The 144,179-nt window shown below is 41.5% G+C and overlaps 1 protein-coding gene across 3 annotated transcripts; it reads left to right on the forward strand.

Annotated features, from left to right (window-relative positions):
• The first annotated feature begins 42,010 nt into the window (after window positions 1-42,010).
• LOC140202530 (ras association domain-containing protein 9-like) lies at window positions 42,011-99,098 on the forward strand. 3 transcript variants are annotated; one of them, XM_072267482.1, is made up of 3 exons: window positions 42,011-42,147; window positions 68,297-69,555; window positions 99,040-99,098. In XM_072267482.1, exons 2-3 carry the CDS (start codon window positions 68,317-68,319, stop codon window positions 99,076-99,078), a joined length of 1,278 nt encoding a protein of 425 aa, XP_072123583.1. In that variant the 5' UTR covers window positions 42,011-42,147; window positions 68,297-68,316; the 3' UTR covers window positions 99,079-99,098. The 3 variants fall into 3 exon arrangements, with proteins under 3 accessions (XP_072123583.1, XP_072123585.1, XP_072123584.1); XM_072267484.1 differs by lacking the exon at window positions 99,040-99,098 and adding an exon at window positions 75,858-76,872; XM_072267483.1 differs by lacking the exon at window positions 42,011-42,147 and adding an exon at window positions 42,558-42,678.
• Window positions 99,099-144,179: the final 45,081 nt, after the last annotated feature.

Below are 144,179 nucleotides of genomic sequence, written 5' to 3' on the forward strand. Positions count from 1 at the left end.
ACCCTTCGGAAGAAGAAGAAGAAGAATAGCCCTTAACTCGGCAGTAGAGTTATCGGGGCACCGTCATGACGGTGTTTCCGTGGCAAGCCATTCTTGTTTTTACGAGGCCGAGTTGCTAGCTCGACGCTCAACCCGACTTGGATTCGAACTCGGGAACCCTCGCTCCGGAGTCCGGTGCTGATATTATTGTGCCTCCAAGTGGGACACCCTTCGGAAGGGCTGGAGAAAAAAAGATGAGGAGTAGATTTCAAAGGGTGGGGAGAGGAAAGAGAAACACAAAGTGATAGGTGAAACTGGTAAAGGAAGGGATGAATTAAAGAGCCGGGAGGTTGATTGGTGAAGGAGATACAGGGCTGGAGAAGGGGGAATCTAGTGGGAGAAGACAGAAGGCCATGGAAGAAAGAAAAGGGGGGAGGATCAGCAGAGGGAGGCGATGAGCAGGTAAGGAGATAAGGTGAGGGAGGGAAAGGGGGATGGAGAACGATGAAGGGAACATTACCGGAAGTTTGAGAAATTGATGTTCATGCCTTCATTTCAGAGGCTACCCAGACGGAATGTAAGGTGTAGTTCCTCCAGCCTAAGTGTGGCTTCATTGTGACAGTAGAGGAGACCATGGATAGACGTATTGGAATGGAAATGGAAAGTGGAATTAAAATGGGTGGCTACTGGTAACAAAGGTGCTCCATCTACCAGAAGAAGTGGGATCTCCCAGTGGTGGGGGTATCCAGAACTAGATGACACAGTCTCAAAATTGAGGAGCAGCCCTTTAGAATAGAGGTAAGGAGGAACTCTTTTCACCAAAGAGTAGTAAATCTCTGGAATGTTCTGCCACAGACAACTGTGGAGCCTAAGTCGATGGGTATATTTAAGGGTGATGTTAATTGTTTCCTGATTGGTAAGGGTATGGTGAGAAGGCAGGTGTATGGGGTTGAGTAGGATCTGGGATCAGTCATGAAGAAATGGTGGAGCATACTCAATGGGCTGAATGGCCTAATTCTGCTCCTATATCTTATGGTCTTATGGTGTTGAAAGGACGGGCAGGAAGGCATAGGCAGTGGTGTGGCTTTGTTGGTGAGCGATCGAATTACATCTTTAGAAAGAGGTGACATAGGATCAGAGAATGTCAAACCTTTGTGGGTGGAGTTAAGAAATTGCAAGGGTAAAAAAAAAACTTTTTTGAAAAAAAACAATCACATAATATCCTCCAAATAGTCGCCAAGGAGTGGCGTTGAAATTGCAAAGGGAGCTGGAAAGGCCGTGTAATAAGGGTAATGTTACAATTGTAACGGGGGACTTCAATTTGCAAGGGGATTGGGAAAATTAGGTTGCTGTTGGATTGCAAGAGAGGGAATTTGTTGAATGTTTACAAGAAGGGTTTTTAGAGCAGCTTGTGCTTCAGCCTACTCAGGAAAAAGCTATCTTAGATTAGATGTTGTGTAATAATCCAGATTTTATTAGGGAGCTGATGATAAAGGAACACTTAGGAGGCAGTGATCATAATATGATTGAACTTGTACTGCAATTTGAGAGGGAGAAGCATAAATCAGATGTACCAGTATCGCAATGGAACAAAGGGAATTACAGAGCCATGAGAGAGGAGCTTGCCCAGGTGGATTGCAGAGGGTTATTGGCAGGGGTGACAGCTGAACAGAGGTGGCTGAACTTCTGACAAGGCGCAGGATAGATATGTCCCACAGAGGAAGAAGTTTTCAACCGGCAGGGGTAGGCAACCATGGCTGAAAAGGGAAGTTAAAGACTGCATAAAAGCCAACGAAAAGCATATAATGTAACAAAAATGAGTGGAAGTTGAATGACTTGGATGTTTTAAAATCCAACAAAAGGCAATGAAAAAAGTCATAAGAAGGGAAAAGACGCAATATAAAGGCAAACCAGCTAATAATATATAGCAGAATACTGCAAGTTTATTTTTCAGTTATATAAAGTGTAAAAGAGAAGAGAGAGTTGATATTGGACTACTGGAAAAGGATGCTGGTGAGATAGTAATGGGGGACAAAGAAATGACAAATGAACTTAATGAATACGTTGCATCAGTCTTCACTGTGGAAGACAATAGCAGTGTGCCAGAGGTCTGTGAGCGTCAGGGAGCAGGAGTGAGTGCCATTGCTATTACAAAGGAAAAAGTGCTAGGCAAGCTAAAAGGTCTTAAGCTGGATAAGTTACCTGGACCAGATGGACTACATCTGAGAGTTCTGAAAGAGGTTGCTGAAAAATAGCAGGTGAATTGGTTATGATCTTTCAAGAATCACTTTATTTTGGCATGGTTCCGGGGAACTGGAAAATTACAAATGTCACTCTATCTTTAAGAAGGGAGGAAGGCAAAAGAAAGGAAATTATAGGCCAATTAGCCTAACCTCAGTTAATGGGAAAGTGTTGGAGTCTATTATTAATGATGAGGTTTCAGGGTACCTGGAGACTACTGATAAAGTAAGTCAAAGTCAGTATGGTTTCTGTAAAGGGAAATCTTGCCTGACAAATCTGTTAGAGTTCTTCAAGGAAGTAATAAGCAGGGTGGACAAAGGAGAGGCAGTGGTGTCATTTACTTGGATTTTCAGAAGGCATTTAATAAGATGCCACACGTGAGGCTGCTTAACAAGATAAAATCCTATGGTGTTACAGGAAAGATACTGGCATGGGTAGCGGAATGGCTGACAGGCAGGAGGCAGCAAGTAGGAATAAAGGGGGCCTTTTCTAGCAGGCTGCCAATGATTAGTGGTGTTCCTCAGTGGTCAGTATTGGGACCAATACTTTTCACATTGTTTTTTTCAATGATTTAGATGCTGGAATTGATGGCTCTGTGGCAAAGTTTGCAGATGATATGAAGATAAATTGAGGGGTAGGTAGTGTTGAGGAAACAATGCGATTACAGCGGGACTTAGACAAATTGGAAGAATGGGCAAAAAAGTGGCAGATGGAATACAGTGTTAGGAAATGTATGATAATGTATTTTGGTAAAATGAACAAAAGTGAAGAATATTAACCAAATGGGGAGAAAATTCAAACATCGGAGGTGCAAAGGGACTTGGGAGTGCTCATGCAAGATTCCCAGAAGGTTAATGTAGAGGTTGAGTCTGTGGTAAAGAAGGCAAATGCAATGTTGGCATTTATTTCAATGGGAATAGAATATGAAAGCAAGGAGATAATGCTCGGTCTAGAGACTAGTTAGGCTGTACTTGGAGTAGAGTCAACAATTTTGGGCCCCATATCTCAGAAAGATGTGTTTTCGTTGGAGAGAGTCCAGAGAAGGTTCACAAGGATGATTCTGGGAGTGAAGGGGTTAACATATGACAGCATTTGGCAGCTTTTGGTCTGTACTCACTCGAATTTAGAAGAATGTGGGGGAATCTCATTGAAACATTTTGAATGTTGAAAGGACTAGATAAGGTGGATGTGGAGAAGATGTTTCCTATTGTGGAGGTATCCAGAACTAAAGGGCACAGCCCTGAAATCGAGGGGTGATCATTTAGAACAGAGTTAAGGAGGAATTTTTTTTAGCCAGAGAGTAGTAAATCTGTGGAATGCCCTGCCACAGATAACTGTGGAGACCAAGACCGTGGGTATATTTAAAGCAAAAATTGATTGTTTCCTGATTGGTCATAGCATCAAAGGTTATGGCAAGAAGGCAGGTGTATGGGGTTGAGTAGGATCTGGGATCAGCCATGATGGAACAGCAGAGCAGACTTGATGGGCTGAATAGTCTAATTCTGCTCTTAGGTCTTGAGGGTTTATGGTCTCTCCTTCATTATGATAATAAATAAACTAAGAATAATAATGCACACTAAATGTAGTCCAAGGTGTATGGGGTATCCAGGGAGAGGTAACACCTCAAGTGAAGGGGCTTGTCCTGTCCATTCTGGGACAGCTCACCCACCTTTGGTCTCCATCAAACACTCGGTTCTGACCTGTGCCTCAAGTAGCTGTTTGCAGGTGACAGCAAACACACCCTGGTACACTGCTTCGACAGGCGGGCTGAATCGGGTGAGGGTAGCCGGTCACATCACACCGCAGTGAGATAAGCACATGCCTGTCCCAGCGTGCAAAGTCACCTCCGGCAGACTGGGCAGATGAAATCTACAGTGAGATCCAATGGCTAGGAAGAGCATGACGAGGCACAGAAGACATCATGGTCATCCACTGCAACCGAGGAAGACCCGAGTCTGAGATGCTTGTTGGTACCACTGGAACCGGACTCCTGAGGTGGAGAGAGTGGGAATGCCCCAGTGCAACAGTGTTTCCATTTTAAAAGCTCTCCCACATTAGTCTCCTGTTATCATCGTTCACGATGGACAATTACCAAATATAGTCCACTCTTTTTGAACTGATCTAAGCAGAAAACATAGCTCCTGAAAGATATGAAATATTTGCTGTCAAATTGGTTTAAAACTACTGCACATCTAATTCCCAACGGTGCAAAACTTAAAACCATATTTTTACAGTGAATAATTTGAATAAAATCTGCTATGAACATGTACTGTAAAGTGTTATTAAAGGACCCGTAAATGGGTATTGGGGAGGGTAGTTTTTGTATGACTGAGCCACGAACATACTTTATGCACAAGGTACTAATTTAATCCGTGACCCGCCTATCACTGTGGCAGGTAGGCCTTTCCACTGCTCTTTTGATGAATGTCAGTGATTTCATAGGATGGTATCGTGGTTCTGAATTTATGGATTGGACTATTGTGTTTATGCACTTTTTCAGACATATGGTTTTATATTCTGTTTTATATCACCTGTTTCTTTTTCATTTTGTTGTGCGATTGGAGGGTGTTTGGGGATTGATGTTCTGTTGTGTTCTGTTAGTTCTTTTGTGCAGGGGAAGGCTTGTTTTGAGGGCGGGGGTTAATGGTCCCATTCTGTTTTGCACAGAGGAAGTGGATTGATGAATAGGATGCCATTCTTTTTTGTGGGGCGGCGGGGTGGGTTTGATGTTTCTCTCGGAAAGACATTTCTCGGAAATGTTCTTTCTTTGTTTCATGGTTAGCTAGAGAAGACAAATTTCAGAGTTGTATAATGATACAATATATATTAATGACTTGGATGAGGGAATTAAATGCAGCATCTCCAAGTTTGCGGATGACACGAAGCTGGGCGGCAGTGTTAGCTGTGAGGAGGATGCTAAGAGGATGCAGGGTGACTTGGATAGGTTGGGTGAGTGGGCAAATTCATGGCAGATGCAATTTAATGTGGATAAATGTAAAGTTATCCACTTTGGTGGCAAAAATAGGAAAACAGATTATTATCTGAATGGTGGCCGATTAGGAAAAGGGGAGGTGCAACGAGACCTGGGTGTCATTATACACCAGTCATTGAAAGTGGGCATTCAGGTACAGCAGGCAGTGAAAAAGGCAAATGGTATGCTGGCACTTATAGCGAGAGGATTCGAGTACAGGAGCAGGGAGGTACTACTGCAGTTGTACAAGGCCTTGGTGAGACCACACCTGGAGTATTGTGTGCAGTTTTGGTCTCCTAATCTGAGGAAAGACATCCTTGCCATAGAGGGAGTACAAAGAAGGTTCACCAGAATGATTCCTGGGATGGCAGGACTTTCATATGAAGAAAGACTGGATGAACTGGGCTTGTACTCGTTGGAATTTAGAAGATTGAGGGGGGATCTGATTGAAACGTATAAAATCTAAAGGGATTGGACAGACTAGATGCAGGAAGATTGTTCCCGATGTTGGGGAAGTCCAGAACGAGAGGTCACAGTTTGAGGATAAAGGGAATGCCTTTTAGGACTGAGATTAGGAAAAACTTCTTCACACAGAGAGTGGTGAATCTGTGGAATTCTCTGCCACAGGAAACAGTTGAGGCCAGTTCATTGGCTATATTTAAGAGGGAGTTAGATATGGCCCTTGTGGCTAGGGGGATCAGAGGGTATGGAGGGAAGGCTGGTGCAGGGTTCTGAGTTGGATGATCAGCCATGATCATAATAAATAGCGGTGCAGGCTTGAAGGGCCGAATGGCCTACTCCTGTACCTATTTTCTATGTTTTCTATGTTTTCTATGCTTTGATAATAAATGAAACTTTGAACCTTTGATCTATTAAAATTAGGCTTGGCAGAATTCAATCTTTACTTTCCAAACCATTAGTTGATAATGTCTGTATTTTTCATGTTAGACATGTAACACTGAAATTATAAAACAAAATTTCAACATATTTTCATGGAATAAATAACGCTTCAAATTCTGCTTTGTCCTAAAGCATAAGGAAAAAATCTGAATAGATTTCAAATCCCAAAAAAGGTATTTTATTGAAGTTGAAATCCTTATATACATCAGTGTGGCTTACTGTGTATAAAAGGTTTTATAGAAATAGAAAAAGCTTTTTACTTGCCTGCTTCTATACAAGACACAGTTCTTCACGAATAAGATCTGATGGCAAACGAAAGCCAGAATAAATTATTGACATAGTTTGCAAATATACTTACACCTCTGAATATAGACCACTTTTTTTAATGGATCTAAGCAGAATAAAATCCTTCCTGAAATACATGGAATTTTTGTTGTCAGCTAGGTTTAAAACTACAGGACATTTAATTCCCAAAGGGGAAAAACTTAAAACCCTATGATTGCTTTATTTTTATTATGAATAATTTGAAACATTATACTAAGCTGCTTCCCTAGATGTTCTTCCATCTTAAATTTGGCGTAAGTCTGCAAAGATGCTTTTTATAATTACAGTGTCATCTGGGAATAGCAATAAACAATTAATTGCTGCTCATTTATCTACTTGGTAAATATGAGGATTTGATGCTGGAATTCATGTTTTAATAGTTTTTTAAATGATTCATTAGTAGGCAGTATAATGTGTAAAGTTCATAAACTTCAGAAAGGGTAAGATGAGAGAACACACACCAGTCCTCAGAGTGGGATCAGAAGTGGAAAAAAATGAGCATTTTCAAATTCCTGGGTGTCAACATCTATCCAGGGCCCAACATATCAATGTAGTTACAAAGAAGGCACGACAGTGGCTATATTTCATTGGAGGTTTGGAATGTCACCAAAGACACTTGTAAATTTCTACAGATGTACCACGAAGAGCATTCTAATTGGGTGCAACACTGCTTGGTATGGGTTAGGGGGTGCTCCACTGCATAGCATCGAAATAAGCTGCAGAAAATTGTAAACTTAGTCAACTCCGTCATGGCTCTAGCCTCCATAGCATCCAGGACATCTTCAAAGAATGATGCCCCTAAAAGGCAGCATCCATCATTAAGGACCTCCATCACCCAGGAAAACCCTTCTTCTTATTGCTATTGTTACATACCCCGTGGATACCTTGTGACTGTCTTATGAGCATGACGTAATGGTCTTGAAGAGGTCACATGATGTAATTTTCCCACCAGTGTGAGGTTCCATGATGACCTGTTCTAAACAGGTATAAAGGAGACCCCTGGTGTGACACAGTTAGCTTTCAGTTTAGTTTTGTGTTAGTTCGTCAGTTACTCCGTTATGCTGCGTATTTGTCATGACGTAGTTTCGTTTTAAAATGGAGTTTTCCTTTCTATTTTAGGGTGCAAAGATTGGTGCTGGCAATTTTGCCAATTGCTGCCAGGTTTGTATGTTGCATCTATAATTTCCTCTGTTCAATTGTATTGGAGAGTGAAGACTTTATTAAAGGACAGAAACCTAAAGGATCGGAATAAAGTTGGAGTCGTTCGGCAGCTTTATAAAGGATCGACCTTATTGAGGATTCATTCATAATATAGTCACCTGTGTCTGAGATAACTCCTGCAAGAGCGGGGAAGTTGTGCAGTGTTCACTCGCCAGGAAAAGGTCAGTTCCTTTAAGCCGTATTATTTCCTTTGTTGTGAATCCTTTGGAGAATCAGCAGTAACGTCACGTCTTTGAAGAAATCCGTTTCCAAAGAAGTCTCTCCTTATTGACTGTGTAAGTCATTTGGACTTTCGAATTTACCATTTTAAGACTGGGTTCGACTTTACCACTTTAAGAACTGTTTTCCCATTTACCTTTTTAAGAACTGTTCCAGAGTTGCCGTATAGCAGTTAACTTCTGGTTATGTTAGACGTTTGAATACTTTTCGCTATTTGTTGAGCAGAGTTTAATAACTGTTTGTTTGTTTTTATGAATCCTGCCTCAGTTGATAATTCATTGTTGCCGATCACGTGACACTATCATCAGGGAGAAGGTACAGGACTCAGAAGGCACACATTCAATGATTCAGGAGCAGCTTCTTCCTCTCTGCCATCTGATTTCTGAATAGATGTTGAACCCATGAACACTAACTTCATGAGTTCCCATGAACTGATTATTATGCATTATGTATTGCAATTTTATTATTAAGTATTGCAATGCACTGCTGCTGCATAACAAGAAAAATCACAAAATTTACCAGTGATATTAAACCTGATTCTGATTAATTTTGTAATTGAATAATCAGGAATAAGCATATATAGGATTACATTGTCTGGGTTTAGATGAAAGAGAGATGACATCAGAGTATAAAATATGCCAAAGGGATTGACAGACTAGAGGATATGTAACTGCTGATTGAGAAGCTCTGAATTGGAGTGGATAGTCTTGGAATGGGATTAGCAATTCATGATTGAGATTAGAAGAAATTTCATCTCTCACAGGTAAGTCTTTGAAGTTCTCTGTTCCAAGTATAGTATATTAATAAGGAGATTGGTAGATTTTTGGACACCAAGGGAATAAAGCAGCATAAATTTAATGTTTAAAGGGGGACTCAGAGCGGAGGGTGACCCATAACTTTTATGGATTTGTTTCTTCTTGCAACTTGTCCAGACAGATCAACCAAAACAATGCCACTGGATACTTCAAAAGTTATAATTAGCATTAATAAAAATGATGTAATGAAGGGATAGTAACCAAATTTGATCTCAATACAAAGGCTTTGGCCTGCAACTAATAGGTTGCTGGATCAGCTTCAGTGATGACTGGCTTCACGGCTAAGAAATCACTTTTGTAAACTTTAGTTCTGAATGTTATTTGCTTACTTTTTATTGTTTGCACAATTTGTTCTTTTTTTTGCACATTGGGTGCTTAACAGCCTTCTTTTCTGATGGGCTCTATTGGGTTCCTTTGTTTTGTGGCTGGCTGTATAGACACGAATCTCATGCTTGTATAGAATACATACTTTGATAATGTACTTTGGATTTTGAAATTTGTTGTGTGAGGAAGTAGGAGGTGAAGGGGTTGAAAGGAGATACAATACTGTGCAAAAGTTCTTAGGCACATAGGTATAGCCTAAGATATTTGCACAATACTGTATTTGTTGATGTGGAGAGAAGAGTGAATTTGTAAATCTGGTGGGAGCAAAGGATGTTGGGAATGGTGATGGTGGAGTACTGTGGGAGGGCTGGCAGAGAAGGGGTACCAAGGGCTGGGAGTGTGGCACGGGTGCAGACACACCCAGCCCTGAGACACCAGTTGATTCCAAGCAATTGGTTTATTGATCATTACAAAATGTCTCTCTGGTGCTTCCAGCTGCCTCCCTTGTCCCTTCCCCTTTTCCAAACCATGATACCCCTCCCGCTGCCCCCTTCCCTCACTCAGAGGCCCATAGCAGAATCAGGCTTATCATCACTCACATATGTCATGAAATTTGTCTTTTTTTGTGGCAGCAGTACAGTGCAAAATTCTTTGGAACCCTAGCTGTATATAAGCATCAGAAAGTCTGTAGATGCTGGAGATCCAAAGCAACACACAAAATGCTGAAGAAACACTGCAGAGCAGGCAGCATCTGTGGATAAGGGTAAACAGTTGACATTTCGGGCTGTGAACCTTCATCAGGACTGAGAAGGAAGGGAGAAGATGCCAGAATAAAAATGTGGGGCGAGGGGAAGGAAGCTGGCTGGAAGGGGACAGGTGAAGACAGGTGGGTGGGAAAGACTAAGGGCTGGAGAAGAAAGAATCTGATAGGAGAGGAGAGTGAACATTAGGAGAAAAGGAAGGAGGAGGGGACTGTGCCTAAGACCTTTGTACAGTACTGTATTAATGGTTACAATGATAACGCCAAAGTTTGACAAAAGGAATAAATATTAACCACATAGCAGAATATATTATATGCAGAAAGACTCAAATAGTTCTAAACAAAGGGATCAGAGTGTCTTTATACTGAAAAATATAGCATTGTTGGTAAATTAGAAGACAAACTGGCATGTTTGCTTTCATTGAAAAAGTGATGGAGTGTAAAGTGGTGTGTTCGTGAATCAAAAACCTGCAGATGCTGGAAATCTGAAATAAAAGCAGGAAATACTGGAAAAGCACAGCAGGTCAGGCAGCACCTGTAGAAAGATTCAATGTTTCACATCTGGTACTATATCAGAAATAGGAGAGTGAGGAAAATCAAGTTAGCTTTCAGATAGTGAAATGGTGGGGGAGGGATATGTAGAGCAAATCGAACAATAAGTAAGATGTTAGTAAATGCAGAAGCTGGAAATGGTGAATAAGAATCAGAAAAACTGCAGATACGTTGTTCTACAAATCCTTATCCCTGCTTCATTCTGCTGAAAAATAATTTTTATTTCTCTTTGTAAACACGAGGAATTCTGCAGATGCTGGAAATTCAAGCAACACACATCAAAGTTGCTGGTGAACGCAGCAGGCCAGGCAACATCTCTAGGAAAAGGTACAGTCGACGTTTCGGGCCGAGACCCTTCGTCAGGACTAACTGAAGGAAGAGCTAGTAAGAGATTTGAAAGTGGGAGGGGGAGATCCAAAATGATAGGAGAAGACAGGAGGGGGAGGGATGGAGCCAAGAGCTGGACAGGTGATTGGCAAAAGGGATATGAGAGCATCATGGGACAGGAGGCCCAGGGAGAAGGAAAAGGGGAGGGGGACCCAGAGGATGGGCAAGGGGTATAGTCAGAGGGACAGAGGGAGAAAAAGGAGGGAGAGAGAGAGAGAGAGAGAGAGAGAGAGAGAGAGAGAGAGAAAGAATGTGTGTATATAAATAACAGATGGGGTACAAGGGGGAGGTGGGGCATTAGTGGAAGTTAGAGAAGTCAATGTTCATGCCATCAGGTTGGACGCTAACCAGACGGAATATAAGGTGTTGTTCCTCCAACCTGAGTGTGGCTTCATCTTTACAGTAGAGGAGGCCGTGGATAGAGATATCAGAATGGGAATGGAATGTGGAATTAAAATGTGTGGCCACTGGGAGATCCTGCTTTCTCTGGCAGACAGAGCGTAGGTGTTCAGCAAAACGATCTCCCAGTCTGCGTCGGGTCTCACCAATATATAGAAGGCCACATCGGGAGCACCGGACACAGTATATCATCCCAGCCGACTCACAGGTGAAGTGTCGCCTCACCTGGAAGGACTGTCTGGGGCCCTGAATGGTGGCCTTCTATATATTGGCAAGACCCGACGCAGACTAGGAGATCGTTTTACTGAACACCTACGCTCCGTCTGCCAGAGAAAGCAGGATCTCCCAGTGGCCACACATTTTAATTCCACATCCCATTCCCATTCTGATATGTCTGTCCACGGTCTCCTCTACTGTCAAGATGAAGCCACACTCAGGTTGGAGGAACAACACCTTATATTCCGTCTTGGTAGCCTCCAACCTGATGGGATGAGCATTGACTTCTCTAACTTCTGCTAATGCCCCACCTCTCCCTTGTACCCCATCCATTATTTATTTATATACACACATTCTTTCTCTCTCTCTCCTTTTTCTCCCTCTGACTATACCCCTTGCCCATCCTGTGGGTTTTTCCCCCCCTCCCCCTTTTCCTTCTCCCTGGGCCTCTTGTCCCATGATCCTCTCATATCCCTTTTGCCAAACACCTGTCCAGCTCTTGGCTCCATCCCTCCCCCTCCTGTCTTCTCCTATCATTTTGGATCTCCCCCTCCCCCTCCCACTTTCAAATCTCTTACTAGCTCTTCCTTCAGTTAGTCCTGACAAAGGGTCTTGGCCCGAAACGTCGACTGTACCTCTTCCTAGAGATGCTGCCTGGCCTGTTGCGTTCCCCAGCGACTTTGATGTGTGTTGCTTTTATTTCTCTTTCTCAATTCTGTCAAAAGTTCATAAGCATTAAATGTTAACAGTTTCCCCTTCTATTGATTCTGTTGATGTGCTGAGTCTTTCCAACATTTTCTGCTTCTAAAACATCTATGAGTTACTTTCTAATCTGTTATGAAAATAGTTTTAACAATATTTGAAACCTGTGCATTGTGTATTTAATATTTCAATAATATTTGAGTTATCTTGCACATATATTGTTTGATTAAGCATTCATGTTCATTTAAATAATTAATTATGGCTTGTATGTAATTGTGTATGTTATCACACTACCATGTGATATGTGCACACATAGTTTAAAGCAAACCCTGTATTTCCAGACTCCTGTGCATTTCTTTGTGTTAATTTAATGTTTTGAAGTTACAAAACAGAACTCTATGACAATTTAATGTAGTTTTAACACAGTTTGTGGATTGGACTTGGTAGTTCATGCTTTCTCTGGTTCTGGTCACTCCTTTTGTATGTTGCTGTTTCAGGTGAGTTTGATTGGGGTGGCTTGCAGACAATGAATGACGCAACACTAGATTAAACTAGAACTGAGCTGAACTAACTATGTCGACTCTTTCAGTTTTGTGTTTTTTGCTCATTTTTTTGCGGGTTGGGGGTGGGTTTGATATATTTCTTTGAACAGGCTCCATGGTTTTCTTTGTTTCATGGCTGTCTGTGGGAAGATAAATCTCAGGGTTGTATACTACGTACTTACTGTGATAATAAATGCACTTTGAATCTTTGAATACAAGGATATATATAATGAATAATGATATTCTAATTATTTTAATAACCATATGAAACTGAAATTTGTATCCTAATACAAGTAGTGATGAGTTCAAAGAATGGAGAAATTTGCATGAAATTATTTATCACCAGGTAATTGACAGAAAGGGTGAAGGGCAAATCTGCTCAGTACAATTGGAAAGTTCATCTGTGATTGTCGAATTTTCACATTAACATCTGGCAATGCAGTGCAGACTTAAAATTAAAGCACGTATTTAAGTAATAAAGAAATGAGAACCTTATTTAATAGATTTCTTTTGTGCCAAAGCACTTTACATTTCTTGAAACAAGACACAGTGGAGCTGGAAGAACTCAATGGGTCATGCAGCATGTGCGGAAGGAAATGGACAGTCAATGCTTCAAGATGAGACTTTTCATCAGAACGGGGGAGACACTTTATCCCAATCCTGATAAAGCAGGTGTTCCCAACTTTTTTTATTCCATGGATCTATACTACTAATCAAGGTTGGGACCTGAGGTTGAGAACCTATGTGATAAAGGATCTTGATCCAAAAAGTGGGCTGTCCATATCCCTCCATAAATGCAGCCATAAATCACTATTGCAACACAGGAGACATTAAACATAAAACCCCCTACAAACTGTAAAGTGGTAATGATCGGATAATCAGCTAAAATTTAATTTGTAATAACTTTAATATTTTAGATCAGAGATGGCACCTCTAGCAGCACAGTATCAGCTCATTATTGGATTGTCCATTTGATTTTTTTGGTGCTTAAATCTTCGTAGTGATATGTAGAAAGTACAGGAGGGAAATAGTGATCAGTGCAGAATGGGAAAGGAAGCTATTACTGGTAATTTTCCTTCTAGCACTGGCTAGAGAAAAGTGGAACCAAGCAAGGTAGCAAAGTAACCGAGGAGATGTTTGAGGAAAAAGATGTGATCAGCTGTATTGGTGACTGCAAGCAGGTACAGTAGATCATCATCATTACGTCCCAAGTCTTCTGACGTGGGTGATTGGTCATGACTGCGACTGTTCTTGGCAATTTTTCTACTGAAATGGTTTGCCACCTTCTGGGCAGTTTCATTACAAAGCGGGTGACCCCAGCCATTATCAATACTCTTCAGAGACTGTCCACCTGGCGAAAGTGATCACATAACCAGGACTTGTGATATACATCAGCTGCTCATACAACCATCCACCACCTGCTCCTGTGGCTTCATGTGACTCTGCTCAGGGGAGTAAGCTAGTGCTACACCTTGCCCAATGATGACCTGCAGGCTAGTAGAAGGAAGCAGTGTCTTACACCTCCTTTGGTAGAGACCTATCTCCACCCCGCCATCCCACAATCAATACACATGAGAGAAAACAGTTTACCATAATCTGCGGCTGTGATCAAAATTGACATGAATATTTTATTCACAAAATATAGTTGTAACTTTATTTATGGTCCCATTGACATAAATCTGTATGAAAGGATTCAGAAAATGAGGTAATGACAGATCATGAAGGATTCCAAATAATAGTTTGGTAGAAGAGAGTAAGTAATGAATTAGGGACAAATGATTGAATTAACTTATTAATGCTTTGCTTTTTAATTCATAAACACTTCTGTGATCATTCCAAAACTTAAAATACCCTTAATTGCCCAATGTTTTCTATGAAAGATAGATTGGATGTGGAGAGGAGGAGTCTGGGACCAGAGGGCACAGATAGAGTGGGTGGAGAGGATGTTTCCAATAGTGGGGGAGTCCAGGACTGGCACGCACAGCCTCAGAATAGAGGGACACCCCTTAGAACAGAGATGAGGAGGTACGTCTTCAGCCAGAGGGTGCTGAAACTGTGGGATTCATTGCTGCAGACCGATCTGGAGGCCAAGTCAATGAGTATGTTTAAAGTCAAGGTTGATAGTTTCTTGATTAGTAAGGGTATCAAAGGTCACAAGGAGGATGGCATTGAGGGGAATAATAAATCAGCAATAATGGAATGGTGGAGCAGTCTTGATGGCCCAAATGGCCTCATTCTACTCCTATGTTTTAAGGCCTCATGATTTTTGAATGAAAAATGTCACACTTTGCTGGGTATAGGATAGAAGAGAAATTCTAAATGTATCTCATAAAATTCACACCTCGTTTGGTGTAAAACATTATCTACATGTGAAAATTACAATTGTCATCTTGAATAGAAAGACAAATCAAACTGTTTTTCTTTCTGTTGTGAATGCTTTGGTTCATGAGTTAAGGTACCCAATACAGAAATAAGCAGCTGGATTGGATGATGAACAAGACCTAGTTTAAAGAAAATAATAAAAGATCCAAATATATTATCATCCAGAACAAATAAATTCAAATGGACTTTAGATAACCCATATAAAGATTGGATTTGATCCTAGATGATATTGTCTTGAGAATATTTTGTGCTGACATGAATGCATTTACTGGAAGACATGCCTGAGATTTCTGCAGCTCTGTGTAATTAATTTACAACAAAGAACTCCATGAGCATCTTTCCAAATCTCATATTTGATAGCTTTTTGGTTTGTCAGCTCAAGAGCTAATCTATAATTTAGAAACACATGATATCAATTAATCATACAATCCCCTGAGTTTATTAACACTGTACAAATACACTGAGGCAAAGCTGATTATAGGTTTCCACTCTTTCTGTTTTAAAACGCTTTGCGCTTCTTTATTCATTGAGATATTTCCAAGGGATACACAGCAATTCGGCCCATCATTTACCCCAGCTAGGATGCTCTAATCAATTGGCTCTTCTCCAAAGCAGGTGTAAAGCAATCCTTTTCTTTGCTAGTCTGCAGGTCACCCTTGGAGAAGGTGTAGCACCTGCTTAGTCCTCCTACCCCTGTTCACAGTCACGTGAAGCCATGGAAGCAGGTGGTGATTGGCCTTCTGAGCAACTGGCGCATGTCACAAGTAACTCACATAAAATGCTGGAAGAACTCAGCAGGTCAAGCAGCATCTATGGAAACGAATAAATAGTCGACAATTAGACCTGAGACCTTCATCAGGATTGAAAAGGAAGGAGGAAGATGCCAGAATGAAGAGATGGGTGGGGGAGTGGGGAAAGAGGCTTGCCAGAAGGTGATAGGTGAAGACAGGTGGGTGGGAAAGATAGAGGGCTGGAGAGGAAGGAATCTGATAAGACAGGAGACTGAACCAAAGGAGAGAGGGGACCTATCAGGAAGTGATAGTCCGGTAAGAAGAGATAAAAAGGCTAGAATGGAGAATAGAAGAAATGGAGAGGGGGATAGAAATTTATTTTATCGCAAGGAGAAATTGATATTCATGCTATTAGGTTGGAGCCTACCTGGACAGAATATAAAGTGTTGCTCTTCCGTCCTGAGGGTTTCCTCATCTTGGCACAAGAGGAGGCCATGGACTGATGTGTTGGAATGGGAATGGGAATGGGAATCAGAATTAAAGTGTTTGGCTAAATGGATGTTCTGGCAGATGGAGCGGAGGCACTTGATGAAGCAGTCCCCCAATTTACAATGGGTCCTCACCAATGTAGAGGAGGTCACTGTAGTGTTCTCGTGCAGTGTGTTGAAACTCTGACTAAACACCAAGTTAAACCGGAGCCAATGAAGACAGAGTCGTAGTAAGGTTAACCATTTACTGTTCACTCTTCCACATTAACATGGTATGGTGAAAACTGTTGATAAAAAAATACAAACATATAGAGCGTCTGCTTCATTCTGGAGACCACACACGCTCTCTTCATTTAGCGAGTGTCTCCAGCCGCCCCGAGTAGGGACTAGGAGGGTCCCGTCAAACCGTGGCTGGGCCCAAGCCCACCCCTTGTTTGAAATTGAAAAGCTGGCATGCACGCCACCCGAACCGCTGCTTCCTTAACAGAAACCGCATTAATATTTTTACTTCAAATACTTTCATAGGAACTTACGGCATTGCTTCTATACTGTTTCTTTGTGGGTAGACACGGAGCTCTTCACGATCATGCTGCATGCATGGCACCCACCTTTACACCTTCCCGAACCGGAAGTTACATATAAGACGCGGCGAAACCGGAGGTGACGTCATCACATGCCATGATATACCATAGACAATGAATTTACCTTTGTTATACTGTAAATTAATTATCAACCTTCAACTTTAACTGGAAAATAGTTAGAAACAAATCATTTAAAGCATAGACCCAACAAAGTCAAATAAATGCCTTAAGGGCAACACGGTCACATTGGGTGCACTGAACACTATAGATTCAGAGGGGAAGATTCATTTGGAAGGACTGTTTAGCGCCCTGCTCAGCTGATTCACAGGTGAAGTGTTGCCTCACAAATACTGGTTATGTGAACACTGATGACAGGCAGACAATCTCTGAAGAGTATTGATAAAGGCAGGGTCACCCGTCTTGTATAGACACTGCCCAGGAGAGGGCAATGGCAAACCACTTCTGCAGAAACGTTTGCCAAGCATAATCATGGTCACAGAAAGACCATGATCTTCCACGTCATACAACACAGCACATAACAAATGAATGAACTATATTTGTCTACTATTTGCCCTGATTGCTCTCTATAGTGGCAAACTCAGCATTTTCACCATTTTTATTTTTATTTACAGACACAGCACAATAACAGGTCCTTCAGGCTCAGTGAGTCCACACCAACCAATTACACCCATGTGACCAATTATCGTAATAACAAGTATGTCTTTGGAATGTGGGAGGAAACTGGAGTACCCAGAGGAAATCCATATGGTCACAGGGAGAACCTACAAACTTCTTACAGACAGTGGCAGAACTGAACCCAGGTCACTGGCACTGTGACATTGATATAGCAACTGCTGTGCTACCTACCATGCTGTGTAATACCTCACTGCCTGTATTGTATTATTGTGATTAATAACATCTTTAACAACTGCTTGTTCAATGCGTTAGGACTAGTAATATATTATTGTACCAGTTGGCTCTAATATTTGAATGCTGATCACTTTTAATAAAAGATTTTTGGCTCAAAGTTCTACCCTTGTTCCTTAGTAGCACACACAAAATACTGGAGGAATTCAGCAGGTCAGGCAGCTCCTATGGAAAGAAATAAACAGTTGATGTTTCAGGCCAAGACCTTTCATCAGGACTGGAAAGGAAGGGGGGAGTACCAAGAATAAGAGGTGGCTGGAGAAAAAGGAGTACAAGCTAGAAGGTGATGGCTGAAGCCAGGTGAGGGGGAGAGAGAGGATGGAGGGAGAAGCTGGGAAGTGATAGGCACAAAAGGTAAAAGGTTGAAGAAGAAGAAGGAATCTGAAAAGACAGGGGAGTGGACCGTGGGAAAAAAAGAAGGAGGAGGGTCAACAGGGAGAGGTGATAGGGAAGAAACCAGGGTGGTGAATGATGGAGGGGGGAGAAATTACCAGAAGTTAGAGAAACAAGGTGGCGATGGAAACACATTCTCAGGAGGGACACGGGGCTGTGGTAGCGAATCTGGTTTTGCACATGGCCATCCTTGTTCCTTACTTTACCAAGCACAGAGAAGTTTATGGGTTCTACATTTGATAATGAATATGGGATGTTGCTGCTTGGAGAAGCAGAAAGGCAATATTCAAATACAGATAAAGTGAATGAGGTCCTTTCCCAAATCGAGAGAAAATTCAAAAATCTGAGGTACAAAGGGACTGCGTGTCCTCGTGCAGGATTCCCTGAAGGTTAATTTGCCGGTGGTGTGGAAAGCAAATGCAGTGTTTACGTTCAGTTGAAGAGGAATAGAATATAAAAGCAAGGATGTAATATTGAAGCCTGATAAAGCACTGGTGAGGCTTCACTTGGAGTATTGTGAACAGTTTTGGGCCCCTTATCTGAGAAAAAATGCATTGACATTTGAGAAGGTTCAAAGGAGGTTCGCAAAAATTATTCTAGGCTTGTCAAATGAGGAACATTTGATGGCTCTAGGTTTCTATTCACCGGAATTCACCAATTCAGTCGCTAGGTATACGTGGAGAGGTGGTAAATTGGATTAGACATTGGCTCGATGGAAGAAGCCAGAGAGTGGTGGTAGAGAATTGCTTCTCTGAGTGGAGGCCTGTGACTAGTGGTGTGCCACAGGAATCAGTGCGGGGTCCATTGTTATTTGTCATCTATATCAATGATCTGGATGATAATGTGGTAAATTGGATCAGCAAGTTTGCTGATGATACAAAGATTGGAGGTGTAGTAGGCAGTGAGGAAGGTTTTCAGAGCCTGCAGAGGGACTTAGACCAGCTGGAAAAATGGGCTAAAAAATGGCAGATGGAGTTTAATACTGACAAGTGTGAGGTATTGCACGTTGGAAGGACAAACCAACATAGAACATACAGGGTTAATGGTAAGGCACTGAGGAGTGCAGTGGAACAGAGGGATCTGGGAATACAGATACAAAATTCCCTAAAAGTGGCGTCACAGGTAGATAGGGTTGTAAAGAGAGCTTTTGGTACATTGGCCTTTATTATTCAAAGTATTGAGTATAAGAGCTGGAATGTTATGATGAGGTTGTATAAGGCATTGGTGAGGCCGAATCTGGAGTATTGTGTTCAGTTTTGGTCACCAAATTACAGGAAGGATATAAATAAGGTTGAAAGTTTACAAGGATATTGCCGGGACTTGAGAAACTCAGTTACAGAGAAAGGTTGAATAGGTTAGGACTTTATTCCCTGGAGCGTAGAAGAATGAGGGGAGATTTGATAGAGGTGTATAAAATTATGATGGGTATAGATAGAGTGAATGCAAGCAGGCTTTTTCCACTGAGGCAAGGGGAGAAAAAAACCAGAGGACATGGGTTTAGGGTGAGGGGGGAAAAGTTTAAAGGGAACATTAGGGGGGGCTTCTTCACACAGAGAGTGGTGGGAGTATGGAATGAGCTGCCAGACGAGGTGGTAAATGCAGGTTCTTTTTTAACATTTAAGAATAAATTGGACAGATACATGAATGGGAGGTGTATGGGGGGATATGGTCTGTGTGCAGGTCAGTGGGACTAGGCAGAAAATGGTTCGGCACAGCCAAGAAGGGCCAAAAGGCTTGTTTTTGTGCTGTAGTTTCTATGGTTTCTATGGTTTCTATGGAATTCAGAAGAATGAGGGGTGATCTCATTGAAACCCATCAAATGTTTAAATTCCTCAGTTGAGTGGATGTGGAGATGATGTTCCCTTTAGTGGGGGAGTCTAAGACCAGAGGACACAGCCTCAAAATAGAGGAGCATTCTTTTAGAACAGAGATGATGAGGTATTTCTTTAGCCAGAAAGTGGTGAGCCTGTGGAATTCATTGCGACAGCTGGCTGTGAAGGCCTAGTCACTGGGTATATTTAAGGCAGAGGTTGATAGTTTCTTGATTAGTCAGGACATGAAGGCATACAGGGAGAAGGCAGGAGATTGGGGCTGAGAGGGAAGTTGGTCTGCCATGATCAAATGCCGAAGCAGGCATGATGGGCCAAATCACCTAATTCTGCTCCTGTATCTTATGGTGTTATGGCCTAACAACAATGGTGGAAGAAGTGGACACTGAAAATGTTGGTGAGCTGGAAATGTATAATAGATCACAGTCAACCTGGAATGAGTGGCAATATTCCTGACAGTTAATAATATTGACCCCCTGATGAAGTCTTAATTCAGAGAGATATCAACCTCTGTGAAAGGAATAGTGGGGCAGATATGCCGCCTTACAGTTACACATTTGGCATGTACATCTTGAGAGCTTATGAGATGGTTTGTGACGGTGTGATCAGCCACCGTCAATGGCAAAAAAAAATCTTTGAACCTAGCTTTGTGTAGTGGTATTGGTGGATATGTGAATTTATTAATAGCAGATTCAAGTTGTATTGACACTATAATGTCTGAGGGACCATGTAGGATAGCTGCTGCCATGGACATGCTGACCAACAGTATGAATGTAAATGGTGGTCATGTGGAAAACTCATCGTGGTTGCACGTCTTCTCTTGTTCACAGTTACACGCCCCATGTCTCTGGTCAGAAATTCTCAATCACCAAAGCCTGAAATGTGGGAAAAATCAGGAATGTAATGGTTCAAAGCAGCTATGGAGAGGCACGCAGACTAGAATTCTACAAGCACACAAGGCAGTTTCAGAAACTAATGGTAACTCTACTTAGGTCAACACAGGCCTGCAATGTGGTAGTCATTCTAAAATCACTGAGGATGGAAGTTGACGTAGGTGCACATCACTCATTCATGGATTTCATGCTTCTTTTTACACTAGTGGTGTTGATGTTGAAAGGATTGAGAGCTTCAAGCTCGTGACAGTGAGAGTGATCAATGGTCCAAACACCTTGATGTCACAGCTAAGAAAGCTCACCAGGAGGCTAGGGCAATTTTGCTTGTCCCGGTCGACCCTTACCAATTTTTTATTGGTATACAATAGAAAGTATTCTACCTGGTTGCATAATGACTTAGGGTGGCAACTGCTCTGCATGTGACCTACGGGAAACTGCAGAGAGTTGAGGACACAGCTCATCACATCATGGCGACTGGTCTCCCCTCTAAGGACTCTGTCTATACTTCTCAGAGTCTTGCAGCTAACAAAATTAAAGACCCTACTCACCTTGGATATTCTCTCTCCTCCCCTTTTCCATTGGGCAGAAGGTACAGAAGCCTGAAGGCACATACAACCAGGCTGAAGAACAGCTTCTATCCCACTGTTATCAGACTCTTGAACAGAACTCTTATATGATAAGATGGACTCTTGACTTCACAATGCACCTCAAAATGACCTTCCACTTTATTGTTTACCTGCAACGCACTTTCTCCGTAGCTGTTACACATTGTTATTGGTTTACTTCACTCTAGTTCAATGCACAGTGTGATGATTTCATCTGTTTGAACAGTATACAAGTCAAGCTTTTCACTGTACTTTGGTACATATGACAATAATAAACTAATATCCTGAGTAATTTGTTGCCACAGGTGGCTGTGGAGGCCAAGTTATTGGGTATATTTAAGGCAGAGGTTGATAGATTCTTGATTGGTTAGGGCATGATGAGAAATGGGGAGAAAGTGGGAGATTGGGGCTGAGAGCGAAATGGATCACCTACGATGAAATGATGTACCAAACTCAATAGGCCAAATGGCCTAATTCTGCTCATGCATCTTATGGCCGTATGATCTAATATTAATACCAATATCGATATTCATGATATACATGAACTGGTTTATATCTCATTTCATTTGTAACCAGCAGCATCATTTTACAGGTATTTTCTGGGGAGGCCCTACAAATTTTGAGCAAATTGTTGTGCTCTGTTTGGTACAAGGATGTGGTGAGGACGCTGCAAATGGTTGTGGTCAATTACACAAAATGATCGATACTGGTGGGAAACAACTGGTTAGATGTACCACAGACGGCACTAATGAAGGTCCAGCAAAGTGACGAGACTCCAGTGGTAAGATGGACCCAACAGCTGATAAGATGATGTGTTTATGGAAGGACAATAAGATTTGAACAGACGAGCTGCTCATATGTCATGGTCCAGTCCGTGAACTCCGCATTCCGGTTCACGGTCCGGTCCGTGGACTCAGGACTCCGGGTCTTCCAGCTGTCCCTTGTTTTGGTTGAGTTAATCATAGGCACCTGATTCCCATCTTGGGGCTTGGAATATAAGTAGCCTTGGGAAGACTGTGTGTGGCTGGTTTGTCTTGTTAAGATTGCCTTGGAGCAGCCTGCTGGTGGAAGGCTAGAGTGGCTACTTGCCATCTTTAGGCTGTGTTGGGGAACCATCTCCTCTTGGAGCCTTGCTGTCAGTAGTTGGAGCTGTCCTTGTGGTATGGATTTGGCTGTTTCCTGGGCCAGCTGAGTGGCTGTCAGCCACTTGGAGCTAGTTAGGGATCCAGCTGTTTCTGTAGCTAGCCAAGGTTGCTGGCTGTAACTGCTGCTCGGAGTGACCCTGATGCAGAGATGGAACTGTCTGTCATTCTTTGGTGTTTGTCTCTTGTTCTTGCCTCTGTGGGGTAAGTCAGGCTGTTTAGCTGTTGCTCTGTGGGGGGACCTGTCTTGTCTTGTCTTTGCCTCGTAGGGTGAGTCTGGCTGTTCTGCTGTTACCCAACAGGTGGATCTGTCCCACCTTGATGTGGAGATAAAGTTGAGTCCTGGCTTGTCTAAGGATAAGTCCTGGCTCTATGTCTATGTACTGTTCAATCTCATCTTAGTGTTGTGTTAAAGATGAGTCCTGGCTTTTTGAAGGATAAATCCTGGCTTTGTGTTAATGTACAGTTTCCAGTCTGTCTCTGAGCTCCAGCCTCTGAGTTATCAGCCTCTGCATTCCAAGACTCAAGACCGCAGCCCTCAGCCTCAAGACCCCAGCCCCCAACCACATCTTGTCCTGTAGTCATGTCATGTCCTTGCCTGGTTCTGGGGCCCGATCATGAAGCAAGACCCAGGTTCTGGGTCCTTGTCCAGTCTCTGGTTTGGAGCCCAAGCCCAGGCTCCTAGTTCATAGTTCCTAGTCTGGGTTCCCTGTGTCTAGTCCATGTTCTAGCTCAAGTCTGTGTTCTTGTCCCTGCTCCTTGTCTGTATCCTGTCACGTCCCTACTCTAGTCAAGTCCTGTTCCTTATATTTCAGTGTCTGTATCTTACATTTGGGTCTGTTCCCAATGTCCCCAATGTGACATCATAAGCAATCTTGTTTCCAAAGCTGGTAGTTTCTCAATAAACTGGACCTGTCCATGGACATCTGCACAAGTTTTTTAAGTCTGATTCAAAATAGTTCTTTGAGCAGAAATTCAAATAGTACAACAAACTACTCTCCTTTCATTAGATACTTGCCTTGAAGAAAAAGTAATGTGCTTTTCAAAGTGCTTGTTCATATCTTGTTTTAATGTTTAAGTAGCTGTAGTTTCCTGCTTCTGATCAATAATTTACACAACCTCCTACCGTCATTGCGAAGGTTTGTTTGTTTCCTAATGAAGAATAAGTAGCAAAATCAAAAAAACTTCACATTAATGTCAGAAGAATGGAGGTTTTATGCAAAGGGAACGATATGACTGATTAATGTGGTTGAGGATTAAGACACCAATTTGGTAGGAATTATGTTTTATCTGAAGAATACATGATGTTAGATTATTTAAACTATATCCTGACAATATGATAAAATTTAAGATTGCCAGTTAATAACTTCCAAGCAATATTTCTACCAGGAATTTAGGATTAAAACTGGAAACAGATAAAACAAATACATCATATTGGTTCATAGCCGCCTCTAGTGCCAAGATGAAGCCAACTTCAGGGTGGAGGATAAATACCTTATATTTCATCTAGGTACCTCCAACCTGACAGCATAAATATCAATTTTTCCTTCCAGTAAAAGAAATTCCCACCTCTTCCCCTCTTGTTCTATTCCCTGCTCTAGCCTCTTGCATTTTCTCACCTCCCCCAGGGTTCCCTCCTCCTTCCCTTTCTCTGATCATCCACTCTCCTTTCCTAACAGATTCCTTCATCTCCAGCCCTTTATCTTTCCAATCCATCTGATAAGCTTCTCCTATCACTTTCCAGCTATCCTCCTTCCACCCCCCCACCTCAACATTTTTTATTCTGAAATTTTCCCCCTTCTTTCCCAGTCCCGAAGGAGGGCCTCAGCCTGAAACATCAACTGTTTATTCGTGTCCATAGATGCTGCCTGACCCGTTGGGTTCCTCCAGCATTTTGTGTGTGTTGCTCTGGATGTCCAGCATTCCCAGACTTGCTCATGTTTATAAAACTAATAAAAAAACATACAGAATTGCTGGAAGAGCTCAGTCAGTCAAGCAGCTTCTGTGAAAGGAGAAAACAGTTCACATTTCAGGATGGGGGCCACTCCTCAGAAGTAAAGGAATGGCCACTGATTGAAATGTTAACTGGCTTCTCTTTCCATTTGAGTGGTTAGAAAACTGTTGGGTGCATTGATTCTATAAATGTTTTTTTTAGCCACAAGTTATTGCCTTGGATATCCTATCTGATGTTTGTTATATGGGTATTTGTTAGTCTCATGGATTTGCGCCTTGGAAGGTTTCCAGGGCGCAGGCCTGGGCAAGGTTGTATGGAAGACCGGCAGTTGCCCATGCTGCAAGTCTCCCCTCTCCATGGCACCGATGTTGTCCAAGGGAAGGGCACTAGGGCCGATACAGCTTGGCACCAGTGTCGTTGCAGAGCAATGTGTGTTTAAGTGCCTTGCTCAAGGACACAACACGCTGCCTCAGTTGAGGCTCGAACTAGTGACCTTCAGATCACTAGACCGACGCCTTAACCACTTGGCCACGTGCCAACACCTGATATTTGTAATAATGGAGAAAAACATGCGACAAATACAGAGAGGAAGGCAATTCTAGGGAGATGCCTAATCCTAACAACACACACAAAATGCTGGATGAATTTTGTTCTAGAAATCGAAGTTCTTTCGATATTTCTTCCTCCCCTCTCCCCACCTTCTCACTTTGACTTATCATCTTTTTTTCTCCGGTTCTGATGAAGAGTCTTGGCCCGAAACATCGACTGTTTACTCTTTTCCATAGATACCGCCTGTCCTGCTGAGTTCCTCCAGTATTTTGTGCATGCTGCTTTGGATTTCCAGCATCTGCAGATTTACACTTGTTTGTGATTAACTAATCCTAACCTTTGACTTGCTTGCCGGTGTGTCGTGGCTTCAGCACTGGATTTCCAGGCGAATGGTCCTGGGTTGGAATCGGGGTGGCACCTTGCACACTTTCCATCTGTGCTGGGTTGTGCATCGACCTAGCAACTCATCCTCATTAAAAAAATGTGCTGATGAGATGGCAAGGTTGCCACCCAATTTGCCAAAAGGATCAACAATATTTGATAATGCAAGAAATGTTAAATGTTATTGCTCAAGTTTACAATTATACAATATACAAAGCCACAACATTTGCAAAGGCTGCAAACGGCAAAGTGTCAAACCGTACAACACCATTTCTGTTAGTTCAGTTACATTCCTGACACCTTGTCCCAAAGGTACAAAAACAAAGATTAATCATTACTTAGTAAGAAATGCTGGAGCAGGGAAATATATAACTTGCTGTTTGATGTTCTCATGCAGATTCCTGAAGGGGTTTCTTTGATCTCAGCATTCTATAAGATCAAATTTTGGAGACATTTTTCCTCATAACAGCTGTCTCCACCTGCATCTTGCTGTTATAGTTCCTGTTTTATTTAACCATTCGCCCATTTTGAAACGCTTTTGACTGAAATGCTGGTTGTGTGCAATTTCTTCTGACTTCAGGTAAAAATGTCAAGGAGCTGCAGTCAACTTAGATATATCTTTGGTTATCAGCTAGGGAGATGAAAGTGTGGAGGAAGATGGTATAATCTTTGCTATCACTTGAAAATGTTGTTGTCTGGTTCTCAACTTAAAGTTAATGGTCTTTTATTCAGTTTCAAAGCTTTATTTGATTTTCAGTAGCAATGATAACTTTGAATTTCCATAAGATGTATGTAGGCACAAGTGTAAATAAGAATTGCCTGGTGCTTTCTTGCTTCCTCAGAGCAATGTACCTTTTACTGTTCAGGTATACAAACAAATATTCCATAGGAACAGATACATTACATCATACATTCACATTTCTTTTGCAACCATGAAAAGTAACCATTGTAGGAGACCGTTTGGCCCATAATAGTAGCCCATTGAAAGGCTTAGATAGAGTGAATATCGAGAGCATGTTTCCAAATATAGGAGAGTCTACGAACAGAGGGCACAAACCTCAGAAAATAGAAGGACGTCCCTTTAGAACGGAGATGAGATAGAATTTATTTTGCCAGAGATGGCATGAATTCACCTCTTGCAGAAGCTCTGGAGATCTCAGTGAGTAACACAAGACACTCGGTCTTGGAGAATCTCTTGAAACACTGTCTTGGAAAATCTCTGGAGAAACTCTCTGAACACACAACTACACTGAAGCTTTATAGAAAAACAGCAAGTCCTGACAAGTTCAATCTCCATCTAGTATGTGAGCTGTCAAGCATTGCACTGGAAGTCCCGACAAAGGACTTTGAGAACAGCTGAGAGGATCATGGGGTCTCCCTACAAACCACTGGGGACATTTATCAGGAACACTGCATACGCAGGGCCCTTAGTGTTATCATGGATCCCACCCATCCATCCATCATCCACTTTGACTTTCTACCACCAGGCAGGAGACTACGATGCATATCAAGAATGGTCAAGATTGGAAACAGTTTCTTCTCCAGCACATTAGTCTTCTAAACTCCCAGCCACAACAAATTTGAAGGGTTACTGGTTATTCTGCTCTGTACCTTACAATATTTAATATTAATACACTTTAGTTTGTTATTTATGTGTGATTCATCTGTATATTTTATCCTTACCTTCATAAGTTATCATGTGTTAGGTGTGTCATGTACCCTGTGACAGGAATAAAGAACCAGCAGAAATAGAAACCACTTTGGAGTCTAGTATTACTATAAACTATTAATATTTATTAATAACTATGCAATATAGTAAACTAAGTGAAGATAAATCAAACAGGTTAGCAAGAATTATATATACAGTATATAGGTAAGTAAATCACTAAGTGTGTAAAAATATGTATGAAAACTAAGCTTTAAGTCTAGGGGTAAAAAGATAGTCTTGCAATCTTGAGTAAAATTCAGTTCAGTTTGTGGAATTTAGTTGAATAGTGATGGAGAGAGTGAGTTGAGTCGTCAGGTGAGCTGTTGCCGTCGATTTTCTCGTTGTCCTCCGAAATCCTTCACAAGTCACTGACTGTGACTTAACAACAAAGGGGTCTGTACTTCAATGTAGTTGAGCTGTCTACCCAGGCCAGGGTCAGACACAGGGACAACTCCCCACCAGTCTTGCCTTTGAATTTTCACTGGCAGAGCCCTTGGATCAATCCGCCTGATCAATCCTCCAAAACCCACTTTCTCTGCGGGCACAACAATGCTCATTCAGTGTCCAGATCATGTGTCTGAGGTCTGTATCATCTGCCCTCCTATTTATCTCACCAGGCTGAGCATCACCTGTCATTCAAAGAGTCCCTCCTTCCTTTGTCTGTAAAGGAATGCGAGCAGGCAACAAGTCCTTGGAAGTAACATCAATAATGTCCTGTTGGTCACCATAGCAACCTTCAAGCTGCTTAGTGTTATCTCCAAAGTAAAACTCCAAAGTCACCTCCTGTGCCCTGATGTGACAGTCCAACCGTCAATCTTTGTCTCTCCCTCTTTTCAAAACAAGCCATCAATGATAAATGACTCTCTCTTCAAACAGTTAATAGGGGCACTCCTGGATTCCCTCGTGTTATGTGTAATACACATGGTTCAAAGAAATGTTGTCTCGTTTCTATATACATTATATGGTTATATATATATTACATATGTGAACGTAGTTAAATGACAATAAACATTTGACCTGACTTACCTGTAGCAGCCCTACCATCATGCTTGTTAGGATGGATTCTGGAGTTATGGAATATAGCACATACTAATTTCAGCAGCAACTAGTCTTCAGATATGAGCGTGGATTGTAGTGAGCTAAAATGAAGCTCAGAATAATCATGTTCTTGGAGCTGCAGACTGGGGTTGACTGCAAACCAATTCACCTGAGATGTCTGCATATGTGAGAATGCAGCCCAGAAACGGTGATAATCAATGTTCATATTGGGTGTCTGGAGTGTTGGTGTGAAGATCTAGGTGTTTGAAAATTACACGTAATTTAAAGGAAGAATTGTAGATGCATTGTAACTATAGAAATCGTCCTGCCATTACCTTTGATCTTCAGCCTATAAAAATGTCATGTAATATTAGGTCAGGATGCCTCTGCTGAGAGTGTCTCCAAGAATAATGCTGGCTTGTTGTGTTGAGAAAAGATTTCTATATCACCAGCTTCAGTGTTTCCCTGGTGACTTTGTTCATTGTCACAACAATGCCTATCTGTAATAATCCTAACCCACCCCACCATCATGCCTATCTATAATAATCCCTCTTGTCTGCATTGATTCAATATCATTCCATGCCCTGCTCATTCAAGTACTTGTGTTAATGCTGTTTAAATGTTACTATTGCTTGTGCCTCCAACATCTACTTTCCAGGTAACAACCACACTTTGTATGAAATCTTTGCTCCACACTCATCTGAGTTAAGCTTTGTCATCCATTCCCTTGCCCATTTTCACAATTGGTGTAGGTCAGGGTTTCCAAACCCAGGTCCACAATCCCATAAGATCACAAGATATAGGAGCAGATTTAGGTCGTTTGGCCCATTGAGTCTGCTCCACCATTTCAGCATGACTGATCCAATTTTCCTTTCAGCCCTAACCTCCTGTCTTCTCCCCATGTCCTTTCATGCCTTGACCAATCAAGAATCTACCAACCTCTGCCTTACATATATCCTAAAGATTTGGTCTCCAGAGCTGTCTGTGGCAACAAATTCTACAGATTTGCCACTAAAGAAATTCCTCCTAATCTTCATGCTAAAAGGGCACCCCCTATTCTGAGGTTGTGTCCTCTGGTCTTAGACTCTTCCATCACAGGAAGCATTCTCTCCTCATCCACTTTATCAAGGCCATTCACCACTCGATAGGTTTCAATGAGGTCATCCCTCAATCTTCTGCATTCCAGTGAATACAGGCCCAGAGCCATCAAACACTCTTCTGAGCAGCTCAAAACTGTTCACAACACTCTGAGAGGCCTCACCAGTGCTTTAAAAAGCCTCAACATTTCGTTCTTACTTTATATTCATGTTCTCTTGAAGTGAATGCTAACATCTCATTTTCCTTCCTCATCACAGACTCGACCTGCAAATTAACCTTTGTGGGATCTTGCACAAGGGCTCCCAAGTCCCTTTGCAACTCAGATTTATAATGGTCGGCACAATAGCATGAGCTGAAAGGACCCTACTGTGCACTGTTGTTCTATATTCTATTCTATATTAAGAGAAAAGAAAGATAATATAAAATGACAGTTATGATGTATTAATAATGCATTTATTCGTTTGCATTTTACAATGTTCCAATCACAAGTTTAGTCATTAATTGCTGTATTGATTTGCTGTATTGATTTGAATGGTAAAGGAGCTCACCTTGCCACTATTTTTATATCCCAGTATAAGTTTATATGTCAGGCTGCTGAATTAGGAGCTGAATCAATTACCATTAAGAAGAGTGAAAGATTCCAAAATCTGATTACATTGTCTCCTTTTCATACAGACTCTTTTCATGGCCACTTTGGTCATGTAGACCTCATTCCAGAACAAAAACAAGTCTGTTCATTATTCACTTTGAAAGAACCAATATCAAATGATACAAAGTAGACATTTTAAGACAAATACAACAAGTCTGCAGTGTGGTGATTGCATTAAATTTGTTATCTCTAAGAATAAGACCAAAACATCAAGTCACATTGTCTAACTTTGATCTGCTAAATGTTAGAAACCTTGTGCAGTTGCCCAGCCCTGCCACAAGTACAAGCAAATCTTGTGGCTCTGACATAATCTGGGTATGGACAAGATTCCAGAAGACAGGAAAATTTCAAGGTGATCATAATTTTGTGTACATGCTCAACACCACAGTTGACCTTGTATTGTGAGTTTCTGTCATTTGGGTCTGATACTGCATCTTGAAATTCTGAGTTTTGTAACACCTCTAGATATGTTTAAATAGCGGGCTTCACTTTCACGTCCACTTTCTTTGCTGTGGGGCATTGCAGCATGGTGGTTCGTACCAGACAACGATCTAGAGATTTCAGTTAATGGTCGGAATATAGCATCATGGAAGTTCAATTCAAGTAATCTAAGTGTGTTGAAATAAAAACTTGCATCATTATTGCTGTTTGAAAATATATTTGGGGTGAATGATACATTGATATTTTTTTCCAGCTTAAATAAAATTCTGACACAGAAATTCAAAGTTCAAGGTAACAACATTAAAGTACACTTATTTCATCATATACAACCTTGAGATTAAGTTTCTTGCAGGCATTCACTGTACAACAAAGAAATATGATACAATTAATGAAAAACTACATACAGAGACTGGCAAACAACCAATGTTCCAAAGAAGACAAACTATGTAAATATAAATTAAAAATTAATACTGCAAACATGAGTTGTAGAGTCCTTGAAGGTGAGTGTGAAAGATTGCAGAATTAATTCAGGGTTGAGCTGAGTGAAGTTATCTGCACTGGTTCAGGAGCCTAATGGCTGAGAGGTAATAACTGTTCCTGAACCCGGTGGTGTGGGACCTCCGCTTCCTGTAACCCTTTCTCGATTGCAGCAGCAAGAAGAGAGCATGACCTGGATGGTGGGAGACCTCGATGATGGATTGACTTTTAATGACCTAGCAAGCCATTCAGCTCAAAGGGCAATTAGAAATAGGCAATAAATCAGTAAATTTATTGCCAATGAATCTGGTCACATCTACAACCTGTGCATGAATCGATAAAGTTACTACAAGTAGATACTATCAAATTCACCATACATTCCAATAGTCAGAAACCATATTCCATTCAGAGATCAATCCATCAGCAAATCATGATTGAAATCCACCTTTTCGATCGCAATCAAGCAAATAAACCAAATGGGTGAAATTACCCATGGTGTAATATCAAGAAAAAAAAGAATAATAATGGAGACAAATTTTAATTATTTCAATTATTATTAGTAATATCTTGTGCTAAGTTAGCCAAGCATCAAAGACAATGTAGGTGTCCTGAAAATGATGTGGACTGTGTAAAAGTTCAACCTCTGTTCAAGAATCCTGAGTTTCTGCCTGGTTAAGTACTGTCTGTAAAAAAAACTGCAAATTTGGAATCAGAATCAGATTTAATATCACTGGCACATCTCATGAGATTTCTTAACTTTACAGCAGAAGTACTATGAGATACATGATAAATAAACATAGGGGAAAAAAATTGAGTTACATTCCTCCGCTCCCCCAATTTTCTTACTCCAACTCCTCATCTTTTTTCCCAGTCCTGATGAAGGGTCTTGGCCTGAAGCGCTGACTATTCTCTCTTCCATAAATGATGCCTGGCCTGCTGAGTTCCTCTAGTATTTTGTGTGTGTTGCTTGGACTTACAGCTTCTGCAGATTTTCTCTTGATTTACATTAAGTGTATTGTGTCTATTAAATAGTTAAGTTAAAATAAGTAGTACAAAATAACGGAAATAAAAAAGTAATGAGGTAGTGTCCATGGGTTCAGTGTTGTAACGGATGGCACATGGTGCACTCAGTAAAACACTCATCCCCAGCTGTAATAGTGACTGGGTCTGAAACAGAGCTGCTGCATGGAGCTGTCTCAGATAGAGGCAGCAGCAACCTGCACGGGTGTGCTGATGGTGGAGGATACCATCTTTAATTGGATAATTGAGTTAATTAGCTTTTGGTTGGTCTAGGGGGAGGGGCTGAGCAGTTATAAGCCTCAGGTTACCAAGGCTTTGGGGTTAGTTTTCTTTTGTGTTTAGTCTGAGGGTGGCTATATATAATATTATAGTTTTTTTCCCAGTTTTTGTCTTGTTTTGAGGTAAATAAAAGCACCTCAATCTAGTTTTGTGACTCAAGCCATCTTGGTATTTTTCTTAAACAATTGACCCACAGTTTTTTGTGACATATGGTGGCAGTGGTGGGATTCGAACCCACACCTCCCGGGAGACTGGAGGAAGCACCTGCAGCAGCTGCTCCAGGATGATGGTCTCCCCCAACTGATCCTTACTCCTCTGCCCTGGCCGCATCCAGCGACGATAGAGGCCCTTCAGCCGGTGATACGCCTCTGTCAGTGTCTCCTCAGATGGTGTTGAGGTGGCCTGGAACCGTTGACGGTAGGTCTCTGAAGAGATGTCAGATTTGGCCAACAGCGCCTCCCTCAGGTCCGTATAACGGTTGGACTTGTCTTCATCCATGGCCGTGTAGGCCTCCAGGGCCTTCCTGGTCAGCAGGGGAATTAGTCGACAGGGCTACTCCTCCCAGGGCCACTGCCATGTTTTTGCCATGCGTTCAAAACATAGAAGGTAATTTTCAATGTTCTCACCTTGTTGATACACTGGTATCTTGGGTTCCTTACGCTGAACTGCTGGGGATGGCTGTAGGACAGGCTGTCGGGAGGCCTCCGGTGAGAGCCCCAGAGCTCTTCTTGGAGAATATCACCTCTCTTCTGCTGGCTGGCTAAAAAGTCCCTGAAGAGATTTACCACCTCTTGGGTTGAGGGAAGCCCTTCCAGCGATGGCTCAGGCTGCAGCTGTCGGGTTTTGGATCTTGCCCCTTGTGCCTCTTCCTCTGACATTGCCACTGTCTCCCACTCATCCTCATTCTTCATCTGAAGTTTTGAGACCATAGTCTAGTTCGTTTTTTAAAAGCACACTTAATTCTGCGACTGGCCATCGCCAGAAGGGTGTTCATTTAGAAAATGGATGGCATAAGGGAAGAAGCTGTTCTCTCGGCAGGAAGATGGCGGCGCGATGCAGCTCGCAGCGGCCACTCCGGTGGTGATGTCTGTTATTTGTCAAGTGGGGTGCCGTGCACAATCCTGATTTGATGGAGACGGACGTGACAGTCGGAGGAACATCTGGTGAAACTTCTGAAATGCTTACTTCGCTACTCCTGCTACTGTGAGGTCCAGAATCTCCGGAGGGGAAGGCCCAGAGTCCTCTGCTTTGCTTGTTGCTCTGCGGCCGGGGTGGGGTCGAAGCGCTCGGCAGAGGATGGTACTCAGAGAGGCTGTGTCGGAAGGGCTGGTCGGAGGCTTGAAATTTTCGGACGGACTCAGAGTCCGCTTCGGTCGGGTGCTTCCAATGGTGCTGCATTGGCAAGTTGGCGACACTTGGAGGTTCATGGCAGGGAGAGTTTCTCCCTTCTACTGTCTGTGTGGAATGATGAGTCTATTGGGACTTTGAGACTTTTTTTTTACCGTGCCCATAGTCTGCTCTTTATCAAATTACGGGATTGCTTTGCACTGTTGTAACTATTTGTTATAATTATGTGGTTTTGTCAGTTTTAGTCTTGTTTTGTCCTGTGTTTTCTTGTGATATCGTTCTGGAGGAACGTTGTATCATGTTTTAATTCATGCTTTTCTAAATGACAATAAACAAAAACTGAATTGAACTGAATCAACGACTGTGTGCCTTCAGGCTTCCAGACCTCCTTCCCGATGGTAACAGTGTGAAGAGAACATGTCTTGGGTGGTGAGGATCCTTAATGATGGATGCTGCCTTCCTAAGGCACCATCCCTTGAATATGTCTTGGAGGCTCGTATCCATGATAGAGCTGACTAATTTTACAGGTTTCTGCAACTTATTTCAATCTTGCCCAGTAGCCCAAACCCACCCCCCCAATACCAGCCAGTCAGAATATTCTCCACAGTACATTTGTACAAGTTTTCAAGTGTTCTAATTGACAAGCCAAATCTCCTCAAACTCCTAATAAAATATAATTTCTGTCTTGCCGTCTTTATAGCTGCATCAGTATGTTGTATCTGGGTTAGGTCATCAGAGATATTGACACCCAAGAACTTGAAATTGCTCACTCTCTCCACTTCTGATCCCTCTATGAGGATTAGCTTGTGTTCCCTCGTCATACCCTTCCTGAATTCCACAATCAGCATGCTGACATGGAATGCAATGTTGTTGCTGTGACACCACTCAACTAACTGGTATATCTCACTCCTGTACGCCCTTTCATCACCATTTGAGATTCTGCCAACAATGGTTGTTACATCAGCAAATTTATAGATGCTGTTTGAGCTGTGCCTAGACACACAGTTATGAGTGTAGAGAGAGCCCCGCAGTGGGCTAAGCACATATCTTTGTGGAGCACCAGTGTTGATTGTCAACATTGTGGTCTTCCAGTTAGGAAATTGAGGATCCATTTGCAAAGAAATGTACAGTGGTGCAGAGGCCCAGGTTCTGTTGCTTTTTAATCAGGACTGTAGGAATGATGGTGTTAAATCCTGATCTATAGTCAATAAACAGCATCCTGACATAGGTATCTGTATTGTCCAGGTGATCCAAGGCTGCGTGGAGAGCCATTGGGATTGCATCTGCTGTAGACCTATTATGGCAATAGGCAAACTGCAGTGGATCCAGATCCTTCCTGAGACAAGTGTTGATTCCAGCCATGACTACCATTTCAAAGTATTTCATCACCATAGAGGAGAGTGCTACTGGATGATAGACATTGAGGCAGCTCACACAGCTCTTCTTGGGCACCGAATGTGAGGATCCTTGAGCAGAAATTCTGTCTCAATATTGCTAATAATTGCTAACCAAACAAAGCAAATCTCTAGAACATTCTGATGAAGGAAATATTGCTTGAAAACCATTTTGAAATGTATGTTGTGTTTCTTGCTTTGACACGTTACATTTTATAACTCCAAAACATTAAATGAATTGAAGGTAAAACAAGAGAGCCAGGAATGTGGGTCTAACATAGTTTTTTACTTTAAGCTTGCTGACATGTTTTCATGTGGTGGCATGATGTTGTATGTGATTTGTGTACTTTTACAGTAAATCTGCAATGCATTCTGTAAACAACAAAGAATGTTTAATCAAACAAACATCACTCATATATTGAATACCCAACACTTCTCCCCATTTAGCTATAAACTCCAACTGAATACACATACATATCAATGTGTATACATATACTATATTGTATAGTATAACTGTTGTATAAAGGTATCCACCGCATAGTAAATTTTAAATTGTCCCATTCAGGTCTAAAGATTTAATTGCTGTGGAGGCTCTCTTACTCTGTGTGATAACCTCTTTTCTGACAAGGGGGAGGACACTCTGTTGGCAGGTGAGACCTATGGCTGTGAAGCAATCTCAGGTTCTGGGTCCTCCTCCGTGGTTGTTGTAGGAGTTGACTCTGACATCACAGGAAGTGGTTCTGACAACTCTAGACGCCTTCCTTCTCTAACAATTGGCTCTGCTCTTCTCAACTGATCAATATGTCATGTCCAGATGACATCAGATGCAATTTCCACTGCATAGGAGAGTAGTCCAATTCTGTCCTTGGTCTTTTTGGGTACCCACGTTTGATCATCTCTGTAGTCCCTCGCAAGGACTGCTTGTCCAGCGATGAAACATCGGCCCTCTTTTTTTTGAGGAGTCCTCAATTTGTCACAGCTGTTTGACCCGCATACTCCCTCTGAGATTGCGTTTGAGGAGATCCAAGCATGAACACAAGGGATGACCCAGGAACAGCACAGCTAGAGAGTTGTTGGTTGTGGACTGTGCTGCATTGCACTATGCAAGGAAGAAATTGGCAAGCTTCCGATTCAGTGTCGGTGTAGTGTGTTCTGCTGATTTTGCTCGGAGTACGTTCTTCAGTCTCTGCTTCCGCTGAACCACTTGTAGCTGGGTGGTACTGTGTAGATGGAATATCTTATTCAATTCACTTTTAGAAGTGATTGAAACTGCTCCCCCACAAACTGTGATGTATTGTCAATGACTAAGTGTTCTGGAACACCAGTCTATGAGAAGAGGTTTCTCAACACATCGACAGTGTGCGAGGCTGTAGTGGTGGCTATTGGGAAGACTTCTGGTCATTTTGTAGCTGCATCCACTACTACCAATAAATTTGTGCCCACGAATGGTCCAGCAAAGTCCACATGAATATCCTCTGCCAGGGCAGTGCAGGCCATTCCCAAGGATGGAAAGGTTCTGCTTTTTACATCTTCTGGACATGTTGGCATACCAAACTGCCCAATCTGCTGAGCTATTCCAGGCCACCAGACAAAGCTTCAAGCCAACACTTTCAACTTAACCATGCCTAGATATCCTGCATGTAGGTTCTTCAACCCTTTTATCTTTCAGTTTGAATGGTACAAAAACTCTCAATCCCCACATAAGGCAACCAGCATCAAGGGCTTATTCACCCTGGTCTGGTAAAAATGGGAGAAGTGGAATTTCTACTGCGCATTCCAGACATTTTAGGTGGCCATGTAGAGCTGAGGCAGTGTGCAGTCTTTTCTGGCTTCTCTTTGGATCATCTCTGCCATAATAAGGAGACTTCCAATTTGCATTAGGGAGAATACGTCAATGCAGTGTTCTTTTTTTGTAAATTTTTCCAGTATTTCCTTTTCCAAGGGTAAATGGGAAAATCCATCAGCATTCCCATGACTAGTCATCCTCTTGAATTCAATCTTGTGATTGTGTCTTCCAAGTAACAGAGCCCATCTCTGCATTTGTGTTGCTGGTGTTAGTGGAACACCCTTCTGTGGGTTGAAAATTGACACGAGTGGTTGGTAAACCGTCTCCATACAAGTAATAATTAAAATGTTTTACTCCCCAAACCAGACTCAAGGTCTCTCTGTCAATCTGCGCATAATTTTTCTCTGCAGCGGTGAGGGAACTTGATGTCAAGGTATGGGACGTTCACTTCCATCACTTTCACAGATAATCTGCAATGCATTATGAAAGAAACAAAGAATGTTTAATCAAACAATAGATTTCCAATATTACTCAAACATTACTGAAATTTTAAACACAATATGAGCCTTAAAGTCTAATTGATGATATATCAGCTAACTACATATTTTCACCCAGTATTTCTTTATAATTACTTTCAACAGAATCTGTGTTGAATTGTCGGAATGTTAAAAATCAAGATATTTGTTGTTTGCAACCTGGAGGCACCTGTGTAAATTAGCAGACAGTTAAAGAGAACTTTCTGTAAATGTCAAAAAAAAATTAGCTTTAATCCTTCCTTTTGAATGTAAATATTGCTATGTACTTTCAGGTTAGCACATGCCCAAAAGATTCAATTATCAGTTGCATATTTAGACACTTTAATTAATGTGCTTATAAATGTCTCTCAGATTCTAGACATCACAATGTGAAGAGCAGTTATGAGTTGCTTTAATTTTTATACCTGATATATTTTACGGGTTAAACATGAAAGACCATGCCAATAAACAAACATCTTAATGACTTAATCATGTCTTGACTTGCCTAATATTCAGGTGAATATACAAGGCCAATAAATATTGGATATACCACTTATGTTCACATGGCTTTCTGTATCGTGCCTAAGCAGTGGATTTGTCAGTAAACCACTCGTCACGTTTATTGAATGTCAAACAGGCAAATGAGCAGTATCGAATACAAACAGCAAATTACAGGCTCATTGGGTAATGGTGAACAACAAAACTCCCTCCGTACTAATTCATTATCTTAGAAATGAACCCTGAAACACAGTATCTATTTAGTCTCCTGTGACTGGTGCCGCAGAGTCTCTAAATTGCCTCTGTCTCATCCACTTTGGACTGAATGAGGATACGGTACAAGCCAACAGAGAGGTGTAACCTCCAAAGTCATTAGAAGTGTGCCATTCAGATATAAACTTCATAAAACTTATTTCATCAGTGCAAAGTCAATGAGTGAATGGCTTTGAACTAGTTCATGTTAATTTATGTTTGTCATGTTTATAATGTAATCTGCAGCTACTGCTCAAAGCTCATTGTTATAGCATTTATACTCTGAATACGCATGCCTATGATAACAAATTTAAACTTATACTTAATATGCTATGAGGAGCTTAAGCAAGAAAATTTGCTACAGAAATAGATTATTTCCTTCATTTAAGGACAGTAAATAATTCTGAGTAATCCTGATACTCTTTTGGTGCTGTAGTGCTTTTTGATATAAAGTTTCAAAGTACGTATGCAGTTTACAAACCTGTGATTCATCCTCCCACGGACAGCCACGAAACAAAGAATGCCGTGTACACTATTCAAAGAAAAACATCAAACCCCCAATGCGCAAAAGAAAAAAGGAAAAACACAGAATATAAAACATCAAATCTCAAGTCTTTGAAGAGTCTAGAAATATTCAGTTCAGTTCAATCCATCACCACATTGGTCATTGACTGGAGGCCACAGAGCCAGTCTGCCCCAATCAAATCCGCACAAAATACCAACAAATAAGCAACCAGAAAGCAGGAAAACATGACAATGTGAACCAGAGTCCAATACACAAACCATGTCCAAGACCCAAGACGACTTCTTTCAAATCTGATTCTATAACTTCCTCATTTCATTTATGATCAAATCACTCCCTCAATACTCAGTTGTCCAGAGGGAACAGTCCCAGTCTCTCCTACCATGTAACTCTTGACTCTTATCCGAGGGATCAATCCTACAAATGTTCTCTGAGCTCTTTCTAATCCTTTACTGCACTTCTGAGGGAGCACTTCATGTTCAAAGGCACCATCTTTATGATGAGATATTAAAGTTGCTGGTGAACGCAGCAGGCTAGGCAGCATCTCTAGGAAGAGGTACAGTCGACATTTCAGGCCGAGACCCTTCATCAGGACCCCCGAAATGTTGACTGTACCTCTTCCTTGAGATGCTGCCTGGCCTGCTGTGTTCACCAGCAACTTTGATGTGTGTAGCTTGTATTTCCAGCATCTGCAGAATTCCTCGTGATGGGATATTAAGTGGGTTTCTCTCTGGGGTTTCTCAAGGGCCCTATGGATCTATTTGGAAAGATAGGGAAATTATCCTTAGTGTCCTAATCAGTATTTATCTTTTATGAGTAAATACTTCACCGTTATAAATTTCCCATCTGTGGGATCTTGTTGTGAATAAATTAGAGTCATAGAGTTACACAGTACAGAAACAGACCCTCTGACTGTGCCAACTAAGGTATCTTGTGGTGTTAAAAACTTTATAAAAATTCAGATATTTCTTTCTTTCACATCTAATCAGCCAAGTGTGCAAAATTCTCATGTCAGGAAAAGAGTGGGTGGATCGCCTTTCCATTGCAATCCAACTTCACCCCCATTTCCAGCAATTAGAGAAAGAGGAAATCTCTTACTGGCCCATGCAGACCCAGATGACCATCTAAACTAATCCCATTTATCCAGATTTAGCCCAATTTCTTCTAATGCAGAGGTTCCCAACATTTTTTATGCCATAGACCAATATTATTAAGCAAGGGATCCATGGCCCCCAGGTTGGCAACTCCTGCTCTAAACTTTTCCAATTCATAAACCACACACAGAGGAGAGAGTGTCTTCAACCTTTCACAGGCCCAAGATAGACACACCAGCTTTGGATAGAAGAATAGGACAAAAAAAAATTCTTTTGTTCTATCCAGAGGAAGTTCTGACAAGAGGCCTCAAATCTGAAACATCAGCTGTTTCTATTTCTACAGAAACTGCTGAGTATTTTTGTTGTTTTTTAATTCTTTTTTACTCAAGTTAAAGTTGACTTCTTTCTGAGTCAGGTTAAATACATGGTAGAGGCACATCTAGTAGAGCTGTTTCTTCATAGTGTCTGAACTCTGGTGCTGTCAAGGAAGATGTTGAATGTTCTCCCAGTAACAAAGTAGGGTTTTTTCATTTGCTTTACTTTCCCATTACATCCACAAGACATCCACTTTGGTCAGTTAATTAGCTGATGTGAATTACCCCAATGAGTGGTGGAATCTGAGGAGAATAACATGGGATTAGGGCAAAATGGTACTCAGTGGCTGGCAGAGAGTGGGCAGAAGGGGTTGCTTCCTTGCTGGATAACTCCATGAAACCAGTGCTTATTATACACAAGTGCACAAGTTCACAGCCCTGCTATGAGCAACATATAATGCTTCTTTGTCTGTGTCTGCGTTATCAATCTCTAACTGATACACTGGGCTAGATACCCCACCCAGCACAATCTACCCCATCATAGACATTCCCCTTGTCTCATCCAATCCTCCCACCACTTTTTTTGAATTGAGATACAGCTTGGAATAGGCCCTTCCAGCCCTTCAAGCCGTGCTGCTCAGAAAACCCCTGATTTAATCCTAGCCGAATCAGGGGTAACTTACAATGACCTTTGCATCTTGAATCTACTTTAGTCTTCTCTTCTCCCCAGTTCTGACAGAGTCTTCAGATAGAAGCATTAACTCTGTATCCCTTTCCACAGGTGTAACCTGATCTGCTGACTAGTTCCAACATCTACTATTGTTATTTCAGATTTTGAGTATTGGCAGATAATTAAAAATAATTTTGCATAAAATGCTTCGTGATAATTGATAGAGGGATGGGGACCTGGGCTCATAGCCTATGCATGCCCAATGTTAATTTATGCTAATAACAGCAATTTGTCAATGGTTTGTACTGCAAGCATGAGTAGCCAGGGTTCTCACATTTTCATTAGCAGGACAGAAAGCCTAAACTCCACTTGCACATGAAGTTCCACTATATACTGTACACCTGAGCAACTTGACAGCCAGACGCTGATAAATAACAAATCTAAGATCTTGTCACCTATAAAAAAATCTACATCAGGTCCTTTTGCCTGCACAGACGCTGCTCAACCTGCTAAATGTTTCCAGCATCAGCAGAATTCCTCGTGTAAGTGTTTAGAGCATTCTGTTTCCCGTTCCATCTGCGGTCTCTTATCTTAGCGACAATCACTTGCTTGGCTTTGTGGTATTGGGTATATAATGCTGTAAGAATTGTGGCGTGCGACTTGCAGCTTGCCTTATATATTGCAATAGTGTTGGAGAATTAGTTTCCAGAAATCTCAATCTCTCTCACTCTCCCCACCCCCCATTCTCTCTATCTTTTCTTATCTCTGTAATGAGGGCGAACGGGGAAAGGGTGTCTCTTCCCCCTGTATTCGTTTAATAAACCTACCAGTATTTTAAATGGCCCCTGTTGCACATTCCTCCATCAGCCTGAACACAGCGCTGCCCGCTGTACAGTACTGAGTGTGGAGCAGTGTTTGCGAACATCTGGCTGGACCAGTCACTCTCCGGCACCGTCCAGCAGAGGTCACTGCGAGGCAACCCGGAGCACAAACTCCCGCTGCCAAACTCTGCTTTCCTGCTGGTAACTAACAACAAACGTGCGCAGTACTCAGTTCCCATGGACTTGGACACATCAAACCGGAACTCAAAATGAGGTTCCAATAAAGTATGAAACTATGTCTCGTCCAGAAATTAAGCAATAAAATAGCCCCAAGAATTTTTAGGATACAGAAATACGAGAGACACAACATAATGCACTAAAGAGTTTTTTTTCAATTGGAGGGCGTGGAGCGCAGTCAAAGGCAACTCTATAAAAGTTATCCTTTTTCTCCAGCGAAACGCAATTTTGGCTCAATTAGATTTTGCGTCCTTTCGTTGATAACCTCTGCCAGTGTTCGTTTACAATGTCGTAGGGCCCGCGATGGGTTTAAATTGAAGGTTTCGGGTGTCCTCCAGAACGTATGTTGTTTTGTATCTCAAGCAGGTGGGAGGTTTTTCTCTCTCTCTCTCTCTGGTGTGGGATCGTGCCAAAACGCTCACTCGGCATCTCCGGTATTCAAAGGGTCACAATTAATGAGTAAGCCATCAGTGGAATGGAATTCATTATTTGAAGGAAAGCTTTCCGGGAATGTTTGTTAGAGACGCCGAATGCACGCCGCTTGAAGGAGTTACTAAACTTTTAGTCGAAAGCAGCAAGGTAAAGTGAACTTGTCCAATAACCTATGTATCTAGCAGAGAGGGTCTGGGTGACATTACAGCGCTAACAAGAGTAGGTGATATAAATATTAGGCAACTCGAACGAAGAAATTTATTTACTATAATGGATGAGATGAGTGTCTATTGTTGATGTACTGTTTCACCCAGTGTGAATTTCAACCAAAACAAAACGTCTTTACAGCTTGAGAAGGGGCAATGGGAGTGGTATTTGCCTAACGTTGTAACGTTACAAACTATATATTCTGCGTTGAATGCCAAGGTCACTGTGGACAAGGGGCAAGTGAAGAGGGGTTTTGAGAACCGCCTTGTCCATAATTATTAGCATATTAAGAATGCACGCATTTGCAGGTAATGCGTACAGACATGCCCATGGTAACCGTCCGAAAGCGATCAGATGTGAATTCCTGCTCTCACTAAAACAAAAAGCACACTCGTACTTGCTGGAATATTCTGAGTTCTTGGCGTTTCTATTGTGAATGTTTCGAGAAGTGGTTTGGGTGAATGGCTCAAGGTATGGGCAAAGGAGTTACCAGAAAGTTTATTACGCAGACTAAGTGGGCCGAATGGCCTGTTTTCTGTACTGTAGTGCTGTACGACTCGATGACTCCAAAGTTAACGGTGAGCTGGCCGGGAGGTTATATGATCAGTTTTCAAATAAGCTGTTTTCAATTACGTGCTACTTCACCTTTGGCCTCCGCAAACCAAAAAGAATGACCCCTTCACAGTCACCTGCTCCTTGATCGGAGATGAAGTTATTAGATTTGTGTTGCTTATGACAATAAAGTGAGCCGCGCCCATTCTATTTATATCAGAGGGATGTTGGCTACGGCGTGATCAACAGTCCGGGCACTCTAACCCAGGAAGAGAATTATGAATCTGTGCAATTATTTTTCCTTGCCGTTATTTAAAATCTTCCCCTTAACCTTCAGTATTTAAGTTGACTACTTTTTTTTCCCTCTATTCACAAATTTCACGACATATGCCCGTGATGTTAAACCTGATTCTGAAACTGATTTTTCTATCTTTGTTCGGAAACTCCCTTTGCCATCCTATTTCAAACAAGATTGAATAAGGTTGAAAGAGTACCGAGGAAATTTACAAGGATGTTGCGGGACTGGAGGACCTGAGTTAAATGGAAAGATTGAATACGACTTTTGTTCCCTGGAATGTTGAAGTTTGAGAGGTTTGATAGAGGTAAACAACATTATGAGGGGTATAGATAGGGGAAATGCAAGCAGGCTTTTTCCGCGGAGTTTGGGTGGGACTCAGTGCATCAGACTTCACTGTGAAAGACACTAGCAGTGTACCAGATGTTGAAGGGTGTGAGGGAAGAGCAGTTACTATTACAAGGGAGAAGGTGCTCAAAAAGCTGAAAGACCTGAGGGTACATAAATCACCTGGACCAGATGAACTGCACCCTGGGGTTCTGAAAGTGGTAGCAATAGAGCTTGTGGAAAGGATGTCTCCCATGGTGGGGGAGTCAAGTCAAGAGGGCATACATAGGCTCAGGATAGAGGGGTGTCCATTTAAAACAGAAATGCAGAGAAATTTCTTTATTCAGCGGGTGGTGAATATGTTACCACAGGCAGCTGTGGAGGACAAGTCGTTGGGTGTATCTAAGGCAGAGCTTGATAGGTTCCTGATTGGACAAGGCATCAAAGGTAAGAGCAGAAGTCCAAGGAGTGGGGCTGAGGAGGGGGAAAAAAGGATTAGCCATGATTGAATGGCGCAGCAGACTCGATGGGCCCAAATGGCCGAATAGTGCTCCTATTTTTTATGGTCTTATGAGCTACAACATGAGGTCATGGGTTAGGGGTGAAATGTAAAAAGTTTATCAGGAACCTAAGGGGAAACTTCTTCACTCAGAGGATGGCGAGAGTACGAAACAAGTACCAGCATAAGTGATGCATGGAAACTCAATTTCAATGTTTAAGGGAATTTTGGATAGGTATGTGGATGGTAGAGTTATGGAAGGCTATGGTCCCAGTGAAGATAGATGGGAATGGGCAGTTTAAATGGCTCATTATGGACTAGATGGGCAGAAGGGCTCATTTCCCTGCAGTGCTTTTCTATGACTGTATGACTCCAATTTGCATTGATAAATTGTGGGACAACCTAAAGGTTATTTTCTTACATATATTGGGGGGGGGTGTGCAGATAAGTAAATGGGAATGTGTTCAACTTTCTGAAATACCAGTGTGGTGACCTTGGGGGAAAAAAATCTATTGTTCAGGAGGATACTGTGAAAAACTCAATGAACCTAAAATTTTGCTGCTATCAAAAACCAGATAACACACAGGTATAAATAATAGACTAGGAGTATATTAGCATTTTTTCTGTATTAGTGCTGAGGAAACTAATGTTTAATTTTGAGATAAGATAAAATGGCACGTACAGACCTGTTGAAAGCAGCCCCTTGTTAACATTACTCCTGTAAAGTAATGGCCTGGTCAACATTTACTTCTAATATAATACACATCTCTTTTCTGATGTTGATTAGTGAATCTAAAGAACAGGACAGTTCTGTTTATGTTTGCACTATCAGTACAGTTCACAGTATGTTTGCACTGCAACTCCAGCGCAGATCAAGAGGCAGATAGATGCCAAATGGAATTCAAATCAGGGGAATTAAGGGTAATTTACCAACACAAAAGGTACGGCAGATGCTGGAAATCTAGAGCAATGCACATAATGTGCTGGAGGGGGTCAGCAGGTTAGGCAGCATCCGTGAATGTGAATAAACAAGTGATATTTTGGGCTGACCCCCTCGTTCAGATCTTAAAATGGAGGAGGAAGAAGTCAGAAATAAGAAGATGGGGGAGGGCATGAAGAAGTACAAGGTGGCAGGTGATAGATGAAACCGGGCAAGGGGAGGGAGTGAAGTAAAGAGCTGGGTATTGATTGGTGGAAGAGATGAAGGGCTGGAGAAAGGAGAATCTAATAGTCTCCATGGAAGGCCGTGGAAGAAAAGAAAGGGGAGAAGCACCAGAGGGAGGTGATGGGCAGGTAAGAAGGTGAGAGAGGGAATAAAGAATGGGGAATGGTGAAGGAAAGGGGGTAATTACTGGAAGTTTGGGAAATCGATGTTCATGCCATCAAGTTGGAGGCTACCCAAATGGAATATAAAGCAAGTGAGGGACAGCTAAAACAATAATATGAATATGTGGTGGGATACTGACAGAATCATAGAGCATTATGCTGAGATGCATCCTAGGAAGCATCATTGGTGTTGTAACCTGGGGTCATTGGGTGTTTTGGGTCTTTCAACATAGGCACTCCTGCTCAGGTGACCCAGCCAGGGCTGACCAGGCTCTGGCTTGTGTCCCAGCAGCATTAGTCCATAGCCCTCTGAGGACTCGCTCAGCAGCCTATGTGATGCTCTTGATGGCTCTTTTCTTTGCAACCCCATAATGCCAAGGAGAGAATAGGTCGTGCACAGTGAACAGTCAGCAGAACCTCTACACCACATCCCTATAGGGTTGTATCATACCCACACTGCTCTACCAGGAACCTTGGAGTACAGGCCAACAAATCCCTGAAGATTATGGGGTAGGCAAAAACGCTGGTCCAGATGTTTAATAAGATCATATAACCATTGCACAGAAATCAGCTCTTTGACCTACTAGGTCTATGTGCTATTTTAATTCCATTTTATTCACACGACTGTTACATCAATATCCCAAAAATTCCATCATTCACCTACATCCTACGTGTAACCTATAGGGAGGCCAATTGGTTGTTGCCTTTGACTAGTGGTGTTCCTCAGGAGTCTGTGTAGGGACAGATTCTTTTTACGTTATATGTCAGTGATTTGGATGATGGAATTGATGGCTTTGTTGAAAAGTTTGCAGACAATATACGGCTAGGTGAATGGGCAGGTAGTTTTGAGGATGTAGAGAGGCTACAGAATGATTTAGACAGATTAGGAGAATGGACAAAGAAATGGCAGATAGAATACAGTGTCCAGAAGAGTACGGCCATGCACTTTGGTAAAATAAATGAAAGGGTTGACTCATTTCTAAATGGAGACAAAATACGAAAATCTGAGGCGCAAAGGGATTTGGGAGTCCTTGTGCAAGATTCCCTAAAGGTTAATTTGCAGGTTGAGTCAGTGGTGAGAAAGTCAAATGCAATGATAACATTCATTTCAAGAGGACGGCAATAAAAGCAAAGTTGTAATACTGCGACTTTATAAAGCGCTAGTGAGGCCTTACTTGGAGAATTGTGAGCAGTTTTGGGCCCCTTATCTTAGAAAGGATGTGTTGAAAGTGGAGAGGGTTCAAAGGAGGTTCTTGAAAATGTTTCCAGGTTTGAATGGCTTGTCCTATGAAGAGTGTTTGATGGCGCTGGGCCTGTATTCACCGGAATTCACAAGAATGAGGGGTGACCTCATTGAAACCTATTGAACAATGAAAGGCCTTGATGCAGTGGATGTGGAGATGATATTTCCTATGGTGGGAAAGTCTAAGACCAGAGGACTCAGATTCACAATAGAGGGGCGTCCTTTTCGAAAGGCAACGTGGACAAATTTCTTTAGCCAGAGAGTGGTGAATCTGTGGAATGTTTTGCCACAGGAAGCTGTGGATGCCAAGTCTTTATGAATATTTAAGGCAAAGGTTGATAGATTCTTGGTTGGTCGGGGCAAGAAGGGATGCGGGGAGAAGGCAGGAAATTGGGGCTGAGAGAAAAAATGGATCAGCCATGATGAAAAGGCAGAGCAGACATGGCCTAATTCTGCTCCTATATCTTATTGTGCTAAACTGCAGACCTTTGAGATATAGAAGGAAGCTGGATCTCTTGAAGGAAACTCATGCAGACACAAAGACAACATACAAAGTCCATACAAACCAGATCCCTCTGTTAGCTGTGCTGCTGCACTGTCCATCAGCCTCACCTGAGGTCACAGTGAAAGTGAATAAGATCATCAGATTTTGGAGCAGAATTTCATCATGGCTGGTCCACTTTCCCTCTGAACCCCAGTCTCAAGCCTTCTCCCCATATCCCTTCATGCCCTGACCAATCAAGAATCTGTTAACCTCTGTTCTGTTTCTGTGACTCTTATATCAACATTTGATCACCTTTTCAAGCAGGCTGAAATATTTTATTCTAAGCACTATATTTAACATTACGTCACCTTAAGATGGTGAGACTATCAGTGTAAGCCTTAACAAGCTGCTGTGGAGAGTTCAATTTGAAGACTCAAACACGAGGGAGATTACTTTGCTGATTGTGGCCCATGCATAGTTCTTTACTGGATGTGTGGCACTAAGGGACTTAGCTTTTAGACGAGAGAAAGAAAATCAATTGCTCAAATTGTAGTTTCACAGAATTGAGACCATTATTTGTGTAGGGAATGATATTTGCTCTGTAGTTATCTAAATATCAAAAGCTGCAATCAATTTAAAGTGTCAATATGCCATACTGAACAATAGAATTTGGTTTTATTGGATTTGGATAGTTTATTTGCAACGGATTAGTTATACCAACTGGTCGACACAGCGACAACCTTGCACTTCACGTTAGTAAGACCAAAGCACTGACTGTGGACTTCAGAGAGGGTAAGATGAGTGAACACACATCAGAACTCCCAGAGGGAGAAGAAGTGAAGAGAGTGAACAATTTCAGGTTCTTGGGTGTCAGCATCTCTGAAGATCTAACCTGCACCCAAAATATCGATGCAGCAACAAAGAAGGCACGACAATGGCTTTATTTCATTCGGAGTTTGAGCTCTGGTGTGTCACCAAAGAAACTCAGAAATTTCTACAGATGTATTGTGGAGAACATTCTAACTGGCTGCATCACTGTCTGGTATGGGGAGGGGCTGCACAGGATCAAAATAAGCTGCAGAGAGTTGTAAACTCAGCCAGCTGCATCATGGGCACTAACTTTCATAGTACCCAGGACATCTTTAAGGAGCGATGCCTCAAAAAGATGCTATCCATCATTAAGGACCCCCATCACACAGGTTATGCCTTGTTCTCACTGCTGCCAGCAGGAAGGAGATACAGAAGCCTGAAGGCACACATTCAGTGATTCAGGAACAGCTTCTTCCCCTCCGTCATCTGATTTCTACATGGACATTGAACCCAAAAATACTACTTCATTATTTTTTTATTTCTGTTTTTGCACTAATTACTTAATCTAACTATTTAATGTATATGAGTGTGTGTATATATGTATATGCTTACTGTAATTCCATTTTTCCTCTGTTATTATGTATTGCATTGTACTGTGTGGGCACGTGGCCAAGCGGTTAAGGCATTGGACTAGCGACCTGAAGGTCGTGAGTTCGAGCCCCAGCCAAGGGAACGTGTTGTGTCCTTGAGCAAGGCACTTAATCACACATTGCTCTGCGACGACACCAGTGCCAAGCTGTATGCGTCCTAATGCCCTTCACTTGGACAACATTGGTGTTGTGGAGAGGGGAGACTTGCAGCATGGGCAACTGCTGGTCTTCCATACAACCTTGCCCAGGCCTGCGTCCTGGAGAGTGAAGACTTTCCAGGCGCAGGTCCATGGTCTCGCAAGACTAACGGATGCCTTTAATTTAATTGTACTGCTGCCACAAAGACAACAAATTTCACGGCATATGCTGGTGATATTGAACCTGATTCCGATTCTGATTCTAATTTGTTACATATTCAGTATTTGAATGGATGGCCAAGTTGCCTTGTTGGTGCTACCTTGACCATGAAGGCCTGCAGTGGTACGGAGAGGAACCCAGTGGCAAAATGCGTCGTGCTGCTGCTGGTCAGCTTCAGCAGCTGGAGTTCAATTCGAGCCTCAGATGGTGATTGTGTGGAGATACTGCATTTTCATTTTGAATGTGCTCCAGTTGCTTCCCACTTCCCAAAGAGCGGCTGGTTGAAAGGTTAATTAGTTATTGTACATCATCTCTCGTGTAGGTGGGAGGAAAGGGAATCAGAGGGAAGGGGGTTGATTGTTAGGCCTGTATGTGAGAGAATAGGTTATAGGGAAATATGTGGAGACATGGGACTAATGGGCTGAGAACTAACCCTGATTCAGTCAGCCAACTGGCCCCCTTCAATGCTATTAGAAAATGTGACAAAAATAAGAACTTCCCTTCCAGTTTTTCTTTTACATTCAGGATGAGCATGAAGGTCAAAAGACAGACTGCAATAAATAGTAGATGACTTTTAAGTTTCTTGTAACCATTAAATATCTGAGATTTGATAGAGGCATACAAAATTATAGGGGCTATAGATAGGGTAAGTGCAAGGATGCTTTTTCCACTGAGGTTGGCTGGGACTAGGACTAGAGGTCAGGGGTTAAGGGTAAAAGGTGAAAAGTTTAAGGGGAATATGAGGGGAAACTTCTTCACTCAGAGAGTCATGAGAGCGTGGAATGAGCTACCAGTGCAAGTGGTGCATGCAAGCTTGATTTCAGCGTTTAAGGGAAGTTTGGATAGGTACCTGGATGGTAGGGGTATGGACAGCTATGGTCGATAGGAGTAGGCAATTGAAATGGTTCAGCGTGGACTAGTTGTGCTGAAAGGCCTGTTTTTGTGCTGTCTTTTCCTATGACTGGATCTGATCATTGACTTAAGTCACCTTAAACAGGACAGTGTTTAATGGTTGTCTGATCAAGGTGTCGGTGACTGAAACATTAGCTCCTTTTCTCTTTCCACAGATACTTCCTGAGCTTCTGATTAACAGCGAGACTTTCTGCTTTTGTTTTAGGTTTCCAGCATCTGCTATTTTCCACTTTTTTTATCCATAGAAAAGCTCCTGTTATGAATTTTCATGCCTTCCATGTGCAACCCTTTCCTAAGCACCCAGAGTTCCTTGGATATGTTGCCTTATCTTCCTGCAGGAACACATTGAACACTTTTGGTTGAAGAGTTCCTTTGAGATAAAGGTAAATAGCAGAAAACCAAATGGTCTAATTGCCCATTTAAAAAAAACTTACTTTGATAAAGCAGATAATAGTTTATGACTAATAAAGCACCTCCAATATTGTTGCCAGGCACCCAAATTAAAAGCTAAAAGATTGGTGACAATGTAGTCCTCAGACGTAATTAATAAGCCTGGGCTCTCAGGATTGACTTTGAAGAAGGCAGTTATATACAAAGGTGACTTTAAAAATCCCTTAAAATGTAATTTCGTTCTAGAGGGACTTGCTTTTTGGTACAGAGAACTGTGAAATGTATAATTCTTTCATCAGTCGGAAGGTATTTATTATTCATTGTCAATTGTTGCAACGTTGCATCACCAGAATCGAGTTTAGTATCAGTGGTATATGTTGTAAAATTTGTTGTTATATGGCAGCAGTACACTGCAATACATAATAAAAAGCCTGAATGATATATAGTATATATAAAATAGTTAAATAAGAAAAGCAAAAATAGAAATAAAAAAAGTTCTGAAGTAGTGTTCATGTGTTAATGTCCATTCAGAAATCAGATGGCAGAGGGGAAGAAGCTGTTCCTTTGAGTGTGTGCCTTTAGGCTCCTGTACCTCCTCCCTAATGGAGGAAAAAGGCATAATTTGGTGATGGGGATCCTTAATAATGGATGTCGACTTTTTGAGGCATTAATCCTTAAAGATATCCTGGATACTACAGAGGCTAGTGCCCATGATGTAGCTGACTAAGTTTACAACTCTCTGCAGCTTATTTTGAACCTGTAGCCGTACCCCAACCCCCTCCTCCTTACCAGAGGGTGATGCAGCCAGTTCGAATGATCTCCATGGTACATATGTAGAAACTTGTGAGTGTTTTGATGACAAACCAAATCTCTTAAAACTCCTCATCGAATATAGCCGCTATCTTGCCTTCTTTGTAGCTGCATCAATATATTGGGTCCAGGCTAGATATTCAGAGATGTTAATACCCAGGAACTTCTGTTCATGACTGTGGAATGATGCAATGTGGAATTATGCAATGATGAAATGTATGAGTCTATTTGTGTTGGCACAGGTGACAAGGGAAACATTAATCTCCACTTTCCATTTTACCAAAAGCTTGTTCCTACAGTCCTCTGTCATTCACACCGGCAAAACAGCATTCTTTAAAAACACACCATCCATACTGGATAACCTTTCAACAAAACAATTTCAAAATTCTACTATGCCTCTTTATCTGGACTATTTTAACAATGACGCATCATCCAGATATACGTTCTAAGGTTATATTTGTTAACCAACGGCATTAGACCATAAAGGCCATAACATATGGGAGCAGAATTAGGCCATTTGTCCCATCGAGTCTGCTCCACCATTTCTTCATGGCTGATCCAATATCCCTCTCAGCCCCGGCCTCTGCTTTCTCCCCATATGACTTCATGTACTGACTAATCAAGAATCTATCAACCTCTGCCTTAAATATATATGTAATGACTTGGCCTTCACAACTGCCTGTGGCAACAAATTCCACAGATTTGCCACTCTCTAGCTAAAGAAATTCCTCCTCATCTCCACTCTAAATAGTCATCCCTCTATTCTGAGGCTGTGTCCTCTGGTCTTAGACTCTCCCACCATAGGAAACTTCCTCTCCAAATCTACTCTATCGAGGTCTTCAATAGGTTTCAATGATACATCCCCCTGCCACCCCCATTCTTCTGAATTCCAGAGAAGACATCACTGGAATCTGTAGATCTTATCCATATTTGGCCTTACCAACATGAAATTACATTTTAAGGGTTTTTTAAAGTCATGTTAATAAAATTTGACAGGTTAAATGTGAGTAAAATCCTTGATTCATTGGAACTAATATCAATGTGCAAAACACATGCTCCAACCCTTACTGTGTCAAATCACCCCATCTACTTAGACCTAATAAGAGATTATATTACAAATTTATAATGCTCTGCTTAGGGCACATGTGAAGTATTACATGCAGTTCTGGTCATCTCGCTATAGGAAGGATGTAGAGGCCTTGGAGAAGAGGTTTACTAGGCTGCCTGATTTAGAGGGCATGTGGTATTACAAGAGGCTGGATAAACTTAGGTTGCTTTCTCCGGAGTGCCGGAAGCTGAGGGGAGATCTGACAGAGGTGTGAAAGATTATGAGAGGCATAAATACAGTGGGCAGAGAGTATCTGTTTCCCAGGGTTGAAATGTCTAATAACAGAGGGCAAGCAGTGAAGATGAGAGGGGGTAGGTTCAAGGGGGATGTGAGGGTTAAGTTTTTTACTCAGAGAGTGGAATGTGCTGCCTGGTGTAGTGGTAGACACAAATACATTGGAGCCTTTTAAGAGTCGTGTGGATAGGCACATGGATGTAAGGAAGTTGGAAGGATGTGGACGTGGTGTAGATAGGAGTGATTAGTGTTGGTGTGTTTTTGATTCGTGTTTTAGCTGGTTCGGCACAACATTGTGGGCTCAATGGCATGTTCCTGTGCTCTACTCTTCTATCTTCTATTTTAGGGGTAGGTAACCGGAAAATGATCCAACTATATACGAAAACAGGCCATATGGCTGACCTTGTTGATCATACATTCACAGGAAGCAATAATAATAATAATCCACTTTCCTTCCAATCAGTGACCTGTAAGTCGGTGAATAGAAGACTAGGTGTGAGTAGAAAAGACCATGGCCACAGCAGAATTCATTAAACAATGCTTCTTTTGTCTTTCAATAAAAAGACGTAATCATTATTTGGAGTAAGGAACCAGAGGACGTGTAGAAGAATTCTAAATTAATTAATTCTTTGGTGGGTTGGGCAGCACAATCGCGTAGTGGTTAGCACCACGCTTTACAATAACAGCGACCAGGGTTCAATTCCCCCCTATTGTCTGTAAGCAGTATGTACATTATTGTCATGACCGCATGTCATTTCCTCCGGGTGCTCCTGTTTCCTCCCACAGTCCAAAGGCATACTGGTTGGTAGGCTAATTGGCCATTGCAAATTCTCCTGTGATTAGGCTAGGATTAAATTGGTGAATTGCTGGGGGGGTGGGGTGTGGGCGTGGCTCGAAGGGCATATTCCATGCTGTATCTCAATAAATATTTTTCCATACAGGCTTATAATGTTGTTGTAAACACCTACCTGAAACACTAAAGAAGTGGCAACGCAAATTCACCTGTGTGAGCAAGTTTTTGCATGGTTTCAGTGCTGCAGTTCAGTTTGAATATGTGCCACTTGCTGTAAACAAAATAATGTGGATGTTGGATATTTTGAATAAAATCAGAAAATATAGAAATATTTGGCAGGACAGGCAGCATCTGTGGAGAGGTTGCAAGGTAATCACCTCACATCGATTAACTTTCGTTGGAACCACATCACCATACACAAAATGCTAGAGGAACTCAGCAGGCCAGGCAGCAACTCGGGAGAAGAGTAAGCAGTCGGATGTTTCAGGCTGAGGCCGTTCATCAGGACTGGCTTGTTGCTGTGCCATTGATCTCAATTTAATTGTTTCCCCCAAATTAAAATGCCGCTAAAGTGGAAGCTGTAGTGCTAATTGAAATAAAAATAATCAAAAATCCATGTGCTCTGTTAATCTTTTACCCAGAGCTACCAGGAAAGTGGAACACTTCTTGGGCATGAAGCTTTGTCATAAAACATTGACACATCATATAGCATGAATACAAACTGTAACTAAGTTTAATTCCTCCTCTGGTAACTGCATTTCATACTTTGTCATTTTACCATTAAAGAACGAATCTCAGATTTTGTATTCTGTATACATACTTTGATTTGAAATGTACTTTGAATCTTGAAAAACAGATATAAATAAGCAAACCTTTGATGAAATTCTGAAAGTAGCAAACAGGCTCAGTTACAGACAGGGGAGTTGTGCATACAGAATTGTCAGCCTTGAAAAATATTTCCCAGCAACGCTGATTCTTTTTTTTTTGGGCTGGGTCTCCAGTTGTTGGGCTTGTTTTATTTTTTTGTAACTACCTTTGTTCTTCCCAAGTGACTGCAGCTCACATAAATCACAGCAAATCCTTTCTACATTTTTTTGATCCACCCACCATGATTACTAAGCTTTCCTGCATTCTTGGCTTTCTCCGTCCACCAGGCATTCCCAGCCGGTTTGGACGCCGCTGCGGTACACTGCATCCTATTCATTCTGACGTTGTCACTTCTCGTCAATTCTAACCCACCCAGCACTGCTCTGACCCCACCTAATTCATTTCCGTCCTGCTTCTTCACTCCAAATCCCCAATCCCCTCAGAATAACTTCCTGAAAGTCCTTTCCCACTTTTAGTTTTCTTATCAGCAGCTGTAATGTTTCACTTTTCACCAACAGCTCAGTCTGCACTCCTGGCTAAGGGAGAGCAACAGAAGTGTTTAGAGTATGATTTATGAGAGGGGGAACAATAACCTGAGAGGTGACGTATTAGAATGGAGGACAGTGATGAAAACAACAGCAGTAAAACTAGTCAAACAGAAACGGAGCATGTTGATAGAAAAACAGTTCAAGGCAGACCAGAAAGTTTTTAAGACTATAAGACGTGGAAGTAGAATTGGTCCATTCGGCCCATAGAGTCTGCTCTGCCATTCGAACATGGCTGATTTACTTTCACTCTCCTGCCTTCTCCCCAGAACCTCTGACGCCCTTACTAATTAAGGGCATATCTGCTTCTGCTTTATATATACCCAATTACTTGGTCTCCACAGTCGCCTCTGGCATTAGATTCCATAGATGCTAAACACCCAGCTTAGATCTTTTTATCAGCCTTGACTCTGTGATGCCCACGATGTCGTACTTGTGATTTCGAACTGTGCTTCGAGATCATCTATCTTATTTTGTATATTGTGTGCATTCAAATTTTAACTCCTTTAGTCCTGTATTCACCACCCTTTTTAATTTTGTTTCCATGTTGCTTGAAGTAAAATTCTTTTCACTTTGTCAACTTTTTGTCTTGTTCTTTATTCTGGAGACTTGAGTGACCTCTCCTGCACTCTCCTTCCCTTTTACTTCACCCATAATTTTCCAAACTGTTGAACTCAACCCTCTACTATTTAGTTTAAAGCCTTAGTTATGCAATTAACCAGGACCCTGGCCCCACCATAGTTCAGGTGGAACAGTTCCCTCCTTCCCCAGTACTGGTGCAAAATGTGTCACAAATTCAAGCCCACTTCTCCCATGCCATTCTTTAGACCCGCAAACACGAGGAATTCTGCAGATGCTGGAAATTCAAGCAACACACATCAAAGTTGCTGGTGAATGCAGCAGGCCAGGCAGCATCTCGAGGAAGAGGTACAGTCGACGTTTCAGGCTGAGACCCTTTGTCAGGACTAACTGAAGGAAGAGCTAGTAAGAGATTTGAAAGTAGGAAGGGGAGGGGGAGATCCAAAATGATAGGAGAAGACAGGAGGGGGAGGGATGGAGCCAAGAGCTGGACAGTTGATTGGCAAAAGGGATATGAGAGGATCATGGGACAGGAGGCCCAGGGAGAAAGACAGGTGGGGGGCGGGGGAAAGCCCAGAGGATGGGCAAGGAGTATAGTGAAAGGGACAGAGGGAGAAAAAGGAGAGAGAGAGAAAGAATGTGTGTATATAAATAAATAACGGGTGGGGTACAAGGGGGAGGTGGGGCATTAGCGGAAGTTTGAGAAGTCAATGTTCATGCCATCAGGTTGGAGGCTACCCAGACAGAATATAAGGTGTTGTTCCTCCAACCTGAGTGTGGCTTCATCTTTACAGTAGAGGAGGCCGTGGATAGACATGTCAGAATGGGAATGGGACGTGGAATTAAAATGTGTGGCCACTGGGAGATCATGCATTTAGCTCTCTGATCTTATTAACACAGGTTTTTTGGGGGCACAACTTCCCATTCAATGCCAGAGATTTTTAACAATTTGTATCAGCTCAGCACAAAATGAATTGACAAGTATAAGATTCTGATGCTAATTAGAATCAGGAATGGAAATGTTGCTCATGCAAACTTAAAAAGGAAGAAAGGAGTGTTTCTTTAATGCAGAGATATCATGATTTGGAATTCACTGCTCCTATATTTGGTGAAAACAGATTCGATAAAATCTGTCAATTGACACTAGGAATTGCACATGAAGTGGCAGCATGGGGCAGTATGATAATTTATTATTAATATTTCTTTCTTTTGCATTTGCAGTTTTTTGCCTTTTGCACTCTGTTTGAACACCCAAATTGTGTGATCTTTCACTGATCCTGTTTTATTCTATAGATTTATTGAGTATGCCCACAAGAAAATGAATCTCTGGGTTGTATATGGTGACATATATGTACTCTGAGAGTGAAAATTTACTTTGAACTTTGAATTTATTTAGCTAGAGGGTGGTGAATCTTGCACCGATGATTGCAGAGGCCAAGTGATTGGGTATATTTAAAGCGGAGTTTGAGATGTTCTTGATTAGTAAGAGTGTCACAGGTTACAGGGAGAAGGCAGAAGAATAGGGCTGGGAGGGAAAATAAATGAGCCGCAAAGGAATGGTAGAGCAGATTCAATGGGCTGAATGACCTAATTCTGCTCCTAAGCTTATGGTCTTATGGTCAAACATTGTCAGGGTTATGATCCCCACCAGTCCTGCAAGGGCAGGAGTGTGGGATTGACTGGGAAGTTTAGCACTAAACTTCTTTCAAAGTTTAGTGCAGGCATAATATGCCAAATACCCTCCTTCTGAGCTGGAAGATTCCTTGAAGCCTTGAAACATGCAAAGAATGAGGAGAAATTCATGTTTAATTACCAGTAAAAAATAAACATGTAATTTGGTTGTGGCTATATCATCACAGAATACACAGCAAATCTACAGCTTAGTAACTATAACAGGGTCTAAGAAAGATCAAGTAGAGTGCAGACAACAAACTGTGCAGATGCAAATATAAATAAATAGCAAAAAATAATGAGAACATGAGATAACGAGATAAAGAGTCCTTAAAGTGAGATCATTGGTTGTGGGAATTTCCCACTGGATGGGGAAATGAGTGTTGTTAACCTCTTTGTTCACAAGCCTGATGGCTGTGTGGGGGTGGGAGGGTGGGGTGGATAGTAACTGCTCCTGAGGCTCTTGTACCTTCTACCTGAGGGCAGCAGTGAGAAAAAAGAAAATAGTGAACCAGTAGTTAGGTGCAATGTGTTTGTCAGCATATTCCAGACTTCTGTACCAAGTCATATGGAAAGCACCGGACAGCAGATGTGGGTGAGTCTGATCCTTCACCAACACCTGGGGTCACCATTGTCAGTTTTCTGTAATGAGTGTGGAGAAATACTCTTTGTGTCTGGTCTCTCAGTTATACTCTAGACAAGGCTGACATATCTAGTTTATTTCAATGGAGTCAATTTAATTAGATTAGATTATGAGGACACTCAGTCCTCGTTTATTGTCATTTAGAAATGCATGCATTAAAAAATAATACAATGTTCCTCCAGAATGATATTACAAGAAACACAGGACAAACCAAGACTAAAACTGACAAAACCACATAATTATAACATATAGTTACAACAGTCCAAAGCAATACCATAATTTGATAAAGAGCAGACAATGGGCACGGTAAAAAAATGTCTCAAAGTCCCGATAGCCTCATCATCTCACGCAGACGATAGAAGAGAGAAACTCTCCCTGCCATGAACCTCCAAGCTCCGCAAACTTGCCGATGCCGCACCATTGAAAGCACCCGACCGCAGCGGACTCTGAGTCCGTCCGAAAACTTCGAGCCTCCGACCGGCCCTCCGACACTGAGCACCAAGCACCATCCTCTGCCGAGCACTTCAACCCAACCCCGCCGCGGCCGCCAAGCAACAAGCAAAGCCGAGGACTCGGGGCCTTCCCCTCTGGGGATTCTGGATCACACAGCAGCAGCAGCAGCAAAGCAGGCATTTCAGAAGTTTCACCAGATGTTCCTCCATGCTCTCATGTCTGTCTCCATCAAATCAGGATTGTGCACGGCACCCTACTTGACAAATAACAGACATCACCACTGGAGTGGCCGCTGTGAGCTGCGTCGCGCCGCCATCTTCTCCTCCCGCCTCTAGCTTCTGCAAACTGAAGTTAAAACTTAAACTTAAAGCCTAACTGAAGTTTCTGACATCTTTTTTAACTTTTCTTCATCTTTATGTTCTGATGAACTTGTTGTTAAACAAACATACTTTCAATCTGTTTAAAGATTATTTAAATTTGTTTCCACTATTTTGAGATGCCTCAGATTGAGACATTTCTAAACCGTGAGCTGGTCCTGAACAGCCTGGGTTTTGTTTGCACTTCAGAGGCCTTGATCTCCATGAAGCTGGGGGTGAAAACATCTAGCACACTTTGACAAACAATCAAGGACAAATATTGACAAAATGTTTTGCTTCTAGCTTTCAAGATCCTGATATTACAAAGCCAACCATACAATAGTTTATTCCAAGAGGTTCTGTGACCATGCATTCATTGTTTTCTCACTCTCCAGCATGCTTGACCAATTGACCATTCAAAACGATCTGCTCGGTCAATTGTTTGTTGTTTAAAGGAAACATTGAAACTTTTTAAAGCAGGATCTTCCAGTGGCCACACATTTTAATTCCACGTCCCATTCCCATTCTGATATGTCTATCCATGGCCTCCGCTACTGAAAAGATGACACCACACTCGGGTTGGAGGAACAACACTTTATATTCCATCTGGGTAGCCTCCAACCTGATGGCATGAAGATTGATTTCTCAAACTTCCGCTAATGCCCCAGCTCCCCCTTGTACCCCATCCGTTATTTATTTATATACACATATTCTTTTTCTCTCTCTCCTTTTTCTCCCTCTGTCCCTCTCACTATACCCCTTGCCCATCCTCTGGGCTTTCCCCCGCCCCGACCTGTCTTTCTCCTTGGGCCTCCTGTCCCATGATCCTCTCATTTCCCTTTTGCCAATCACCGGTCCAGCTCTTGGCTCCATCCCTCCCCCTCCTGTCTTCTCCTATCATTTTGGATCTCCCCCTCCCCCTCCCACTTTCAAATCTCTTACTAGCTCTTCTTTCAGTTAGTCCTGACGAAGGGTCTCGGCCTGAAACGTCGACTGTACCTCTCCCTAGAGATGCTGCCTGGCCTGCTGCGTTCACCAGCAACTTTGATGTGTGTTGATTGAAAACTTCTGGCAATTTATCACAGTCAAGCTAATTCACAGCATTTCTCTTCATTCTAACCCTCATGCTTTGGTTCTGTTCCCATTTTGCCCAAGCCCGAACCTGAGACGCAGGAGCAGGCCACTTTTCTCAGACCCTCAAGCCTGACAATTGTGAAATGAGATTTGATCGTCACCTCAATCCCACAATTCTGCTTAACCCTGGTAATCTTACTCTCTTCATTATTAAGATTCTATTTTAAAACGCAAACACGAGGAAATCTGCAGATGCTGGAAATTCAAGCAACACACATAAAAGATGCTGGTGAACGCAGCAGGCCAGTCAGTATCTATAGGAAGAGGTACCCCATCTCTTATTTATTTATTTTCCTCTCTCTTTTTCCTCCCTCTGTCCCTCTCACTATAGCTCCTTGCCCATCCTCTGGGCTTTCCTCCCCTTTCTTTCTCCCTAGGCCTCCTGTCCCATGACCTTCTCCCTTCTCCAGCCTCGTATCCCTTTTGCCAATCAACTTTGCAGCTCTTAGCTCCATCCCTCCCCCTCCTGTCTTCTCCTATCATTTCGGATCTCCCCCTCCCCCTCTCACTTTTAAATCTCTTTCTATCTCTTCTTTCAGTTGGTCCTGACGAAGGGTCTTGGCCTGAAACGTCAACTGTACCTCTTCCTATAGATGCTGCCTGGCCTGCTGCATTCACCAGCATTTTTTTATGTGTGTTGCTTTCAGATTCTATTTTTATCTGTTTCCAACATTATTCAGATACTTTGCTTCCACCACCTTCTGAGAGAGAGACTTTGATCTCCAGCTCATAGAGTCATAGAACACTACTGCACGGAAATATGCCCTTTGGCCCATCTAGTCTATGCCAAACTATTAATTTGTCTAGTCCCATCTACCTACATCCAGAGCATGGACTTCCATACCCCTCCCAATCAAGTACAGGTTAAGATGACACTGCCAAACATGTGAGACAGCTTTCTTGTAGTCAAAAAGCTAAGAAATCTGACTAAAAACATCACTAAAAATACCTGTTTTGAGATAAATTATGTTAAATTATCACCATAAACAGTGAGCAAAGGCGAGACAAGTTTACAGGATGAATCAATGCAGTTGGAGTTCCAGTGCCCACACAGCTGGCCTGGGAGCAAGGCTGGATCGCTCTGGGCACTGAGCTGATTTGAAGTGAAGAGTTTGAGAGCAGCTTCAGGCTGGGTGACAGAATCTGGGCCTGGAGTGAGTCGCTGGGTGGCGTGGACTAAGCCCGGAGCCTTTTGCAGCAGCAGTGCCTGGTCCTAGTGCGAGGTACAATGTGCTGTTCAGACAATCTAAACGCTGTCCCAGATCGGACACGAGAGTTCACTCTCCTTGATGTTCTCTCTGCTCTCTAGTGCACTGGTGCCTTTCGCTGTGCTGCCGTTGGGTCAATTTAAATGCCAGCTCAGACAGACCGGAAAGACAGGGTGTCGATCAGCATGACAGCCAATTTTGCTCGTTCTCCGCAATGGTCATCTCCATGGTGCTGAGACTGTCCCAGCTGCAGAGCCTCTACCCACTAATATGATGAACTGATAAGCGAGGCTTTGGGCCTACCCTGGGCTGCTCCGGAGTCAGATCTGAGGATTTATTATTGGTTTACAGTGCTGGTGTTCGCTTCAACTGTTCGCATAACTTGTATGTTTTTTCTTTCTCTTGCACATCAAGTGTTTATTTGTAATTTTATTCTTTTTTTCTTTAAATTGGGTTCTTTTGGGTTTCTTGCTTTATGGCTACCTGTGAGCAAGTAAATCTCAAGGTTGTATAATTTATACATCCTTTGATGATAAATGTACTTGAATCTCACAGTACCTATCTAAGTTCCTCTTAAATGTTGAAATCAAACCCTCATCGACCACTTCCCGCTGGCAGCTTGTTCGACACTGTATTGCATTGAACTGCTGCTACTAAGTTAACAAATTTCACGACATAAGCCGGTGATAATAAACCTGATTCTGATTCTCTCACCACCCTCTGAGTGAAGAAATTTCCCCTCACGTTTCCTTTAAATTTTTCACCTTTCACCCTTAATGCATGATCTCTGGTTGAAGTCCCACCCAGTCTCAGTGGAAAATATATTCAGCAAATCTGCCCACATAGTTCTCTGGGATGAAGAAATCCATAGATTTATCACTGTTGAAAGACGATCCAGAACTGGCTTGCCCACAGAAGACAAAGAGTGGTTGTAGACAGGTCACATTCTGCATGGAGGTCGGAGACCAGTGGTGTGCCTCAGGGATCTGTTCTGGGACCCCAACTCTTCGTGATTTTTTATAAATGATCTGGATGAGGAAGTGGAGGGATGGGTTAGTAAATTTGCTGATGACACAAAGTTGGGGGTGTTGTGGATAGTGTGGAGGGCTGTCAGAGGTTACAGCGGGACATTGATAGAATGCAAAACTGGGCTGAGAAGTGGCAGATGGAATTCAACCCAGATAAGTGTGAGGTGGTTCATTTTGGTAGGTCAAATATGAAGACAGAATATAGCATTAATGGTAAGACTCTTGGCAGTATGGAGGATCAGAGGGATCTTGGGGTCCGAGTCCATAGGACACTCAAAGCTGCTATACAGGTTGACTCTGTGGTTAAGAAGGCATATGGTGCATTGGCCTTCATCAACTGTGGGATTGAGTTTAGGAGCTGAGAGGTAATGTTGCAGCTATATAGGACCCTGTTCAGACCCCTCTTGGAGGACTGTGCTCAGTTCTGGTCACCTCACTACAGGAAGGATGTGGAAACCATAGAAAGGGTGCAGAGGATGTTGCCTGGATTGGGGAGCATGCCTTATGAGAATAGGTTGAGTGAACTCAGTCTTTTCCCCTTGGAGCGACGGAGGATGAGAGGTGACCTGATAGAGGTGTACAAGATAATGAGAGGCATTGATCACGTGGATAATCAGTGGCTTTTTCCCAGGACTGAAATGGCTAGTACAAGAGGGCATTGTTTTAAGGTGCTTGGAAGTAGGTACAGAGGAGATGTCAGGGGTAAGTTCTTTACGCAGGGAGTGGTGAGTGCGTGGAATGGGCTGCTGGCGGCGGTGGTGGAGGTGGAAACGATAGGGTCTTTGATGAGACTCCTGGATAGGTACATGGAGCTTTGAAAAATAGAGGACTATGGGTAAACCTAGGTAGTTCTAAGGTAAGGACATGTTCGGCACAGCTTTGTGGGCTGAAGGGCCTGTATTGTGCTGTAGGTTTTCTATGTTTCTATGATAGTGCTCCTCATTCCTAAATTAAACTGGCAACTTTGAAGGGCATTAAATGAGATATTATATCAGTTCATGCTTTAATTATCTTTATTACTGATACCATTTTCCATTCTACATTTATTTTCTGAATTAACGAATTAAATTTAAAGTCCCTGTTCACTGCTGTCACTTTCAAACTCAGAGTTTGAAAATTTTCTGGATTACTAATTGGGATAAACAACCAGCATACTATTCAAAACATTTAGGTTTAAGCCTGATTGCCACATGCAGAAACAAATGGGAGACAATGTTCTCCTCAGCCTCCTCCTCAAAGCCATTTGTACTTCACATAGGCTTTGGGTTACTGGCTGTTTATATCAGCCAAATAATTCCCCTCAGCTTCGTATTTCGAGGAGAATGGAAGTAGGAAGTCAACACTGGCCATTAACAGCAGGCATCTCAGCTGGCCAAACCATCTCTTGAGAAATTATTTCAAGTTGGTCCCCACAAGTAAGTCTGATTGGAAAATGAAGAAAGAACCTATGAACCCCCTCCCCTGCCTTCCACATTTTAATACTGCGTCTTTGCTTATTCCTGATGTGGGCAGGATTGTTCCTAATGTGGACACGGCGTGGGCATAATAGAGAAGTAAAGTAGGATGGAAGAATAAATGGGTTTGAAACAACGGAAAACACAATGAAAAAGGAAGAGTGGGTGGTACAGCTGTAGAGATGCATCCTCACAGCAACAGTGACCAAGGTTCAATTTTGACCTCCAGGTGCTTTCTGTATGGAATTTGTTTGTTCTCCCTATGACCCTGTGGGTTTCCGACTTCCTCCCACATCCCAAAGGCATGCAGTTGGTGGGTTAATTAGTGACCGTGAATTACCCTGAGCAGTAGATCCTGTGGAGAATTTTAAAAAGGGTCAATCTAAGACTAGTGTAGGAGGTGGTTAATGGCCAGCCTGGACTCTGTAGGCTAAAGGGCCTATTTCCATGGAAACGCAAGAGACTGCAGATGCTGGGATCTGCAGCAACAAACAATCTGCTAGAAGAATTCAATGGGCCGAAGAGCATCTCTGGGAAGGAAGAGAATTGTTGACTTTTCCAGTCAAAATCAGGCATCAGGACCAGAAATGTTGACAACTTCTTTCCTCCCACAGAAGCTACTCGATCCATTGATTTCCTTCAGCATATTGTTTGTTGGGCCTGTTTCTATGCAGTATGCCTCTCAAACAAATTGTGCAGGTGTTTGAAGGAAAACAGAGGAAAGTTTGGAAGGAAATCATTTAGCTGCAGAGTCTAATATTTTAGATCACTTTCTCTTTTTAATCTTCATTCCAGCCAGGAACAGAGTTTTCCTAAGTTGTGGAATATGAAGGTCAATGATTTCATGTGCTTTAATACACATTAATTCTATATTTTTCAACTTTTGAATTGTAGTATAGGGTACCTTTGGATTACCATAATAGTTTCAAAAGAGATAAATTTTACTTTTGAAAATTGATATGCTTCTGACCTAAGGCTGGAGTTGCACAAACTGCTAAATTTTCTAGTCAAATTGCGAAGAAATTGTGATTGATGTCAGAAAATAGTTAGAATATGTCTTTAAAGGACACATATGAAGGCAGAAATGCATAAAAATGGTGAGAATGCAAACAGTGCAACTATGAACAGGATCTTATAATTTTTCTCCCTCCCAAGCCTTGGGATTCCCCTGGAGAGGCAAAAATGAGAGAAAGAACTTTTGCACAACTTATGAAGTACTCTTAAAAACATTCCCTCTGATGCCACGAAGTAACCAAAATGTTCCAGGGCCGCCTTCTTACCTGTTTACGGTGATTCTGGATTTTATTTTTACAGCATTATTTATTATCTTCCCATGAACTCCTTTTGAGAGCTTATAGGAAATCCATGCTTCCTGCATGCATTGGTAAGCTGCTCCAAAGACAAAAGCTCTCTGTGAAAAAATATTTCTAACATTAAACTGAATTCTGCTGGTATACTGCATATTTCATGCTTGTGCTTTTCAGTTCACATTTTGCTGTCCACCTAAAGTTGCCTAGCTAACTGTTAAGAACGCTTACCAATCTAATTCCAGAAGTTTTAAACATTTTCTGTGTGACATCTTCTATATCAAGTCAACCACTTGGAGTTTATGTAAAAAGTCAGCTATGACCATAATGAATGATGGAGCACTCTTCAAAGAATTTGCTTCTCCTCTTTCTTGTGTAAGGTCCATTCCTGTATCCAAGAGCCTTAAAGTAGGATGTCATAGTAATTGTCTTGCCTGGTATCCTATTTTGGACTTGGTTAATTCCTGATGTATGACCAAAAATTCACTACAAGATTCCAAGTGCAAGCACTCCTAGTAAAACTTTAACATGGTTTCTTATTTCCTATCCCAGCACAACTAACTAGGTACTACCTCTAGAATCTCCCCATGCCCTATTAGAGAACAATCCTCTGAAACCCAGAAGCAAAGAAAAAATTCTTTAAATCCAGTCCTTTGTGGCACTGTGAACTTGATCTAAATGAATAGATTTCAAAATCTACATCTCATTTCCTTTAGTGTATCCTAGCATTGTCAATCCTTTTCAGAAACTAAGGCTAATTACAGCAGCACATTTCAAAATGTCATTTTTATTTATAGGTCTATTCAAATAATAAACTGGCACCTTCAAATTTCTGAAAACCCATTGTTCCAGTCTAATCTGTTTGGAGGTTATTTTGAAGGTTTGTAGTGTACAAAAATAAGACTTACATTTATGACCCAATCAAGAAGCAGTGAGTGTTTGAAAATACTTGGTATGTACCTGCAGAGATTTAACATGACATCTAAAACTTCAACAAACTTCTTTAGGTATGTAGTAGAGAGTATATTAACTGGCTGCATCATGGCCTGATATGGAAACACATAAGAACATAAGAAATAGGAGCAGGAGCCTATCGAGCCTGCCCTGCCATTCAGTAAGATCATGGCTGATCTGTCTGTAAACTCAGCTCCATCTACCTGCCTTTTCCCCATAACCCTTAATTCTCTTACTATGTAAAAACCTATCTAACTGTATCTTAAATATATTTCGTGAAGAAGCCTCAACTGCTTCCCTGGGTAGAGAATTCCACAGATTCACCACTCTCTGGGAAAAACTGTTTCTCCTCATCTCCGTCCTAAATATTCTCCCCTGAATCTTGAGGCAATGTTCCCTAGTTCTAGTCTCACCTACCAATGGAAACAACTTTTCTACTTCTATCTTATCTATCCCTTTCAAAATTTTGTATGTTTCTATAAGATCACTAATGCTTTTAAATGGAAAATCCGACAGAAGTTAATGGCTTTGGCCTAGTACATCACAGGTAGCACCCTCCCAGCCACTGAGCACATCTATCTGAAAAGCTGTCATAGAAAAGAAGCATCCATCATCTGAGATTGCCCAGGCCATGCTCTGTTCTTACTGCTGCCATCAGGTAGGAGGTAGAAGAGCTTCAGGGCTTGCACCACCACTCAAAGATCAGAAACACAAAATAATCTGCAGATGCTGGGGTCAAAGCAACACTCACAACACACTGGAGGAACTCAGCAGGTCGGGCAGCATCCGTGGAAAAGATCGGTCGACGTTTTGGTCCTGACGAACGGTTCCGGCCCGAAACGTCGACCGATCTTTTCCACGGATGCTGCCCGACCTGCTGAGTTCCTCCAGCGTGTTGTGAGTGTTACTCAAAGATCAGGCTCTTGAATAAATGGGGATAACCACACTCACTTGCCTCATCATTGAAATGTCCCCTGAACCAGTGATCTGACTTTAAGAACTCTTTATGTCAAGTTCTTGTTATTTGATGCTATTTATTTATATTTGCATTTGTTGTCTCCTGCACTCGGGTTGATCTTTCATTGATCCTGTTCTAATTATTATTCTATAGATTTGCTGAGTATGCCCACAAGAAAATGTATCTTAGGTTTATTTATGGTGATATATATGTACTTTGACCATAAAATTTACTTTATTTTATTCATCAATAATCAATGTCTTTAAATGCCTAAAGTCTCATCCTGTTTCTTGAACATTCTGACCTGCAAAGTGAAATGCCAAATTAAAGTGTAATTGTGCTAGAATTTTCAGCATTGTGTTTTGTTTAAAATATTACCTTCATCACAACAAATCAAAGTTTTAATCATGTTAGGAGTGTGTATTATGAGCATGCCCTTTACTTTTAAATGTTATCCGCCATGATGACAAAGGAGAGGACTCAATGGGCTAAATAGCCTAGTTCTGCTCCCATGTCTTACAGTCTTGCGTAGCAAATGTATCATGCATTACTTGCTGATTAGCTAACTCAAATGACCTGATATTCTGGAAGGTCCACTATCACAAGCTAATAATCTGGTAATACATGTTATTGCCTCATATTCTGACAAGTGTTACCTGCATCCTTGGTTGCATTTAGAGTAAGTATTTTGAAATTAATAATTAATTAATAATTAATGGACTTTAACTTAATGTTAATTTAATATTACTTACACAATTCTGTTCATGTTTAACTTTTGGAGAGGATTAGAACAAGCAATAATGGATACATTGATTCTAAAGTTCAATTAGTTATAATTAAGGGGTTTTTCATACATGCTAAGAACTTGGCATAATAAGTTAGCTGCATATTTTTTTAAAAAAGAGCCTCGATAGGTAAAATCTCAGATGCCATTCAGGTTTCACAGATCTGTCAAAATTAAGTTGCTTGTCAAACCTAAATATGAATGCTCTTGCCAAAGTTGTGGAACTGCATTCCCTCAGCTTTTAGGTGTTTCAGCACAACAGGGAGAAAATTACAAACGTTTGTAGAAACTGAAGCACAAAACAAGAATTAATTATATATATATGTGTGTGTGTGTGTGTGTGTGTGTGTAATCCATGTATTTTGTTACATATGGTAGAAAAATGTTAACAGCTATGTTTTAAATGTATATGCTGTACCAAGGATTATGTCATAATCATAGAAAAGTACAGCATAGAAACAGAATCCTTAGTCCTCTGCTGATGCCAATCAAGTATATATCTACACTATTGCAAATTATCAGCTCATTTAAATTAAATTATCAGCTCTCATTTAAGTTTGAAACTCATATCAAATGTGTTTTCTGACAAAAACATAATAATGTAAAATGTGTTTGAGAAGAAAGACTTCGATACATTAATACATTACTGTCAGCACTAAGATGTTTTCAAATATAAATTCCACTTGATCTAAAGTGCTTTATGACCAAGCGGTTAAAGTAAATGGTAGTAAGATGTTATCAACTTTTAATCTCACTTTTGTGAATCCAGGTCCAGAAGATAACGATATATTTATATTATTTTGTTTTTATTATGCTGGACTTTCTGAGGAATTCTTAGTGTCAGTAGTGCGGGGCCCAGCTTGCTGCTAGTAAACTAGGTTCAAAGCATGAAAAGATGGGTAAAGGGAATAATCTATTTGCAACTCGCAACCAAAATATCTTAAACGATGTTTTGGATAGGGAGACATGCTCTTGGCCAACACTCAAATGGGTGCTAAAAGGAAGGGAAACACTCTGAATACAGATGATACTTTCATTACCTAATTTGCTGTTCAAGAGGTTGTACAGGTTGAATAGGCTGAGAAGGCGCGGAGACAATTGAAGCTGTCTTATTCTTTAATTACGGATGGGGTGATACCTATTTGTTAGTTTCTATCGTCAATTAAGAAGCATTTAGAAGCAGTATTTTCAATGTACAGATCTGACACAACAGGAGAGTTTGCCTGCGGGAAATTAGGCAGTTTGTATCCACAGTCACGTGATCACTGCAACTTTACTCAACCAAACTTTGGTATGCGCGTCTCTGTGTTTTAAGGCATCGCGCCGTTCTGATAGCTCGTCTCTCTTGCTCTTTCCAGAATAGGCTCGGAGTGCGACCATGGCATCGCTGGACGGCGCCGAGATCGCGGTATGGGTGTGCCAGGAAGAGAAGCTGGTGTGCGGTTTGACGAAGCGCACCAGCTGTGCCCAGGTGGTGAGGGCCTTACTGGAGGACCACCTCGCCAACGCTGGCGCCACCAGGCTGCTCCACGCACCTGCCAAAGACTACTGCATCGTGGAGAAGTGGAGAGGCTTCGAAAGGCTCTTGCCCCCCGCCACCAAGCTGCTGAGGCTCTGGGCGTCCTGGGGAGAGGAGCAGCCCAACGTGCATTTCGTCCTGGTCAAGGTTGGGGCTTCCCTGGCAGTGCCGGGGCTGAGGAGCGCAGAAGCCAAGGTGATCCAGAACAAGGGAGGACAAGGGGAATTGAGTGCCGCCCAGTATATCAACAGCCTGCCGGCCGAAAAGCAGAGGAGAATGGTGCGCAAAGCTTTCAGAAAACTGGCCAAGATGAAAAAGCTAAAGCAGGGCCGAGAAGGGATTGAGACCTTGGTGCATCTGATCATATCTCAGGACCACACCATCCGCCAACAGTTGCAGAGGATGAGGGAGCTTGACGCCGAAATTGACGGATATGAATCGTGGACGCACTTGCAGCGGATACAGAAGGAAGGCGAGAACTACGTCCAGGAGACTTACCTGCTGGAGAGCAGAGAGGGGGACGGACAGGGAGGTGAGAGAGCACCGCTTCAGGAGTACCTCAGCAAGAGGGACGCCACCTTCAAGATGCAAGAGCAACTTGAGCAGCAGGGGGAAGCCATCGAGAAACTGTCAGCGGAGATCCAACTGGAGCTGAGCAGGCTGTGCGGGGGCGATCTGGGCAAGGCGCGGGATGTCCCCGGCTCCCCGGGCACCGGTCCGCCAGGGTGCGCGGCGGAGATCAAGAGAGTCGAGAGCGAATTGGAAGCCGCCATGAGCGTCGCGCTGCAGCTCCAGCAAATCCTGACGGAGGTGCAGGAGAAAGTGAAACAGGAGGAGCAGGTGCTGACACAAAAGGCGGCCGAGTGCGACCAATTGGCGGAACAGTTGCAGTCTTTGCACCTTGCAGAGGGCGGGGAGGGTGATGCCCCGGAGTCCGGGCCGTGCACGCCTGCCAGTAAGTGCGCTTCGCCCCGAAAGACTGCCAATGCACTCAAGAGTAGCTCGGAGCCTCCCTCCCCTTCCGATGTGAATGACACGGACTCAGACACGGGGATCAGTTCTACGCACAGCCAGGACTCTGAACCTTCCTGTGTAGAGGTTGTATCCGCTTCCACAAATTGCTTTTAGAGATCCTCGCCGCTTGTTAACGAAATGATCTTTTAGTGTGTGTGTGTGTGTGTGTGTGTGTGTGTGTGTGTGTGTGTATGAGGATACGACGTTTAAAAACACGTCCGACATTCGGTTTGAATTGTAACCGAGAAAATGTAATTTCATCTCGCTGTGTCAACTAGTTGTTACTTGTCACTTTTTTTCAAATGCAAGAAGCCTGAACGTTTACAAATCTTTAAGATAAGAGATCAGTCGGGACTGTCATTGACTGTGTGGGTTCCAACATTCCAGGCCCGGAACTTCGGAGAGTGAGGTGGAAATTGCCTGTGCATGTTCATTCTCTTTTAAGACCAGGTGCCATGGCATAACAGTTTATAAGATTTCAATACAATCACTAGGGGAACTAAGATGACTCTGATGCATACATGCTTATACGCACTCATTCGCATACATGCCTTGGGTGTGAAAATCAAAGATTAGACAAACGATTACTGGGACCCAGTGGTGCACAAGTAGAGAATGCTTTAGAAAAATAAACTCAGATTTAAGTTGCGAAAGTCGTAAAGGTGACAACTTTACGGGGGACTTTATAAACCGATTTAAAATGTAAAAGCACTTGGACGCCACACATGTAAGAGTCAAATGTTATTGCGCAATGATAGCACCTTAAAAGTAATGCGTAAGTACCGAGCAAGTAGTTCGTGCGATTTTCGGGGGGTGTACTGCAAAACCTGCATCAGTGCAGCCCACCTATCTGTACCGTTTCCTTTTGTGCGCTCGTGCGCTGCGTATGTATTGGCATGAAGAGAAAGTAATGGGTATACACGGATGCAAATGCAGTGGGTTCCTGTTAATTGGCACACATCGGGATCAGTACATTTTGACCCAATTAGCCCCAACTAGTCGAAACTTTAGTTAAATGATAGAAAAGTATAAAACTAACTACCATTTAACTGAGTAATACTATATGTATTTAAATGAAGTACAGAACTTCTGCGGTACTGCAGAACAGTGTATTAGTGCCTAATGGTTATCGATAGAGGAATTCAACTACCCTATTCTTTTGATATGACTGTAAGTGAACAAAATCAGCGCGGATACCTACTGCAGATAATGGACTGCCTTCATACAATGCTTTTAGATCATTACATTCTCCAAGTCTTCATTTTCATTGTAACATTCGAGACGATTGTCGATACTTTAGTAATTCCTAACTTGTTGAAGTAGTGCAATACGTTCATCTTCACTCCGGCTCTTTCTGGCATCTCCAAGCCTGAATGCTTGAAACCACAGTGAGCAAAACAGTTAATTGTCTTACTGCTTATTTCCCACCAGCTACCATTGACACAATCACTGCTGTTTGAATGCAAACACATGTAACTGGTACTATTTAAAAACTGATATTTGTAAGCATATGCCGTGTCTGACGACCATGAAGGTGCATTCAACTGACGCTAGTTGGAAACTGTTCAGCAAGTTTCCTGTTGCAGTTAAGCAGCATTGTGTCCCAACTAATCAAAGGTAATCCAGGTTATTTTCTCAGTTTAGTTTTTGTTCTTTAAGTGTTGTCTCAAATAAAGTCTGACTTGATTAGCTGATGGCCCAATTAACTGGAATCCACTGTATATACTCCAGATATGTTATGCAATGAACTGAAGTGAATTGTAGTAAGTTTTATAATAACACTATTCAGACATATTGTTGGCAGATGCTAACAGCGAATAGCAAGTTATCAAGACTTTTAATGAATAGTTAATGAAAACAAACATTTATTTTGAGGACTGGGTGATTTTCTTGCAGTGTATATATAGCCTACATGTCATATATGATTTCCTAGAGTAAAAACTATCAATGTAAATTAGTAATAATACTGAAAATTCATTTTAAAGTTATATTTATATACAAAAGTGACACCAGATAACTATTTATAAAGCAGTAATAAAAATATTGATTTAAAAATTGGTAATTTTCCAATTTGCAGTATTGATATAGCAGAGAAAAGTTTGTCTTTCCAATCTGAGTATTAAACTTCATTGGAACAGAATGAAAATAGTTTAGAGTTTTGTGTCAGGAATAGAACCTGCCTAACATTACTTTCATATATATGAATTAAGAAAAAAAAAGTCCAGCTGTTCTGTAACAGACATAAAATTCTTTTTGCCAGATTTTCCCACGAGTACTTCCCAGGTTATGTTAAAGACACCTGGGGCAGATGCACGTCTTGCAAGACCTATAACCATTATGTGCATGTCGGAGATTAGGGAAAATACTTGCTCCCAAGCGTGAAGGTTATTATTTAATATTTAGTAGAATTCTAAAACAAATTAAAACATTCTAATTGTGAGTCTGTCTGCTGTATTCAGGCCTCAGTAGGATCCTATATGATGTAAAATACCTGACGTTGTTCAGCCATGTATGAGGTGGACATGTTGCCTTTATCACAGGGTTTTAGTCAAAGCAATTTTTCCTATTAGTGCTGTAAACAGCAGGGACTCCTGTTTTGTAATGTGTTGAAGCAGCCACACCTTCTGAACCTCATCATTGCATTCTGAGTGACCATGGTCATTTTACAGACCTTAAATCTAAATACTGCCCAGAAGAAGGCAATAGCAAACCACTTCTGTAGAAAACTGGCCAAGAACAAGCATGGTCACAGATAGAGAAAAGGATAAGAACAACAGCATGAAGGAGGTCTTCCCCACAGGCATAGGTTAAAGACAGATGGAAGATCATGGTTCCCCACGTCGTACAACATGGCACATAACGATGATGATGATGAAATCTCAAAGGTGGAGAATAGTTCCTCTGGGCCAAGGGATCACTGAACCTTACAATCTATCCAATGTTTACTCAGCAAGGTTACCTTGAGTCCTGACTGGGAATTCCCCTCTATGTCAGATCTAGATGGAGGTGAGGGAATGCTCAATCCAATTGTGACTAAGACATCAATTTATCATGAGTAGCTATTATTTATTAAGTAAGCATTTGGATTAACTTTAACCAAGCTATTGTGCATGTGATACACAACTTTCTGAAATGCATGAATTTGTATGAAGGACTGATTGTTTAATAAAACCAGGGTGTATTATATTTCTCCGTTGATATGCAAGTTTGACATTGAACCTTGCACAGGATTAGACAGTGGATAATATTTGAAGTCAGCAAGTGGGTACGACTTGTTTCATATCCTTCCTCTTGAAATCTAAGGTTTTAATTCTCAGTGTGAATTGATCATGTCATATTACTTCTTCAGTATTGATAGCGCAGCACACTGAGGCTTAGTCTTTACTTAGATTTCAAATATTTAAAGTTCATTTATATTCAAAGAATATATGCAGTATACAACCCTGAGATTTGTTTTCCCACAGACAGCCACGAAACAAAGAAAATCATGTAACCCATCCAAAGAAAAGCATCACCCCCCACACAAAAAAACAAATAGCGCAAACAGCAAAAAAGAGCAATAAATACAGAATATAAAACACCAGCTTATAAAGTCCTCAAAAGAGTCCAAGCATATGCAGTTCAGTTCAATCTAGTGCTGTGTCATTGGTTATGTGCCGGCCACCCTGATTTTGAAATTTCACACCTGTCCATGGGGAATTACTGCACTAAAGCCACTTTGCATTGTCAAACCTGTGCAGATTATGTTAGGAATGAGATAGAATTAGATCTTTTTTTTAGTCAGCAATCAGATGACATTTTTCCCAACGGCTTTTAGGTAGCCCTGTAATCAGTTCAATTTCAGCCAGGAAAAATGTGAATCCTATTTAGAGCGTGAATATTCTGTACAATTGCAGAGGCAGTAAAGCTCATCCCTTAAATATCTGCTAATGCAACAGGTCAATGTGTCTCAAGTGTCAGCCACTTTGAACACTGAAGCAAATTACACAAATTACATGAGTTTGTGAAGATACTGGAAATCCAGAATAACACACACAAAATGCTGGAGGAACACGGCAGGTCAGTGGGCATCAACAGAGAGAAATAACGAGCCGATGTTTCAGGTCAAGACCCTTCACCAGGACTCATCATGAAGGTACTCGTCCTGAAACATCAGCTCTTTATTCCTATCCGTAGGTGCTGCCTAACCTGCTGAGTTCCTCCGGCATTTTGTGTATTTTACACAACAATACCTACCATTTGCATTACTTTCTAGTATCTGGCAAATTCAGCAAGAGAAAAATGATACCCTCAGTACAATAATTCAGGGTGCAGAAATGTCATAGATAATCCATACTTTTTGTTCTCTTACAAATGGAGAACATGTAAATCATTTTCTTATTTTGTGTAATTATGGTAGCCTGGATATTAAGTAACCAAATTCTTGAACTGGAGATGTGCAGTATGTTTGAGTGCTACCATGGTAATCGGAACACTTGAATTCAAATAATAAATCTGGAGAAAAAGGCTATGGTCAGTAATGGAGATCATGAAACTATGAGCTATCAGAAAAGGCCAATTGATTCACCAATATCCTTCAGAGAAAAGAGATTTCAGTCCTTTCCTGGCATGGACAACATTAGAAAACTACAGCAAAATGTAGTTCTTAAATGTTGTCTTAACTCTGCACTGTCCCAGACTGTGTAAGACAATTTATCAGTGGGTGATGAATACCGGTCTTTGCAACAGTTTCCAATTCCCATAAATGACAGATCATTATAGCTTGCATGCCTACAATATTAATTCCTTATGTACTGTCATACAGTTAGAAGTATTTCAAAAGAGCATGCATTAATGAGGAGAACTACTGTTTAATTTCTTTAACTGAAAATGCAAGACATAATATTAGAAAGAGCAAATTATGGTAAGATGACTAACTTCAATTGTGTTATCACTTATAACTAATACTTATTCTGCAGCTGAAATGAGTCATGAAAATTATATTCATTGAATCATCATCCAGTTGAAATGTCCATTGGTTACTAATTTGAAGTTAAATGTGATTCTTTAAGGTAAGATCAAAAGTTTATGCAACAACTTTGACCTTGGTAATTTCCACTTCTAATAAATGTCTCTATGACATGCCCCAGCTAAGTTTCCTAGTTCAGGGAACAGTAAATATCTGCCATTGATCCCTCTGCCAATAATAGATCCATAAAATGGAAAAGTCATGACTTGTTGAAAAGTATTTCTTTGACAACTTTTTACATGTGTCTTGTCAGTTTTCTCCAAAGAATTTAATTGTGATTATATACAACTTTGTGCAAAAGTTAATGGCAGTTTTTTGTTTGTATTTTGTTATTTTATGCGTTGTTTCACTTACTTTTTGTGATTAACTTGTTATGCTTTTCTTTATCTTTTTCTCGAGGAATTTTGTTACCTGCTGAACAAACCTAAGCATTCAAATAAATAAAATGACAACTGTTTTCACTAACATACTGCAATAGTGTCATTGTCATTACTTAATATGTATATTATTACATCAATTTAAATCAGATTGTAAGATGGCAACTGAAAACATTTATGAAAAATTCCTTTTGCTTCTGCATTTCTCAGATAATTGGCAGAGATTAGACACTATGAGAAAAATAAAACAACTAGTAAAAGGAAATACAAGTTTCAAATTATATTTTTTCTTGTACCTACTTAAAAACACGCTCTCTTCAATTTCAGAAACTCAGAACCTATTTTATGATCATAAAATTATGGGTTTCAACTCAATACTTTAAGCAAATGTCCTGGTTACTTACTTAATTATGGTCTTATGGTCTTAATTGGTGTTTACGGGCTCTTGCTCTTGGCAAATTGGCTGCCATATTCCCTATGTGGTTCCAATCATTACAGTCAAAAATTCTTATTACATTTAAATTATTGCATTTAATAAAGATTTGTTTTTTAAAATTGGTTTCTATTTTACCATTTCTTTAGCAGGTTTTTAATCTTGCCTGCTAAAAAGTAAAAAGCACCAACAGTTTTGTGCCTCAAAATATTAATTCCAGTGCATGCTTGTTTCTTTTGAAAGTACAAGGCAAGGATTTAATATGCTGAAATCATGGCTGTGCTGCAACCCAGCATGATATTTGTATAATTTGTGAAATGATGATTTATGGCCATGCATTGAAATTTAATGAAGGACTTCATAGTTCAGCAACTTCTTAATGTGTGTGTTTTTATAGTTCTGCATGTAAAAACTAGAACCATAAAACTCAAAAGGAATGTTTGGTAACTTTCCTGTTACATCAATAACCTGCAGCAAACAGAAACTAGAGAATAGCTTACCTTTATGTGGAACAATCTTCTACATTACATAAGGACAATGATAATTATCTTTGTGTCTTTTTGTGTAGAGCAAGTATAGTCCAAGTTAATGACAGAACACTTGGTACTGGACACTGTCTGGAAACAATGAAAATTTTGAAAAAAGAAATTGATTTTCACTTCATTAAATTTTAAGGAGAAGAGTAATCATCAAGTTCCAGAGTACTTTTTTTTAAATCACAAAACATGAACATTGATTGTAAGAGCATTATAAAAATGTGTCAGTAATATTAGTTATAAGTAATCGTTATAATCAAAAATAGCATCAACAGATCCAGTGAAATGAAATTATAACAAAGGGAGGATAACTTACCAATATCTTCAGTCATGATTCAAAGTAAATTTAGCTAACATTCCAACAAGGAGTCAAGACTGCAATAACAAAGTTCAAATTTCAAAGTAAATTTTGTAATCAATGTACCACCCTATACAACTATTAACAAATTATCAGCATATGGGAGGAGAAGATGGTGGTGCACCTGCGTGTGCGCAGCCCTCCGGTGAAAAATGATATTGTATCTGTTAAATAGGGGCCGTGGACAATTCTGATTTGATGGAGAATGGACGTAAAAGCACAGAGAAACATATGGAGAAATTTCTGAAACGCCCATTTGCTGCTGTCATTACTGTATGGTCGGGAATCTTTCTGAGGGTAGGCCTCAAAATCCCCGGCCTTGCCTGCTTTTGGCGACCGAGAAGGAGGTCGAATCGTTCGGACAGAGATGGCGCTCAGTACTCTGTGTCGGAGAGCTGATCAGAGCTCGAGGTTTTCGGATGACTCAGAATCGGATTGTGATCGGCATGGCAGGGAGAGTTTTTCTTCCTTCTCCCGTCTGCGTGAGATGTGGGACATTTGAGAAACTTTGAATTGTACTGTGCTCATGGACTTCTTCGTCAAGTTATGGTATTGTTGCACTGTTGTAACTATATGTTATAATTATGTGGTTTTGTCAGTTTTTTCAGTCTTGGTCTGTCCTGTGTTTTGTGATATCACACTGGAGGAAAAATGCATCGTTTCTTAATGCATGCATTACTAAATGACAATAAAAGATGTGTCTTCATAAGCATAATCATATACAACCCTGAGATTCATTTTCCTGTGGGCATACTCAGCAAATCTATAGATTAGTAACTATAACAGGAGCAGTAAAGATTAACCAGAGTGCAGTAGACAACAAACCATGCAAATGCATATATACAGTGCCTATAAAAAGTATTCACCCCCTCTTGGAATATTTCATGCTTTATTGTTTTTCAAAGTTGAATCACCATGGATTTAATCTGACTTTTTTTTGACACTGATCAACAGAAAAACACTCTTTTGTGACAAAATGAAAACAGGTCTCCACAAAGTGATGTAAATTAATTACAAATATAAAACACAAAATGACTGATTGCACAAGTATTCACCCCCTTTAATATGACACATCAAATCATCACTAGTGCAGCCAATTGGTTTTAGGAGTCACATAATTAGTTAAATAGAGATCACCGTGTGCAGTCAAGGTGTTTCAATTGATTGTTGTAAAAATATACCTGTATCTGGAAGGTCCTACTGCTGGTAAGTCAAAAACGACACCATGGAAACAAAAGAGCACTTCAAGAATCTCTGCCAAGGGCTATTGAAAAGCGCAAGTCAGGAGATAGGTACAAGAACATCTCCAAGTCACTGAATATCCCTTGGAGTACAGTTAAGTCAAACATCAAGAAATGGAAAGAATATGGCACAGCTGTAAATCTGCCTGGAGCAGGCCATCCTCAATAACCGAGTGACCATGCAAGAAGGGGACAAGTGAGGGAAGGTCACCAAGAGACCTCTGATAAATCTGGAGGAGTTACAAACTTCAGTGGCTGAGATGGGAAAGACTCCGCATACAACGACTGCTGCCAGGGTGCTTCACTGGTTGCAGCTTTCTGAGAGAGCGGCAAAGAGAAAGACACTGTTTGAAAAAAAAACTCCAATGAAATCTTGGCTAGAGATTGCCAGAAGGCAAGTGAGAGACTCTGAAGTCAGCTAGAAGAAGGGTCTATGGTCTGAAGAAACCAAAATTGAACTTCTTGGTCATCAGACTAAATGCTATATTTGGCGTAAGCCAAACACCATACATCATCAAAAAGCATAGTGATGGCTGCATCATGCTGTGGGAATGCTTCACTGCAGCAAGTCCTGGAAGGCTTGTGAAGATAGAGGGTAAAATGAATGCAGCAAAATACAGGGAATTCCTGGAGGAAAACCTGACACAGTATGCAAGAGAACTACGACTTGGGAGGAGATTTGTTTTCCAGCAAGACAATGACCCCAAGCATAAAACCAAAGCTACACAGAAGTGGCTTAAAAGCAACAAAGTTAATGTCCTGGAGTGGCCAAGTCAAAGTCCAGACCTCAATCCAATTGAGAATTTGTGGCTGGATTTGAAAAGGGCTGTTCACCCACGATCTCCATGTACTTTGACTGAGCTTGTGTAGTTTTGTACAGAAGAAAGGGGAAAAATTGCAGTGCCCAGATGTGCAAAGCTGATAGGGACCTATCTACACAGACTCAAGGCTGTAATTGCTGCCAAAGGTGCATCTACTAAATACTGATTTGAAGGGGGTGAACGCTTATACAATCAATTATTTTGTGTTTTATATTTGTAATTAATTTAGATCTCTTTGCAGAGACCTGTTTTCACCTTGATACGAAAGAGTCATTTTCTGTTGATCAGTATCAAAAACGCCAAATTAAATCCACTGTGATTCAATGTTGTAAAACAATAAAGCATGAAAACTTACAAAGGAGGAGGGTGAATACTTTATATAGGAACTGTAAATAAATGGCAATAAATAATGACAACATAAGATAAGAAGATGAAGAGTCCTTAAGGTGAAGTTCATTGTTTGTGGGAAACATCTCAATGGTGGGACAAATGAGTGTAGTTATCCCCTGTGTTCAGGAGCCTAATGACTGAAGGGTAGTAACTATTTCTGAACTTGATTTTGTGAGTCCTGAGGTCCTTGTACGTTCCACCTGTTTTCAGCAGTGAGAAGAGAGCATGGGCTCGTTGGTGGGGATCTCTGATGATGGATGCTGTTTTCCTGTGACAGCATTTCATGTAGATGTGCTCAATGGTTGGGAGGGCTTTACCTGTGACGCACTAGGCTGAATGCATTGGCTTTTGCAGGATTTTCCATTCATAGGTATTGGTGTTTCCATAGCAGGCCATGATACAGCCAGTCAATACACTCTCCACTACATATCTATGGAAGTTTGTCAAAGTTTTAGATGTCATGCTGAATCTCCACGGACTCCTGAGAAAGTAGAGGCACATCAGTATTGTTTTCACACTACACGTAGATGCCAGGCACAGGACAGATCCCCTGAAATAGTGACACCCAGGAACTTAAAGTCACATCATGTTACTTTATTTTTGTCACAGCTCTGGATGAGTTTTGAATTTATTTCTTAATATGAAAGTCATCTCCAATATAGGCTCTGTTGGAAATTTTCTCTTTCTCTATTATATGAGATTTTCCCTTTGAACTTCTGCCACTTTTTACTTTGAAAGGTCAACATACTAAGCTGACAGGGCCAGTACAGTACCTAGGGAGTGGTTTGTTGACTGAATTATGGCACTGTGACACCAAAAATAACCACATAGCGTTTGTGCTTTCTGAGAAGCACACATCAGTTTTGTATGTGGCCTCCCAGCAGTAATGTCCCATTGTGCATGAGATCTCAGCTGCCTTACAAGATAATAAAAGACCTTGGTCAAGGGCCTTTGTGGACCCTGCTGAGATAGAATGGGAGGATGTGGAGCAGCTGCGGAGTTTAGAAAGGATGAGGCCTGCATTTGGATAGGGATAGGAGGGAGGTACTGGGACAACAATGTGTACAACATTATGGGCCAAAACACTATCAGGAGTGGAGTTATGCCATTGTCAGGCAAGTGCCCAACTATACGATTTGAGTCAGGGTTTCTTAGAGATAATATCAGAAAGTCTGATCATTCCACACTGCAAACTTAGAGATGATTTGGAATAAACACAAAACAAGAATTACATCTTAAAACAAGGCTGACCAAATAAGTGATTGATATATAAGACTCCAGTCCCTTTTATACCAAACAGAGGTACAATGTACTAAAAGAAAATAGACTCTATGATTAAACATTTGTCAAGGGGCCCAACCTCTGGTCATGGAATCCTCAGTTAATGATAAGGGTCCATGGTATAAAAAAGATTGGAAAGCCCTGGTTTAGTGGAAAGGAGATTGTGTTTGCAAATGTGTTGGAGATTATTGAGGATAGTGCTGAGAGAACCAATGGAAATTCTATATTTGGACAAATAAATGGCATTTTATATCACAAGACAAAGGAGCAGAAGTAGGCCATTCGGCCCATCAAGTCTGCTCCGCAACTTCCCCATGAGCTAAACTATTCACCCATCTAGTTCCAATTTCCGGCTTTTTCCCCATATCCCTTGATACTCTGACTAATTAGATACATGTCAATCTCCTCCTTAAACACCCTCAATGATCGGGCCTCCACAGCTGTATGTGGCAACGAATTCCACAAATCCACAATCCTCTGGCTAAAAAAATTTCTCCTCATCTCTGTTTTAACTGGGTACCCTCTAATTCTAAGACCATGGCCCGTTGTGTTGGACTCACCCACCAAGGGAATCAACCTTTCCACATCTACTCTGTCCAACCCTTTCAACATTCAAAAAGTTTCTATGAGATCCCCTCTCATTCTTCTATACTCTAATGAATACAGTCCAAGAGCTGACAAATGCTCCTCATATGTTAGTCCCTGCATTCCAGGAATCATCCTCGTAAATCTTCTCTGAACTCTCTCCAACATCAGTATATCCTTTGTAAGATAGGGGGCCCAAAACTGCACACAGTATTCCAAATGAGGTCTCACTAATGCCCCATAGAGCCTCATCAACACCTCCTTACTCTTATACACTATTCCTCTTGAAATGAATGCCAACATAGCATTCGCTTTCCTTACCGCCGATCCAACTTGGTGCTTAACCTTTAGGATATCCTGCACGAGGACCCCCAAGTCCCTTTGCACTTCCGATTTTTGAATTTTCTCCCCATCTAAATAATAATCTGCCTGATTATTTCTTCTTCCAAAATGTACAACCGTACATTTGTTAACGTTGTATCTCATCTGCCACTTCTTTGCCCACTCCCCCAAACTGACTAAGTCTCTCTGCAACCTTTGCATTTCTTCAACATTTCCTGCTCCTCCACCTATCTTGGTGTCATCCGCAAACTTAGCCACAAAACCTTTCAATCCATAATCCAAATCATCAATATAGATCGTAAAAAGAAGTGGCCCCAACACCGACCCCTGCGGAACACCACTAGTAACCGGCAACCAATCAGAATAGGATCCCTTTATTCCCACCCTTTGCTTTCTGCCTATCAGCCAATGCTCCACCCATTTCAATATCTTTCCTATAATTCCATGGGCTCTCATCTTATTAAGCAGCCTCATATGTGGCACCTTATCGAAGGCCTTTTGAAAATTCAAATACACAACATCCACAGCCTCTCCCTTGTCAATCTTATTCGAGATTACCTCAAAAAATTCCAATAGGTTGGTGAGGCAGGATCTTCCCTTCATGAAACCATGTTGGCTTCGGCCTACCTTGTCATGCACCTCGAGGTATTTCATAACCTCGTCCTTGAGGATTGACTCCAATATCTTTCCAACTACCGATGTCAGGCTAATAGGTCTGTAATTTTCTTTTTGCTGCCTCCTTCCTTTCTTAAGTAGCGGAGCTACATTTGCGACCTTCCAGTCCTCCGCAACCATGCCAGAGTCTATTGATTCCTGGAAGATCACTTCCAATGCTTCCACAATCTCCAAAGCCACCTCCTTCAGTACCCTTGGGTGCACCTCATCTGGACCGGGAGACTTATCTATTCTTAGTCCACTTAGCTCCCCAAGCACTTTCCCTCTAGTAATCTTGACTGTACCTAATTCTATTCCCTGAGACCTCTGGCTATCAGATATGTTGCTCATGTCTTCCACTGTGAAGACTGATGCACAATACTCATTCAGTTCCTCTGCCATCTCTTTGTTATATGCCACCACGTGAAAATCTGTTAGAAAGATAAGGATTAGGTTGAATAAAGATTAATAGTTAAAGCACAGCAAATAAGAACAGAGAAAAGGAAGGCTCATTGTCAGAATGATAGAGCAACAAGTGAGTGACTGTAAGTTTTTGTAATAGTTTGGAGCTATAATTTAAGAGATTAAGATGCTGCTCACAGTTTAAATGATACACACGGAATTGTGGTTATACAATGAGAGAGGAACAAGCAAACAGAGAATTAATAGTTGATTTTGGAGTTTGAGCACCAGATTTAAGAAGTGAATGGGACTTCGAAGGATTGTCGTGGAGATTAGAATCACAGAAACAGATATTGTTGAATTTAAGCACTAGATTTAAAAAACAAATGGAGCCTGTCAGGATTTTCTGAAGAGATTGAGAGCGATTGGTTTAATAGGCGCTTGGCAAGGGCCAATAATAAGAAGCTCTGCATAATCGGGGCAACGATTGCTGGAGTGGGAAGGGGCAACGATTGCTGGAGTGGGAAAGGGCGACAGCGGGGAACGGAGGCTTTGATGAGGAGAGGCAGAGACTAGGTTTAGCTTTCAGTTGGCTTTCTCTTTCTTTGTTAATTATTGCCTAAGTAGAGTAGTGAGAATAGATCCCAGGTCATCCTGCTCATCCAGTGAGATGTGGGAGATCTGGAAGACCTCCAGCCTCCCTGATTGCTTTATCTGTGAGAAGTTCATCGGGGTGCAGCTGATAACAGACCATGTTAGAAGACCGGAGCTGCAGCTGGATGACCCCTGATCCTTTCAGGAGAATGTGGAGCTGATAGTTAAGAGCTACAGGGAGGTAATCACACCTAAGTTGCAGAAGGCAAGTAACTAGGTGACTGTCAGGAGAAGAAAGGGAATAAACAGCTAGTGCAGAGTACACTTATGGCCGTATCTTCCAATAACAAGTATACCACTTTGGATACTGTTGGGTGGATAACTTACCAGGGTAAAGTTGCAGTGACAGGTCTCTGGCACTGAATCTGATTAGAAGGGAAGACAGTGGGGAAAAGAGAGTGGTGTTGATAGGGAATTCAATACAGTATTTAGGTGTACAGACAGGGCATCTTGTGGACATGAAAGAGACTCCAGATGGTATGTTGTCTCTCAAATACCAGAGTCAGGGATGTCTAAAATTAGATCTACAATGTTCTAAAGAAGGAAGGTGAGCAACCAGAAGTTGTGGTAGATGACATAGGTACGAAAAGGTTGTAGTCCAGGAGAGTGAATATGGGGATCTGGGTAGGAACAGAGTGATGACTAGATTGAGAGGAGGGCCAATCAGGGAGAAGATGTATCACGTGCCTGGAGCTGGAGAAGGTAGGAGAGGTCCTATAGGAGAATATTTTGCTTCGTGGAAAAGATCCAGAAGTCTGAGATGCAGAACACCCTAAAGGTTAACTTGCAGGTAGAGTCGGTGGGGAAGAAGGAAAATGCAACGTTAGCATTCATTTCAAGAAGTCTGGAATTCAAGAGCAGGGGTGTGAATCTGAGGCCTTATAAGGCACTGGTGAGACCTCAGCTTGAGTATTGTGAACTGTTTTAGGCTCCTTATCTAAGAAAAGATGTGCTGACATTGGAGAGTATTCAGAGGAAATTCACAAGGATGATTCCAGGAATGAAAGGGTCCTCATACGAGGAATGATTGATAGCTCTGTGTCTGTCCTCACTGGAATTTAGAAGGATGGGGGGGGCTCTCATTGAAGCCTTTCAAATGATGAACATGAAAGAGTAGATGTGGAAAGAATGTTTCCCATAATGGGGGAGTCTAGGACAAGTGCACACAGCCTCAGGATAGAGGGGCATCCATTTAAAACATAGATACGGAGAAATTTCTTTAGCCAGAGGTTGGTGAATTTGTGGAATTTATTACCACAGGCAGCTGTGGAAGCCAGGTCATTGGGTGTATTTAAGGCAGTGCTTGATCAGTTGTTGATTAGAACACGGCATCAAAAGTTACATGGAGATGGCTGGGGAGTGGGGCTGAGGAGGAGAAAAAAGGATCAGCCATGATTGAATGGTGGAGCAGATTCAACGGGCCAAGTGGACTAATTCTGCTCCAATGTCTTATGGTCTTATTCACCCGTAAGAGGGATGTTCATGAATGTGAGGCCATCATAGAACAGGCTGATATACTGGAACGTTAAGAAATAGGATGTGCTTGAAGAATATTAGGATCAATAAGTCAAAGGGCTACATGGAATATACCCCAGGTTACTAAAGGAAGCAAGAGAAAAAATTGTCTTTGGTGATGATCTTTGCATCCTCACTGGCCACGGAAATAGTACTAGAAAATTGGGGGGTGGCAAATATTATTTCTTTGTTTAAGAAAGGTATTATTAACCATTGAGTCTTATATCAGTGGTGACAAAACAATTGGAGAAGATTCTTAGAGATAGTATTTATGAGAATTTGGAGAAGCATAGATTCCATAGTAATAGATAATTTGGCTTTGTAATGACGGGCGTGCCTTGAAATCATGACTGAATTATTTGAGGATGTGACAAAACAAATTGATAAAGGCAGAGTAGTGGATGTGGTGTATATGGATTTTAGAAGGTGTTTGACATGGTTCCCCATGGTAAGCTCATTCTGAAAGTCAGGAGGCATGGGATCCAGGGAAATTGAGTTGTTTGGATTCAGAATTGACTTCCTCCAGAAGGCAGAGATTGGTAATAGATGGACCGTACTCTGCCTAGAGGTCAGTGACCAGTGGTGTTCTGCTGTTTGTGATATTTATAAATGACTTGGCTGAGAAAGTGAAAGGGTGGGGTAGTGATTTTACAGATGAAGGGTAATGGTTTTGTAGATAGTGTAGAAGATTGGCTACAATGTGGCAGTGACAGGATGCAGAGCTCGATTGAGAATTGGCAGATGGAGTTCAGTCCTGAAAAGTATGAAGTGATATACGTTAGAAGGTCAAACTACAAGGCAGAATACAGGATTAATGGCAGGATATTTAACATTGTGGAGGAACAGAGAGATCTTGAGCTACACAGATTCACGGAGCCTATAGATTTTCAAAGTTGCAGCGCAAACTAATAGGATGGTTAAGAAGGCATATAGTGTGTTTACCTTCAATTATTGAGGGATTGAGTTCAAGAGCTGTGAAGTAATGTAGCAGCTCTATACAACTCTGGTAAAAAACCACACTTGAAGTATTGTGTTCAGTTCGGGTTGCCTCATTACAGAAACTATGTGGAAGTTTTAGAGACAATGTAGAGGAGATATACCAGGATATTGCCTGATTAGAGAGCATGTCTAATGAGGATAGGTTGAGCAACTTACATCATTTCTCTTTGGAGTGAGGAAGAATGAAAGGTGATTTGATAGAGGTGTACAAGATGATAAAAGGCAAAGACAGAGTGGACAGCCAGAGACTTTTTCTCAGGGTGGGAAATGGCTAATGGGGGGGGCATAACTTTAATGTATTTGGAGGTAAGTATGGGGAAAATCAAAGATAGCTTTTTTACGGAGCAAGAGGCAAGTGTGTGGAGCCTGCTGCCAGGTAGTAGACGTAGATATATTAGGGATGTTTAAGAGACTCTTAGATAGATACATGGATGAAAGAAAAATGAAGGGCTATGCGAGAGGGGTTAGATTTATCTTAATTTAGGTTAATGGGTTGGTAAAACATCATGGGCTGAAGGTCCTGTACTGTATTGTACTGCTTATGTTCTATGTTCGATGTTTTAGTAAAGATGGCCCAGTTCACAGGAGACCTTGTCCTGGGAACAGGGAGTAGAAGCCGAGGATCCATTTCCTTGCCTTCACTGAAGCGTGATCATTTGCCAGGCTGAGTATACCCTTGTAATGGAGTGGAAGCCATATGCAACCTTATAGAAGAAAACCTGACCGATGGGTATGCTATACCTATTGTGGTCAAACTCACCTTGACTCCACTTTCTACCCGACTTGGATACAGGTACAGCTGCATAAGGCCACTGTTGGGTTGTTTGGAACTGCGAGTGCATGTGCCAAATTTGACTCCATTAATTCCAATCAGAATAAGCTCAGTGACAAAGATAGTCTTTCTCCGGGCAAAGTGCTCCTGGAGGGAATCCAGGCACTGCCGACAGAACTAAAATTTCACGCTCTATAAATGCGCACCTGCAGCTCAACCATAACTTGATCTCCAGCCATGCGTGGGAAAGACTGCTCAGAAGATATAACTAATGCTTCACTTTCTGGTTCCTTCAACCCTTATTGTTTAGAAGCAGGGTTAAGCGGTGGCTGCAAGGCAACAAGACATATCAACAATCAATGTTGCTCAGGCACACATCAAAAATCGCAACACCGACACCCAACAATAAATCATTATATCAGTAGGCTATTAATTAACTGAGCCTCGGGTATGCTGAAGAGTCACTGCAGGTGTGCTTCAAAATGCAATAGCCAGCATTTCCAGAATGGTGATGGATTATTACATACTGCAGGCCATTGTACATCTGTGAAGTTTGGGTGTGCAAGAAAAATCCATGCCCTCTTTTACCGCAAACACGAGGAATTCTGCAGATGCTGGAAATTCAAGCACCACACATCAAAGTTGCTAGTGAACGAACTGGAAATTCAAGCAACACACATCAAAGTCGTTGGTCCTGACGAAGGGTCTTGGCCCGAAACGTCGACTATACCTATTCCTAGAGATGCTGCCTGGCCTGCTGCGTTCACCAGCAACTTTGGTGTGTGTTACCCTCTTTTACTGCACCTTGTTTACTCCTCAGTGGCTAAACGTGCTGTCTGTTCTAGTCTGGACGTCACCCCAGTTAGGATTGTGTTCCTGATAAGTTTTATGATAAATCTTAAGCTTTGATAACTCTTATACCACTTCAATAAATAGCTACTTTTTGTTAATAACTCTAGACAACAATTTTTTTCAAAGCTTACTTCCTCACAAATCTTTTATGTTTATGATAGACCACTTGAAGCTGAACACGAATATAATTTCAGATTATTTGTATCACATTGGAATTAGGAGAAACAAGAAATTAATTTTGATTGAATATAATGTGTTTAATTGTGTAGTAATACTGAGCCAAATATATTTTGTTGATGATTTCCATTTGTACTCAGTGTCTGAGGCTTCTCACTTACGTGCCCAACAATAATCAGCCAGCACCGAAGGTCAGATCAGCCATGATCTTATTCAATGGTGGAACAGACTCAATGGGCCAGTTAGCCTATTCATGTTCCTATTTCTTATGTTCTTATTCCAATTTCCTGATATTGTTTTTCCATGACCACAATATCCTGGTGAAACCATTCACCATGCTTGTCACTGACAGCCCCAAGATTTGAAGGGAAGAAGTCTAAATGGGAATACAAGTGAGTCTTTAGTGACATATTGCACGTATTGTATGCTTGAAGTGTGTTGTCAAGCAACTACATGTAGATTGGTGCTTTGTAGTTGCCAAACAAAAACTTTCAACAACATCCCTGAATGCTTTTCATGTGATTTTCTCCGGTCCACCCACTAAAGTTCTTTGAATTGTTTGTCGTAGATGATATGTTTGATTCATGGACCAACAAAAATGTCTTCCTTAATCAAAAAATGCCTTCCTTAATCTTGGCATCAGTTATTCTGACTTGAATTATGAATTAAAATAACAAATATAGGTGATTACAAAAAATGATATGTGATAGGGAAATTTCATGATAATTGTCATAATCAGCAGCCCAAAAATCATAAAGGTACATCCAAAAGTATTCAGGAAGGAAAATCTTTGTTGAACAGTATATCTATTATTCATGTACACACCATTGTGTTCTTTGGGATAATCAATTCACGCTTTTCCACAGTGTACAAATCACTTCTCTGAGGAAAAAATTCTAATAAATGCATATTGCATAGATATGATTTAAGTGTTACATTTGCTCCCTGCAACAATTTCCCAACACAGTTTCACTGTTATACTTTGTAGATTAGGTAGATAGAATTTACCTCGTTCATTCATCCCTGGTTAGTGACCCTGATAATCATATATCATGTATCACACAGCATGCATAACACCCTTATTGTTATAAAACGGCTCATCTTCTACCTCACTATGAGCAATTTATTGAGAATCAGAACTCTGTTTGCAATTGGATCAGCCACTTCAATAAACATATCAGATTGTTCAGTCAAGGTTGTCATGTGTCTCCGTATTACTGCGCACAAAAACTCTCAGTCCCAGAGCGATTGTTTCTCACTGTTACATCTTAATTATGTTTCTCTTGTCAGTAGTAATCAGCCATTTTTTATACCCAATGGATGGATTCAGTAACTCCTGAGTGAAAAGTTAAACTTACCTCGTACAATCTTTCCTTGTACATTAAATTTGTCTGTAAAATTCTGTTGATGTTCCAGTTCTTGACAGATAATCAATTAAGTAAATATTGCAGTGTTCTCTGTGGTAACAACCATACTTCAGTGACATGGAAGAGAGGACAGTAAATAATATTGATCTTAAATGTTTAATTTGAGCAGTCATCCTTTTATCAAGCCATCTGAATTAGAAGATAAACAGTCTGTGATTTCACTGCAGATACAGGTTGGAACTCTCTAGCTTGGCATTCCATGGTCTGGCAACTCCTGAGGTCTGGTACGTTTTGAATCTGTAGTACATATCTTTACTAATTAAGCAATTCTAACTAAGTTTTAAAATTAATTAAGATCAGTACTAATTGGTAGATAATTAACATACCAACGCAACTTTTACAATCCCAGTTTACAAATATCCCAGCCAACAGCTTTTCCGATTTACAGAAACTTTGGAGAATTCTTGGAATGCTTACGTAGCTTGGAGAGTGTCCATACTTAAAAGGAACAGTTCTCCTACTCAGAAGAAGGTGGTGGGGGTCAATTTCTGTGTCCAGAATTTTTGTGACCCTGCACTAGTCAGGTTGCAAGGGTGCCAGAATAAAGGGATTGAGGCTATAATTTATCATACAATTAGTCTAAATACTGGGCCTATATTCATTGGGAATGCTCCAAAGCAGACTGATCAATGGTTCAATGGTTGTATATGTAGGACATATCAATTAAGGCTTCTCCTGAACTGGGAAAATTCCTTGATGCCTCCAGAAGTCTAGGAGGTCAGATGGGAGTGATTGTGAATTTGATTCACATGAGGTGCAGTTCACATATTCTGCTATATGAGTTTCCAGCATGTTAACAAGTTATCTCCATAGCTCTGTCTCTAATTAAAGCTTTCTACAAGTATGCCTCCATGCAGGGAATTAGAATAAATGCTTTATTATTGGAAATTTGAAGAGCTTCTGTTTGTAGCTCGTAGGATAGAATGCCTGAAACAGAAAACTTACAATTTAAGGCTTTTTTCTCCACATAGCAAATTCTGGTGTGAGATTTTCATTGTGGGATCCGTAATTCCCCAACAAGCACTTCATCTTAACATGGTACACAATAATAAGAAATTTAATCTGCAAGACTTTAGATGATTCAGGCCTTTCAAACACTGTAAGTGCACTTAACCAAAAAGGTTCATAGTTATGTCTAAGTGCAACCTCATTGCTCTGGGATTATCTCTCTGCTATGGACTCTTGGGAAACATAAGAAGCTGCAGATTCACAGAGGCTTCTTTTATGACATCCCAAATAACTTGTGAAGCCAGGAGACTGAGACAACCGTGGCCTAATAAGGATTTATTGTACCTTGAAGAAGTTTGCTCAATGCACTTTTGAAATTCAGCCAAAAATATTGGAGCTGAATGAGTTTATATTTGCATCACAACTGGTAGCTGAAAAGATCATTATCTCCTTCATACATTAAATTGCCTTGACAACATTTTGTGTATTTCAGTTTGTTAACAGCAAAAGCGTCCCAGTGTGAAACTGAAGTCAGTTGTGACAGGACATGAACCTAACTGTTCTTTCCCATACATTCACACATGAATTACATTCCTTAAGTGAGCATTTGAGCAACAATCTATATCATTATTATGACTGAAATTTATTTATTGAGATACAGCCTCCGGCCCTTCAAGTCACGCCGCCCTGCAACTCCAGATATAATCACTGGACAATTTAAAATGACCAGTTAACCTACCAACTGGTAGATCTTTGGACAGTTGGTGGGAACCAGAGCACCCATGCGGTAACGAGGAGAATGTATAGGCAGTGGCGGGATTTGAAGCCTGATAAAGCGTTGTGCTAACGACTACAAAACTGTGCCATCTATTGAAAACATAATCAAAGCATAATGTATTGGCTACAGCTTGAAAATTAATGTAGAGTAGACAAACTGGAATTAAACTGCAGGCAAGTGCAATTCATTTTCACTCTGCTTCCCGGGTAAGAAAGAAATTTACATTTGAAATGAACAACTGAGTGCACTGCAGACAATTGTTTGTACAATATGGTGGGAATTTTGATAGATAAATGTACGGAAAACTGAAGCAGAAAGCTTACATTTTAAGGCTTTTGGTTAAGGTAAAGTTGTTTGTTGAGGCCATCTTAACCTCCTTATTGTGACAGAGAAGGAAGCCATTCTGCCCCACAAGTATATGTTGACTCCCAGCGGAGTTAACCCATTTGCCTAATTCACATTCATCTGATTTCCCTGTAGACATAAAACATTTTCTCTCTCTTAAGCCCATCATTTCCCTTTTGATTTTGATTTTGCACCAACAGTAATTAATGGCAACTAATTAATCGCTCGATCAAGGTCTCTTTGGAGGCTTTTGCTATTGCTTGCATGGTGGTGGGTGGTGCAATTGGGGGGAGTGGGAGGGCAAGGGTCCATGCTTTTGTGATGGAAGGGTGGACGAGGAGATTCGGGGTTCTGATTTTGCTATTGTTCATTCTATGGGGTTTCTTATTCCATGGACGTCTGCGAAGAGTAAGAATTTCAGGTTGTATACTGATATTAAAGTTAACTATTTGAACCACTTGTATGTCTTTGGGATGTGGTAGGAAATGTGAGCACCATTTGGGAGTAACAACTGCCTTAAGTTAAGGACATTTTATAGCTGGCTCTATCCTTGTTCTTGCCTCAGAAAACAGCAACTGAAAAAGGCATGGCATTGGTGTGTTGCTGCTGGAGGGAGCAGAAGTGTAATAATCAGAGAATGGAGTTTTGCTAAGTGGATTAGTGATAATAGCAGGCATCAAGCGCCTGCAATATGTCTGCAAGCTTCAGAAATATGAGAAGTCTCAGCCATTTGTCCTGCATTTGGAACAAGTTGAGATGTTCCTGCAATCTAATAGTATCGTTGAGCTCATACAACAGAGCAATGTAGCCTTACATGAGAAGAAAAGGGTGATATTGTTGCTGGAGAAATAGAAGACAGATGAAATGTCAATGAGTTTACTAGCAACACAAATCACAGATGAAGTCTCCGATGAGGTTGTTGTAAAGTCACTGACTGAACCTTATAACCCAGTGCATACAGAGATTTTCCAGGGTTACAAGTGTAGCACAGAAGAGCAGTGATCGGAGGAAATAGTTATAAATGTGAGAGATCCTGCAGATGCTGGAAATGCAAAGCAACACACACAAACTGCTGGAGGAATCCCGCAGGTCAGCAGCATCTATGGAAAGAAATAAACCGTTGACATTTCGGGCTGGGACCCTTCTTCCGGACTGAAAAGGAAAGGGGAAGACACCTAAATAAAAAGGTGGGGGGAAGGGGGGAGAGGAAGGAGGACAGCTAGGAGGTGATAGGTAAAGCCCGGTGGGTGGGATAGGATAGGAGAGGAAAGTGCACCATAAGAGGAAGGGAAGGAGGAAGGTATCCAGTGGTTGGTGATAGCCAGTTGAGAAGAGCTAAGGGACCAGACTGGGGACCAGAAGAAAAGGGGAGGGGGAGGGAATTTTTTTAAAAGGAAGGGGAAATCGATGTTCATGCCATCAAGTTGGAGGCTACCGAAACAGAATATAAGGTGTTCCTCCACCCTGAGGGTAGCTTCATCTTGGCACAAGAGGAAGCCATGAATCGACATGTCAGCATGAGAATGGGAATGGGATTTAAAATGTCTGGCTACCGGGAAGTTTCACTTTTGACGGATGGAGTGGAGGTGCTCGACGAAGCAGTCCCCACATAGCTGATGATTATTTCAAAGAGGTAACGTGCAGATCTTTTTTGGGTCAGGTACTCACTGCAGGATTGCTAAGGATACAGGGAGAATTCTGTTCATACCTGAGCTGTTTCAGGGATAATTGATTGACACGCTGGAGGAAAGTAGGCAGAATATCCAGTTGTACGGATAGGATGCTGGGAAATGCGAAGCAGTTGCTCTGAGGGCAAAACCTGAATGTACAGACATGAAACAAGCCGACAGAAGCAGTAATTAAACTGTACTCAAGAAATGATAGCCTTACACTCGAAAAAAAAAACAAATGCCCATTGGATGACTGCTTTGCAGAGCATCTGCATTCAGTCCACAGGCATGAACCTGAGTTTCTTATTAGCTGCTACTTTAATTCCCATCCCATTTTCACTGCTCCCTATCTATCTTCAGATCTTGCACTGCCGCTGTTATGTTCTGTAACTCCAGAAACTAATTGAAAGAAAAGCACCAGAGCCTGGGAAATTTGCCTACTTAGTTTTTCTTTAGTGATGATCTCACATATGACGTGATGGCGTAATGACATATGCGATTCATGTACTTCTTACGTGTAACCCATAATGAATTGTACAAGCAAACAAAGAATGCATAATCAAACAACATATTTACAATGCACTGCACTCCTCCCTGCTTAGCTATAAAGTCCAACTCAATATAGAATGCATCTCAACTCAAATATGCAACATAATACTTGATTTAAAGAATTGGCAGTTGTTGCGTTGTGTTCTGAGCCCGTAGTTTTCTAATCTTTTTAACTCTGCCTTGAGATTTTGGAGATGTTCCTTATCACCCTCACCAGAAACAATGATGTTGTCCAGGTAACACTGAGTGCCTGGACAGCCTTACAGAACCTGGTCCGTAGCTTCCTGTCACAGTGCAGGTGCAGGTGCTACTCTAAAAATAAGCCTATTATCGCAATAAAGCCCTTTGTGAGTGTTTTATAATGAGAAACACTCCAGACTCTTCTTTCTTCACCATCTGTAGGTAGGCATCAGCTAGGTCTACCTTACTGAAGTGTTTTTCTCCAGAAAGGTTTGCAATGATATTCTCTATCTGGGGCAATGGTAATTGATCTACTTTCAGTACTGGGTTGATGGTGTCTTAAAATCACCACACATCCTAACAGATCCATTCTTCTTAGCTACTGAGACCATGGCCTTTGCCCATGGGCTGCACCCAACCTAAGAAATAAATTCCTTCAGCCTCACTGGCTACTTGAGCATGGATGGTATACGGAACCAGACGAACTTTGTAAAACCTGGGAATGGCATTTTTATTAACACTATTTTACCCTTGATGTGTTTGAGTTTTCCAGCGCTATCCTTGAAAACTGCTGTGGCATCGTCCAGCACCTTTCTTAATTCACTTTCAGCTGACTCTGTTGCAGGTTATGCAGCATGCAGATGGTGGTTGGATTTCCAATTATGTTGCAGTGTCTCAGCTATTCATGACCCCGCAATATTGCCCCACTATCTTTACCACATACAAGCCCAATGAGGCTTGTTATTTGCTGTATTTTACTGTTATGGATGTCATTCCCACAGGATTTATCATTTCTCCAATATAGATTCTTAGTTGGATATCTGCAAGCTTCAATTCAATATCTTTGAATTGCCATTCAAACTCATTTTGTGGAATGACTGAGACAGCTGAGCTAGCTCCATTTGAATTAATTTGCCGTTCACTTCTGGTGTAAGCCATATTGCTTGTCAATTGTTAGTTTTCACATTGTAAGTCTCAAAGCTACACAGTCCTCTGTCACTCTCATCATTATCAGATTCTTATCAACTGTATGCTGATTAGTGCTCTTTGGGATACTGCTATTTGGCTTTTTATCTTTTTCTCTTCCCTGTGCGGTCCCATGTACTTCTGTCTGCCCAACGTGCTCTTTATGTGTCTTAACTTTGTTGCATTTTCTGCAAGTTTTGCCTTTAAACCTGCATTGGTCTGGTGTATGTGAGCCCCTGCCACAATGATAACACAGTTTGTTCAGTCAAGTAGATTTCTGTTTAGACATTGCAATTTTGTTCTTGCCCTGACTGCAACTCATTTGTGTCTTTGACACCCATGGCACTCAGCAACACTGGCACTCATCTTTTATTGGCTATTTCATTTGCTTCAAAATACTACTTAATTTGTTCAGTATACATCATCTAGTTACCTGTTGTGCAATCAAATGCATCTATCTTTCTAAAGTATTCAGCAATTTCTGTTATTTGTTTATTATTATCACTCAGTATTCACAGCTTGTTAATTTTGTCCATTTTCTGCCTTTTTAAAAACTTAAACATTTCTGTCCCGCTTCGGAAGAGAAAAATGTGCTGTGCTTCAACAGGTAGGTATTCGTGTGGGGTTCATATAAAACCTCCTTGTCGCCACTGCTATTTTTTGTAACTCTTGAAACTAATCGAAAGAAAAAAAACTGGAGCCTGGAAAATTTGCCCACTTAGTTTTTCTGCAGTGAGGTGCTCAGAGATAGTGTAGTGACATAATGATTAACCCCATTCACATAAATATAACCCATTCAGAATTATGTCAAGAAAGAATGCTTAATCAAACAATATATTTACAATATTACTCAAATATAACTGAAATATTGAATACACTACAGTTATAACAATGCCCACCATAAGCTTGAGAAGAAACATACCTCATTTTTCATCTGAACATTTTGCTGCCTTTCAGAGTCTGTCTTGCTTTTCCTCTCTCTATCATCAGGCATGACCTGCAGGCTATGTCCTGCAGCCTTGCATTTTGCAACTTGTGCAGTTTTTTTTGTCTGTGTTCTCACGCTTCATCTGCTCATGCTTTTCCTGAACAGACAAGCATGTTCTCCCTCCGAAACTATGATCATTAACCCATCAACCAGATGACCTCATTTACAATTTGTCCTTCAGACAATCATGGACCCAGCCTTTCAGAGATGTTGCCTTTTTCCTATCCAACTCAATCTCACCATCCCTGCACCGTCATTAATTTGTTTTCTTTCCTTCACAATTCTGATTAAGGTTTTCTACTTTAAACTTTATTTTTGTAATGCCTTTCACAATGCTACCTGACCCATTGAGTGTTTTCAGTGTTTTCTGGTATTAAGTCAGATGATGCCATTGTGAACAATGAGACACTGCAAGATTTCGAGACAATTTGGTGTCTATTTATGTTTTATTGTTTACAGAATTACAAAATGGGCTTGAATACGCAGACTAGACAAAAACTTACAAAATCCATTTTATCACAGTGTAGCAAGAGTGACACTGAAAACAGTTATAAACTGTACTACAATCATTGAAATCAATACAAAGAGGGAAATTAATAACTTCAACAGGGAGAGCAGGAAAGATGAAAATATCCAACCCCTACAGAAAATGAAAGTGTAAGTAATATAAGACCATAAGACATAAGAGCACAGTTAGGTCATTCAGTCCATCGATTCTGCTCTGTCATTTGATTATGGCTGCATAATTTTTTTCTCTGAACTCCAATCTCCTACCTTCTCCCTGTAACCCTTGACGCTCTTGCCAATCAAGGACCTATTAACCTCCACTTTAATTATACCCAGTGACTTGGCCTGAATGGATGGTAATGAATTCCACGGATTCTCCACCCTCTGACAAAAGAAATTCCTCCTTATCTTTGTTCTAAAGGGACGTCCTTCTATTCTGAGGCTCTGCCCTTTGGTTCTAGACTCTCTCACTACTGGAAACATCCTCTTCACATCTATTCTATCCAGGCTTTTCAATACTTGGTAGATTTCAATGAGACCTATCCACCCCCATTCCTCTAAACTCCAGTGAGTACAGACTCAGAACCATCAAATTCTCCTCATATAGTAATCTGAATATTCCCAGGATCATTCTTGAAAATCTCATCTGGACACACTCCAATGCCATCCTTTCTTATGTATGGGGCCCATATCTGCTCACAATATTCCAAATGTATAAGATAAGACTGAGAGTAGAGGCATGAGAGTGAGAAGATGGTGGCTCGATGCAGCGCGCGTAACCTCTCTGGTGAAATGATATCGTATCTATTAAATAGGGGCTGTGCACAATTCTGATTTGATGGAGACAGCCATGAGAGCACCAAGGAACATCTGGAGTAACTTCGGAAATGCCCGGTTCGCTGCCGCTACTACTGTGCGATTGAGAATCTCTGGAGGGAGGTCCCCAAAATCCTTGGCTTTGCCTGCTGCAGGCAGCCGGGGCTGGGGTCGAAGTACTTGGCAGAGATGGTGCTTGGTGCTCGATGTCGGAGAGCTGGTCGGAGCTCGAAGTTTTCGGACGGACTCAGAGTCGGACTGTGGTCGGGTATGGCAGGGAGAGTTTTCTTCCTTCTCCCGTCTGCATGAGGTGATGGGACTTTCGAGAGACTTTGAACTTTTTACTGTGCTAACGGCCTGTTCTTCATCAAGTTACGGTATTGCTTGCACTGTTGTAACTACATGTCATAATTTTGTAGTTTTTGTCAGTTTTTCAGTCTTGGTCTGTCCTGTGTTTCTGTGATATCACACTGGAGGAATATTGCATCATTTTTTAATGCATGCATTACTAAATGACAATAAAAGAGGGCTGCGTGTCCTCATAATCTAATCTAATCTAATGAAGATGGGAAAACTTCAGAAGGAATAATTTTATATATATAGTATATACACACACATGATTGTGCTTGTTGTGACTGTGAATGAAGTCTCCAGAGAGACACTGAAGCTAGTGGATATAGAAGCCTTTATTCAGTAAAGTGACCAGCGGGCATCATATTCAAGACACTCTTGGAAAAACAGGCCTGCCTGACCCAATATTACATGACATTTTATATGCTAAACATCAAAGGTAACAGCAGGTCAATTCTATTGTTACAAAGTCTACAATGCTTCCTTTGAATGTCATATAATTTTCAGACACCTCGATCTTCACACCAAACACTCCAGACACCCAAAATGAAATCCAATCACTGTGGACTCTGGGCTGCATTCATGCATATGTAGGAATCTAAGGTCAAATGGTGTGCTTCCTTGTTTGCAATCAACCCCAAAACAAAGCTTCAGGAAGATCATTGTTCAGAGCTGCATTTTAAACTCAGCTACCAGTACTTTTGATGTTTATCATAACTCTTTTAGTTTTTTATCTTCTAGGCATCACTAACAAGTCCAGCATTTATTGCTTATCCCTAAATGACATGAAGATGGGAAACTGGTGGTGAATCACCATTTTGAACAACTGTAGTGCTTGTAATGAGGGCACTCCACAGTGCTGTTGGCGAAGGAGTTTCAGGGTTTATCAACAATGATAATGAAGGACTGGTGCTATATATCAAAGTCAGAAACCTACAGCAGGCAATGTACCTTTGTCATTATGCATAGGGATATTTTGGAGCCTCTACCTCATCCATCTATTAACAATAATATATAATTGCAGCTGTTGTGACAGCTAATATCTATTTAGTGTTATGGTTGATGTTCAGAAAATATTTTGCATCATATACTTTCATGCAATCATTAATGCAACAATGCTCATATGTACTGCAGGAGGAGTTAGTATGATTTCTGTCTGGGGAAGTCATTCACAGGAATTATTAGTACCTGGAGTGCATAAGGTAGATAAACTAAGTTTAGCTTAGAACATAAAGTGTGTAATTGAGAAAACTATGGAAATTAATTAATTAATACTTCATATATTTATTTATTTAGAGATTCAGCGTAAAATAGCCCTTCCAGCCCCTCGAGACACGCTCCCCAGCATTCCCCTGATTTAAGCCTAGACATGGGACAAATTACAATTATCAATTAACCTGCTAACCAGTACATCTTTGGACTGTGGGAGAAAACCAAAGGAGCTGGAGAAAGCCCATGCATACATTGGGAGGACATAGAGATTCCTTACAATTAATGTTGGAATTGAACTCCAAACTCCAATGCCCTCACCTGTAATAGTGTCGCTCTATCTGTTACACTACGGTGACACCCAAGTAATATAAGTCACTGTTAGTAAACTCCAGCAAGTACAGGGTCAGAGCCATCAAATGCACCTCATACATTAACCCAATCATTCCCAGGATCATTCTTATAAACCTCTTCTGGACACACTCCAATGCCATCCTTACATAGTTAAGGGACCCACATCTACTCACAATTTTCTCACAATAGATGTTCTGGGTGGGGGTGTGGTCAACAGCCTGCCCCTGCATTTCTAATTACCAGTACTGTTCATTGTTCTTGTGTTAAAATGTTTTTGTGGGATTATGGTGTCAAGTTCCAGTTCATTTATTGTTACATTTTAGCTGGCGTTATACAGTTACTCGTTTGTGTATTTGTGGGTCACCCTAACTGTAACTGGGGTGTGTGATGGTCACCTCCCCTGTCTGTGTGAGATGGGTTGGGTTCACTCTCTGGGTCCGGGTACCCGCTCTGTTTTGTGTCTATCACAATAAAACTGTTGTTGAGTTCAAGTGATTCCTCGTCTGTCATTATGGACCAAATGCTCGCCACAATATATTTAAAATGGCAAGATTGTCCTTATTATGACTGTGAGAAAAGTCACTGGAGAGACACTGAAATTGGTGAATATAGTAGTTTTTATTCAGCAAAGCAAGCATTGGGCATCATATTTGAGACACTCTTGGAAGAAGAGGCTTGCCCAACCCAATATTACATGCCATTTTTATATGCTAAAGATCAAAGGTAACAGAAGAACAATTCTATAATAATAATGTATTTACAATGCCTCCTTTGAATTACATATAGTTTTCAAACACCCCCTTCTTCGCACCCACACTCCAGACTCTGAAAATGAACGTTAATTCCCACTGTCTCCCACTGCATTCATGCATATGCAGACATCTGAGCTCAGATGGTGTGTTTTTTTGTTTGCAATCAACCCCAAAATGCAGCTCCAAGAAGACCATTGTTCAGAGCTACATTTTAAATTCAATCTACAATCCATGTCCAGGTCTGAAAACTGGCTGCTGTTGGAAGCACTATTTGCTATATATCATAATTATGCTTACAATGTTTATCATTACTCTTTTTTTTATCTTCTAGGTATCACTACCAAGGCCAGCATTTATCGCCTATCCTTAAGCAACCTTGGGAAAGTGGTGGTGAGTCACCATCTTGAACGACTGTAGTACTTGTAGTGAAGGCACTCCACAGTGCTGTTAGCAAGGGAGTTTCAGGGTATATCAACAATGATGAAGGACTGCTGCTATAGATCAAAGTCAGAAACCTACAGCTGCCGATGTACCTTGTCATTATGCATAGAGATATTTTGGAGCCTCCACCTCACCTATCTAGTAACAATAATATTTAATTTCAGCTTTTGTAGCAGCTAATATGTATTTAGTGTTATGGTTGATGATTAGAAATTATTTGGCATCATGTACTTTCATGCAATCATTAATGTAACAATTGTCATCCGTACTCAAATAGGAGCTGGTATGATTCCTGTTTAGGGAAGTGATTCTCAAGAATTATTAGTGTCTGGAGTGCATTCGGTAGACACATTAAATTTAGCTTATAGTGTAAAATGTGTGATTGACAAAGCTAATAAAAGAAGGCAATTTATATTTAGATATTTACTTATTTATTTAGGGATACAGCGCGGAATAGGCCCCTCTGACCCTTCAAGCCACACTGCCCAGCCACCTCCCGATTTAACCCTAGTCACAGGACAACATACAATGACCAATTAAATTACAATCGGTACATCTTTGGACTGTGGGAGGAAACTGGGGACCTGGAGAAAACCCACGTGCACACGGGGAGGACATAGAGATTCCTTATAGATGGCATCGGAATTAAACTCTGAACTGTAATAGCATTGCTCGAACAACTATGCTGCAGCTGGAGGACCATAACCTTGTGGTTTGGAGGCTCACGTGCCTCAATGACCTCGAGACCTATGTTGGCTGGAGTCAGGGCTTCATACTTTTTGGCTGTTGGTAGGGTCACCCATGCCAAACAGGTCAAAGGGTAGAGGTCAAACTAAGAGTGGTCCACCCGTCCTCCAGGTTTGGGGTTCAGCTCAGGGCTAACAACCCTGACTGGTAAAACAAAATTGTTATGAAAGTGGCAATGAAGAGTCCTCCTACATCTGAGTGTGATGGTGTTCTGGAGTCTCCACCCAGAATTTGCATGACTGACAGTAGTGAAATCGGAAAGTAAACTACCGCCCTGATGAAGGATCCCATAAACTCCGCCAGAGATGGAGAATCTCTATTGCTGCCCTAAACGCCAGTGATGTAGCAGCAGTAAAAAAAAGCTATGCTACTGTGACAACCAAGTAATATAAGTCACTGTAAGTAAATAGTCAATTCAATAATTTCACAGATATAAACATTTAACTGTGGATATACCAAGTTTTGCTTATGGTGTAAAATGTGTAACTGAGAAAACGATGAAAATGATTAAATTTATTTTTGCTCTATATGTCACTGTAAGTAATTAGTCAATTCTATAATTTTATGGATATAAGTAGTTAACATTTATAGCTGGTATACATTAATGATAGTTGATAGATCATTTTTTTTAGGGGAGAAGTTAAATAAATGCCTTAAGAGTTTGCCTTTCCTGTATCTTGATCTAGAGCTATAAATTCAAGTCCCAGCTGGCAAACCTAGCTTCTTAAAATAATTAATTAAATATGTACTTCTTTTAAAAATCTACATACTGTAAAGTTATCTATGAAACTATCAGAATGCTTTAAAAATTCACTTGATTTCAAGAAAGAAAATCTAACCAGTCTGGTCTAATTGAGACTATTTTAATCATTTTACCGGTTCAAAGCGAATAGGAATGGGCAGTAAACACAGGTCACAAACAAGAGAAAATCTGCAGATGCTGGAAATTCAAGCAACAGAACACAAAATGCTGGAAGAACTCAGCAGGCCTGGGAGCATCTGTGGAAAAGAGCACAGTCGACGTTTCGGTCTGAGACCCTTCACCAGTCCTGATGAAAGGTTGCGGACTGAAACATTGACTTTACTCTTTTCCATAGATGCTGCCTGGCTGCTGAGTTCTTCCCACATTTTATGTTGTGTTACTAACTAATAATAAGGTGCATTTATGACATAAGTTAAAAAGTAAACAGTATAACACAACTGGCGATTCATGCATGTTGAAACTTGGGTGGAGCCAAGGAGTTCAGTAGCATTATCGCCTGGGGGAAGAAAATGTTCTCATCCTATTTTCTGTTGTCCTAATACAGCAGTACCTCCTGCCTGCTGGTCGGGGATCAAAGAAATTACTGGACAGATGGGAGGGAACATTGACAACGCTAAGAGCCATGTGTACGCAGTTCTCATAATAAATAATTCTGATGTATGGAAGAGAGACCCCGATGATACTCTCAGCAGTCCTTGCAATTGTTTGCAGGGACTTGCAGTCAAATGCCTTGCAATTCCCATGGAAGGTGATGCAGCAACTGGTCAGGACACTTTCGATGATGCTCCTGCAAAATTCGGTTAGAATGAGAAGGGACCCTCCTCACCTTAATCGTCTCAAGAAGTGGAGTTGCTGCTGTGCTTTCTTCACCAAAGTGGTGGAGTTGAGGGACCAGATGAGATCATCCATTAGATGCATTCCTAGCACCTTGGCGCTCCGATCTCTGTCCACAAAGAAGCTGTGCATGTGCCATGAGGAGTGTTCAGCCTGCACCTCTCTAAGGTCTACATTCACCTCTTTGAACATGTCCATGTTGCTTCCCTTAAACTTACACCCTAGCCCATGACCTCTAGTTCGTGTCTCACCAGCCTCAGAGGAAAAGCCTGCTTACATTTACCCTATCTATACCCCTCATAATTTTGTATACCTCTATCAAATCTCCCCTCAATCTTCTACATTCCAGGGAATAAAGTCCTAAACTATTCATTGTTTCCCTATAGTTCAGATCCTCGTCTTATCAACATCTTTGTCAATTTTCTTTGCACTCTTTCAATCTTACTTACATAATTTCCTGTAGGAAGTGACCTAATCTGCACACAATATTCCAAAACAGGCCTCACCATCTTGCCTAATTTCAACGTAACATGGTAACTCCTGTACTCAATATATTGATTTATGAAGGCCAGTGTACCAAAACCTTTCTTTATGACCATATCTACCTGTGACACCTCTTTCAAGGAATTATGATCTGTACCCAATTTCCCTCGGGATCAATAAAGTATGACTATGACTATGACTATTCCCAGATCCACTGTTCTACCAAGGAACTCAGTGCCCTACTGCTCACCGTGTAAGACCTACCCTGGTTGGTCCTCCCAGAGTGCAACACCTCACACTTGTCTGCATTAAGTTCCATCTGACATTTTTCCGCCCATTTTTACAGCTGATCCAGATCCCATTGCAAGCTTTGATAGTCTTCCTCGCTGTCTACTATACCTCCAGTCTTTGTGCCATCTGCAAATTTGCTGATCCAGTTAACCACATTATCATCCAGATCATTGCTGTAGATGACAAACAACAGTAAATCTAGCACTAATCCCTGCAGCACACCACTAGTCACAAGTCTCCAGTTAGTGAAACAACCATCTACAACTACTCTCAGGCATCTTCCTCTGAGTCAATGTCTTATCCAATTTACTATCTGATCTTCAATGCCAGGTAATTGAACCTTCTTGACCAACTTTCCATGCGGGACCTTGTCAAAGGCCTTGCTAAAGTCCATGTAGACAACATCCACTTCCTTGCCTTCATCAATTTTCCTGGTAACATTCTTGGAAAAACTCTATAAGATGAAGGGAGGAGAAGATGGTGGTGCGACGCAGCTCGCAGTAGCCAAGCCGGTGGTGATGTCTGTTATTTGTCAAGTAGGGTACCATGCATAATCCTGATTTGATGGAGACGGACGTGAGAGTACGGAGGAACATCTGGTGAAACTTCTGAAATGCCTGCTTTGCTGCTGCTGCTACTGTGTGGTCCAGAATCTCCGGAGGGGAAGGCCCCGAGTCCTTGGCTTTGCTTGTTGCTCGGAGGCCGGGGCGGAGTCGAAGCGCTCGGCAGAGGATGGTGCTCGGAGAGGCTGTGTCGGTGGTGCTGGTCGGAGGCTCAAAGTTTTCAGACGGACACAGAGTCAGCTGTGGTCGGGTGCTTCCAATGGTGCTGCATTGGCAAGTTTGCGGCACTTGGAGGTTCATGGCAGAGAGAGTTTCTCCCTTCTGCCGTCTCTGTGAGATGATGAGGCTATCGGGACTTTGAGACTTTTTTTTTTACCGTGCCCATGGTCTGCTCTTTATCTAATTATGGTATTGTTTTGCACCATTGTAACTATATGTTATAATTATGTGGTTTTGTCAGTTTTAGTCTTGGTTTGCCCTGTGTTTTCTTGTGATATCATTCTGGAGGAACATTGTATCATTTTTTAATGCATGCATTTCTAAATGACAATAAACGAGGACTGAGTGTCCTCATAATCTAATCTTTAAAAAAAATTGGTTAGATACGATTTACCATGCACAAAGCCAGGTTGACTACCCCTAGTCAGTCCCTGGCTATCCAAACACTTAGGTACCCTGTCCCTTAGAATATCTTTGAATATTTTCCCACTACTGATATCAGGCTCATCAGCCTTAATTTCCTGGTTTATTTTATAGCCTTTCTTAAACAATGGAAGAAAATTGACTGTCCTCCAAACCAGTGGCACCTCACCTGTGGTTAAGGATGTTTTAAGTATTTCTGCTAAAGGCTCTACAATTTCTGCACTAGCCTCCCACGGGATCTGAGGCAATACCTTGTCAGACCCTGGTGATATATTCACACTAATTTGCCCCAATTCAGCAAACACCTCCTTCTCTGTAATCTGTATAGAGCCCATGGCCTCACTGCTGCATTGCCTCACATCTGTAGACTCTATGTCCATCTCCCAATCACTGTAAATACAGGTGCAAGAAATCCATTTTAGTTCTCTCACATATCTTTTGGCTCCAGGCATAGATCACCACTCTGATCTTCAAGGATCTGTATATCTATCAATTTGATAAAGCTGTATGGAGCACAACTTGAATACAAGTGTCAAACAACTCTATTTAGCAACATAAACAAGTACAATAATACGAGGTATTTGGTGATTGTCATGCATATAATGGTGCATGCTTTAATTTTTTTGCCTTTTGGTATATGGCTTTGCTTTCATGCTGTCTTACGTTCTAATTTATCTACTTAGCCCTGAATTTTATTTCTCTCCTCTTTCACTTTAGCCTTTACTGTGAATCTATCCACCGCTTTCCATTTTTGGCCAAGTGTTCTGCCATTACTATGAGGTAGTTCATCATTATCCATATTATGTATGCAACTACTAGGTCATAATTTCACTTGTCACTTTGTTTGCCTCGACAAAGTTTTCTCAATCTAAAACTCTGAGAGCAATAATAAGACATGTCAGGCAAGCTGAATGACGACCCATATTTTAAAAAAACCCATCATTCATTGCCTATCAATAACGTGTGTCAAGTGTAGTCTTCATCTTATTTCACACCCAGGCTTCAGGGCATAAATAGCTCATATTTTCTTAAGACATGAAAGGAGACCATTCGGCCCATCTGGTCACTTACAGCCCTCAGAGCAAACTCATCAATTGCATTTGTAATTTATTTCCCTGCAACAGATTCTCTCTCAAGTGTCCATCAGCTCTCCTCCTCCCCAGATCTCCTACCAACTACTGTATAGTTGAGTTACAGTACCCAACCCGCCCATGTTTGGGAAATCAAAAGGAACAGGGCGAAACCTACATGGTCACATCAAGAATGTACAAACCCTGCAAGGACATTTGAGGTCAGAATCAGACCAGGGCTGTTGCAGCTGTCAAAGAGCATATGAACTGCTACACCATGTTTTCATTCCGATCAGATGAATAGACATTAAACTTGCTTAATTTGCCCTTCTGATATTTTTATTTTGGTTGTGGTTGATTCATAATTTCTTATATTTTTATTTATTGATACAGTATGGTAATAGACCCTTTTGCCCCAACAAGCCCACATTGTCCAATTACACCCACATGTCCAATTGACCTACTAACATGTACGTCTTTGCAGTGTGGGAGGAAATCGGAGCACCTAGAGCAAATCTAAGTAGTCATGGTGAGAAAGTATATACTCCTGACAGACAGCAGCAGAATTGAACCCGGGTTGCCTGCGGTGCAATAGTGTCACATCAACCACTATGCTTGCATGATGAAAAAGGCTATCTATCATTAAGGACTCCCATCACCCAGGTCAGGCCTTGTTCTCATTGCTATCATCAAGAAGGAGGTACAAGAGCCTGAAGGCACACACTCAATGACTCAGGAACAGCTTCTCCCCCTCTGCCATCTGATTTCTGAATGGACATTGAACCCATGAACATGATCTCACTACTTATTTTTCATTTCTATTTTTGCACTACTTATGAGATTATAGGAGGATTGATCTGGAACATGGGCAAGATGCTTCAGTTAGGGGATCAGAAATTTGAGTCAGATTAAGAAGACTTTGGACTTTAGGGGTTGGATAAAAAAATGGGGATTATTTATTGAGATACAGCATGGAACAGGCCCTTCCAGCCCTTTGACCCACACTGCCTAGCAACCCCTGATTTAACCCTTGCATAATAATGGGCAATTTACAATGATTAATTAACCTACCAACCGGTACGTCTTTGGACCGTGGGAGGAAACTGAAGTACGCGGAGGAAACCCACAGGGTCACGGCGAGAATGTGCAAACTCCTTACAGGCAGTGGCAGGAAGACTATTAAGTAGGTTTTGGCTGAAGAAGTGATTGGGTGACATGAAGATATTGTGAGGATATGGGAGAGTGAAAGCAGAGAAAACTACTTAGAGAAAGTATGACTCGTGTTATTTGGTAATCAACCAAATAAGCTTGAACCTTTTTAACTAAATCCAAGCAAGGGAAGGTTTGTTCAGTTTAACTGGCTGCTGAGACTTGTGAGCTTCAGGTATACAATAGCATGGATTACACACTTTCATATCACTGTATTTGGCCAGTGACTCCCCTGTATGTTCATGAAGTTTCCAGAAATACAGAAATGCATTCCCCTTATATTCGGCATTTGAACGTGTGTTTACTAACATTCATTGTGCTATGTAATGGAATTTCTAGACCCTCACTTTCTGCCTTAGCCCGTCTGCTGATCAAATTCTTGTCTATTACTTTATCATTTCTGAAAATAACTAGACTGACATTCTCTAGCACTAATGACCTATTGTCCACCATCTCTTGATCCCAAAATTCAGTTCCTGAAATACTGCATGTATCTGACTGTGAACCATGTCTTACTCACACACCACCCCTATAATCATTGATATATTTGTTCCAGAGCACCAAGCGTCTCCAATTTAAGCCCCTCACCATCATACTTCAATCTCTTCATAGTTTCATTCCTTCTAATAGTGGAAATAATTTGGAAAATGTGCAGAACAGGTGCCTACTCAACCCAACCTTCTAACTGGTATTTATTCTCAAGGTGAGCCACTTATCCTGTTAGCATAAGACTGAAACCACTGACTAATTCTCCACTTGCCTCAGTTCAAAGTTTAAATTATATTTATTATAAAGATATGTAGAGTCTACTATATGTAACCTTAAGATTTGTCTCCTCATAAGTGATCCTGCCCACCATTGTGCATATCTATGTGGAGTGCTATTGCAGAAAAGCAGCTTCTATCATCAGGGACTGTCACCACCCAGACTATGCCATCTTCTCGCTGGTGCCAACAGGGAGGTGCGAAAAGAGCCTTAAGTTCCCACACAACCAGATTCAGGAACAGTTATTGCCCCTCAACCATCAGCCTCCTGAACCAGCATAAATAACTTTGAACTGATTCCACAACCTGTGATTTCACTTCCAAGAACTCATGTTCATAGTATTATTTATTTATTCATTCACATTCATTCACCTGTCTATTTATTTATTTAGTATTATTTTGCTTCTTTTGCATTTGCACAATTTTTTGTATTTTGCTCATACATTGTTTATCTACCGTTGTGAGCAGTTTATTAATAATTCTATTGTGTTTCTTTATATTTACTGTTGAATTCCACAAGAAAATGAATCTTAGTGTAGTATATGGTGACATACATGTACTTTGATAATAAAACGACTTTGAACTTTGCACTTTGGACAAGCTGGTAGGCATTTAAAAATGGTTCCAGCAGGAAAAGGAAATTGTGCCCTTACTCAAGCCATGAATGCCGACTGTGCCCAATTGTAGTGATGCTCATTTATCTTGGTTCTCATCAGCTAACTGGAGAGGATCCTGGGATTCACGTTTAACTGTCGTCATCAGCATGACAAACTGCATCAAAGTACTGAGCTGAATCTCTAGCAGAAATGCTAAATGGTAATAAATGCACGGAGTTCTGTAATTTGCATTTTTCTAAATTTCCATCAGCTTAATTAACTTAGGGGCATAATGAGGTCCCAAAGCAGTCAGTGGGTGAATTGCTGCAGACAAACCAGTAAATCAGACTATCAGCTGGAAATGTGTACTTTCCTAAATCGCCATGGTTCTCAGGGCGGTTCATGACGCCAGTTGTTGATTCTGTACCCATTACAGGAAACCTGATGCACACTTTGATTAATCTTTGTTTGTGGATTGATCAAAGTGGCAAATTAACAAAGGGAAATGCAATTCAAGGATTTCCACAACAGTGATAAACATGATTTTTCCACAAAGGATAAACCATTGACTATTAAATCACTGAGTATAATTTATGCCTATAAAACTTGACTATTTTCATCCAAAATATTCCCTTTGACTCAGCCAAATAATACTTCTAATATATATGCTTAAGTGATAATTACCTCAATCAAAGCTAACAATGGTACTAACTATTCAATTGGAGGGAACCCTGAAAATAAATCAATAATTACCAGTCATATACTAATTTGACAAGGATATTTATACAATCTGTTATAAAGCACAATTGCAAATGATCAGGTTACCTGATTGTACAATAACATATTTGAGAATCTAGAGCTGGAAAAAAATGAATTTAAAAATACAAGAAACTCTACAGTTGCCAGAAATCCAAAGCAACACACACAAAATGCTGGAGGAAATCAGCAAGCAGCATCTATGGAAATAAATAAACAGTTGAAGTTTCAGGCTGAGACACTTCTTCAGGACTGGGAGAGAAGGGGAAGACAACAGACTATAAAGGTTGGGGGGAGGGGAAGGTGGCTAGCTAGTTGATAGGTGAGGCCAGGTGGTTGGGAAAGTTGAAGGGCTGGAGAGGAAGGCATCTGATAGGGGAGGGGCGTGGAGAATAGGAGAAAGGGAAGGGGAATGTGATAAGTGGGTGGGAAGGGGTAAGGAGTCACAGTGGGGAATAAAAAAAGGGAGTAGGGGATGTAATTTTTTTCCCAAAAAGAGAAATTGATATTCATGCTATCAGGTTGGAGTCTACCCAAATAGAATATAAGGTGTTATTTCTCCACCCTGAGGTTGCCTCATCATGGCACAAGAGCATGCCATTGCCTGACATGTGGGAAAGGGAATGGAAAGTGGAATTAAAATGTCTGGCCAATGGAAAGTTCCACTTTTGACGGATGGCGCAGAGGTGCTCGACAAAGTGGTCCCCCAATTTACAATGGGTCTCACCAATTTAGAAGAGGCCACATTGGGAGCACCAGACGCAATAGACGACCCCAGCCAATTCGCAGGTGCGGTGCTGCCTCACCTGGAAGAACTGTTTGGGGCCCTGGATGGAGGTGAGGACGGAGGTGAATGGGCAGGTGTAGCACTTTGGCCGCTTGTGGGGAAGAGTGCCAGGAGGGAGATCAGTGGGAAGTGATGAATTTGCAGGGGAACCATAGAGGGAGTGATCCTTGTGGAATGCTGAGTGAGGGAGGTGATGTAAAAATATATTTGGCAAACACGAGGAAATCTGCAGATGCTGGAATTTCAAGCAACAGACATAAAAGTTGCTGGTGAACGCAGCAGGCCAGGCAGCATCTATAGGAAGAGGTACAGTCAACGTTTTGAGCCGACACCCTTCGTCAGGATGGAAGGAATATATTTGGCTGTAGGATCCCTTTGGTGATGGTGAAAATTGCAGGGAATAATGTGCTGAATGCGGAGGTAAGGACAAGAGGAACTCTAAACTAAGAACAGTTGATGTTTCTTCATTGATAAGACAAGGAATAATGTAATTTCGCAGAAAATACTTGTGATTGATATTTTGTAATATTGCTTACAGGGGATCTAACAGGTAAGAGAACAGAGGTAAATAATCATTCAAAATCATTCAAGATTTCCAAGAGCACGTCTAATACAAGGAAGCATAACTTTAAAGTGGTTGGAGAAAAATATGGAGGGGATTTCAGATGTAGGTTTTTTACACAGAGAGTGGTGGGGATGTGGAACATGCTCTGGTGGGAGAGGCAGATAAATTAAAGACATTTGAGAGGCTCATAGATGGAGACATGGCTGAAAGAAAATTGGATGGCTGTGTGTGAGGGAAGTGTTAGATTGGTTTTGGAACAGGTTAAAGAATTGGCACAACATCATAGGCCAAAGGGCCTGTACTGTGCTAAAATGTTCTATGATCTTTGCATATACACATGAGTACCTATTCAAAAAATCTATGCAAAACTATTTTATGTGATATAAAAGCACTCATCATTTTCTGGGGTCAACAATAGAAGAGTCATAGAAAAGTACAACACAGAAACCGGGCTTTCAGCCCACCAGTCCATGTCAACGGAAGTGCCTACTTCCATTGGCTTGCACTGGGACCATAGACATAGATAGATAGATAGATAGATATACTTTATTAATCCCGAGGGAAATTTGGTTTCGTTACAGCTGCACCAACCAAGAATAGAGTGTAAATATAGCAATACAAAAAACACCAACAATCAAACAACAAAATACAAACTATGCCAGATGGAAAATAAATCCAGGACCAGTCTATTGGCTCAGGGTGTCTGACCCTCCACGGGAGGAGCTGCACGTTCGATTGCCGCAGGCGGGAACGACTTCCCGTGCCGCCAAGTGTTGTATCACGGTGGAATGTGGCCGAAGTCCAACAGTAAAAAGTTCAATATCCAGTCTACAAACACGTTCCTCAAACGTAATATACCCCGGATTGCACCATCCGTTGTTAACCAGATCAGTAAGCACACAACTCCTTTACGCTTACCGCTCTTGGTGCACTTCCGGTCAGCCAGAACGGTATTACCCACCGAACTGCTCTTCTCCCAAAGTCTCTGTTGTCTCGACCCGGTCCTCTTTCCTCGACTTTGTGACCCCGTCTGAATCCTCTGTGTGTTTTCCTCCGGATTTCAGCAGGGGTGTCCGCTGCTCTGTTAGCTAAGCCGGCTGGGATTTGCTGGTCCGTGGAATACACAATGCGACCTTGCTTCTGTCCCACATGTTGGGATATAACCATTTCCAGCGCTAAAGAAAACACAAATAAAACTCTCTCTACCAGCATGTTAGAGAGGGTGCAGCTTCGACGTGTTACCGTGAGAAAAAAAATACAAAAAATAACGTAAATTAAGAAGTAAGAAGAAGAAAGTAAAGGAATAGATAGGAACGGCTGTACCAGGCTGCGTGCACGACCGGCGCATGCGCACCGCTTCCATTCCCCTTCTATACAAGTACCTATCCAAACTTCCCTTAAACATTGAAATCAAGCTCACATGCACCACCTGTGCTGGGAGCTGGATCCACACTCTCACGAACCTCCGAGCATAGAAAATTCCCCTCATGTTCCACTTAATCTTTACACATTTCACCCCTAACCCATGACCTCTAGCTGTAGTCCCAGCCAACCTCAGTGGAAAATGCCTGCTTGCACTTACCCTATCTGTACGCCTCATAATTTTGTATAGCTCTATCAAATCTCCCCTTAATCTTCTACATTCCAAGAAATAAAGCCCTAACCTATTCAATCTTTCCTTATAACTGAGGTCCTCTTGATCTGGCAAGATTCTTGTAAATTTTCTCTGTACTCTTTCAACCTTATTTACACTTCTCCCGTAGGAAGGTGACCAGAAGTATTTGTGAGTTTATAGAGTTTAAAGGAATATATATGCAAAGTCAAAGTAAATTTGTTATCAAGTATACAGGTATGTCACCATATGCTGTTGAGATTCATTTTCTTGCAGTAAATTGCTCCATGCATTTAACAAACGGTTATGACCCACAATATTGGACACTTGCATGGTGAGCTTGTGTCTAATAGATTTATCTTGTAAGATTTACACTGGGTAGCAGAAAGCAGAATTGTTGCTAGAACTACATGATAAATTTGAACACGAGGAAATCTGCAGATGCTGGAATTTCAAGCAACACACATAAAAATTGCTGGTGAACACAGCAGGCCAGGCAGCATCTTTAGGAAGAGGTACAGTCAATGTTTCGGGCCGAGACCCTTCGTCAGGACTTCATTAGTCCTGACGAAGGGTCTCAGCCCAAAATGTCAACTGTACCTCGTCCTATAGATGCTGCTTGGCCTGCTGCGTTCACCAGCAATTTTTATGATAAATCTGAATTTACTCTTTGCAGATCCATTCTTTGCAAAGTAATGATCCAATCCTCAACGACATGGCTACATTACCACTAAAGACAGATAAAAAATGTTCAAAAATTATTAAAACTCAATGAAACAATTGAAATATATTTAACTCTATTTAAATCTTTTAAAACATTGAAACATTTAAAGCCAGAGATGTGTGCAAAAATTTAAAGTTATTGACCTGGGTGGTTTACATCTATAAGTAGCGCAGTGAGCATGTGTGTACATGCCCAGAAGCTCCTCGGATACATATTTTTTGGTTATTGAGAGTGGAGAAGCCTGTCTGTTACACTGTTTGCCCCATTGCTTTAAGACGTGTAAGTTGATTTTGTTAATTAATAAAATAACTCAGCTATGATTTTTGCATTTGTTTCTCACTATTCGCAGAACACTAAATTCATTCCATTTTCATTAATGTTGCAGCTGCTGGCTCTTAACAAATACTTCTAACAATATTCTTGCAACATGAGGCAGCACAGCAACATAGTGGTTAGCACAATGCTTTACAGTACGATTCCTGCTGCTGCCTATAAGGAGTTTATTCGTTCTCCCATGACCGCATGGGTTTCCTCCGGGCGCTCCGGTTTCCTCCCACAGTCCAAAGACACACTGATTGGTAGGTTAATTGATCGTTGTAGATTTTCCTGTGATTAGGCTAGTGTTAAATCACAGGATTGCTGGATGGCATGACTCAAAGGGCTGGAAGGGCTTATTTCGTGCTCTATCTCGATAAATAAATAAAAGATGAGTTTAAGAGCCAGCTGTTGTAATCTGTGTAGGTTGAGGTCAACCCCTTTTATACAATAAGAGCTGAAGATATAAGTAAAGGTCAGTGTCATAGCAAAATGTGTTGTTGATTCAAGGTCTTAATGAATAGCCTGCCCATTTCTTCCTGTTGATTTACTTTACAATGCATAGCAGAAGGATAACTGTGCGAAACTCTAACTTTAATACTTGGAATTTAAATTAAACTAGAACTTTGTCAAATTTGTGCAAGTGTTGTCTACTGAACCATGTGTACCTCGATCCCTCATTGCGGTGCTTGTGCCTCGGTCCCTCTTTGTGGCGCTTGTGCTCCGGTCCTTCTTTGTGGTGCTTGTGCCTCGGTCCCTCATTGTGGTGCCTGTGCCTCCGTCCCTCATTGTGGTGCCCGTGCCTCCATCCCGCAGTGTAGTGTTTGTGCCTCATTCCCTCATTGTAGTGTCTGTGCCTCAATTCCTCATTGTGGTGCTTGTGCCTTGATCCCTCATTGTGGTGCTTGTGCCTCGGTCCCTCAAAGATTCATTTACCTGTAATTGTTTCTCTGCTGCTCCAAAAATTTTACTTCTGGTGCTTTGCAAGCAAATAACCTTAAACCTCAGCTATTCCTCATCCCTGTAATAGTTACACAATGACATTGTTCAAAAATACTGCTTCTATTTCCAATTGGCACTTTTCATTTTCCCACACCACTGCTAATCCCCTCCTCTCCACTGTCTCTCAATTGCCAAAAATTTCTGTCAACTAAATATTAGTGTGTAAAATAAAACAAGGTTACTGGACCTCAGAGAAACGCTCTTCATCAGCCACCTACTCTATCATTCTTCCATACATCATGATAAAGCTCTTGGTATTATGTTTAGTCATGAAGAGAGCTTTAGCCCAGGTACCTATTTCATTACTTAGTCCACCACTTTCAGATCTGTAACACCACCAGCTCTTCTTCTGCTAAAACTCTCAGATGGTTATTTGGCCTAGACAATTTGACTTACCCCTGATTGGCCTTCTTTGTTGACACTCCACAAATGTAAATCACCTAGAACTCTACTGCCTGTAATTTAACTCTCTACTTCCCCTCCTTAGCTTTTGCCTGGCACGGATCTTGCGTTGGTTTCCAGTAAAGTGATGACTTGATTCTTATCCTTGTTCAAGTTCAAAGTACAATTTATTATCAAAGAATGTATAAATTATACACCTTGAGATTTGTTTTCATTACAGGCAGCCACAAAGCAAGAAACCCAAATAACCCAATTTTTAAAAATGTGAAAACTAAAGCCAGAAAGAATAAAAGACACAATCATGCAGACAATAGAAGCAAGCGACAGCATTCCAAACTAAATTGAGTCCTTAGATCCACTCCCCAGAGCAGCCAGAGTAGGCTCTAGCCTTGGTCTCAGTAGCACGGCAACTGGAGCAGTTCATCGCCGAGAGAAGAATGAAATTGCGGGACAGCGAGTGAAATCAGCCCACCCCTCGCCTCCAGTCCCGACACTAGGGCTTTCCAGTCTATCTAGAGCCGGTGTCTCAAGTTGTTTTCAAATTGTTCCATGATCTCACTCTACCCTATCCCTTTGATCTCATTCAACCATTTACAGTATATTTGTCATAACTCTGAGGCCCTCCGTTGGTCGAGGTCGACCATGGATGTTGTGTGCCAGCTGTCCTCGTGATATGCAGCCAGTACTCAAGCAGGCCAGATCAGTATGATATGGAGACCAAGCTGTTACCCATGCAGTGGGCTCCCACTCTCCCTACAGCTGATGAATCCAAAGGAACAGCGGAGACCGATACAGTTTGGCACCAGTGGCGTTGCAGGAGTTGCCAGTCATAGTGAAACTCAACGTAGGACTGCCTTAAGGATTCCAGTTCAGCATTTTTCCTTGGAGATAACTTCCAAAGCCGCCTTCATGAGTGGGTATAGCTGCAAGAGAGTGAAGGTTTGAGATCAGAGTTTTTCTTCTCCTAGGTGAGCAGCCAACCACGGCTGATGAGCCCCATCTGTCTGAAGTGACTGGTTTTAAGATGCCAGTAACCTGCCTTTATCCCTTCTCCCATCTTTAGAAATGGTTCCACTGGGTTAAACCACACATGAAGGCCAGGAGTTGGACTTGGTGTCAGAGGCTATTTGAGGTGCATACCAATGGGAGCATTTAATAGATACAAGGAGCTTATCCCCATTACCTCCCCTGGCCAGGACAACCTTAAGGAACCTTTTATAGTTGTTCGTCCATCGTCATCGTCGATGAAGACCTTGACACCATTGATGGTGTCGACACTAGTGCATGATTTGGATTGAAGTGAGGGACAGTTGTGTAGCGTCAGCCTCACTCTCTTTTCCCAATTCCCATCTGGATCCAGTGGCAAGACAGAGTTGAGATGACTGGAGATGGGACTAGGCGCAGTGGATGACCAGGATGTCTTCTGCGTCTTGTCCTACTCTAATGTTCCACAACGCTTGCAGAGACCGCCGCCTTGACCGTTGGACCTTCCATTGGTCTCGTCTGCTCAATCTGCCGGAGTCTGTCTTCACATGCTGGGATAGACAACTCCCTATCTCACCGAGGGTTTGAGACCCGTCGGCTAGCCTCACCTGGTTCAGCCAGCTTGTCAAAGCCGTTGCCCGGGGTGTGGCCACTGTCGCATGCAAACAGCTACGAGGAGCCACAGGTGAGAGCTGAGTGCCAGGTGGGGACCAAAGGTCTTGAAGAGGACGTGACCCTGACATGCTCCCCCACCAGAGGTGCTACCCCTCCCTGACACCCCATACACCCCTTAAGGAACCAATATTACCATAACTACACACCTTCAATTCTGGTTATTTAATCTCCCTGATTTTAATAAATCCAAACTCCCTAAAGTCTAACCTTTGACAAAGCTTTGGGTCACATGTCCTAAAATCCCCTACTGCTGCTCAGTGAAATCTTGTCTGAGTATGCTCCAATGACGTGTTTCAGCGCATTTTATTATATTAAAATGCATGAGATAAATATTTGTGTTATTTCTATCTGCTTGGGACCTTTCCTTTTCTCATCAGTTCAGCCAGGCAGGAACAGGACACTGATCATGTTCTACACAGTCTGTCCTCTATTATTGCTTCAGGTGTCTATCTGTCATTGCATGCTAGTTTGTGTGGATTAATATCCTCTATCTTGCCAACAGATCAAAAGGCTAGCGCTAATATGTCAGTGATGTAGGAATGGGCCTAGTAAATCATATATGTCAGTTTTAATCCTGCTCCTTCACTGTTTTTGCCAGGTGGTGAGAAATAGGCTTAAACAGAAATAATCATTGGACCCAGCAGTGAATTTTCGTACATTATTTATTTATCGAGATACAGCATGGAATAGGCCCTTTGAGCTGCACTACCCATTACATTGTTGGTGTTTAGGGCAGCAATGAAGGTCCTCCATCTTTGATTGTTCATACTACCGCACACAGATAAAGAAGGATTCTTCATTGCTGTTTCTGTATCAATTTTTTGACCAGTCAGGGCTGTTAGCCCTGAGCTGAGCACCTGAACGAATTTGGAAAACCGGTGGACCACTCTTAGTCTGGCCTCTACCCTTTAACATGTTTGGCATGGGTGACACCACCAGGAGCCAAACCACAAGGCCCTGACTCTAGCCAACATACAGTAGCTCTCCAGGTCATCGAAGCACACAGACCTCCAAAACGTACAACAAGATTGTGGTCCTCTTGGAGGCCACTGCACACCAACCCCTGAATTAACCCTAGACTATTTTGTGGGATAATTTAAAATGACTACTTGACCTCCTTACTGGTACATCTTTGGACCTTTGGAAGAAACCGGACCACCCAGGGAAAACCCATGCATTCCAGAGGGAGGACGTACAGACTACTTACAGATGACGTGGAATTGAGCCTCGAATTACAATGCCCCGAGTGGTAATAATGTCAGGTTACTGTGGTGCCAATCTTCGGCTTGTGTCCCAGTTACACCAGAGTTGACAAAGGAGGTCGCACATTTTTTAATCCAAAAATAAGCGCAGAAAAATGAGTAGGAGCTGTCATTATGGCAAAGAGGAAATTCAGGACGCACATCTGCAGACAAAGGAGATTGCAGATGCTGGAATCTGCAGCTACAAACAAACTACTGTTGGAACTTAGTGGATCAAGCAACAATTGTGGGGGAGGAGAGAAGATCATATCGATGCAGGGTTTCAATCCAAAATATCGATGCAGCTACAAAGAAGACACAACAGTGGCTACATTGCAGTAGGAGTTTGAGGGGATTTGGTATGTCACCAAAGACATTTTCAAATTTCTACAAGTGTACGGTGGACAGCATTCTAACTTGCTACGTCACCAGCTGGTTTGGAGGGGGTAGAGAAGACTACTGCGCAGAATCTAAATAATCTGCAGAAAGTTGTAAACACAGTCAGCTCCATTATGGACACTAGCCTCCATAGTATCCAGGACATCTTCAAGGAGCGATGCCTCAAAAAAGCAGCATCCTCCATTAAGGATCCCCATCACCCAGGCCATGCCCTCTTCTCATTGCTACCATCAAGAAGGAGACACACACTCAACAATTCAGGAACAGCTTCTTCCCCTCTGCCATCTAAATTGAACATTGAACCCATGAACACTACCTTACTACGTATTTTTCGTTTCTATTTTTGCACTACTTAACTAATTTGTGTGTGTATATATATTTACACTTTTTTTGTTGTAGTTATATATATCGCATTGTACTGCTGCCACAAAGGTAACAAATTTCATGACGTATGTCAGTGATATTAAACCTGATTCTGATTCTGATCAAGATGGACATAGGTGTTAACAGAAACTTTTGCATTATTTCACAGAGGCCAGTTGCCAATGTATACTTCTTTCTACCAGTTCTTATACCCAATGTGGGTAAATGTATCCTGCAGTATAGGTCCCTGATGATGTGTTGTTAGTTCAGACCTGCGAGATCCAAAGCACATCCTGCTAAAATAAAAAGAAATTTGCAGATGCTGGAAATGTGCATTGCAAACAGAAATTGACTTTGTTTGAACAAAAGTATCTATGGGAAAAATAAATGGGGTTAATGTCTCAGATCAATGATGTCTCAGCAGAATTAGAAGATGGTTACAGAGGAGTGAAGGAGAGAACAAAGGGGATATTTGTGGTTTGGTGGAAACTAAGAGTGAGTGAATGAGATGTGATGCCATCTCTGAGAGAGTGGAGAACTTTTGTCATCAGATCTGACTGAAGGAGCTGCAAGTAGGAGATGAAAAAGAGGTGAGCGGAGCAAAAACAATTCTGGAAATGTGTGATGGAGAGAGAGAGAGAGAGATAGAGAGAGAAAGAAAGGTAGTGTAGGAGGTCAAAGGCAGAGAGGTCAGATTGAGAATGGCATGGAGAATTAAATCAGCAGGTATCTGGAGACTCAGGTTCACCCTTATGAAATGAATGTAGATGTTTTGTAAAACAGTTACCCAACCTCCTTTGATTTCTCCAATACTATGAGGAGGTCACAAAGTGAGCACCAATTGAAGTCCATGAAGTGGGAAGAAATGCACATGAATTGCTGCTTCATCTGGGGCTTATTTCCTTGGATATTGAGAGAGGTGTTAATCTTCTGTAGTTGCAACAGAAAGTGCCATGTGAATAGCTGTGGGTGTTAATAGACTTTGAAGACTGAATCAGAGAACTGCAGAGGGAACAGTGGCTTTGAAATATTGAATGGCAGAGAAGATGTCCCTGGTGATAGGATTATGCAGCAACACTCACAGAACGCTGGAGGATCTCAGCAGGTCATGCAACATCCATGGAAATGAGTAAACAGAGACCCTTCTCAGTCCAAAATGTTGGAATCAGAATCAGAATAAGGTTTAATGTTACAGGAATAGGTTGTGAAAATGTTGACCTGCTTATTCATTTCCATAGATGCTGCCTGACCTGAGTAGTTGCCCAAGTGTTTTATATTTGTTGTGAACATGAGGAATTCTGCAGATGCTGGAAATTCAAGCAACACACAGCAAAGGCGCTGGTGAACACAGCAGGCCAGGCAGCATCTCTAGGAAGAGGTACAGTCGACGTTTTGGGCCGAGACCCTTCGTCAGGACTAACTGAAGGAAGAGATAGTAAGAGATTTGAAAGTGGATGGGGAGGGGGAGATCCAAAATGATAGGAGAAGACATGAGGTGGAGGGATGGAGCCCAGAGCTGGACAGGTGATTGGCAAAAGGGATATGAGAGGATCATGGGACAGGAGGCCCAGGGAGAGGGAAAAGGGGGGGGGGGAACCCAGAGGATGGGCAAGGGGTATAGTCAGAGGGACAGAGGAAGAAAAAGGAGAGAGAGAGAAAGAATGTGTGTATATAAATAAATAACGAATGGGGTACGAGGTGGAGGTGGGGCATTAGCGGAAATTAGATAAGTCAATGTTCATGCCATCAGGTTGGAAGCTACCCAGACGGAATATAAGGTGTTGTTCCTCCAACCTGAATGTGGCTTCATCTTTACAGTAGAGGAGGCCGTGGACAGACATATCAGAATGGGAATGGGACGTGGAATTAAAATGTGTGGCCACTGAGAGATCCTGCTTTCTCTGGCGGACAGAGCGTAGGTGCTCAGCAAAATGATCTCCCAGTCTACGTCGGGTCTTGCCAATATACAGAAGGCCACATCGGGAGCACCAGACGCAGTATATCACCCCAGCCGACTCACAGGTGAAGTGTTGCCTCACCTGGAAGGACTGTTTGGGGTCCTGAATGGTGGTAAGGGAGGAAGTGTAAGGGTATGTGTAGCACTTGTTCCGCTTACAAGGATAAGTGCCAGGAGGGAGATCAGTGGGGAGGGATGGGGGGTACGAATGGACAAGGGAGTCACGTAGGGAGCGATCCCAGCGGAATGCGGTGGCAGGAGGGAAGATGTGCTTAGTGGTGGGATCCCGTTGGAGGTGGCGGAAGTTACGGAGAATTATATGTTGGACCTGACGCAGACTGGGAGATCGTTTTGCTGAACACCTACGCTCCGTCTGCCAGAGAAAGCAGGATCTCCCAGTGGCCACACATTTTAATTCCAGGGTGATAAATCCTTTACACACCTTTTGCAATCCTCTTACAGTGTAAACTCGAGTTAGGATATAAAAATGTAACTATCCTACTGAGAGAGTCTTATAGCAAGTAGTGCTTGTATTTTTCAGTTTTAAAAAACAGTGCAGAAGGCTAACTAGAAAATCATGTTGTATTTGTTTTATTTTGACAAAATATTCTGAAAAAATCTGATATTCAAATACTACAGATGTGCAGATGTTTCCAGGCCCAGAGTAAGAACTAAATCAATAAATGACTTCAATAACAGATGCTCAATTGAAGATCAGAATACAAGATGAAATAGGTTAACATGGATTTCACAGAAGGACTGAAATATAATACTGAATTCAGGTTAAATCTAGCACCATATAAATGATATTGTGTGTAGAATAATAATGGCTTTATTGCAGAGATGAGGAAACATGAGCGGGAGTTGGAGTTTGCAGAATTGAAACTGACCCTCCCAATCCAACAGTACACAAAGAGACTTTCACATCGGCTGACAGAGGCAAACTGCACAGCACAGCTCCAATGCTGATCATAAATTAACAAAGCTGTGAGCATAGCTTTCATTTTTCTCAAAAACAGCGACCACCTGTAGTCACCAAATGAGTAAATTCTGAAAGAAAAACAAATCTGGAAAGTAAACCTCATTATTCAGCTGACAAAATTCAATAATTATGAGCTGGTGTGCTGCTTCAACCCGCAGCCTATCAAGCAGACAATATTATCACTGCAGCTTTCAGTGAAGCTGTATTTAGGAATAAATAAAGCTGTTGCAGAGCAAGCAGGAAATTGTTCTCAAAATTCTTGATTTTCTGCAAAAAGGCCACAATTTCTCCAGACAGGTAATTAATCTAACATCAGTCACATTCTGATGTCTAATTGAGGTATGGATGTATCATGGCATATATTTCTAATGTTATTGCAGAAACAAATCTAACTTAATCTGTTATTTCAAGTTTAATTAAATGCATAACACAATATCTATAATTTTGTGAGGAAAAAAATTAAAATTAATTTAAATCAGCTGGTGTTTAAAATATGAAGGCATTTGAAGATAAGTTACAAAACTCATTCCCATAGGCTTCTGCTAACTTCCTGCCATAAGTCTGACAAAGGACTGACAGCACTACCAGGAAATAGGAAATGAGAGGCAAGAAGTAAATTCTAAAATGAGTTCAGGCAGAATAGAATGTGTCTTTCACCGAGATGAAAAGGTAACGTAGTGGTTAGCGCAACGCTTTACAGTACCAATGACCTGGGTTCAGTTCCCATCGCTGCCTGTAAGGAGTTTGTGCGTTTTCACCATGACCGTGTAGGTTTCCTCCAGGTGCCTCAGTTTCCTCCCACAATCCGAGAGCTATTGGTCATTGTAAATTGTCCTGTGATTAGGCTAGGATTAAATTGGAGGATTGCTGGGTGGCATGGCTCAAAGGGCCAGAGGGGACTACTCCATCTGTGCGATGTCTCAATAAATAAACAGATAAATGATGATCTTCCAGCAGCCACTGATGTTTATGTCAGTATTCCTGTGAACAGCCCATTGATAAGAGAGTCCAGTTTTACACAACTGCTCTGTTCAGACCTGAACAAGAACCACAGGACGCTTTTCCACACCTTCTTGCCAAATGCACAAAGTATGTGGACACAAGGATGCCTCATCCGCACATCACCTAGTCTGAGGGCGACGTCATTTGGGATAGAGACTCCAGACGTGCATGAATGACCTGACAGGGAAGGACCTTTCTCATCACTCATTGATTTTGACGGTCTGCTCAGGCAAGATCCAATAGGATCCACAATCTTCTTATTCCACAGGGCTTCCAGGACATTCCCTGCTGCTTGGTAGACTTGTGATCACAGGCGTTTTCCACAGAAACTGTCCTATGAAGGACAGGTGATACTACCAGACTCATCTAATCAGAACATTGTACGGCAGTGAGGCCAGGCTCATCCTTTGCAACACCAGGGTTAGGTAGAACCTCAGAATGTCATGACCTCTGGTGTTTATGTACTCAGGCTCATTGCACAGCCACACACTAATTATCAGGACGAGAGCTAACTTAGGGATGTTTCCTCTCTGTCTTTGGAGATCTGTAAATCAGATGCTGGTGCACATAATCCACTTTGAGTCTCCAGATGAAATGGGGGATGACTAAAGTGGTGGCTGCTGCCGCATGGAAATGAGTGCAAGTCGCTTTTGCACCATACAAAGGGAGGGAGGGGCAGAGAGAGAGAAAGATGGATAGATTTATAACTTACAAAGAATACTGCTTACAACACGCTGGAGGAACTCAGTAGGTCAGGCAGCATCCGTGGAAAAGACCAGTCGACATTTCCACGGATGCTGCCCGACCTGCTGAGTTCCTCCAGTGTGTTGTGAGTGTTGCTTTGACCCCAGCATCTGCAGATTATTTTGTGCTAAAGAATACTGCTTGTCATTTTGTGATGCAGTAGGTTTCAGACAAATCCACATATTTTACCAAAATATTGTAGTCTCAAACCCTGAAAGGTGTTAAAATATGTAATTTTTAATTTTTACTTTTCCAAAAGCAGAAATTGTAGGAATATATGTTTTTAAACAGGAAACTGTCAACTCCAGAAATCTGCTTGTTGCAGTCCTATATCTGTTGTACATGAGCCAAAAGATTGTTAACTCTGTATGTGGGTTACCCACTCATTCAGGTCAGAATGCTGGAATGCTGGCCCACTTGCTTGGAGATCACAATTCATCAGTTCCAACTGGCTGGCTGGCAAATCTGTACCATTTGGTAGCAATCCATGCTGCATCTAAAATGAATGTCAATCAGCTTTCAATATACTGGCTCTTTAGTCTAAATCTAAAATGAGGGAAACATTTGGCACATCAAGTCACGAGATTGGAAAGTTGTTTCATGTGGAAAACTTGCTCAAAAATGGAATGGCGAATTGGAGCTGCAGTGAGTTAATATTTGCTGAAATCAGTCCCACAGCTGTTGAGCTTGGGTCAATATCTACATTACAGATTCAGCAAAAGAAATATAACAATTCTAAACTATGCTCAAACACCTGAAGCAAATAAAAGGATAAGCTTTATCAGAAACATTTTACCTTGTGATAACAAGAAACATGTGCTTCATACAATATTGAAACCATGTGTAGATAGCAGAGAATGGTCTCCATTTTTTGGGGCTGAAGGGGTATTCTCCTGCAGCAGATTAATCGGTAAAGTAAACACCTTTTGAAATGGGGAACATCAGTAAAGGCAACTGACACCCAATGTGAGTTGCATGTGGAGCCTAACCTGCTTTTTCATTTCACAAAAATAATTTGGCCTTCTTGGTTTCTTCTTCTGAGGTTAAGGCCAGTTTGCAAGAGCAGGGATCAATGCACTACCAGTGATGGGACTGCTGACCCCAGACTGTAACTAATCCATGAAAAAAAAGATGATATTTCATAAAGAAGGGTAATTGATGCTGTTGGGGTTGGGTGTATAGGCTGGCATGTGTTGACCTCTGATTAACTCCCCAAGATCAGTATCATGGAATATTCATTGTGACTGATGTAATACGGGTCTTGCAGTCTTTCAGAAACCAAACCATTCCCTCTTTCTCTTCCAATTGCTGATTAAGAAGTTCAGGCTAACTCTTCAATTCCAGCCATGCTGCAGATTTGTAGCTGTAATCAGTCTAATCCTGCCCTTGCACTTGGCCAGGTCACAGGCTCTTGTGAGTATTAGTTAGGGAATTAATTAAAGAATTTACTCAAGGAACTAAACAGAGCAAGGAGGTAGCCGGACTAACTGGTTGTGGGAAAACAAGGACAAAGTCAGAAAGTACATATCAGAGATACAGGAAACATGATAAAAGTTAATTAGACCCAATCTTTGGATAATGATTTTCCCGTAGTGGGAGAGATTAAACAGAATAGCTGATATCCTCTAGAGTTTAAAAGAGGATGATGGTAAAAACATTCATAATGGGGTGAGAGAGAAGATGTGAACTTGACATTTTACCTGGCTGTGGTATCTTGGATCGGGGTCAAAATTTCTAAAATAATTGCTGGGCTATGTCGATCCAAAAGGATAAATAAATGCCGCCAACCAGACACATTTACCATGCCAGCTGAAGTGGTGGATGCTTGCTGGATTTAAGAGAAGTTTGGATAACTTCGTGGATGGGAAGGGTATGGAGGACTAAAGGCATCCGTTAGTCTTGCGAGACCATGGATCTGCACCTGGAAAGTCTTCACTCTCCATGGCGCAGTCCTGGGCAAAGTTGTATGGAAGACCAGCAGTTGCCCATGCTGCAAGTCTCCCCTCTCCACGACACCGATGTTGTCCAAGGGAAGGGCATTAGGACCCATACAGCTTGGCACCAGTGTCGTCACAGAGTAATGTGTGATTAAGTGCCTTGCTCAAGGACACAACACGTTCCTTCGGCTGGGGCTCGAACTCACGACCTTCAGGTCACTAGTCCAATGCCTTAACCATTTGGCCACGTGCCCACACATGGAGGACTATAGTCCTAGTTTAAGTAAATGGGACTGGGCAGAATAATAGTTCAACATGGACTAGATGGGCTAAAGGTTCTGTTTCTCACCCTGAGAGGTCTGTGAAGGCTCAGAAATACAATATATTCATAAAAGAGATATTTAGCCATTAGGGAATCATGGAATATATAGACAGTGATGGAATGTGATGCGCTTAAAATATCACCCATGAGAGCCTGAATGGCCTCTTGCTTTTATTTCTTTGTCCTTCTGCTAGTCAGAAAGCCAAAATATTGAGGTGACCAGTTAACCTCAAACACTTACAGCCAGGGAAATTGAAAGCCAACAAATGTGTTCCATCTAATGTATAGCAAGTACATGAACATTTGTAATGAAGCTCTTCTGGCAGAATCCTTCAGGTAAGATCTTGCTTTGTAGATGCAGGGTAAGATTATTGCTAAGGAGACCATGTATATGAGGCTAGAAAATATTGCAGTAATTTGGACAGTCTGCTGATCAGTGGAGGAAAAACGTTACAGATGTGCTCCACTGTTCTGAATGTGGTCTATATTGTTTGTGTTGTCACCCAACAATAGAGGCAAGTTAAATTACAACCTTTAAGGTAATTTGGACAGGTACATGGACAGGAAAGGTTGAGTTGGATATGGGTCAAATGCAGGCAAATGGAATGAGTGTAGATAGACAACTTGTTCATCATGGACAAGTTGAGGTGAAGGGTCTGTTTCCTTGCTGTAAAACTCTAACAATCTATAAGCTAGCAAAGAAACATCTTTAGTTAAATGTCAAGAATCTCTTTCTTTTAGGGATCTGGCCATTTTTGAAAAAAAATTAGAGGCACATGCACTGATTGTAGATTTTCAGCAATGTATCAAAGGGGGTAGACAAACATTCTTGAAAGGCCAAACATTTGATCCACTGCCTTCATGTGGAAGATAGTGGACAACTCAGGGTAGTGTTGCCAGTGAATGCCTTTTGAAGGTCAGAGATGGATAATCCAAAGAACACTTTCTCCTGTTTTTCTCTGTTCAACTAAGTTGCTGTGTGGTTGAATAGCAGGGAGGGGGATTTGGTGAGATGGTGAGAAGATTGCACAGTTGCCTAGCTTCTCCTTACTTGATATTTTTAGTTGACTATTTTGTGATCAGAAAATAAAGTCTAATCTTCATAACAATCTGTAATGTACTTTGCAATGAGCAGAGAGGAAGTTGCAGTGAAATGGTACAAGAAAAGTTAGGGACAGTTTATTGTGATGTCGACTATCCATTTCTTGAGAAAAAGTAAATCCTCGTCTGATAACTCCAGAAATAAACAAATCAAAATCATTGCTACCTACGAACCCCAAAGAGCCGAAGAAATGTGAGCCAATAGAATTCAAAGGTCAACTGAAGGGGTAGCCAATCTGGACTGAGGCAACCAAATGGTGGTGGTGTGGGGGGGGTATATAAACCCAAGCAGTCCCAGAGGGAAACACCAACAACTGCACACTGAGGGTGTCACCTCGACGGAGGTGGTCATAAAATGTCTGCAAACTCATTGCCAAACTCAACAAACACTACAACATCAAAAGATAAACCTGTCTATCTCTCAGGCAACTGGACTTCAACAGAGAGCTGACAACAATAAAGGTTTTCTCTGAATAATACTTTCCAGGGAGTGTGTCTCAAGGAAAAAAAATTGGCAACAGTCAGCCCTTGGCGTAATGGAAAATAAAATAATTGAGAGACCACTTAAACCTGCATTCAGTCTTGAAACTGAACTCCCACCATACTGCATGCTGTTAATTCAAGATGCATTTGATAAATGATGGATCATCTTGAGGCACAGAAAGACCTAATCCTCGTGGTACCTCATGTCACATTTGTTTTTGATTTCTTTCAATTCCTTTTCACAGGTAGTGACTCCATTTGCTTTAAACAGAATTAAGCCTTGTCATGGGACTCACTTTGCATTATTCATTAGGAACATCACTTTACACAAAAAACTATTTGAATAAAAACCCTGTAGGCTTTTGTGCTCCATTTTCCTGAACAAAGCCTTACTTCCATCTCTGTAAGACTTCATTCAATCCTTTTTCTATCCATACAGAAGTATTTTAGACAGATTTAAATTTTCAATGTCATGTGGCATCAGAATCAGGTTAACATCGCTGGCATATGTCATGAAATTTGTTAACTTTCTGGAAGCAGGACAATGCAATATATAATAATGAGAGGGAAAAAAACCTGAATAAGACGAAATAAGTCGTGCAGAAATAGATTTTGAGAAAGTAGTGAGGTAGTGTTCATGGGTTCAATGTCCATTCTGAAATTGGATGGCAGAGGGGAAGAAACTATTCCTGATTTGCTGACAGTCGACGTTTCGGGCCGAGACGTCGACTGTACCTCTTCCTAGAGATGCTGCCTGACCTGCTGTGTTCACCAGCAACTTTGATGTGTGTTGCTTGAATTTCCAGCATCTGCAGAATTCCTTGTGTTTACCTGATTTGCTGAGTGTGTGCCTTCAGGCTTCTATACCTCCTTCCTGACGGTAGCAATGAGAAGAGGGTATGTCCTAGGTGATGGGGGTCCTTAATGATAGATAATGTCTTTTTTAGATGCTTCTTGAAGATGTCCTGGATGCTGGAGAGGCTGATACCCCCATGATGGAATTACTGAGTTTACAACTCTGCGCAGCTTATTTCCATCCTGTACAGGAGTCCTCACCCCTCATAACAGATAATCATTTTAAGATCAAAATAGTTTTATTATCAGTTCAGTGAAGTCTCCATCCTTTCTTGTGTGTGAAGTAAGGAAAGAATAAAAGTTGTAGCAATTACATCACCTCATGAAGCATGAACCCTTTATTTTGATTATGTGACTATCAGTGTTTGACTGGATGCTGTTTGTTTGTAGCAGCTGAATGAATTGCAACTCCCTTTTAGAACCTATGTATCTAAATTTCAAAGTCATATATGCAAATTATTTCAATTAGTCATCTTGCCTCTGGCTGTATCAATAAATCAGAAAAAGATACAAGTTTCAAAGACTCAAAGTACATTTATTATCAAAGTACGTATACAGATTCATCACCCTGCAGGCAGCCAATAAACAAAGAGACATCATGGGACCTGTTCAGGAAACGTCACACACCCATCACACAAAAAAAAAGAACAAACTGTGCAAATGCAAAAAGCAAGTGAACAACACACAGCGCAAGTGGAATCATAGATGCTTCCATGCAGTTTATTATAAGAAGTCAAATGGGAGGTGTAACTTATTCTATTACTTGAAAGCCCCAGGTGTTGAATTTCCTGCATTGTAGTTTACAGAGTAATGAAATTAGAGCTCATGATGATCATTGACGGATTTCAAATTGGATCATGTTTCTCCAACCTATTCACTGGTAAAATGTAAAACTCTGAGCTTCTAATGCATTGTGTTACTTATTAATGTGCCTCAAAGATTTATAAAAAAGCAATATATTTGAAATATAATTGTTTAGGTTACCACAACTAATTTTTACTTAGCTAGATCATACAAACTACAAAATAAATGACAGAGATAGGTGTATCAATTGTACAATGTGTAAATTTACTGCAACAATTTTTTAAAAATCTAGAGTTATCTTTTAAATGGACTGAAGTATTGGCTTAATTGTTACACATGAAGAATAAATTTTACCTAATTATCAGTGGTTGAAAGTGTTTCAGTAAATGGATTAGTTGTGAAACATAGTTCACAAAGTTCAATACTAAATACCAGATAGACGCAGAATCAAAATTAGGTTTAATATCACTGGCATATGATATGAAATTTGTTGTTATAAAGCTGCAGTACATTGCAATACATAATAATCAAAACTGTAAATTATGGAGTTACAATGTCACTAGACAGCAACTTCGAGCTCATCTGTGGAAGCAGCTTAATTTCTACGATTAATGTCTCTCATTTTCCTTTTCAAGGTGCATAGGGTTCTTTTGAAGACACATCAGAAATTGAAACCAAGAAATTGAGTTGCACTCAAACTTTAGCGCTTTACAATGTTGGCTCCCACTCTCAGAGCCCACCTACTGGCCATTTCTCAATACCCCAAGGACGCAGCCTCGAAGACAAGTGCACCTTCAGGGTTCCGAGGCTTTGCAGCCCTGGGGATGAGTGGATTCTATGCCAGTGCCACTGACTGAAGTGTTGCGGGAGAAAGCGGAATATTGGGAACAATGGATCAGCTGTTGTTTTCTTTCTCTTTCTCTCTCTCTCTCTCTCTCTTGGTGGGTGGAAGGTGATGATGCTTTTAACTGAAGTTATTGGGGAGGGGGGTCGATGCTTTGCTGCATGACTGTGCGTGGGGGGGAGTAGGGAGGCTTTGTGGTTCTAACATTTTTACTGTCACTCATTCTTTGGTGCACTCTTCTGTTTTTGTGCATGTCTGTGAAGAACAAGAATTTCAGGATGTATATTGTATACATTGTGTGATATTAAATGGGCCAATTGAAATACAGAATATATAGTAAAAAGTTAAGTTAAATAAATAGTGCAAAAAAGATTTAAAAAATAATGAAGTAGTGTTCATGGGTTCAATGGTCATTCAGAAATCTGATGGCAGAGGGGAAGAAGCTGTTCCTGAATCACTGAGTGTGTGTCTTCTGGCTTTTGTACCTCCTTCCTGATGGTAACAATGAGAAGAAGGCATGACCTGGGTGATGGGGGTCCTTAATGATGGATGCTGCCGTTTTCAGGCATCGCTCCTTAAAGATGTCCTGGATGCTGGGGAGGCTAGTGCCCACAATGGAACTGACTAAGTTTACAACCTTTTGCACTTTATTTTGTCCTATGCAGTGCACAACCCCAGCCCCCATACCAGACGGTGATGCAGCCGGTTAGAATGGTCTCCATGGTACATCTGTAGAAATTTGCGTGCATCTTTGGTGACAGACCAATTCCCCTCAAACTCCTAATGAAATATAGCTACTGTCATGCCTTCTTTGTTACTGCATCGATATGTTGGGTCCAGGTTAAATACTCAGAGATGTTGTCACCCAGGAACTTGAAATTGCTCACTCTTTCCACTTCACAATCATATGTTTTATGATGATAAAACATATCTCAACAAAGCATCAATTTTCAATAAAACTAAATGATGTGTATCACATTATAGCAGAAATTTAAAGACAACACTTGGTTTCAATTTCTGATGTGTCTTCATGGAGTTTGAAATTTACATACCTTTTAAGTGTACAAGGTTGGGATAGTTAATCACAATGATGATTAAACTAAGCTACTCTCCAAGGAGAAATAACATTTCTGCTTCGTATCTGAATCACTGTGTTAATGAAATTGCATCTCTAATTTGCCAACTACAATATTTACTCTGTAAAATTTCTGGCCATCTTCAACAGACGAGTATATAACTTTGCAGGTATTGCAAACATAATGTGATAAAGATTATGAAATGTTATTGCCCAATTTTGAGCAATTATTCTTGATGATCAAGAAGAAAGCTACCTGTGTAAAACTACCTTTGGGAACTGGGAAAAAAAACACAATCCTGAGATGAATAGCCCTGATTTCAAATCCGGCTGGCTCCTTGCATGCTTTATATCTCTGCTGGATTGAGTGTCGAGCTAGCAACTCAGCCTTGTAAAAAACAGTTAAATGTTACGGAACTGGCAACAATGCTGCCCAATGCGCCACAACTGTAGCAAAAGAGATGACATTATATTATGTGATCATTTTGTCAAGGAGGAGCAGAAACCTGTGTCACGTCAGAGGATCAAAAATAATGAACACCACCCAGCAACGTCTGACAACTCCGAGTTCACCCTAGTCCAATCATAGGGCAATTTACAATGACTCATTAACCTAACTGGTACATCTTTAGAATATGGGCAGAAACCAGCAGACTTGCCCATTATGCCGCTGGCGTTTGGGGCAGCAATGAAGGTCCTCCATCTCTGTCTGTATAGAAAGACTCTTCATTGTTATTTCTGTCACAGTTTTTTTTGATCAGTCGGGGATAGACCTGAGCTGAACCCCCGAACCCTGGCCTCTACCCTTTGACCTATTGTCATAAGCAATCCTATCAAGAGCTAAGGCACAAAGCCCTGACTCCAGCCAACATAGCTCTCCAGATCACTGAGGTGTGCAAGCCTCCAAACCCATAACGAGGTTGTGATCGTCTTGAGGACGTACAGAGACTCCTTACAGAGGACACCTGAAATGACCTCCAAACTCCAACGCCCTGAGCTCCAATAGTGTTGTGCTAACCGCTACGCTGCTATGGGGCCCATCTGTAGCTTTGACTTACATTTTTTTATTTCATCTTCCAGGGCCGGCATAGTCGTGTTGTGGTTAGCGTAATGCCATTACAGCACCAGCAACCCAGGTCCAATACCTGCCACCGCCTGTAAAGCATTTGTATGTTCTCCCTGTGGCCACGCTGGTTTCCTCCGGGTGCTCTGGTTTCCTCCCACATTACATAGCTGTACAGATTAGTAGGTTAATTGGTCTGATAGGTGAAATTAGGCAGCTTGGGCTCATTGGGCTAGAAGGGCCTGATATGGTGCTGTATCTCATATATACTATATATATTTATAAATGCACTGACTTGCTTTGTTGTCTTCAAAGATATCAACAACCCACTGGTATATAGATTACAGGCATCCGTTAGTCTCATGAGACCATGGATTTGCGCCTTGGAAGGTTTCCAGGGCGCAGGCCTGGGCAAGGTTGTATGGAAGACTGGCAGTTGCCCATGCTGCAAGTCTCCCCTCTCCATGCCACCGATGTTGTCCAAGGGAAGGGCACTAGGGCCGATACAGCTTGGCACCGGTGTCATCGCAAAGCAATGCATGGTTAAGTGCCTTGCTCAGGACACAACACGCTGCCTCAGCTGAGGCTCAAACTAGCGACCTTCAGATCACTAGACCGATGCCTATATTGATTAAAAACTATTATTTATGTAGAAGAGCAGATAATTAGTGTCAGGTGGTGGTTAAAGTGCATCAGTATTATAGCCATGTTCAATCTCATCTTTAGTGAGCGCCTGAGCCTGCTTTCCATAGGTCCACTCCTCAGCAGCCAAGGATGGGTATTGTTGTTGTTGACTTTTAAAGTTCTCTGGCTCTGCAGATCTGAGGCCAATTTTATTTCAATGTTTGTGATACAGAAACAGATAGAAAGTAGCTAACATGTTTTTCAAAAGGAAATGAAACCAGGGCTAGCAATTTCTTGCTGTTGTTGTTGCTTACTTTGTCATAATTTGCTACTACAATGCTTACAAAGTTCATAGAACATAGAATAGTACAGCACAGTACAGGCCCTTCAGCCCACAATGTTGTGCCAACCCTTAAATCCTGCCTCCCATATAACCCCCCACCTTAAATTCCTCCATATACCTGTCTAGTAGTCTCTTAAATTTCACCAGTGTATCTGCCTCCACAACTGACTCAGGCAGTGAATTCCACGCACCAACCATTCTCTAAGTAAAAAACCTACCTCTAATATCCCCCTTGAACTTCCCACCCCTTACCTTAAAGCCATGTCCTCTTGTATTGAGCAGTGGTGCCCTGGGGAAGAGGCACTGGCTGTCCACTCTATCTATTCCTCTTAATATCTTGTATACCTCTATCATGTCTCCTATCACTCTCCATCTCTCCAAAGAGTAAAGCCCTAGCTCCCTTAATTTCTGATCATAATGCATACTGTCTAAACCAGGCAGCATCCTGGTAAATCTTCTCTGTACCCTTTCCAATGCTTCCACATCCTTCTTATAGTGAGGTGACCAGAACTGGACACAGTACGCCATGTGTGGCCTAACCAGAGTTTTATAGAGCTGCCTCATTACCTTGTGACTCAAACTCTATCCCTCGACTTATGAAAGCTAACACCCCATAAGCTTTCTTAACTACTCTATCTACCTGTGAGGCAACTTTCAGGGACCTGTGGACATGTACCCCCAGATCTCTCTGCTCCTCCACACTACCAAGTATCCTGCCATTGACTTTGTACTCTGCCTTGGAGTTTGTCCTTCCAAAGTGTACCACCTCACACTTCTCCGGGTTGACTTCCATCTGCCATTTCTCAGACCACTTCTGCAACCTATCAATGTCTGTCTGCAATCTTCAACAATCCTCTACACTATCCACAACACCACCAACCTTTGTGTTGTCTGCAAACTTGCCAACCCACCCTTCTACCCCCACGTCCAGGTTGTTAATATAAATCACGAAAAGTAGAGGTCCCAGAACCGATCCTTGTGGGACACCACTAGTCACAACCCTCCAATCTGAATGTATTCCCTCCACCATGACCCTCTGCCTTCTGCAGGCAAGCCAATTCTGAATCCACCTGGCCAAACTTCTCTGGACCCCATGCCTTCTAACTTTCTGAATAAGCCTACCATGTGCAACCTTGTCAAATGTCTTACTAAAATCCATATAGATCACATCCTCTGCACTACCCTCATCTATATGCCTGGTCACCTCCTCAAAGAACTCTATCAGGCTTGTTAGACACAATCAGCCCTTCACAAAGCCATGCTGACTGTGCCTGATCAGACCATGATTCTCTAAATGCCCACAGATCCTATCCCTAAGAATCTTTTCCAACAGCTTTCCCGCCACAGACGTAAGGCTCACTGGTCTATAATTACCCGGACTATCCCTACTACCTTTTTTGAACAAGGAGACAACATTCACCTCCCTCCAGTCCTCCGGTACTATTCCTGTGGACAACGAGGACATAAAGATCCTAGCCAGAAGCTCAGCAGTCTCTTCCCTCACCTCATGGAGCGGCGTGAGGAATATTCTGTCAGGCCCTGGGGACTTATCTGTCCTAATGTAAAGTAACAACTCCAACACCTTCCCCCTTAATATCAACATGCTCCAGAACATCAACCTCACTCATATTGTCCTCACCGTCATCAAGTTCCCTCTCATTGGTGAATACCGAAGAGAAATATTCATTCAGGACCTTGTTCACTTCCACAGCCTCCAGGCACATCTTCCCACCTTTATCTCTAATCGGTCCTATCTTCACTCCTGTCATCCTTTTGTTCTTTACATAATTGAAGAATGCCTTGGGGTTTTCCTTTACCCTACTTGTCAAGGCCTTCTTATACCCACTTCTTGCTCTCCTCAGCCCCTTCTTAAGCTCCTTTCTTGCTTCCCTATATTCCTCAATAGACCCATCTGATCCTTGCTTCCTAAACCTCATGTATGCTCCCCTCTTCCACCTGACTAGATTTTCCACCTCACTTGTCACCCATGGTTCCTTCACCCTACCATTCTTTATCTTCCTCACTGGGACAAATTTATCCCTAACATCCTGTGAGAGATCCCTACTAAACATCGACCACATGCCCATGGTACATTTCCCCGCAAAAACATCATCCCAATTCACACCCGCATGTTCACGATTATTTATTGTCATTCTTCGATACACGGGTGTAAATAGCAAAATGATTGCTACTCCCTGTCCGACGCAGTGTAAGAAAAACAGAATAAGCATAAAGAGTGCAATATAAAAACACAATAAATATAAATATAAAACACAGTGTACAAGTGGTCTGTATGTATATCAAATGACACTAGGAGATGCATCTGCAGTAGTAGAGGGGCTCAGTTAATGGATGTAGATGTTGATTAGTTTGATGGCTTGGGAGAAGTAACTGTTTTTGTTTTCTCCTCTGAGGATTCCCTTCGAACTGCATCGTGAAGTAGGATAGCAAATCTGAAACTCGCAGCAGTACAGGAGCCTGCTAAAGAAGATTATATAAAAAATACAGGAGTCTGGTTAGGCAGCATTCAGAAACATTTGCCCACTTCCATACACATTCTTCTTGAGGTCTTGAGCAATCTGTGAAACTTGACACCACACCTAATGGGGGTTCAGGGAGAAGTTCAAATGCAAAGCAAATTTGTTTAAAAGTTAGGGTTTATGACCATGGCGGTTCTGCTTTTTAATTGGCGTCCATACAACCAGCTTTTAATGTTTATATCAGTGCCTGCAGCAGAGTTCAAACCAAGTACATCTAATGGTTCATTCAGCCGAGCAAAGTGTAACAGGAGAATATTCGGGCTTATGACTGGACATGCCACTGAATTGGACTATTGTTTATTGTTCATTATGCTTACGAAAACATGTGGCCAAGAGAGTAATGGCCTGAAAAACAAGTGAACTTTGATGAAATCTACACCAAATTGTCACCCAGAAAAGAAAACCTGCAATCCAGTGCATTCCAACCGGTTTTATTGAACAATGAATTAGACTGCACTGAATGCTCTGAAAAAAAATCAGCATATACTTCTATTGGCAGTGTCAAAAATCACATAACATATTCCTTTCTGGCATACAAATTACCAGTGCTCAAAGATATTTGAAGTTGAGATTTCAGCATTATATTAACATAGGTAAAGTTTAGCTGCATGTGTGTGCTGACTGAGTTATACCATTTTGACTGTCAGTTGGAGGTGCAATCCACTGTCAAACCAATTTAGCCAAAGGCTTCCAGCAGCGCTATCAAACTAGTTTTTCATTTCTATATTAAGTTAATGCATTGGAAGTAAGGATTACTCATCTGCTTTACAGGTGCCCAACAGGTTCCAGTGGAAGGCAGGCATACAGCCACATGCTCTGAAGTGGCAAACTGCATGTTGTGTTGTGTTGGGGATGATACATGCATAACTATTGTAGTTCTATTCATAACTCATAGCTCATAGTTCATAGTTCAAGTTTAATTGCCATTCAACCATACATGAATACTCATAAATACAGCCAAACAAAACAGAGTTGCAGGGACCAAGGTGCAAAACACAGTACCAACAGTCATACACAGCACAAAGCACATATAGCACATATAAAATAGCAAGCACATATAAAATATCAGTAAAATACAGTCGTCACACAAAAAGTATAGTCCAAGACCCTGAATCCATGAATGTTGTCGTAATCTGCAATCAAATACAATACTTGTCTTCTGCCCAGCAAACACTGGAGGGCAGCACCGACTCCAGCTTGGACGCCGCACCACACTGCTTCCAGTGGGGTGTGCCAATCTCTGATGCCTCTCTCCTGAGTGACTGTAACAGGTGACACTATGGCTTGAGGTCTAGTCCTCACTACAACCGAGGCCACGCACAATGACTTGCTCTTAGACTGCTCACCTCTTTTGAGCAATGATGCCGCTCTGCTGCAGGCAGCAGTAGAACCCACACCAAGTCCAGCCTCTTCTGTTTCTCTGCTAACGAGCAACTTGCTGATGGGGTAGACCTGCAATAATTTACATTCTTTGTGCCCACCAGGGTCTTATGATTGTAAAAAAAAATACATTTAATAAGGACAATAGCACCTTTGGTTGACCTCGTAGAAGCCTAGGTGATCAAATGAGTTGCCATTTTACCAGAACTAACGTCTTCTAGTAGTCCCTGTATTAAAGAAGATTCCAGGAGACAAATAAAATTTCAGAGCATGGGAATTTTTGATTGCATATTAGGAACTATACCATATTTGATCATGTCAAATATACAATAATGTCAGTATGTCAGTATTCACAAGGCCCATCTATCCAGTTACATGAAATATGCCTTTGAAGGGATTTTCCACATAAGTACAAACATGATGGCTTCAATGCATCCACTGTCTCAGATACCGGAACATTCTTAATTGCGTTTGGATCTTTGATATCATAGTTGTTTTCTGATCTGGAGGATGTGTGAAATTCTGACTCACATTTAGTGTGAAACATGCTTGAAACACTCCGTAGAAAAGGCTGTTTTTCATACAAGCCTCTTGCCCCCAAATCTTCCCCTGTTGATACCTAACTTGCATTCCCCTTTGATAAAAACCCCTGAACCCAAAATACTAGGTATTTCTCCTCCTACAGATGCTGCCCAACTAGCCAAAAACTTCCAAAAATTTTTCATGTTTCCAGTACCTACAGTCTCTTTTTCTTTCAAAATCAATGTTGGTTTTTTAGTTCTTCATTTTGTGTTAATTTCTGGAATAACTTCATCATCATGCATTTCTGTAACCCTTTTGCAGAGATTATTTGGTCAACTTGAGTGATGGGATGGGGATACATCTCTACCAAAGGAGGTATAAGGCACTCTTTCCCGCTGCTAGCCTCCAGGCCACCCTTGGGTAAGGTGTAGCATCTGCTTAGCTCTCTGCGATCATGATCACATGAAGTGATGGGAGCAGGTGGTGGATGGTCATATGAGCAGCTGGTGCCTATCAGAAGTCCTGGTTATGTGATCACTGACACCAGGCAGACAATCTCTGAAGAGTATGGATAATGGCTGGGGTTCCATCTTATAAAGACACTGCCCAAAGAAGGCAATGGCAAACCACTTCTGTAGAAAAATTTGCCAAGAACAATCATGGTCATGGAAAGACAATGATCGCCCACATCATATGACATAGCACAAAACAAACAATGTGGTCGACATGGACAATTGTACTATTTCTTCTAAGTTGCACAATATATTCAATATAATTTCACCTATATCTTTCTTCTGGATGCCATTGTTCTTCATTAGACTTAGAACTCTTTCTTTCTTGAATTGCCTACTTCCTTAAGAATTGCAAGGCTTTGAATAATGATCGGTTTTGGTTCAACTGCTGTCCAAACATTTTCCCCTCCATGCTGAGTTGTAGTCAACATCGAAAGTATTTGAGATCTGTTATCCATTAACAGCTCTGCTGGAGTAAAATCACAGAAAGACGGAAAATAGAAAACAGGAATAGTGGAATTCGGCCCTTTGGCTGTTGAAATAGTTCAATATGATCATCCAGGTTCATATATTGATTCTCCACCTGGTTGGTTAAGTCCTCATAATGTTCCAGAAAACTTAATGAGCATGATTATTTTTCATAAGTCCATGCTTACTTTTTCTGATCCTGTTTGCTTTTCAAATGCTTTTCTATTACAGCTGGAAGTAACATTGGAAAACGGCCATCAATGTTTGAATAACTTCTAGGGAACTTATCAGCATTCAATCTCGGCAATTTCTCCAATAACATTTCCCTGCCAATACTGATTTACTTTAGTTTCTCTCTCCCACCAGACCCCAGGTTCTCTAACATTTCTGGGAAGTTATTTATGTGTTTTTTTGTGAATGTGGACTCAAAGTCCCGATGCAGAGTTTTGAACTTCAACATCACTGATTCCTTCCCTTCCACAGATGCTGCTCAATCTGTTGAATTCTTCTAACACATTGTTCATTGGTCTAAAAGTATTCATTCAATTGGTGCACTATTTCTTTGTTCGCAATTATAAATGGCCTATTTTTGACTCTCAGACACTATTATTTTCTCTCTTATTTGTAGAGAGCGTTATGGTCAAATTTTATGTTCTTTGCAAACTTACAGTACTTTCCTACTGTATATCCTACTTATAATTATTCCCTTGGCTCTCCTTTATTGTATTCTGAACTGATCCAAATCCTCAGGTTTTACTGCTTTTTGGGGTTTCTTTTCATTAATTGACACAAATTGATACGAATTGACAATAAACTGGACTGGTCAAAGAACACTGAGGCTGTCTACAAGAAGGGTCAGAGCCTGAGGAGACTGAGATCCTTTAACATCTGCTGGACGATGCTGAGGATGTTCTACGAGTCTGTGGTGGCCAGTGCTATCATGTTTGCTGTTGTGTGCTGGGGCAGCAGGCTGAGGGTAGCAGACACCAACAGAATCAACAAACTCATTCATAAGGTCAGTGATGTTGTGGGGATGGAACTGGACTCTCTGACGGTGGTGTCTGAAAAGAGGATGCTGTCCAAGTTGCATGCCATTTTGGACAATGTCTCCCATCCACGACATAATGTACTGGTTGAACACAGGTGTACATTCAGACAGAGACTCATTCCACCGAGATGCAACACAGAGCGTCATAGGAAGTCATTCCTGCCTGTGGCCATCAAACTTTACAACTCCCCCCTTGGAGGGTCAGACACCCTGAGCCGATAGGCTGGTCCTGGACTTATTTCCAGGCATAATTTACATATCACTATTTAACTATTTATGGTTTTATTACTATTTATTATTTATGGAGCAACTGTAACAAAAATCCAATTTCCCCCGGGATCAAGAAAGTGTGACTATGACTATGACTTAAATTTTATGCCAATTCTAACCTCTTTTGTTAGCCTCCGTTCCTGTTTCTTTTTTGTCCCAGAAAAGAATGAACAATTGCTGTGGCTCACGATTGTGTCCTCATTAAATGTTTGCCCTTGTTAGTCTACCATCAACCTGTAAAATATGTTTCTCTTGTACCATCGCAAATTTGGGGTGGCACAGGAACATAGAGGCGAGTACAACATGTTACGCTATCGCCAACTCCTGGCATCAATTCCTGCCACTGCCCGTAAGGATTTTATACATTCTCACTGTTACCATGTGGGTTTCCTCCGGGTGCTCTGGTTTCCTCCCACAGTCCAAATACATAGTGGTTTCGTAGATTAAAGGTTAAAGGTTTCAAGGTTTCCAAGGTACACTTAACGTCAGAGAAATGTATACAATATACATCCTGAAATGCTTTTTCTTCGCAACCATCCACAAAAATGGTGGGGGGGGGGGGTACCCCAAAGAATGAATGACAGTCAAATGTTAGAACCCCAAAGTCCCCCCCAGCTCCCCCCCACACGTAAGTGGCAGCAAGCAACGATGCCCCCTCCCCCCACCAGCAAAAAAAAACATCGGCACCAGCCAACGTGCACTCAAGCGTGAACAAAGCAATAGCATAGACACAGACTTGCTGTTGAATACTTGTTCACCCGGCATTTGACATGCCACAGGTTCTCTCTCTCCCTAATAAGGGAGAAAGAGGTATCTCCGTTTTCACAGCGAGCAGGGAGACATAACAAACAACTCGCTGGCTTATGATGTTAAAAGTCTGCCATGTCGCTTCTTTCAAGCTCTGTGCCCAAAGATCATGAGTCTCTGGGCACACAGCTGCAGATATTCCGACTCCCCCGACGACACATGGGTCTCCTGTTGTGACACCAACGCTTGATCCGCCCGTCTCCAGAGGCCCGAGATCCTCGGCTTCCAAAGCTAAGCTGAATACTTAGGCCAAGCCCTTGGTGTGCCAAACAATGGCCAGTCCTGGAATCCCGGTTATTATAAAGTGTCCTGTGATTAGGCTAGGATCACTGGCTGGCATGGCTAAAAGAGCCAGAAGGGCCTATTCTGTGCTGTATCCCAATAAATAAATAACATTTCCTTGGATTGAGCATCCCCATCTCAAATTAACTGCATCACTTTACACCTTATTAAAAATAGATATTATCTTGTGCTCACTACTTCCCAATCAACCATTACTCATCACTTATTATACAATACCCATTCCAGATTCTGCACTTGGTTGTTCAATTTTTTGGCCCAGAAAACCATCCTATACAAACTGCAGGAATTCCTCTTCCACACTGTTGTTTCCAATTTGACAACTTCAGTTTGTGTGCAGATTAAAGGGTGCACACTGATTACAATTGTTTCCAGTTTAATGCCAACCTCAAAATTACCGCCATTGCTTTTTTTTCCCATTTAGACGTACAGTATGGTAACAGGCTCTTATGACCCGACAATGCCACAACTCCCAATTCCACCCATGTGACCAATTAGCCCACTAACCTTTGGAACGTGGGAGAAAAGCAAAGTTCCTGGAGGAAACCCACGCTGTCACAGGGAGAATGGACAAAGTCCTTATAGACAGCAGCGGAATATAATACAACTCCCAGTAATGCTTTTGATACCTCTTAGCACCGTCCAGACAGATTCCATGTCATCTGTGGTAGGACGTAGTATTGTATGATACTTCAGCAGAAAGTTACCTGAATGATGATTGATACTCAGACAATATGAAAGAACCGGTTTAGAATTTAATACCCTTTTGTACTGACCTCTTCTGGCACTTTCTTACAAGTAAGATGTACTGGCCTGTACTAAATTTACCTCAGGGTTCGGCTCAAGCGACTTTTGAAAATTTGTCCTCAAAATGTCTTTAGACATAAGACCATAAGATATAGGAGCAGAATTAGGCCATTTGACCCATCAAGTCTGCTACACCATCACTGATCCACTCTCCCTCTCAGCCCCAATCTCCTGCCTTCTCCACCTATACCCTTCATGCCCTGACTAATCAAGAATCTATTAACCTCTGCCTTAAATATACACAGTGATCTGGCCTCCACAACTGCCTGTGGCAACAAATTCCACAGATTCATGACTATCTAGTTGAAGAAATTCTTCCTCATCTCCTTTCTAAAAGGATTAACCTCTATTCTGAGGCTGTGTCCTCTGGTCTTAGACTTCCCCACCATGGGAAACATCCTCTCCACATCCACTCTATCCACACTTTTCAACAATTGATAGGTTTCAATGAGGTCATGTTTCAGCCTTCCGAATTCCAGTGAGTAGAGGCCCAGAGCCTTTCAATCCTGGAATCATTTCCATGGACCTCCTTTGAACCCTATCCAGTGTCCGCGCATCCTTTCTTGGATAAGGGTCCCAAAACTGTTCACAATACTTCAAGTGAGGGCTCAGCAGTGCTTTATAGAGCCTCAGCGTTACATCCTTGCTTTGTATGGACTTTTCAGCCACATTGGTAGAGTCTCGGTGGAACAGGAGAATTAGTGTGTGTTTGACACCATTTTGTCATAAAACAATCTGGTAGATAGGGTCTGAAGTGGAATGTTCTTTTCTAACAGGTATGCCACGAGTAGCGAAAATTAATCCCAGCTTCTCAATTGCACTTTTTTTCTGTTGTGCATGATCCCACATGTGGAGCTTAAGTAATCCCAAGCGGGCATCAATTTGACAAGGAAGGTAGTGACATAAACACTTCAACATGATTTTGCTGTCCACTTCCAGATTTTTGAAGGTCTTTGAAGTTTCGTTTTTCACCCGTGGCAGAATGAATATGCTGAAACAATATCTTGTAGATCTTTATCACTTTTTTGCCATTATACAAAGCGGCTGTAACTAGCTTTGTATTTACAATGGCTTAAGTTACTGAGGGAAATTCATCTGTTTTCTCCATCTTCTCCCACCGCTACTATTTTTCCTATACCAACCATTTTTCTGCACTTTCCCAGTTTGACTATAAGTCCAAAAGTACCATTAGACATAGGAGGAAAATTGGGCTGATTCACTATCTCTCTCAACCCCATTCTCCTACCATCTCCCCATAATAGTCATAATCATAATCATAGTCATAGTCATACTTTATTGATCCCGAGGGAAATTGGTTTTCGTTACAGTTGCACCATAAATAATAAATAGTGATAAAACCATAAATAATTAAATAGTAATATATAAATTATGCAAGGAAATAAGTCCAAGACCAGCCTATTGGCTCAGGGTGTCTGACCCTCCAAGGGAGGAGTTGTAAAGTTTGATGGCCACAGGCAGGAATGATTTCCTATGATGCTCTATGTTGCATCTCGGTGGAATCAGTCTCTGGCTGAATGTACTCCTGTGCCCACCCAGTACATTATGTAGTGGATGGGAGACATTGTCCAAGATGGCATGCAACTTGGACAGCATCCTGGACAGCATCTTGGACAACATCCTTTGCCACCCTGACTAATCAAGAACCTCTCGACCTCTACCTTAAAAATACCTAAAGACTTGGCATGCACAGCTGTCCGTGGCAATGAATTCCACAGATTCATCACCCTCTTGCTAAAGAATTTTTTCCTCTGCTCTGTACTAAATGGATATCTCTCAATTCTAAGGCTGTGCTCGCTAGTCCTGGACTCCCTGCTACAGGAATCATCCTCTTCACATCCACTTTTATCCAGAGCTTTCAATATTCTGGAGGTTGCAATGAGACCTCCCCCCTCCCCACCCCCCGACATTCTTCTGAACTTCAGTGAGTACAGGCTCAGAGCTATCAAATACTCCTCATAAATTCATAAAGAAACCCTTTCATTCCTGGGATCACTCACGTGAGCATCCTCGAGACCCTTTTCAATGCCAGCCCAGCTTTTCGAAGATAACAGGCCCAAGATTGCTCACAATACTCCAAGTGTGGTCTGAGCAATGCCTTATAAAGCCTCAGCATTACATCCTTGTCTTTGTATTCCAGTTCTCTCATAATGATCCCTTTTATTTCTACTCTCTGCCTTCTGCCAGTCAGTCAATCTTCTATCCTTGCTGGTACCTCTCCTGTAATACTATAGGCTCTTATCTTGTCAAGCAGCCACATGTCCAGCACCTTGTCAAAGGCCTTCTGAAAATCCAAGTAAATAGCATTCACCAACTCTCCTTTGTTTATCCTGCCTGTTATTTCCCTCAAAAGAATTCCAACAAATTTGTCAGGCAAGGTTTCCCCTTTAGAAAACCATACTGATTTTGCCCTATTTTATCAGGTGCCTCCAAGTATTCTAAAACCTCATGCTTAATAAAAGATTCCAACATCTTTCCAACCACTGAAGTCAGGCCAACTGACCTATAATTTCCTTTCTTCTGGCTCCCTCTCGTCTGAAACAATAGAATGGCATTTGCAATTTTCCAGTCTTCATTCTCGAATCTAGTGATTCTTGAAAGATCTTTCGCCACTTTTTTCAGAAACCTGGGGTGCAGTCCATCTCGTCCAGGTGACATACCTTCAGGCTTTTCAGCTTCTCAAGCACTTACTGCTTAGTTAAAAGCAACAACTCTCTCTTCTGCCCCCTGACACTCTTGCATTTCTGGCATTCTGCTAGTGTCTCCCGCAGAAAAGGCTGATACAAAATACTTACTAAGTTCATCCACCATTCCTTTGACCTTATTACAACATTTCCAGCATCATTTTCCAGCAAAATCAAGGGTTATGGGTAACCCTAGGTAATTTATAAGGGAAGAACATGTTCAGCACAGCTTTGTGGGCCAAAGGGTCTATACTGTGCTGTAGATTTTCTATGTTTCTATTTTCCAGCAGTCCGATATCCACCCTCATCTCTCTTTTACTCTTTAAAACTGTTTGTATCTTCTTTGATATTATTGGTAGCTTACCTCCACATTTCATATTTTCTCTCTTCATGACTTTTTAGTTGCCTTCTGTTGTTTTTTAAAAGCTTCCAAAACCTCCACTTTCCTACTAATTTTTGCTCTATTCTATGCCCTCTCTTTTGCTTTTCTGCTGTCTTTGACTTCCCTTGTCAGCCACGGTTGCCACATCCTCCCTTTAGAATACTTCTTCATCTTCGGGACCTACCTTTCCTGTGCTTTCCGAATTTCCCCCAGAAACACCAGGCATTGCTGTTCTGCTTGTCATTCCTGATATTGCTCCCCTCAGATCATCTTCCCCTACTATGTTTCAGCGGTTTTCCCAAACTTTAACATACTTAAACTTGGAAAAAATTAGAGGTGGTACCAGTGTACCACAGATCCTTTGGTTAAATTTGAAGAAATTTGGAGGCCATTTATTCAACATTTTCATATGATGTAAGCTGACCTTTTCTGAATCCTTGTTAATAACTTTTTGTTTGTGTACAGAGGAGCGGAGTTAATGACAAATAATGATCTTAACTGATGAAATATGGCAGCCCAGTCTTTGTTTTGTTTTGTTTTGTTTTTTTTAGTATAGGGGTAAAAGTTTCTTATTGAATCTTTTTCATGTTCAGTTATTAAAAGATTGGGAGGTTTAAATTAAATATGTTACTCGGAGTCTGTGTATACGTTAACCGTTAAGTCAATTTGAAACTCAATAAAAAAGATTGAAAAAGAAAGAAAGATCATCTTCAGCCAGCTCCTCTCTCATGCCTTTGTAATTCCCTTTACTCCACTGTAACACTTAAATATTAAATTTTATCTTCTCTTTCTGAAACTGCTGGAGAAATTCTATCGTATAATGATCACTGCTTCCTATAGGTTCCTTTACTTTAAGCTTCCTTATCAAATTTGGGTCATTAACCTAACACCCAATCCAGAATTGTCATTCCCCTAGTGGGCTCAACCATAAGCAGCTCTAAAAAAACATCTCACAGGCATTCTACAAATTCCCTCTCTTTGGATCCAGCATCAACCTGATTTTCCAATTCTACCTGCATATTGAAATTCACAATGAATATCATAACCCTATTTATATGCTATTTCTATGTCCCATTGTAATTTGTACCCCATATCCCGGTTACTGTTCAGAGGCCTATATATAACTCCCACCAGGGTCTTTTTACCCTTGCAGTTTCTTAATTCTACCCACAAAGATTCTACTTCTTTTGATCTTTTGTCACCTCTTTCTAATGATTTCATTTCATTTTTTACCTACTGCTGATCTGCCTATCTTTTCAATACAATATGTATCCTTGGATGTTAAGCTCCCAACTATGATCTTCTTTCAGCCATAACTCAGAGATGTCCACAACATTATACCTGCCAATCTCTAACTGCGCTACAAGAT

The sequence above is a fragment of the Mobula birostris genome, chromosome 9, assembly GCF_030028105.1.
Source record: "Mobula birostris isolate sMobBir1 chromosome 9, sMobBir1.hap1, whole genome shotgun sequence".
Classification (NCBI taxonomy): Eukaryota; Metazoa; Chordata; class Chondrichthyes; order Myliobatiformes; family Myliobatidae; genus Mobula; species Mobula birostris.

What these genes read in the sequence shown, in the direction of transcription:
- LOC140202530 (XM_072267482.1), top strand. Translation starts at nt 68,317, where the DNA reads ATGGCATCGCTGGACGGCGCCGAGATCGCGGTATGGGTGTGCCAGGAA. An exon ending in CTGAACCTTCCTGTGTAGAG is followed by an intron (nt 69,556 to 99,039) that starts GTTGTATCCGCT and finishes TTTATCTTCTAG; the next exon opens with GTATCACTACCAAGGCCAGC.